Source organism: Mchenga conophoros, linkage group LG19 (genome assembly GCF_057382185.1).
Source record: "Mchenga conophoros isolate Kocher_MC1m ecotype Shallow Benthic linkage group LG19, M_conophoros_male_GT1.1, whole genome shotgun sequence".
Lineage (NCBI taxonomy): Eukaryota > Metazoa > Chordata > Actinopteri > Cichliformes > Cichlidae > Mchenga > Mchenga conophoros.
In genome coordinates this window covers 26,977,441-27,121,619 of record NC_140544.1, presented here as the reverse complement: position 1 = coordinate 27,121,619, position 144,179 = coordinate 26,977,441, and the positions used below count along the sequence as shown (strand labels likewise).

Sequence of the window (144,179 nt, the reverse complement as noted above, 5' to 3'; positions counted from 1 at the left end):
AACAAACAGGAACCATTACCCAACTATCAGGAGAGATCCTTCAGATACTGATATGTTTTGGAAGTTGGATGAGATGCAGACTAGCTGCTCTATCTATCAAGACTACTTTTCAAGCACACACATCCCTCCCTTACACACACACACACACACACACACACACACACACACACACACACACACTGGCCAGAAAGATCAAGAAGGGTATAGGGGTCCCTTCTGCGACTCTTAACAAGATGGCATTCTCCAAGGTCACAGAGGTTGCCAGAGTTCGTGTCTACTTTTAAGGGACGTGAAACTCTACTCAAGGTTTTCTAACAGTTATCTAATTGGATTAGGCCTCAAAGAGAGGCCCCTTTTTCATCCTCTGCTTTTGTGCATTCACCTCAGTGTCGAATGGAGCTTAGAGGGCTCCAGACACTGAGAACAAGAGGCCATGGATTAGGTGAAGCATCCTGACCAATTAAGACGAGGCCAGGTGTCGTGCTGATTGCGGGAAAATTGAGACGTCAGCCGCGATGTGTCTAATTCCCCATTCACTGTCCCACAACCACTCATTTGCTTCTCAATCACACACTGCTTTCCCCTTTCCCCTCCCCTTTTTCCTTTCCTTTCCTCCTTAAAGGTAACCTGAGCTGTCTTTTCTTGACCCTTCCCTTCCATAGAGAACTAATCAGACCCACCTGGAGCTCCCCAGGGTTCTGTTAGCTGCTGGCTCAGCTAGCAACAGCTGATCCTAAAAGGATTCTCTGGCACCCTACGCACACTGACTCAAAATCAGTTAGGGAGATTTTTCTGACTGACTGAACACAATAAACCTTGAGAAGACTCAAAACTAACTTGCATCAAAAGCAGGGAGTGCGGGTGCATGCTGTATGGGTTTGCATATGCACCCAGAGTCTCTACGTTTTGTTTTTTTAATGCACTACACTTGTCATTATGAGACCCTGGTAGATGTCAAACAGAATACATAGAGACATAGAGTCTGCTACATCCCTCTGGGCCACACAGAAATTAATCTAAATACATAATGTCAAGAGTTTGTATGTATGAATAATATACTGACTAAAATAATTTGAATGAAAACCTATTTTTTCCCATATAGCAGCTTCTGGAAGGAAATGACTGGCTTCAAACTGAGTCTGTCTTCATTCTTCCAATAGGTTCTGCAGGAGGTCTTCCTACTACCAGCAATAATAATAATAATACATTAAACAAGTAATGGGAGAAACACCCTTCAATTGTTATTACTGTTGATGTTGCAGAGTTTGCCCACCAGAGGGAACTCTGTAACCTCCCTGTTGGTAACAAGTGTTTGGAGAGCCATTAACACAGCAATCAGCTGGTCTCTTAGCTGATTGTGAGTAAGAGCTTAAACAAGTAATCCGCTGCTTGTTATAAACCAGACTATCATAAAACTGCGTGTGCACATAACAAACATCAGGGAAATGTGTTTATTTTTGTGTCTGAAAGGACAAAAACTATCAATGGACATTTCAAATTTTTGAATCACTAAATATTGAATTGAATGAACAAGTACAAGCATGCTAAGAAAAAAACTGATTAACCAAGTGAGTGACTATTTCCATGTTTTTTGAGTCTATTTTTAATATCTTAAAATTAACAGTTGATCACATGGCATTGTTTGAAATCCAAACAGACACTGTTTTTGTGTCAGTGTTTTGGTTTTCTGGTTGGGAACTTTACTGTTTCACTTTACTCAAATTGCTCCAGTGTTGTGTTAAATTCCACCTACCACATAAGGATGGCAATGACAGGGTAAGTATGTTACAGCCATGTAGAAAGGTATTGCAAGATGTTCATAGGATAGCCTACATCACTAAAAACTTAAAAAACGCAAAAAGCAGGAATTATGTATTTATGTTTTATGATCGTTATTCAGTTTTCATGGCATGTCAATTCAATTAATTAGCTCTGTCTCTGACTTAACCCCACTGCTTGCCATTTTCCTCATGGGAATTTCTTCTGCTTCACCACAAGCTAGTAACTTTCACTCTACTCTCATTCATTTGACAAGTGCCACTGAAATGATGGGAATCCGTTTAGAGTGGCTGCATGTTTTCATAAAAATGTTGATCTTATCAAAAGTGTATTGCAAGAGCATGTAATACAATATACTGTTGTATCCCTATTTTGCCCCAACCTTATTGCTCAGCATTAAAAAGCAGAACACACACACACACACACACACACACACACACACACACACACACACACACATACATACATATATATATATATATATATATATATATATATATATATATATATATATATATATATATATATATATATATATATATATATATATATATATATATGAGACAGAAATAACAAAATATTCAGAATATAGGTTTATTGGTGTATTGGATGCCAAAACACTAAAAACTATTTTGTTTTGATGACAGAGGCAAGAACAAAGTCAAAGGGACAGTGATTATTTAACATATATTTGCAAGATACCCAGATTTCATATGAATACTATGTATAACATGAATATTATACGTATAACATGAGATATGTTGTTTTAGGTCTAGAAAACTTGCTAAAAGGTTTTTCAGACTTGATTAGTGGTAATGCTGACCAAGTGAAATGACTAAAAACATAAGGGTTTGCACGTCATACAAAAATATGTAGCTCTCTATACAGGACACACAATTAAAACTGCAAACAGTTTATCGTTTCATTATGAATATGCAGCACTGCACAGAGATATGTATATTAATCACAGTGGCTCTTTGCTTTTGCTTTGCACATTTTGTTACGCTGCTCTTTCTATGATGGAAAAGACCAACATCATAGTCAAATAACTGTCACATGCAAACAACCTCATTTCCTATAATGCAACTCAGATTCCTTTAACTATTTATCAAAAGAAGCAATAATAGCAGTTTTTTTTTCCATATTATTTGGAGCATTAAATTATTTTAATATAGCCCAAGGCCAACTGAAATGGAAACAGGAACATGCAGATTCAGTCCATTATGCATTGTTAAATGTTGATCTATGGTTTAATATTTGCTTCCCAACAGCAATGACAATCTGTTATTACCTTGACAGAGGGCCATAATGTGCGTTGACATGCTGGTGATTATTTAAATAAGCTGCGACAATAAATACGACTCTACATGAGCTGGAGATGGAGCCTCACAGAGAGAATGTGCCGACAGGAAAGTGAAATCTAAGTGTGGAGCTGAGGTAATCAGAGTCTGAGGGTAGAAAATATCAATCAGGTATATCAAGCAGAGAACAAAATAAAACCTCATTGTTACACTAGGATTAGACTCCAAAACAAAGCTCAAGTACAGTGTGGCAGGAAACTAGTGATGAATGATTTAAGACTTTCATGTGTTAAAGCGAGCAAAAAATTGATTGTCTTTGTTGTCAACATGGAAATGACTAGTCCTATATGGCTAAGGCCTAAGGCACTGGTGAAACCACTAAGGCTACTCAAACACTGCTTGATCTCCACAGCTGTGCCACAGTCTCCGTCTCCATGTGCAGAAGTTTGCTTTAAACAGTTACAGAAAAATATGAACACATCAGACTGTTGCTGGAAGTTTCACTGTGAAGCAGGTTGGGGCAGCTGGCATCAACATCCATGAGGGACGCACACATTTCAATTCAAGTGAGGATGCTAAAGCATTCCTTTGACAAAGACAAACTAAGTAGCAAAGCATCAGCTAAAATCAACATAAAAGCTTCCTGCCAAACACCAACTGTTATGAAAGGCAGAGGATAGCGAGCATACTGGCATCCGCAGCAATTAGAAGAGAAGGGTTAGTGAGGACTCCGCCTGTCCCAGACTCACGCCTGCTCCCGCACCTGTTTCTGCTCCCGGTCCAAAAGCGAAGAGAGGGAGAGGGAAAGAAAGAGGGGCTGGTTACTTTGTCGCTGTGCCATCTTAGCCCAGCATCGTCTAATGAGATTAGATGGCTCACTAATGAGCTCTACAGTGAGGAGAGTCAACTGTGAAGTGAAGGTCAGAAATGTCATCACTCAAATGTGCTGTTGGACTTCAGGAGTCATTAACTAATAACAAACAAATGATTTAAAAGAACTGGCTATGGTGTTTCCATCGGTCCCTCAAGAATTTCTCTCTCCACTTTGTGAATGGAAACGATCTGGGAAACAAAGACAGCTTGATTTTTCTTCCCAAATAATTTTCTATAGGAAACCATACGTGTAAAGAAAAAAAAAACGCAGTTTGCGCAGTTGCACAGTAATTTATGTTTTCTGCAGATTGAGATCAAATCACACACATAAGCACATTGTATTCATTATAGTCCTTTGAGAGGGTACATAATCTGCTGAGAAAGACCTCAACCTTGTCCAATAACTTTTCTCTGTGTGATCTTTACCAGATGCCTCAGTGGTGAGGTAAGCATCAAAGCAGAAAACGAGCCTTTTTGCTGGCACCTTTAATAATGTGCTGACATAAAGTCATACATCTTTAACCAGGTAACAGAAGGCTGCAAAATAATGATCCATATTTGCTGTTGAGACAAGTATTAATCTCCAGTCTACTTTTGCCCTTTTTCTCTGTGACTTTGTTAAGCAAGGGTTAAAACAGATTGACCTCCCTTCAAATAAAATTAATTGTTTTTTTCCATTCGTTTTATTTGCCGCAGGTAAAAGATGCATTGCTAGTAGAATTTCTTACCCGTTTGTCAGCATTTCCTGTTATTGACTCCCTACTAAATGTTAGCTTTTTTTTCCTACCCCAGAAGGATTTCTTATTATATATAATACCCTGTTAGTCAATGGTAAAATAAATTTTAGCAATACCAGGCAGATATAATCAACATGCAATCTGCTTAAGTGCACAAAACTATAATTTTTGTTAGCACTGCATATTTGCTGAGCCAGAGTGTAATAACACAAGGAGGCTGCCTTGTCTTTGAGTCCAACCTGAGAGATCCTTGTCACCACTATCTCCTGTAATCTGTTTTAATACTGTTTATGTCCATTGGAATTGAAGGTGTGGTGTGGAATGACTAATGCTCGGGTCATAATTTAGTCATAACAGCCTGTACACTATAAGGGCCTTCACTGGATGCTCACTTCATGAGCAAACTGCATGAATAGTGATCCATTCACCCCTCACCTTTAAGAGCTCTGATGGCAAGCACCATCCACATGCAGCCCCTCTATCAAGCACACGCCATTCTTCAGTGACAACAAAGATATGATGTGAATATGTGTGCGTGTGTGAGGATGATCTCACTGACCCACAAGCTGAAGGAGAAAGAAGAAGAGAGCGCTCGAGGTGATGACTTCTCCACTCACTTAAGGAACTTTGACTTATGAGGTGCACTGCATTTAGCCAAGCTAATGCAAGTGAAGGCTGTGCCATTAACCTCAGGAAAAGAGGCAGTCCTAGGCAATATGATGCATTCAGATTGGCAGAGGACAATATTTCACTATGACAGGCATTACCAATGAATAATTAAGTGTTTAATATAATGATCTTGAGAGAGAGAAAGCGCGAGAGTAAAACAGAAAGAAAGAGAGAGAAAAGAGAAAATGTCAATTCCACAATTCATTGCCCTTAAAACCTATCTAGCATTATTACCCAGCAGCAGTGCATGGGGGAGAGGGCTTTTGTTGAAACAAATAGGTTTTTGATGGCTCCGCTAGAGTAGTAACGGTTATTAGGTTTGAGAACTCTTTCATGATGGAAGTGGTATCCTGCAGAGCGGAGATCATGAAATTTTAAGTGGGGAATTTACAGCCGAAAGGCTGCGGGACAGTGAGGCCGTCTGGGCCATGCCTGGGGACACATGTGTTTTGGTGAAGCATTATGCTGGTCTAATGTCACCGCAAATAAATAGTTAACAAGCCAGAGATACTTGCGTGTGTTTGAACTGCAGCCTGGCTCGCAAACACATCTTCCTTCCTTATTTTTCACCAGAAGAATTTGGGTTTGGAAATAAAGTGACAAGTCAGTTGGGAGAAATGAAAAACATCTACTGCAGGGCTGAATGTTACTCTTACAAAGCCGTGCCTAGTTCAAAGCATATAGGATGGACTGCTTGCAATCAAATTCCAATAATATCAAGCTTAAAAAGATGCTGACATAAAGCAAAAGTACTGAGGCTACTGCAGTGCAACTGCCAACATCCCAATATTGCGCAGATTTTGTATTCAGTGTTTAATATAACAGCTTCAGAAGGAAAAACATTGAAAAGAATATAAAACTTTAAAACTTAAAAGTATAAGTATCACCAGATACGTATAACAGATAAAGTTAATAGGCTATCATTTTCTTGCAGTTTTTATTCATTTTTTATCTAACGTGATCAATTCACTAGTCCCACCACTCGTGCCTCATGTGTCACTACACTGAGCTCCTGATTCCTGCCGAGCAGAGAAAGAGCGACCGTGACCATCTTCAGCATCACCATCTAGCCTCCTTATCTTGTGTGAAAAAATAAAACTTTACTGACTTTTTGTCACGGGACAAAAACAACAGGGGATTTTTGGTATTTTCGCTCGGTGTGAAAAGCACACAGTGGGTGGTCTATATTTACTCATGTAGTTTAAACCAAGCAGGGAGGCTAATGAAAACTCAGTCTCATAATGTAGTGTTAACACATTTCATTTAATTTCCACAGCTCTTGCCCACCTTTTATTATAACCAGGCCTGCTGTTCCAAAAAAATATGTGAAATAGTTTCAATATTTGTTTTCTGTGTTTGTTTTCATGCGATGGCCTTGTACAAATAAAAGCTATTTTTTATATCTTAAAGATTGTTAGCAGTTTTTCTCTGTAGCATCAAAATCAAAAGAGAAAATGAATATTTTTAAAGCATTTCATAGGCATGGCCAGAATTTTCAAATTATTATTTTTTTAAAGTTTGTGAAAGCAAACTATATGTTTTATATATTTTCTCTCTTTATTACCAGCACCTAGTAGTATGTAATATGCCACTACTACCTTAACAGCATCTACACCGAAACAATATGATAACACTTTGATAATTACCGCAGTGGGCAGCTAACAAGTGGGAAGGACAGCAACTCATCCACAGAGCAGGTTCAGCAGATGCTGAGGTCCATGGTGCACAGAGGTTGCCAACTTCTTGCAAAGTCTGGAGTGATGAATCGTGATTCTCCACTTTGCAATCCGAGTCTGGGTTTAGCCTTTGCCAGGAGAACAGTACTTGTCTGACTGCAAAATGTAAGATTTGGTAGATGGCAGATTATGTTGCGGAGGTTGTTTTTCAGGAGTTGGGCTCAGCTCAGTTCCAGAGAAAGGAACTCCTAATGCTTCAGCACACCAAGGCATTTTGCACAATTTGCTCCCGACTTTGGGAGCAGTTTGGGGATGGCCTCTTCCACCATGACTGAACACCAGTGCACAAAGCAAGGTCCATAAAGATGTTGCTAATTCATCCCAACACCTTTGGACACTGGACGCTGCGAGCCAGGTCTTCTCATCCAGAAGACTTGAATCTGTTCTAGCTGCAAGGGGTGGGCTGATATCATATTACACCCTAAGGATTAAGAATGGGATGTCACTCAAGTTCATATGCATGTGAAGCTAGACGAGTGAATATTTTTGCCCATATAGTGTTGTATAGTGTGTGGTCTGCCAAAAAAATAAATAAATGGCAATGAACTCCAGTGCAAACTACTAGTGCTACATAAAGCTAGCATATCACATTTCTAACACAACTTTACACAGTCATTTGAGAGTGGGTGGGATGGAGGGAGTCTTCTGAGAATAGTCAAGTAGTTAACAATGGACATCAATCAATGCTACTTTCAGCTGCTTCCTTATTCACAAGGGGTTGCTGCAGAAAGAAGCTTTACAGGTTTGATTTAGCAGATTCTTTTGCCAAATGCCCTTCCTGATGCAGTCCCCGAGGGATCTGGGTGTCCTCCCAGAACTGAACCAGGGGTCTTTCACCGGATTGGCAAATAATCTATAGTAAACCACAATAATATAGATTCCCTTAAATGTCTAGTATTGCATTGAAATTTGAATGAGTTTGCAGCAAAAAAACATTACAACACTACACTACATATTACACTGACACTACTATGCTAAACAATATCATGCTATGCTATACTGTAATGTTAGTAGACATAGAAAGTCTTATTACAATGTGGTTAATGACAAACATAGGACTTTGATCCCTGACCAAACACTGTGTATTGAATTCTTGGGCAAAAATGGGCATACTTTTATATATCCTTGTCTTTAAAGCAAACCTGAGTTTACCTAAGTATCTTCTTGGGTTTTCAAGAGGCACACAATCTATCTTTTTCCATTTCCAACATGATGCAGTACCGATCCACTGCCAGAGTTAAATGAATTATTTGTATTCCCCACTGTGAGGAAGAGGATGGGAATCATTCTTATTTGTAAGGAATCATAAACCTCAAATTAAACACGGCTTTCCTGACTTTCCAAAATGAAATCCCTCTGTTGTATCGCTGACTTCACTATCCTCTACCTCTCAATGAATACAGATAATATTAAGTAGCCAAAATTCTCAATCAATGTTGTCCTCTAAAATTGAGCCAAGGACTAAACTCGCACATTAGCATGATTCACAGTCTACCCACGCCTTCCAAACATAGTCTTACATCTCCAAATGTCCAACAGAGAGTCAATTTCACTCCTCACACTGGTGGCCTTTGGCATCATATATATGTGGTCCTTGTTGCCTGTATGACAGATTCCCATGCATATTCATACCTACATATGGCCCATCGGAATGAAGTCTGTCTACTTGCTGCAGACTATAAAGCACATGAGGAACTTCATTACTGGGAGTTCTCAATTGGGTCCAGTTAAACCCTGATGATTTCCTTTTCTGTATGTGTGTGTGTGTGTGTGTGTGTGTGTGTGTGTGTGTGTGTGTGTGTGTGTGTGTGTGTGTGTGTGTGTGTGTGTGGAGAAGTGTGTGAAGGGACTGTTGGTGGTGGAATAATTTTTAGTTAGTTGAATTTGAGCTTGTGTGGGTGGAGAATGGATCCATGTGAGTTTTGCTGTGGGTTGCAGGGGAGAGTGGGAATGTGTTTGAAAAAAACAGGGGGGTATATAAGCGTGTGCGTGTTTTCACGCATCTGTCGTGGAAATGATGGCGGCGGTGTGAAGCGTGCATGTGAACGGTGGGGGTTGAACATGTCTGCATTTGTGCGTGTGCTTGCGTCTTTGAGCGGTGTGTGTGTGTGGGAGTGTGTTTGTGTGTGTGTGTTGTGGCACACGCTCACAGCCTTCTCTTGTTTGTGAGGTGAGAAGAGAGAAAAGTGGAGTCCCTCAGCATGCCTCCACCTCCTCTTGCTCCATCTGCCCATTTCGCTCAGTTCTCCATAAATTAAAAACGCCCTACATCTGCTTTGGGGTACATTGTTAGTTGTGTGCATTCGGTGGTTCCTCTGTTTATGAAAAATTAAACACTTTTTCTGCATTCGATTATTTCCCCACTCCCAAGAGCCCCACTGCTGCATGACAGAGGCCCATGCTTCACCCCAACATGTTAAGAAGACGACCAGGGCTTCCACCTACAGGAGGGACGAACATCTCAAGTAAAGTGGAAAAAATTAACATCTGTTCATGGTAATGGTAAGCACGTGTGGAGTCTGGAAATGCCACTCATCACTGGTATGATTATCTGCATTCACAGCAGCAATGTGCTATATCAAAATAGCAGTTTGATAAACACTGACACCAAAATTGCATGTGCTGTACACGTGCTATTCATATTAGTATACTGAAACTAATAGAGTAAAATGGCAGGAAATTATAATGTTAACTCCATGCAAATACACGGAGTGTTCTGCACAACAGCAAACCAATGTTAAAACAAAAAGTTCCCCTCCAACTGTCAATTAAATACTCGTACACTGAAAAAAATCCCAAATGTGCACTCGTTTCTTTCCCTAAATGGATACTCAGATAATAGGGCTGGCCCGATGAAATATGCTTTCCAGTAAGCCAGAGCATCTGTATGCAAGAAGACTTGTATCTGGAGATGAATGGACATTTTAAGGGACACTGTAGCTAATTGGGACAAAAGGGACCACAGGATGGCCCCTAGAGCAGCCAGGCTTGAGTGGAATAATGAGTCTAATCAGAGGTTGTGGTCACAGTGTTGCCCCATACAGCACACCCAGGCCACTGGGGAGGACCTGTGTTTGTCTTTGACATTAACATGCACGGCTCCAGGGCAGTCATATTTGGCCATGGTTTGGTAACTGTGAGCCTTGTAGCAGAACAGGTGTTGCAGGCCGATGAGGCCATCAATCTCTAGCACGCCTGTCTCTGTAGGATTCAGGGTTAATTATCATCAAATAAGCCATTAAAGAGAAGGATGGAAGCACAAAGTATGAGGGGATGCTAACCTTGGCAAGAGGGGGACAGCTGGGTTGCGGAGTTAGGTTAAGTTGGCTTTTGATTGTGTTGCTAAGGTAACTAATTTCTGGAAAGACTACTTTTGTAGCAGTGCCAAGTTCTTAGAGGCGACAAGCCAATTTCAGGCCAGTGAGTTTCTAAATTGGGCTTCACTGTTTAGAACATACCATTAAAAAAGTTTACTACTATATAGTCTACCAGAAAGCATTAGTTTGGCCATTTACTAGAATAAATTACAGTGACATTAAATAGATAAATGTAAAATTTACGGTGTAACTGTAACTACAACTAATGTTTTTGTAAAAACTAGTGCGGTGCAGTTTTACTTTAATCTTGTGCATGTATCTAATTCGTAACAATTACCTTGTAACTGTGACTGAACCTCCTGTTGTAACCAATTTCAGGTACAGCACAGATGCCTTTGTCCAGTGCCGTGACATACTGTGAACTATTTTGACCACTATGCTCAGGTGATCAAGGAGGACCATGTATTCAGGTAAAAAGTGACAGGAAGGTGGGGGACTATGTTAGAATTATATAGATTCATATCTATATAAAACACCCTCATAAAGCACACCTTTTTACTGCAGTGCACCTTTCGACTTAACAGCATCTATCTTAGTGTGGACTACTTCATAAAGCATAAATGGAAAAATGCCATTTGGGTTACTTTTCATGCTCTTAACATATTAATCGGCGTTACAGCGAATGTCAGATCATACAGTAAATTGTATCCGGTGGATTCAGTGACATCTGACCTATTGAAAATTTTACAGTGTACTTATACCTTCATTTATCTACTCAATGTGCCCATGAATATTAAAGGCTGACAATTAAACCCCAGCTGACCTGCGGGATAGGGCGAGACCAGCGCTGTCAAAGTGAGGCAGCATAAATGCACCCGCACAATCACACTCATCTAAATCGCACAAAGGCAAACAGCCCTTCCCCCCACGCCTCCAGACTCCCATGTCACCCGTACACAAGACTGCACATAGGCATACAAGCTCTGTCACGGTGTCACACGGTCACAGTGACATGGCTCATGTATGACAGGCACGTCACGCATGTGTCATGTGTATGGTGGGGAGCATCAGTTGAGTTGGTCTGTGTATGTAAATGTTTGGGCAGGGTCAAAGTTAATGCATGTCTCCACCTTGGTTTGGTGATGCAGAACAGAATGTGAACAAGCCACGCTGCATAAAAAACACCGTGCTGTACCTTAAACAGGTTTCCATGATTAGAAAGACATTTTAGACTCATTTGCAAAAAAAAAAAAAATACAAACTGAATTATTTTAGATGTGTTATAAGACTTTATGGCTTCATAGGCACCATTTTGCTTTTCAGAGCAACAGTGTATAACTGAACCATTTTAGTTACTCTCACTGATTACCTCACCATTACTTTTGGCTACGTCTCGCTGATACATAATGTATTTATCGAATAATTGGGAGTTGGCTGAAGCCAAAAACAGAACTAAAAGGAGAATATTAAGACTAACAACTCAATATTGTGCCTGAATGCCTCTGCCTGTGAGGACACAAACAAAGCACCAGGGCAGCTGCTGCTGCTCTGCAAACACTACACCTTCTACGCAGACAGTGTCAGACTTGCGCTCACCAGGTGGTCAGAAACAGAGCTCCAGATGAATGCTAATATTGCTCTACAGCTGTTAGATGTGCAAACAATTTGCTAAAGAATTTCTCATATTGAAATAAGCTTTAATATTAATTTAATTGTCAATGTCTTGGGACTTCTACGCTGAGTTTAATATTTCATTTCTGTTTATTATTGTATGTTTTCTACCCAGTTTGTTTTTTGCTTTTTATCGTAACAAGTTTATTCTCAGTTTTAGCCTTTTGTAATTGATTTTTAGAGCTAATTATTTAGAGTTAATCCCTGAGTTTCAGTTTTCCTGCCCTCCTGTGTTCCCCCTGTAAAGTCTCCATTTCTGTGTTACATCTTGTTTTGTTACTTCCTGTTTTGTGTGCTATGTTTCCAGTTTCGTTTCCCTCGTCTCATCTTTTTAGATTAGATTAAGCTGAGTTTTGTTACCCTGGTGTTTCCAATATCTCTGACTACCTTGAGTGTCTATTTATAGCATCGACTCACCCTTTATCCAGTACAGTACAACACAACAAAGTTGTACTGTTTTCCCAATATGCTCTCTGTCAGTCACCAGATTTAGTTTGCTGTTTCAAGTGCACCTTTGGCATTGTTTTTTCATGGGAAAAAAGTAATGCAGGATTAAGGCTCATTGAGTTATTGTTGAGAGGCAAAATAAAAAAATATAATATGGTTAATTTTCATTTATTGAGTATTATAGCACAAACTCATAAAAACACATTTCATCACTAGCAAACTCACAGAGTCCAACCAATGTTTCCCTGATGTCAAACTCTCAGGCTGCATTTACTGTAATGCTGTATTTAATCCACACTAACTGCATTGCATATTCCCTGAGATATTTATATGTACAGCCTCGTGTAATCACATTATGCTAGAATGATCAGATTGATTTAAGATGACTCTCTGGAAAGTGCCTCCACTGTCACCTTATTTTCCTCTCCAACCTTGTATTGGTGCATTTGTCCTCTGAATATGTTTTTTTCAATAGTCAGTCTGGTTTTTAATGACGTAAATAATGTAGTAATTCTGTTGAAACTAAGCAGAAGAAGGTTCTCCTACTTCCACATCCAGCACAAGCCGCTGTGTCTATAGGTCAGATTACTTTTTCATATGGTATGAAATATAAATGAACTAAAGCTTTTTCTACCCCCCTAATCACTTTCTTATTTTTTATCACTGTGGCCATGAAGGTGGAGGGGGAATGACTTCCCATTCTAATCATATTATCATACCCTCAGGTTAGAACTTCCATTTTGCATACTAGAAGAAAATGGCATTGAAGGAGAGCCTTGATATGTGGAAAAGGTGCTCCATTTTTTTTCGTGCCATAGCGGAGCATTGTGCCTGAATGTAAAGCCATCAATAAAAGAAAAGGCAAAGTAAGACAAGACTGATACGAACTTGCTCAAACTTTTTCTTGTCTGTCAACAGTCTTTTCTAAACTTCAGCGTGTGATTCTATTTCAGCTTTATTACCCTAAAGCATCCATGATGCAGCAATTTAGTCCAAAACATCTTCTCTAAATTGTTCCACACATCGCCATACCCATAGTCAACTCTTTTCAGGCCCGCATTCCAGTTTCCATTTCTGGAAAATGTCTGGTTAGGGATCTATCATTACAGCAATCACTCTCACTGTTGTATTATTTTTTCTCAAACACACATCACATCTGAGGGCCCGCAGACCGTCCCAGGGCCAGCATTTCCAGGCACCCTATTATTCTTCCACAAACGGTGAATCTCCACAGGCAATTTGCATCTAGCTGTGGTGCGTGTTTGCCATGGGAATAGGTATCAGACACCTGACAGTGGGACACGAGGGTGGGTTTTTGTTGCCATTTTTTCCCCCTTCGACAGCTACCAAGCAGCCAGGCATATCAAAGAAGAAGAGCGAAAAAGTCTCCTTGTGGAGTAAGAGGAATTTACATTGTAAAAAAAAAAGAAGAAGAAAAAAAAAAAGGAAATGTATTATGGTTGTCAGGCTTCAGGGACTAATGTAACAGTCCTCCTCGATGCCTCCATCATCACTGACATCTGGAACAGTAATCATACCTTAAATGAAATCACTGCAATGGTGTCAGCTTTTTGGATTTATCATTTTCACTAAACACTGTTATACTACTTTCATTTTCTATCAGGTGCTGGGGATCATTCGGCGAAATAGTCAAAGAAGTAAGCATTCTTCAGTGGCAGGAAAAGCAAACTCTCAAATGAAACATTCTTCAAGAGAGAAAAGAGAGAAACTTCTTTTTCTTTTTCATGTTTTCTGTGCACATAAAAAGTCACATACTGTGGCAGTTAGGGTGTCTGCATTTATCTACCCATTCTCCTCTCATTATCCTTCCCTTTTTTCCCCTATTTTACAGTCTGTTAAAAGCAGCTGTGTGACGTGAGATTTGAGTTACAAGCAGTTTTGATCGGCCCATTTTCTAAATATACCCCCAGAGGAATGCTTCAAATGTGTGATTTCAGGTCCTGGGGGAAATAACAGCAGTTGCGAACCACATATTGACAATGTTCTTCGCCCAGGTGTTTTCACTGTCAGATCAGGATCTGCTGGAAAGCACAAGGAGAGAATCGTGTTAGAAGGTCACAGAATTTAAAAAAAAAAAAAAAAAAGATCACAAACCCTGTGAAAGAAAAATAGCTTTGTGGTTTTAAAAATATATGAGTGCTCTGAAAACAATAAGTGCATCCTAACTCAATCATTTAATGCACACTGAGGTAGCTGTGCAGACTGTGGACTGTATACAGTTCTGGGTAATTTATTCAGATTTATTTAAACTGCCAATATTTCATACTGTATATATTATTGACTCTTTTCGAATGTCTTAAGCAAATTCAATCCGCTCCTACCTCTGAGGCTTCATTAATCTGCAGTTGCATCCATCCTTGTATATTCGACTGTTCATTAACCGAACCTTTTTCCAGAGAATATTCAGTCGTAATGTGAGTCAGGTCAGGCAGGACTACAAAGCCACGAATTGTGATTCTAATCATGTCCAAGAGGACAACATGCACCCATACACATTTAATTGGCCTATATACTGATGTTGAGCAGGTGCTGATAACATCCCACATGCACTATTTTCCACAAGTGGGTGGCTCCTCCATCTTTGCCTTCCATGTGTGCCCGAGAGAAGAGGGCACACATGGAAGGGAAGAGTGGAGAGGGTAAGTAAATGGATATTCTGCTTTACATTTTCTTTGAGTAATTTCTCCCTGTATGTTTGAAGCTTTTCAGAGGCCCTGTTAAAAGAACCCCAAACCCACCCCCATCCCTACTCCTCGCCTGCACACTATTATATAAAAAACATTATTAATATTCACCAGAATTTACTAAGGAGAGCAAGAGAGGAGTGCTGCAATATCCAGATGGATGTCCCTTAAATCTGTGTTCAATTACTCTCCACTAACTTACATCTTCCAGTTGAATCCTGATTAGCTGATCTGGCAATTTGCTCAGCCTGGCTGGAGAGCACTTGGTTCCCCTCCTGAGTGCAACCTCGCTGCTTTTGAGTATTGTGCACCTTTGATCAGTGCCCCCTTATTACCTATAAAAGCCAATACCATTAAATTTAGCACTGCCTCATCTCCTTGTCCGTAGAGCTTTCCTCTCTTCTTCCAAAGATCATAGGCTCGTGTAAAGGAAAAAAAAAATCCTAGTGTGATCTATAAATGTAAGGCTGAAGATAATATCTTTTAGTTAATATATTTCAAATCTCTCTAGTGTGAATATGAACCTGTGGCCTGGCTCCCATCTCTGCAACTAGCTGCTACCCTCTTGTGGCCAACCAGGACACAGAGATGCGCTTACTAAGGTCAAGGTGCTCATTTTCCTCCTACTTGCATTTTTTTAAAGCAACATGCAGATCAGAAATGCATACAATGCAACAACACCCTACAGATATTCCTCTTTAGTGCTGGTAGCATGCCCCTCTCCTCCCTCCCCCCCTCCTCTCCTCTTGTATCTCTATACAAAGTGGATCTCAGGGGTGAAACCTGCCCATTAACATATAGAGTTTTTATTCAAATCCCATTCACTTTGCCATCCATTTAGAAGAACGATGCCAGGAGGTTACAGCGATGCCGTTGTGGGAGGACCTGATTGAGCTTCCATTTTAGCATTTGATTTGATTGTGAGGCAAACAGTAACATGATGGATAAGATCTCATTACAACAGGAATGTGAAAGTTTAATTTCCTGTACATGTTCCGTCTTTATTAATGTCACAGGCTGCGGGTCTTCAATTGCAGCGCAGGCCGCGGCGCTCTGGCTCCAGCTTGACATAAATGAGGCAGAGGGATTACATTTGGCACCATCCACTTGAGCCAGTTTTAATTTAGGTTTGGTATTAACACTGCATCTCTCCGAGCGAAATTAAGTTTGTGTGAAAAATAAATAAATAAATAATTTAGTGCCATTTTAATCAAACTGCGTTCTTGTTACGAGTCCCCTCTTGATGTCTTCGCTGGTTTCGAAACAGTAGCCTTGTTGCATGTGAAGAATGAAGCTGCAGAAAATGGTGACTATCGCACCCTCACTTATCTGGTTCAGGGGAAAAACAGAGAGAGGGGGAGGACAAACTTCAATAATAAACCTGTCAACACTCCAATTTGAATACCCAGGAGTCACAACTATCTCAACTCTCCTCCGCTGGCAATCATCATGATCACAGACCCTCTTGAGAGACAGCATCTCATCTATCAGTCAGTCTCACACACACAAACACACAGCTCCTCATCACACCATCTCTATTTGTCCCATTATATCCTTAACACAGTGTAAAATACCTCTCCTTCTCCAATAAGGGAATGGTTGAGAGGCAAGGGCCGGTAAAGTCTGTGTGTGCCTGTGCTTATGTGTGTGGCATCAGGGGCTTCATTGCAAGCATGGGCTACTGCCTGTGCCTGCTGCTGAGGTTCTGAGACAGCCCTGCTTGTTTGTTTCCCCTTACTCCTCAGAGGTCTGACGTGCAGCGCACAGCCTTAGCTGTGTTACCCGCAGGCCTCTGGGAGATAGAGCACCGCAGCATATGCTGGGAAAAGGGAAGAAGATAGATACAAGAGACCTACACCCACTGCACCTGATCATTACCATGCCAAATTTATATTGATTGCTGTAGCTTGAGAGCTAAACTGTGACTTATTCCCCTGATGCAGTCCCTGTGTGGAGTCTGCGGTGAGGGGCTGTTGGTAATCCAGAGAAACCATGACACATGCACCATGTTTGGCCACAGATATGGCAGCACACATTATACTATGGCAGGGAACATTTATGGGAAGCTGGCCATGTCTTGCAGCAGTGATTTTTATTGATGATTGCACAGCTCTTGGATTTTATCCACATCCATATCAACTACATCCAAATCTGAATACACCGACTCTCAGCGGGGTGGCGGTGGTCCTAAAGGGAATGGGAGGGGAGTGGACAAGTAGTGGGTACTTAAACATATTCACCATTTTCCCTGCCTTTGCTTTGCTGGATAAACTTGTATATTTGTGGTGTCTCTCTTCCCGCAGGCACCTTTCATCACGCATATGCATATGTGCCTGCCCTTGACATTATCATCAGCAGATTTGTGCAAAGGGCCCTGAGGTAAGGTTGAAATACTGCTGAGGCTTCTGAGGAGAGTGGCCTGCTTTAGAGAGGCTGTCCGTGGGCTAAATACGTCAGAGGAAGGGAAAAAGCTCAGTAACTGAACCTAGCAGAGCGTCCCTCTGGGGACAGCAGTAATTAAACAGTGATTAAATTAAGGGGCAATGCGGGCAAAACACTGGCTGATTGACACTCTGCTGGTTCCTCTCTCTCGCCGTCTCTCAGTCGCGCTCTCTCTTGCTCTCTCTGCGGGTTCAGCTCTGTCGTGGAGCATTGCTTTCTATTGACCTCCAATTACTCACCCACTCTGAATTCTTCAAGGTCCAATTTTCGAAAACTATTTTCTTAACTGTGTTAAGAGCATGGATCACTGCACATTTGTTTCTGAGAAGACTGAGCAGCAGGACTGAAATACAGAGAAGTTGGAGGGGGGGTAAAAAAGAGACACTTGAATGTATAGTCTCTTTGTGCTTCCAATGCTATCAATGTTTGAACTCACAAACTGCAATCACTCTACCATTGCGCCCGCTATCAGTTTTTACTGCAGATAGATTCACAAAAGTACAATCACAAGAAGCTGGTAGTGATTTAGAAACTGTACTCATGCAGAATCAAAAGTGAGTTTCCCTTTCTCGAGCCTGTAGTCAGGCAGCTTTAGGAGTGCCCCATCAAATACTCTCCTAAGGGGGGAAATACTATAAATTACCTTTGGCGACTCCTTAAAACCCAAAGCAAATAGAACGACAGAAGAGCCGAGCAACAGCAATAAAACCAGCTTTAACAAAACAATCAGAAAAAGGCAAGATGCTGAAATTGCCTTCCTCCAAATCTGAAATTCTCCACACGTTCACGGCTTACCCTTCCTGCCACACTGCCCCAAGTCTCCAGGCCCTTGTATAGATTTTTATAAACCTGGTCTTGTGCTTATGAAAATAGTACTAAGGGTCCTTAAACAATCTGTTAAATCTTCTGATAGTGAAGAAGGTCCTTAGGTCTCTAATACAAATTCAAATAGCGGTATGGAGATGGATTAAGGGGAAGACAAAGAACAGGGGCCCACTTTAGAGGATGAGATCAAGATGACAGGTATTGATTAAGTGCTCAATGAGAGCACGCCTATGAAAGGCCAGCCACCACACAGCTCATGAAAGAATCATACACAAGGTGCTCGGCAAACATACAGGCGTGGCATGTAGGTGTGTGCACATTCAGGCTAAATTGTAGAGAACCTGCCTGGTTTTCTCTGATTAAAAAGTCATTAAAAATTGATATCAAACTTTTCTCGTGTAGTTGAAATCCTACTAGTACCTATATATCTCGTTAACTATTCAACAAAGACACAGCAGGTAGATTGGGGCACTGTTGTGGATGTGGTTTTGCCCACAAAAACATTTTTTAAATCCTTATGTCAGAATCCACTACTCCTTGGCTTGAAAAGTGCAGCTCCACACCACACATTCCTTTACTTTGGCACTGTTATTGGAGGGAAAGCAGGAAGGATATTCTCAAAGATTACATGTGAATCTAATTTCTTGGCGAAACAGTCGAACTGGAGGACTTAGCCCTTTTCAGAGTTTTTTGATGATGTAGCGCGAAGACAGCCGTAATCACAACAGCACTGCCAGCCTGACCCACCTCATCATCCTTGACATTTAGCACAGCGCTGTTTCTCTCGCTCTTCCCTTCTTCACTGTAAACAAATGGTTTAACCCTGATTTGTGTAAGTGTAACCGGAGGACATGCAGTGACACCAAGTGTGGAAACCCTCTGAGAGTAGAGGGAGTAGAAAATAGAAGGAGAAAGGCAGGGAAGTGAGTACTGGGAAGAGCAAAGCAAAAGAAGAAAATCAGACACTAAAGCCTAACTAAAATAGAGAAAGTGAGAGAGAGCCGCCATGGTGAGCAACTTCACCAAGACTGCCACCACCTAAGAGGGGGGTATCTGAGATTAATCTCTATGGAAAGCTGTTGGGTCTCTGCAGACAATGCTCTGATGGAAACGAGGCAATAAATGCCTCTTAAAGCCATCATAAATGCAGCTTCCTGCTTAACAGTCACTACTCAGACCTGCGTCCAACCTCATTATCCTTCGTCTGTGCCGGCTGGTTTGCATGCCAACTTACAGGCAGGATAACTAAAACCCCTTTCACTTAAGCCTCAGCGGAATATGTGGTTTACTTATGAGACTTGAAAACAAACTCATCAAATCAAAGGATGTTTTTCCATAATTTAGAGGGGGGGGGGAATCTACGCATGACATGCGAGGTGTGCTTAAATCAACATCTCCAGTTAAATTAAGTATATCATATAGAATTCACAGAAATGTTACCTACATACAGTATTTCCTTATATACAGTTTTAAATCCATTGACAAATGACACATTTGACTTGATTACCTCTTGACATTTCCCTCTGTGAATGAAGGCGGCAGTAGATAAGGCAATCATGGCACCTACACAGTGTAAATATAAAAATATGCTCATTTGTCTGGTCTCTAGATAAAGACATAAGGTCACATAAACTCATGAATGGGCAACTCTCAGCACACAGCACCTCCCAGCCTGCCCGCTTCCCCTGCCTGTCTGTCTGTAGTGGCTGACGGTACAGCAGTGTGCCCTTCATTATCACTGGGTAATGCTCATCACAACGGCCGTGGCTTTTCTCCATAAAAACCCCCAAGTCTCACTCACAATGAGAAATAGGGGAGATAAGGTGCAGGAGACCATTTCTTTTGACATTCACGATGGCAAACTCATCAGTCATGCTGTCAAAGGCACTGGTCTTGGCTAGTTTGGGATTTATGAGAAATAATGATGGGTTGAAAATAGCTGGTAAGGGCTTTGCTTCTACCTTTTGGTTTGGGAGTGTTGTGTATTGAGGCACGCTCTGCATAAAACCCAATTTCTTTTGTCAGTGACCCTTGCACTGATTTCGCATCCAATCTCGCCATGTTCAGGAGGTTTGGCTGGTCCTGTTTGAGCTGGCACTGACATTTCCGACTCACAAGATAAAAGAGGGAAGCAGGGCAGCAATAGTTGATTCTTTCCCCTTAAAAGACAGCACATCGCCACAGAAGCATTACGTGTACCACTCCCTCTGATTCACTGAGCATTATTCAAGTATTCAAGGCCTCAGTACTCTTAATCGGACTTAAAGTCGTCTTCAGAAAGCTAAACAGCTCTGACTGAAGAATATTCACACAGAACTCTCTTCATCTGCCCATACCTGAAAACGGGGACAATAACAAACAGTAATAGCATGTGTCAAACACTTAGATTTTCTATTTAAACTAGTGACAGGCAGTGACAGATGCTCCCATTGCAATTCTCTGTAAACATTCTGGGACACAATATATCATTCAGTTACTGTGACGCACCTCAAGGTCTATTAAACTTAACATAAATTATTCATTTCAAAGTCATTTGAAAGTGGATTTGAACAATGTTAAAAGGGCAGCATTGCTGAATTCTATAGAACAATTGCACAACTATAGATTATAGTCAGTAGGACTTTTAATGGAATCCCTATGGGAACACACGGAAGGGATGTCCTCAAGCACCAAATTATTAGTCAATTTCAGATTATCAGATTTATTAATTACTATTCTTAATATATCTTATGAGAGTGCCAGGAGATATAGCCTAACCACCTAAAGGCTTTAACTGAAATGGTCGACATAAATTTATATTAAACATATTAATGAAACGCTAGATTGGCTGGTGTTTAGCTCGCCTTTTACTTGACAGTTCAGGGACCTGGTAAAATTGCTCAAAACGTAACATTGCTTACAACCCAAGTGTTGCAAAATTGCAGGACAAGAGAGTTTGGGGCAATTTTGATTCAAGTGTGCGAATGAGACCTCTTAGAGCTCAAGGGTGCTTGGATCTGTGTGGAAATTAAGCCGTGAGATTGTAGCTAAGGGGACACTGGATTGACAGCGACATTAGCCCCGCGGCGCCCCTGCCGTAGCGTGCTATAGTCACGTAAAATAGATGGACAGGAATAGCAAATTAAATCTTCTTAATAGTAGCAAAGGATGTACAGTCAGGTTAGACTGAACTGTAGGACTGTACATGTGTGGAGATGAGGGGTGGTGTGTTTAGAGGGATAAATGAAGTGGCTCTGAAGTGTTTTGGTTAATAAGCCTACTCCAACCAACTTCATACAGAAGACCCTGCCATCTTTATATCAATTTGAAATTAGCTCCTTCACAATGTTTCATGGCCCCTTTCTTGAAACACGTTCATAGGTCATTTCAGTCGTTGCCATTAATTTGAGTATATTTATTAAATTCATTACGCTGCAGACTAAAAGAGTTACTCAGTAACAACAGAGTGAGAAAACACTCGTAGCCGCAGCTCTCACAGCACTGAGCAGCTGGCGGCGGCTTTGTTGATGCGTTTCTCACAAGTTGTTTTTCCCCTTTCCAGGTTCAGTGACACCGCATTGCTTTGCCACAAAGACCAACCTTAATGTAGACAAAGCCAAGTCGGCAAATCTTTGCACAGCATGCACGCACACACTTCTAAAAGCGGGACGTACACAGAGGGAGCAAAGCGTTTTTCAATGCATTTAGATGAGACCTTTGACAAAGGTCCCTAATGCAGATATCAATGAACCAAGGGACTGTGCTATCGGAGCGAAATTGGCTGACGGAGGGATGTCACCCTCGTGCATGAAAAATGATGGATCCCATTTGTAAACTTCTCTCTTCTCTTCCCTCCTGCCCATCCTCTCCCCCTCTACCCTCGAACACGGACACATCCGCAACACATACGATTCCTCGCTCCACCGTCAACCCTATTCTCCAAGACTGGTTATTGAACAAGGAAGCCAACCTGTGACTTTGCTGGCAAATAGCAAGCGGTTGGGTAAAATTGGCACTTTAGCGACCATTTCATCCGACTGTCAGGGAGCCCAAAAAGGACCTGTGAGATTTCAGTGATGACAGGGTAGATTAACATCACAGACTTTGTTTTTTCATCTTCCTTTCATTTCCTATACTATTCTCTGAGGAGATCAGCAAAATGAAACCAATATCTATGAAACCACAAACAAATAACCAGAGCTTTCCAAATATTAGATTTTGTTTGCTGGATTGGACAATCAACTGTTTCTTTCCACTCGCTTCATGGTCGGTGTTGACTTGAGAGAGAAAAGAAACACCCTAATCCACCTAATAAACAGGAAATGAACAGCTCGGCCTACATGGCAACATGCACTCTTGTATACCCTGAAATAAAATAGATTTTGCATATAAAATTCCATACATTTTGAAAGTGTAGGGCTAGGCTCTGAATGCAAACATCAAATGATTCAACACATGTCTGCACAATAACCTATAATTTACAGAGCTTGAAAAAATCATGCTCAGCATATAAAGTGTGATAAGCAACGTAATATGCATACTGAGCATTTCTAAGGAAACAATGATATATTGCTAGTTATCCTAGAATGAATTACTGCATTCTTAAGCAGCATGTTGAGTCAAAGGTGGGGAGGTTAATATAGGCAAACAGGCATCTCTGCAGGAAAATGAAAACTTCCCAGTGGAATGTGATGGCCAGCCTAAATGCTGACATTGTGGTTTCAGTGATGGAGTGACTTTGAGAGGGTTTGTGGTCTGCCAGTGTTCAAAGCTTTGCCTTGAGGGTAAGGGGTAAATTTGCTAAGTTAATCACATAATGAGGCCAATTAAACATCGGAGAACCCAGGTGAAATGGGAGCTGCCACTGAGCCTCCACTAAATGAGGCTCTGCAGCTCAGCCAATTCCCTCTCTGGACCGATGCTGGACAACCCATTTTCAGCTCCAATAATCTTCTATAAAATTCAGCAACATTTATAGGCTTTATCCTATTGATGCACAGGCATATACATCTTACAGACCAGGAAAAAGAAAAACATTGTCATCTCTTTACTTTGTTCATATTGATATCTCTTTTTTTTGACAGGTGTATATTTTCATTGCTTTTCATTCAAAACTCTATAAATTTATAATAGCCTATAAGAAAACACACACACACACACACACACACACACGCACACATATATATATATATATATATATATATATATATATATATATATATATATATATATATATATATATATATATATATATATATATATGATTGGTCCGCAGGCGTGCATTCGCTGTCAAAATAAAAGATGCGCACCAGATAAGAAGTTGCAGCGTGCGTTTGCGTACATGTTTTTGTCCGCTAGAGTGGGATTTTCACAGCATATTCTGCACCAAATCTCTGTGCGTTTGTCATTTGTTTGAAGCCAGCTCGCCTCCTGCAACCACTTTTCCGAGAATACGCGCCTCTTATGCGGTTCGGACTCCTTCTGACATTTCTTTGGAGGTGGAGGAACACCAAAGTAATTGCTTAAAGGAGCTTGCTTCTTCAACATCTTTAAGAGTTCTAAACAAATGTCTGTCCTCCTCCAGAAAATCTTATGTACGCAAAGAGCGTTGCACATTCTTATCTGGTGGCGTCTTTTATTTTGACAGCGAATGCGCACCTGCGGACCACTTATGTGCACCCCCGTACATATGTATATATGTATATATATACACATATATATATATATATATATATATATATATATATATATATATATATATATATATATATATATATATACACACTAGGGGTGCAATGATACACAAAATTCACGGTTCGGTTCGATACTTTGGTGTCACGGTTCGATATTTTTTCGATACAAAAAAATGTTCATGCCTTTTTAATTTGTCATTTATTAAAATTATAAATATATATTTTAACTCAAAAGTACAGTTTTTAAATTTAACCCTAACCCTTGTGCGCGTTTTTTATTTTGACAGCGAAAGCGCACCTGCGGACCACTTATGTGCAGCCCTGGTTATTTAGCTCGTCATATTGCAGCCACAGAAATTCTTTTGTCCATGAAACCATAAAGCTGCACTTTCTTTTTGCCTTATAGTCTCATTTGTCATAACTTCTCCGTTTTGTGGTAAGCTTTTCTTTGGCTGTCACTTCTTCACCCCGACCTGTCTTATTTGGCTCAGCAGAACTAAAATATATATACTGCTACTTTTACACACGGACTCACATAAGCTCAGCGATTCTCTGCGCGATCAACCTCTCACATGTTTAAGCTTGCTGCGGGAGATTTCACTTGTCATGTTTGCATAGTAAGCTAACGATTAATAAGACGATGTCAGAGGAATTGGTGCACAAATTATCATCACTCACAGATCAGTGCTGTCATTGCAAAGTGAAAGCAAAAAAACAAGCGCAAATTCAAACGCGATTTCAATATGTCACATATTGACAGTGGCTCACCGATGCCAATGACATAATTACCCAGCTACATTTCTGAAAGAATGCAAAAGCATTGACATATATTTTTCCTAGACCAGGTGTACACCAACATGGCGAATGCATACAGAGCCCAGGCTTATCCCCACCTGGGTCTGTCAGACCATCTCTCCCTTCTGCTACACCCAATATACACACAAAAGATCAAGAGCACTGGGATTACAACCAAAACCGTGAGAACATGGCCGCAGGATGCTATTCCGATGCTTCAGGACTGTTTCCACTGCACAGACTGGGATGTATTCAAGGTGCAGGACACTGACAATCGTGTCGCATTGGACAGTTACACCTCCACTGTCTTGGACTACATCTGTTTCTGTGTGGACAATGTAACAACTTGGAAACGATTCCGTGTGTTCCCTAATAATCCACCCTGGATGACACACGGAGTTCAACAACTTATTCGAACAAGGAACAACACTTTCAAATCCGGGGACCAGGAGGCATACAGTGCTGCCAGGGCCAACCTGAGAAGAGGCATCAAGACTGCCAAGCAGCAGCACAGGAGGCGTATCGAGGCCAGGTTTGAGAACAACACAAACCCAAGGCAGTTCTGGGAGGGCATCAGGGCTATCACGGACTACAAAAGAAGAACACCATCACCCTCAGCCGACAGTTCTACTCTGGCTGAGGATCTAAATCTCTTTTATGCCCGTTTTGACAGGGAGAACACCGACCCTGTCCTGTCCCCTCTCCCCTCAACCGACCCTGCTCCGGTCCTGAGCACTCATGAGCTGAGGCGTGTGTTCCGGAGCATTAACACCAGGAAGGCGGCCGGGCCGGATGGAGTGCTGGGCCGGGTGCTAAAAGACTGTGCTGCGGACCTGGCGGACGTCTTCACCTCTATATATAACACCTCGTTGTCCTGTTCACTGGTACCATCCTGTTTCAAAGCAGCAACCATCGTTCCCATCCCAAAACAGTCAAATGTCACATGTCTGAACGATTTCAGACCTGTGGCACTCACCCCCATTCCCGCCAAATGCCTGGAGAGACTGGTCATTAAACACATCAGAGCTGCTTTTCCACCATCCCTGGACTCGCACCAGTTTGCATACAGGGAGAACCGGTCAACCGAGGATGCGATCGCCACAGTGCTGCACACATTACTGAAGCACTTGGAACACAGGAACACCTATGCACGGCTCCTCTTTGTAGACTACAGCTCGGCTTTTAATACCATCCGGCCATACAAACTCCGTCCCAAACTCCACCAACTGGGACTTAACTCCTCTCTGTGCAACTGGATTGTGGACTTCCTCACTAACCGTAGACAGAGTGTCAGAGTGGGTAAGAACACCTCTTCCACCCTTGTGGTCAACACCGGTGCCCCTCAGGGGTGTGTTCTGAGCCCTCTGCTATACACTCTCTTCACCCATGACTGTATTTCCTCCTGCGCGTCCAATCTCATTGTTAAGTTTGCAGATGACACTACAGTGCTCGGACTTATATCCAACAATGATGAGACAAACTATAGGACAGAGGTGCAACAACTAGAGTCATGGTGCCACGACAATAACTTGGTCTTAAACACCAAAAAGACCAAGGAGATCATTGTAGATTTCCGGAAGAGGGGTCATAACAACCATCTGCCTCTCTTCATTGGCAGTGAGGCGGTGGAGAGGGTGAGCAGTTTTAAATTCTTGGGGGTAACTGTGACCGAGGACCTGTCCTGGGGCAACCATATCACCTCAGTTGTACGGAAGGCCCAACAGCGCCTCTACTACCTGAGGAGACTGCGGAGCGCACACATTCCCAGATCTCTGATGTTGAACTTCTACAACTGTGCCATCAGCAGCGTTCTGACGTATGGATTTCTAGTGTGGTTCCCCAGCTGCACCAAGGCCGATCAGCAAGCACTCCAGCGGGTGGTGAAAGAAGCTGGCAGAATTATTGGAACAAGTCTGCCAGAGATCAGTAATATCTTCCCCACTCGCTGTCTGAGGAGGGTGCACAGTATCCTGCGGGACCAACATCACCCTGCGCGCCACCTTTTCCATCTGCTGCCCTCAGGGAGAAGGTACAGGTCTATACAGGCCAGAACATCCAGACTGGCCAACAGCCTGTATCCACAGGCTGTGAGGCTCCTGAACTCTCTGCCCCCCTCTCACGGACAATAACCATATCCAACTTCTTAATAGCAATGAACTGGTCTGCATTGGTGCATCATATCTTTATTCTCTTCCCCCTCCTGCCCCCCCCCCCCCCTCTTTCTTAAATAGATAACTATCATATCTGATATCATATCTCACAGTACAATAATATTGAATGGGTTGCATTGTTGTATTTTGTCATGTTTCTCAGGTCTTTGTCTGAATTTCTACGAACATTATTGCTAAGGATTGTCTTATTGCATTGGAGTCACACTGGGTTAAATATGTACACTTGGGTTTTAAGGGGTATTTATTATTTTCTTCTTTTTTGGGGGGTTGTATGGAAGCCCCAAACGCAATTTCATTGTTCTTGACAATGACAATAAATAAATAAATACTAAATACTAAATACTAAATACTAAAATACTAAATACAATAGCCCGACGGGCAGGGCAGAGAGATTTTTGTAGCCCGACTGGAAAGATCACTAGCTCCGGGACGTCGGGCTAGCGATTTTGCAAGCCCTGTATCTGATTGAGGAATCACTCATCTTTGGAAAAGAGAGTTTATTACAGAGAAATGTCTCTTTCCAAAATAAAAGCTATACTATCCGCTTCTTCTGGGCTATATTCTCAGCAGCATAAGGAGAATCACGTGCTAACAGCTGTCTAAATGACTCGGCTAAAGTTAGTAGCATGCTTGTTGTTTTTGTCTTTGCACTAGGATGATGTCGGCGTAAATGTGCAGTCATATTCGTTGTGTTCCCACTAGTGCTTTCAGGTTAATCTCGTTGAAATGACCTTAACGCCACAACACGGCAAATCTCCGTTAACGAGCTACCGCCGATCGCCCCGTGCATGGGGCTAGACGGCCAACACGTTAACGAGCTAACTGCGCTAACACACTAGTTCACACCAATGTAATTAAGCATTGCATGGCACATCCAACATACTGTTTTACTTTAGTCCATGACTGCTTACCTTCAGGGTCATACGTCACATGAAAACCAAAATAATTCCAAACGCCAGATCTGAATGAGGGTGGGGGAGGTCCATCTTGCAAGGAGAGCTTAACTTCTGTCTCGCTAGCTTGCCCTGCGCTCTTCCTTCTGACTATGCTGTCTGTGTTGAGCGCTCAGTGGATCTGCGCTCGACAGTGCAGCCTAGGCGGAGTAGTCGAACGCAGATTCACTGAGCGCTCAACACAGACAGCATCGTCAGAAGGAAAGTTGATAAAATAAATTACAAATGTTGTATTGTTCGATACATATGCGTACCGAACCGAAAGCACTGTATCGAACGGTTCAATATCGATACGAATATCGTTGCACCCCTAATACACACATACATATGTCATGCTGTTTTGATAATTCCTGTCTGTGTTAGTACAGTATATGTTACACAGTCTGATAAAAAATAAAAAACCTAAACACTTAGATTCATGCTAAGGTTACACATACATAATTGACTGAGGACAACATAAGATTCGAAACCTTGGTTTAAAAGAGTTTTCAAGATAAACCAAATACTTCTCAAAAAGTGATCTAGGCTAAGTTTAAATGATTTAGTTGTTTCCACACAAATCTAAAAGCACCCCAAAGTTCAGAAGGAGTTTCAGGCAGTCTGTTACTCGAACTTTGAACAACACCAAACCTCATTCACCCCCAATTAATGCTAGAATTTATTAAATATGTCCTGACATTACACCTCTTTATCACATGAAAGCATTTTGGAGACATAGACCATAGTACCCCTTAATTATAATTGCTGGGGTGCGTTGTTGACCAAAGCATCTGAGTATTCGAGAGCCCTTGGAGGGTCTAGAGAGGATAAATCACTCCAGCAGCACTTACGCTTTCCTGAGTGCTTCCAACATACCTGTATTTCTACAAGCGCAGCAGGCTTAGGGTCAGAGAATGTAAGGGCTACACACTGAACAAGATGAATTGCGGTAAAACAGTAAATCTTCGTGGCATCCTCCTGTACATAAGAGTACCTAGAGCTCAATAATCTTGGCATATAGCCCCCTTTCAAACCAATTCCATTTCCCATATGATGTGAAAGGCTGGAACATTATAACACTTTGGCTTATGATACAGAAATCCCAGCTTTACCTGTGCTCATCAACTGAGAGGTCTGTGGGTGTGTTGGTTAATTTTGAATGCCAACCCAAACCAGCCAAGGATGAAATATCTTGCTTGCAAGTTGTAGGGCTCATATAAATGAAAAGCTGTATCACTGTCATGGACACAACACAAGGCAATAAGAAACTGCAGAGAGAGCAGTTCATTAAAACGTGAATACATGGGGACATATATGGACACTGATGAAAGAATATTTCATCACCATCAGGGGTTTATAAAAAGGCCCACCACTCTGCCCACCACGATCCAATAATCTGGATGTAGAGGATTTGCAGAGTAAGATGGACAAGGGAAATTAAGGCAGGCACATTTTACCAGATCATATTGCCATGATTTGTTAATAAAATGCAAAGCGACAGGCTAGATGTGAGACAGCGACTAAAGCGCGGCGGTGATTTAGACTTAATCCGTCATTATCCCGCCTTTGAAGTGACCTCACTGTGCATGTTCCCACTGTGACCCAGAAGCATACTCACAGCTTCTTCATTAGCTGGGATGAAACAGAGCCAGTTCATAGACGACTTTGATGTCCCGTCCTCCTCACACAGACCAGTAGACATGCTGACACACGCGCATAAATGACACTTACATGCACGCACTCACATCACAGATATTCTTATCGCTGACTACACTGAGCCATGAAAAAAACATGGTTTTAATCAATTATGGCTCTCACCTTTGGGGCAGCACATTCATTACATATGATAGGAGCAGCTAAGGGACAATATTCCGAATGTGTGCTTAGATTGAAATGAAAGAAATTGTATGGTTAGAGGGTAGACAAAGACTGCAATTTCACTTAGCTGAATTTACATATGTGCACACAAAAGGCCTGCACTGAATGTGATTTCACTGATATAATTTATGTGTACCCAGCAATTTATCATCCTTAGATCACAGCATGGAAATCAAGCAGGTGACCTAAAGAGATCCACACATGTTGCCTTTTAAAGGATAGCTGTTCTTAAAGTTTATCATGGAAATTGAAAAAAAAATCAACAAGACACAGTTTGTCAATATGCAAACCACTGACCAGTACAAGGCAAGTGGGTATGACATTATATATAAGCTTAAAGACAGATCATATGGATTCCCATACACAAGTGTGTGTGTGTGTATAGGTAAGAGTGCACCTAGTTTTTCACAGGACTCTATTCTGGCCTGTGAAAAACTAAGTACACCCTTACTGCTTCCATGAGAATTAATAGGGTAACAGCAGACAGGTGCTGCTAATCACATCCAGTTGATTAAATGATCATCGGCAAGTGTGACCACCTCCATAAAGGCAGATGTTCTGGCATTTTTACTGCTCTGGAGCATTCAGATAAGTGTTAACACAAAGCCACACTCTTCCCAGGAGTCAATGTCCCAGCAAATTCACTCCAAGGTCAGAGTGTGCAAAGAAAAAGAAAAGCCAAGAGGTGCCTCTCAGTCACTGATGGCCTCAGATGGCATGTTAAATGTTAAAGTTCATGACAGCACAATTAGAAAAAGACTGAACAAGAGAAACTTGTCTGGAAGCTTCGCCATGAGAAAGCCTTTTCTTTCTAAAACAAGCATGGCTCATGTTAGGTTTGTAATGTTGCATCTGAATAAACCCACGAAATGTCCTTTGGACAGATGACACCAACGTGGAGATGCTGTGCCATAATGTATAGCACCACATTTGGAGAAAAACAGATGCATCAAATCGGCTTAAACACCTCATACCAACTGTCAAGCAAGGTGGTGGAGAGGTGGTCACTGAGTCTAACACATCAAGCAGGGTGGTGGAGAATGGCCAAAAAAGTAAATAATAAAGTTGTTGCAATGGCCCAGTCAAAGTTCAGACCTCAAACTGACCTCAACTGATCTTGGCATAAACAGATGTCCACAAACATCAATGAACTAAGGCTACGTTATAAAGAATAGTAAGCTAAAATTCCCCCACAAGCACGTGGGAAACTGATAGTCATACAGAAAATGTTTACTTCAAGTTATTTCTATTAAAAGTTATTTTACAAGCTACTGCATAGTGCATGTGTACTATATACTGAAGTTTTTATATACCAACAACCGTGCTAAAACAAATCTATGTGTGTATCTGGTGCACAGACTGTGAGGGTCTACCAGTAACAAAAAAGGTGTGAGCACCCATGCAGTTAGCTGCACGACACACGTTTTCTGCACAGTGTATTGGTAGAGTTCTTTCCCCAGGCAATGGCCCGTCAGGCCAGACAAGGAGGCCGGGTGTTAAAGTGCTAGCCGGGTACACGGAGTAACAACAAAGCCATCTGCCCTGGGAATGCACACATCCATCTTACTAAAGACAGCCAGTGAAGGAAAAGACAAAGGGGGGAAGAGAAAGGAGAGAGAGAAGCAATGAAAAAGAAGCAGTAGGGAAACTAGAAAAAAATAGAAATGTAAAAACAAATTTGTAAACATATGTATGGGCACGCTGCTGGTGGTGGCAGGGAGCTGCAAAAAGGTGAATGAGCAGACTACTGGTGTGAAAGAGTCCCGGGAACTATACACTTGTTTTCGCCTTTCTGCACAGATTAGATCTTTTCGTTTTTCAGCTTGCCTGATTGCACAGCTGCTGAAAGCCGCTTCCCTCGTTCACTATAGACGGTAAAAGCCAGTGGCATATAAACTAAACCTTGTGCTGAATGTATATGCCTGCAACAAAGTAACAGATGAGAGCATATGGTATGAAAGTATGTCTGGTAGTGGGGCATGCCAGAGCTGATGGAGGGACCAAGTTAGTAAGTGAAAGGATGAGAAAAATTAAGCCAATTTTAGACCAGAAATAAACATATTTATATCCTAGCACACACAAAAAACAATAATCTTTATCAGGGATGTGGCCTCTTTTATGTAAAGTGGAACAGGCTGCTAGGTGGACTGTTTAGTGTGCCAGGAATAGCAATTCAAGTCACTGAACAGGATTGTTTTTCTATGATGTTGCTGTCTCTTGGAACATTTTTAATTCAGTTACATAACAAATAACAGGACTTGCGTTGGAGACTCTCCAGTGAATTTTCTTTTATTTATTTGTTAGCAGGTATCTGCGTCTGTAAGATGCACCCATACAGTCTATGAATGCATCTTGCCAACCTAACTTGCTTTGACAGTGACTCACAATAGCTGTAAACACTGAACGTCATGATCATAAAAATACAGGTAATTTTTTTTAACGAAGCTCTATAATTCATGAATCTGTTTGCAAAGCATAATGTCATCCTCATTTATTTTATTAAGCATGACATCAGGTGAGAGGACAGCAGTAAGTCCCAGCTCCCACTGTCATCCCTGCTTCATAGCCATCTGGATGTGACTCAAAACACTGCCGTCAGCATTCCGGGCTCAGTGATATCATCGCAGCATTTTCCATTTGTTTTTTTATTTTTTATTTTTAGAGCATTTCCTCATCGTTGTATAGTCTGAATATATATCCCACTTATATAGCGCTCTTAAACTCGCTTGCTTTCTCTCTGACTCTATATTATCTTATCAGACTGAGAGCTTTCAGTTGTGTTACCAGCCATTAGCTTTAGACAGTGGGTAGCTACAGAACAGAGTGAGGGAAAAGTGGCCTCCTGGTGGCTCTGGGTGATGTCAGCTGTAAAAAGGCCTTTTTGTAACACCAACTATCTGTGCAGGTTTCAAGGCACATGGTGCCTCTGTATAAAATGACCTTCAGCAATTTTCAAATACGTTTCTGATACAAATGCTAAGAGATTTCGTGTAACTAGGAAAAAGGCACTCAGTAACTGCACAAAGCTGCCCCACACCTTATCATACAAGGCTGCTGTACAAGTAGCACAACTACCATATGCTACATTTACACTGTTTCCAAATACGTTAATTTAGCTGGGTAAAGATTAAAAAGCAACACGTGCAGTATTGTCTAAACGTCTTGAACCATCCCTCACTTCTTTATATTTTATATCCAAGGAGCCAGACTTTCTTGTAATTCTTGTAAAAAGTAATGATGAGTATTAAATCTTTTTCAAAGTCTTTAAAAGCCTTTCTGTGGACATGCTATGGCTGCTTTTTCACTCATTTTCAGTTCAGTCCTTGTACCTGACCATTTTTAAAGAAATGTTTTTGTGTTTTTTATGTCACATACTTTAGCACTGACCTATATGAGTCAAGCATAAAAAGACATCTAACTCAAGAGATGAACCTAAAGCAAAAGCATATAATAATTAGCCAACAACGTGGCATATCTCAGCATGGTGTGCAATGTGTTCTTAACAAGGTTTGAGGAAATTGGACGAGTGGAGGACAAATGAAAGTTTTTGCATCTACTGTTTGCAAAGGCCTACATAGAAGCCCTCTGAAGGTAGAAAAAAACAGGGAGAAAAGGCTAAGGTAAACCAAATTACAGAAAAACTGGAGTGAAAAATCAGTGGCAAAGGTATCATGTAGTGATGAATCCAAATGAGAAATTTTTGGTCATTAAGGAGGCCAGTGTTGGGGGGAGGGTTGTCAAGACTGGATTGGAATTATGAAGACAGAAAAGTACCATCAGATTTTTATCCACCCTGCAACATAATCTGGAACGTGTCTGATTTAAGCATGACACCGATTTCAAACACACTGTCAGTACAGTAAGTATATTAGGTTTGAAAAACACACAATGAAACTCAATCAGTCATGGACTTGCCTCCCCAGAACTCAGACGTCAACATTATTGAAGCAGTTTGGGATTATCTTGACAGAGAACAGAACAAAAGGCCTGGAAAACTATTCCTGAAGACTACTCAAAGAAATTACACAAAAGCTGCCTAAGGGAGTTGAGATAAAGAACACCCAATACTGACTTTCAAGCTCATTAGATTGTACAAACTCTTCCTTTCCTTATATACTGACTTTCCGTGTAGTGAGGCATGGCTCAAGAATTTTGCAGAGTATTACATTGTGTATGTAGATGCATCATCTGTTTCGCTGAGTTCTATAGATTAAATGCAAACACAAATCTATAATTTATAATCACTGCAATTATATAACAACTAGAAAACCGAATCGGTATATACCCATTACTTCCAGACAGCATTGCGGACCCCTGACTGAAACCAACCTGAAACATTCAAAGCAAGCGTCAAGCATTGGTTAAAAGCAGAATGTGTGATTTACAGAAACATCACACTGAGAACAATTGTTCAGCTCTGTGAATCAGTCAGCGTGCCCGCCGCGCACGATGACTGACGTGTTATTGGCAGATGGCTAGACTCCTGCCCTCCATGGGAGGCTTCCAAACAAACAGCTCCTGGTTACACTTAGGTGATTTTCACATCAATATCGATCAATTATTCACATATTTGTGCTATCTGAAGAAAAGCAGCTGCACTCCCTTTCATATGTGCTAGACCAGTATTCATTTTGTAGGAGGTGAAAGGAAGGAGCACCGCTATTCCCTCGCATTTTATCCCACATTTATAGTGAACTAAATTTCGCAACATCACAGCGTGATATAGAACTGTGATTAAGTGGGTCAGTGACTCTTACTGTCAGCATTACAGCCATTAGCTTTTATGGAAGAATACATCAAGTGCAATAGTTCTGTATTTGAGGTAACATGCGGAGAAGTCTGCTTTATCCATTTTTGAAATGTCTTTTGACATAAAACTGAGGTCAACCCTTAAACTTTTCTCAATGCAGTGAGCATTTGAAGTGAATATATAACACTTGAGCAACACTGTGTGGGTGTCTAAGCTATAGTACATGCTGGAGAGGAAGATGTGGCTGTAGCAAAGTGCTGTAGTTACACAAGCAACTGTGCTTTGTGGATTTGGCAGTACTTGAGGGTGATCTAGTTTATTATTCCTTGTTTAGTCAGCCTCTCTGGACTTTTTCCTTGAAGTGCTTTATATGAAGTATAAAGTAAAGCACTATGACACTATTTAAAATGAGGTTTGCTTTAGTACATACCATCACACACTTTCCCTCCCTCGTGTTACAGGGAAATATTAAAGCTGTGCCCCAAGGTCAACAGCAATAGCCCTCATTCTACCCATCACTGTGCCCTTGTGTTATTCATGGCCAGCACTATGAGAGGCAATGATTCTTTTTTTTTTTTTTTTTTGGGCCACTCCAATATCATTAAGTTATTAGTTGATTTCAGTGGATTTAATCAGCATAGTAATTCCTCTCCATGGGAAGATAAGTCCCTCTCAAGAGCAGTTACGCCGTCCACTATGCCCGCTGATTAGACACAAGCCCCCAAAATAATTCATCAGAAAACTGCAAAAAATAATTTATCAAAAGTGCTTCTCGCAAAGCCCGCTCAGGACCTTTGCTTCTTAATAATTAAACTCTGCAATTAGGCGTCTTACCATGCACCCAGTGTGAGGCTCCATGTAATATTCATAACCATACATAATTATGCAATATATTCACTGGAATAAGAGGCCATATATTCACGCCGGGGCTGTCAGGAGAAAAGACATTTTTATTTGGTTTATAACACTGTTTCATCTTATACATGAGCAGCTGGCTTCTTGAGACAGAAGAGAATGAGGACGTCTGGTCCTTAGCAGTGTGACACTGTATTCTATGATTCTGAGAAACAGAGAGAGGGTTGCAAAGAGAGGACAAGAGAGAGAGAGAGAGAAAAGGAACTGAGTTTTTCTTCTTTTTTTTGTGCGCATGCTCCAATGCCACAAATATCAAAGTCTGTTAACTGGACACAACAAAGACATACCTGAGTGGTATCATACACTGACCACAGTCAATGCAAGATACGGAAAGAGAGAAGAGGCTTTAAATTAAAATGGAGTGGAGACAGGGTGCTGTCTCAGGATCCACTGTATGATAAATTATACATAATGCAGTATGGTAAAAAACTGTAAAAAAAGAATAGTCCCAAAGCTCTTGATCATGCCTGAAGCAAATAAGCAACAGCAGCAGTCTGCAGTGGACATACTGTGGACAAGGTTGGCTTTCATCTTGAGACACAGTTCAAAGCTATGGGGCTACGCACAGAACAAACTAGCAATCAAAGCTCATGTGTAACTGGGCAGTGGTGCACTTCACAGAGCCTGTCGTCTCAAGTGTTGCGAAGATCACACACAGATGCCTCTTTCACATCACAATGGCTGATTTCTAACACACAGCCTTTGGTCCTTCTTATTCTTCACCATGGTAAATTATAGAGAAAAAAAACATACTGCTATTGAGACGCGCAGCTTCTTGAAGGCCACTCACGACATGTATATGCTGAATAAGAAGAAAAGCATATGTTTTCTTCCAACTTTGAAGAAAGGCTGCTTTTTGTCATTGGAAGTGGAGACAGTCTGATATTTGATTTAATAAAAACTGAAAGATAATAAAAAGCAAATGAAGAATATGCTATATATTCTGTAGTAAACGGGATTAACAGCCATTGAACATGAGATTATTTACTGCCAAAGCTATAATCAGACTCTTCGTACGGGGATTTCATAATCATTTCCCACCAGGTAATCGTAACGTGCACAAATTGTTATAATTTGTACATGCTGTATGATTAATGAACACTGCTGTGCTTTATATGCAGCTCGACTACACAACAATATGTTTTGTGCATTTGAGCTAAAAGTTCAATCGATGAAATCATTTATAGTGTTTTTATAGAGCATACCTCTGGAGTGAATCTCATGCAGATCTAAACAACTAATGTTGAAGTTTCAATTTTCTTCCTGTAAAAAGAGTTTGAAAAAGAAAAACACAAAAACTGGTAACCATGCAAAATTTTGAAGTCTTACTTCACGTGCTAATAAACAAAGCTTGTGTGTGTGTGTGTGTGTGTGTGTCACAGTTCTATTCTTTTCCAGAAAACAATGACCTTTTCAAATATGACACAGTTTTACTGTGGGCATAATACAGATGTGATTAACATAAATAAGAGTTAAAGTCAAATAGGCGTAAAGGTCGTCACTCAGGACTAGTCTCGGGTCCACGAGGTGATTTACAACAACTTAATTTGACTGTGTGGAGTAATTTATCTGTGACAGAGCAAGCCGTGGAACTGTGCATGCCGCACGCACATGCAGGCAACAATATGCCATGACTGCACACATCCTATATCTACCCAATCAGTCAAGATGCTTTACAACTTCTGTCAGAGGGCCTAACAGTTCTCATAAATTATAAAGCCATTGTACATGGTGCCAATAACTTTTGAAGGAGAATCTCCACCAAACTGAAGCCAGTTTCTCTTCCTATTATATGTGGACATCAAGACGCAATTCTCCTGAGTTAAAAAAAAAATGTGGAAAAAAGCAGGCCAAATGCTTTGATGGTTGATTTGCTCTTAGAAAACTGTGCCAAAAAAACCTTCTAGAATAAAAACTCGTTCACATATTGACATTTTGATGCAAAGCAGGTGGCAGGCAGGTATGATTCTGTTAGAGATAACTTGCATTTCCTATCACATCCCTTTTCCCTCCGCTGACTCTCCAGTTATGCTGTGCATCTGTGTCATCTGCAGATCCACTGTGACAGCTGGAGAATATGAGGTATGAATGATGCAGAACAATTCATAAACAGCAACAACAACGCAATGTGATAGAGACAGAAAAATGTGGATGTGGGTCTCAAGTCGGCAAGCAATAACGTGCTGTGATTTATTTCGAATGCCCCCTGTAGTGCCCACTGATATTCTGCAGGGAAATCACTCACTGGAGTGTACGGGGCTGCCTTGCATCCTCTGCTACTATCAATATGAAGATAATTGAAAGAGAATGCATGTATGTACACAAAAATCATGTGCAGCTGTATAAGAGAAACATTTAATCTAACCTCCTGTCTGTTAGATAACTCTGTGCATATGTGAGTGTATATGGATGGCAGATGAGGGAGGTAGGAGGCCCGCTGTTAGCGCTGGATGCAGTGATTTCCTGGACACCGACAGAGCGAACCTCAAACTGAAGGGCAGACAGAGATAACCACCTGCAGGGATTCGCATCCTGCTTTATTTAGTCACCTTCGGAATTTCCTCCAGGGACAGAAGACGATATTGTGAAACCAGTGAATGGTCCTAAAAATCAAAGCCAATGTTCTGTAGGCAATTATAACGAAATTGCTTGAACCAACTGCAAGGCACATTCCCCAAGAAAGGAGAATGTCATTGTTTTGGTTGAGGTTCAGCTAGGTTACTCTCACCTCCATAAAAAGGGGAAAAAAGTTCATGGTACATTTTTTTCATAATTCATTCAGATATGTTCTTTTTTAAATAATTATATAAAGGCCAGCTCATGTAAAGCCAATTAAAAAATTTTTTTTCCTAATGGTAACATAAGTATGTATAATTCTTATTCTGTCTGAATGGTTCAAGATTGCAAACAACATGGGAAATATAAAGAGTGGTGAACAATGCCAGCCCTGAGCATGGCACACCTTGATGTGCAGGTGCCTTTAATACTAGAATAAGTCATCTTAGATTAGGGAGTCAAAAAGAAAAAAAACTCAACCACATGCTCTCCATAAAGCACGCTATAAAGCTCTCCCAGATGTTGAGAGGTGGTTGCGGTTCCAGCGACATGCAATGTCAGGGAGGAACTGGTAATGCCGAGTGTATTAGCGGTCTCTTTATGGGTGCATTAGGTGCTGTGGAGAGGAACATGGGGGCTGCCACTGATCTCCTACCAGGCTTTATGCTTTGATGAACATACCCTTGAAAAACAGGGACATCTGCGACCGTGTTCTGCCGAGCTTGGAAGACGCCTCCCTCTCTTTAGCCTCCTGGAAAACATAAATCCACTTTTCATATCATCATCTAGTCATATTCAATGCATATGAAGCGCTAATCAGTTAATCTGTCAGCTTTCTCCCCTTTCGGTGATATATCAGATTTGTAATACTCTCCCACATATGCAGTAAATCTCTGACAAAGCCCGTGTTTTTGAAATTCAGCGACGGGGCTGCGTGAAGTGAAGAAGTTCACTTGAAAACAGATACCAGGGAGAGTGGAGCACTGAAAGCTTCAGCGCGCTCCCATGTGTCATCTCTCTCCCTACCACTAAACAGTGGCCTAGACAGGAAGCCAGAATAAATTTCCCCAGTTCATTGTCCCCGCTGAGGACTAGCAGAACATCTCAGTCTGATTAATGGCTGTACACTGTCTAATGAACAGTAATTGAATGGTATAATACTGCAGGTCCTTAAAAGCCCAGAGGAGTCGTCTTCCTCCGCTTAGCTCTCTGGAAAAGCAAGGCGGTGACATTGTCTAGAGTTGATTATAGTTGACCTTGCATGTGGAGACTAAGGTCTATGAAATGGCTAACCTAAGCTTCATGGAAGAGCAGCAGGAAAACAGATGAAAGACAAATGCAACGGAGAAAGAAGAGGAATGGATCAATGGTGTGGTCAATATTGATTTGATTTTTTTTATCACAAAATTCTTAAGGAGAGGAAGGCAATTGATCAAGCATACCTAGTTTCATTGGCATTTCCAACAATATTAATTAAGAAAAAATGCTTAGCCGACTGGCTGATAAATCAGCCGATACTGTTAAATCAAAACAAATGATAATTGTGAACACAATATTACACTGGTGAGTACAAATCTACCCTTGTCCACATTTCCTCAAAGTGTATGACATCTACAATACAGACAGAGTAGGCCGTCATGAAATCAATCAGATCCTTAACAGAGTGCACTCTAAAGGAAAAGCCAACCTGCAGAGAGCCCAACAAAAGTCGGTGGAGTGAGTGTAAGAGCAGCTTTGATAAATGTGCATCAAGCTCCAGCCCGCCATCCTTTGCTTCCTAACACCAAGATAGCCTGTGTTCACTCTCAGCGGACATCTCCACTTGGCAGAGACGCTGAATCTCGTTATTCTTTCCTTGGCCTGGACCACACAGGTCAATACCACATGCACAGCACCGCCTCACCGCTGTACTGTCTGCAAATGTATTCACTATTTAAATGCACTGCAATAAATCATTTAAAGCTTCAACTGAAAATGTAATCATGTAATTGAATTTGGTCATCAATATCTACCATATACATGCACGTATACAGAGTACACGGGGCATTTCACGAGCACCGGAGTGGGAGGAAATCTGTCTGGACTCAGCTGAAAGTATGAGTCATAGCAGTGCAGTTATCCCTCATTATTATTCACAGCCCTCTAAATGATGAGGTTGCTGACAACGAGACAGCGACAGCTTGTTTGGCCTCAGTGGGAAAAAACAAGTATGAGTATGCATGAAGGATGATTAGACGTTAGGTAAGGTAAGTCTTACCCGCAGAGCTATTATTTCTGGCTTGACAAAGGCATTTAACTATAATGTAAGTACAGTGCTGATAAAACATTAATGAACATAAACAAATCAAAGTTTGGTAAGGCAGCCGGTCTGATTAAAAGTGCTGACACACTTTTACTGCAAACTAGAGTTATTTTTGCTTAGGATTTGTTCTTTCAGCTAAAATTCCATCTTATGCCACTCTCCATTCGCTGACAGATCAAAAGCTACTTGGCAAGATGATTATTGCAAACATAGCTGAGTCCATACAGGGATTATCATTATTATTATTTCCCATTATCTAATGGTCACTCCACCCCAATCCATAGTAAATCTGAATCAGCAATATTCATGTATGACTAAAAGTGATAAGTAATGAATTAAGCTATTGATGAGGTCTTTAGCCAGGGTCATAACCGACCCCCAGAAGTCAATAATTATCCCACGAAGAATATCTTTATTGCAAAAGTGCATACGGCAGCAAAATCATCACCACACCAAAACATTCCCCTACGGTGTAATTGCCACTGCTTAAAATTATAGTTTTCATTAAAACGAAATGTTCTAGGTTATTGATTGCTTAAATAAGACTCAATATCTTCTCATTTCAAAGCCGAATGAAATTGCATGGAATAGTAATATCACCCAACTATTGTGTGCATTTATCACAGTTACACGGCTTCATATCGCTGTCCCTCGAGGATTATTAGAGCAAAATAAGTTTATTTAAATGAGCGTAATTTCGGGGGGACCACAGATCCGTGCAACAACATCTGTATACACAGCTCACTCGCCACTTCATCAATGTTAATGCGCACAATAAGCAGAGTAAAGGACAGACATCAAATACAACTGCATATTATTATTATGGGCCTCTTTTTCAACCATGAAAACTCCATGATTTGCAGTATCTGGGGCGACAGCTTGGCTCTAGTAAATAGCAAATACACCAAAATAACCATGGAGACAGAAAAAAATGTTACACGTGCATTAAGTGAAAGTATAGTTGCTGAAAGCAGGTCTATGTGACCCTATTACAATTATGGAAATGATCATTACCATAATTGCTGGTTAGACCATTTTTTATGTGACCTAATCCAAAAGGAAATGAGAAAATTGGACATAATAATAAAGTAAAAATGAACTGAATGTGAAATACTAACTGCATTAAACTAATAATAAGTGTACTTACATTTTTCCCGGAATCTGTGGTGGAAGACCTTTGCGTACTCGAGTCATCTGAATCACGGAGGGAGGCCTTGCAGGAACTCGCACAACGATTCCCATCTTCATACTCCTCTTCAACTATCTTGGCCTCAACCTGCAGGGAGGGGGAAAAAACACACAAGATCCCCTTTGGCTTACACTGTACTGTAGTGCTGTATTGATTTTACAATATTTATATATTTATGTAGCTTGTTCTGCTGAGCATTCATGAGCCCTTATTCTGAGCAGAAAATAGTATTATACTGTACTAGAAGTATATTCGCAATTCCGTTTGATGTTGGGAAACATACAGAAAGGTAAAGCTTAATAGGAAGAACACCGATGGGGGGGAGAGAGGTTACTAAAGCTGCAGGCACGTCTTTCATCTAACCCTTTCATTTTACATCAAATGCAAACAGCTTGTTGTGATGATCAACTTGTATACTTTAGTGTGTCTCCAATGACGAGCTGTAAAAATTATAATAACTGACATATAAAGCGTAATAAAATCCGCAAGGAGCCAAGGAGCTTTACATGTTTCTCCATGTTCACGTGGGTTATGTTTTTCTCTGGCAGTGCTGTGTTTTCACACTCAAATCACTTCTTATTTCCTGTCTGATATCAGGCCAAGCTGTTAAATAACTGCGAGCTTTAAGGACCTCATCAGACTGTAGCGCTACAGTATGGGATTATGTTTTACCTGATCAATTGGCAGATCCACCTTCAACTGGCGGTCTTCCTGCACCTCTGCTGCTCCTGCCATCTCACTCCTTTTGTTTTGTGCATTGAACACGCTGCCCTCTGAGAAAAGTGATTAATCACAATTACCTCATCTGCTGGCAGTCGCCGTCTCATTCTTCTACACACTCGCTTTCTCTCTCCTCTCTACTCCTGTTCAACTTCACAAGAGATCAATGTTGCTGTCAAGCCATTTATTTATTTATAGTGGTCCCCCAGACTTAAGGGCCACAGAAAGCCACAGCTGCCCTGCCACAAATATGGCCAGCCGGCGTGAACTTTTGGTCCAGGGTTACATCCTGACAGTGACAGGCTGCTCTTGATGCATGTGGGGACGTGCCTCATACAGCAACGTCACCCTTGTAAACAAATTCCTTTTCGTCTGCTAGATCTGATACGGCGTAGAATGTGAATAATGAAACATGCTCTTGAACTTAAATCTACTTCAATTGCCCTAAGTAATTTAATTTAAATAATAAATAACCACACATGCAAGATTTATCATCGAAAACACTAAAAGACAATGTAAACAAAAAATGCCTCTGCTTCATGTGTTAAGTGAAAAGAGACATTTACACAACCACAAAAAAGCTTAGAATTACTTTTTTGTCTAGAAATCTATAAAAAGTCTTAAATCTCTGACCTCATTCCAGATTAATCTTGTGAACACTGCACAGAGCTATTGTCTGTATGAAGGGTTTTAAGAGCTGATATAATTATAAAGAAGACATAAAACTTTGCTTTTTAACTTTAGGGACTTTGCTAATGTGGTTACAGATACAGTAGTAAGCAGAAATGTGTCCTGAGAACTGAGTATCTCAGTCACAACATATGAAATCATGGCAGGATTCAAACAGTAGCAATTAGCCTGCGAATGCTACCATACCAGTATATGTTTTTCAAGTGAAGCAATCGTACTACTGCGCACAGATGGCACAACAACAACTGCATGAGTAGATACAGACAGTGTTATTATTATTGATATACTGAGTATCACATTTAAAGCACACAAAGAATATTTGTCTTTACTTCTGTCAGTGTTGCTTAAGATTAATAACTCATTACCATCTTGATTCCTGCATCAAGAGAAAATAAGAGCATTTTTGTTTCCCCCTAGATAGTTAACCAGGCTTTCAGGATACGTATTCAACAAAATGGCCTGATTGAATTCATCTATGATTTAAGCCCCCTTGATAGTGTTTGAAGTCTTTTTCTTTATTAATATTCACAGAAAAGAGCAGTGTTCCTTTGAAACGGCACACAGCTCTGTTCTGTTTGGACTTAAAAAGAACAGGCTGAGATTCCAAAGAAATCTCCTTCACCTGCCAAATGGCAGATTTTCTGCATTATCAGCACAGACTAGGAGTTACATCTCTTTACTTACACACACAGAAGACTTACAAATGTACAGTTGCAAACACAAACATGCTTTACACAAAGCGCATAGATGGTCTTCAAAATCCAACAGGTTTCTTTCTGTCATCATAGCGAAGAAGAAAGTGTTGAAGAACAACAACAACAACAAAAAAGAAAGAAAACAAAAACTCTGCGGACAGAGGGGCTAGAGAGCGAGGCAGTAAAGACAATATTTCTATAGTGCTCTGCTTACCCACTGGGGGGAAGAGAACTGGGTTCTTGGACACCTGCCCTTGTTGTTTGGTTCTCTCTGCCTTGGCTGTGAGTTTCTTTGTCTGGCCCCTGGCTGTGTGCTCAAGGTCTTCTCCAGAGCTTGTCTGAGCAAACCACATGGAGGTACAAAAGAGAGGAGAGCAGAGAGGCCCGGATTAAGGTATATGTCCTCACATTCGGTCTGTGATTCATCATTGACTTATCGCTCATTTTGTAAAGAGGAAGAAGTAAAACAAGAAAACAAGACAGGAAGGCTTGTTTCTCCTCTTTTTTCAGCAGCTTTTTTACATTTTCCATTGACCTCAATTTTTCATGAGCTGATATGTTTTGTAACTCCCCGCTGACTCCTACTGTATTGAATTCATCTGGTTCCAATACATCCCGTGCACAACCTATCAATCACTAGGGAGCGTGGCAAACTAATCATTTATTGATGAAATAGGGCAGCCATGAATTTCTAACTGCATTTGTCTTATTTATCAACCCAGATCAAACAATGAAAATCCAAACAAGCTTAAAGGGAAAGGGAGGGAGTCGTAGGGAATAACTTATTCTTCAGCAGCAGACAGCAGAAGGTTATTGATGGGGAGGGGAGGAAAAAAAAGGTTTGGGACTCAGTTGCATGGTGGGAGAGCAAAGGAGTGAGAGAGGAAGAGAAGAGAGAGAGAGAGCAGTGGGGAGATTTCAGTGATGTTCAGACAGCAGGGTACACATCTGAATTAATGCTTCCACAAAAGGCAATTTTCTCCTCGCAGGCTCCTCATCCCCTCCGCAGGTAGCAAGGTGAGGTATGTCTCCCTTACAGAGAATGAGAGACACAGACATAGAGATCGAGAGAGCTGACTTAATGTGACTTTTCAGCTACAGTGCTCTTTACTGCAGGATCCCTGGGCTGGCTCGGGGGATAGTGTAGTGATCTCGGGCTTCCACCAGAATACACTTCTGGCAGTGGTGTTTGCAAGCTCACTAACATGGAGTCCGGGGAATAGCGGCGTTGTTTCTGCACTTGTTTGCTTACTTTAATGCAGAGGCAAAGTCTGTTGATATTCTTTTGAATTTATACAGCCGTTAGTGGGCTGAGGGAGAAAAAAAAAAGTAAAAGAACAAAAGAAGTGTGAAGTTTGTCTGCTATATTCAGAGGAGGAGAGTTGAAAGAGAGTTCATGTTCTAGCGCGGCGGTGTCCGCGGCCGCATGAGATCAAAGACAAAGGAGCAGTGGCACCGTCGCGGTGATAAGCTGCTAATTCAGCTCCTGTAACCTCGGTTCATCTGCGAGTGATGTGAAACAACTTTGCGATAAAGTTTTAAATCAAACTCTATCTGGCCCATCAAATATTGAGCAGCTTGTTTTCTTGCTTGCGGTGAGATGTAAATAGATGGTATTTAAATAAACCGAGCTCAATCCAAAGCTGTCTCGCTCAGGGAGAGTGGCAAGCAGGGCACAGGGGAGGAGAAAGCAGAGGACGAGGGTTGCTGAAGGAGCCGGAAGATTGCAAAAACAAGCAGCAGCAGAAGTAGAGACATGGCAGTGGAAAAGCTGAGGTCATACAGTATAGCCTCTCGGTCTGCATTACATATCTACAGTACCAGGTCCTGCGGGAGCAGACAACTGTGTGTGTCATCAGGCTCCAGAGACAGAGAGAGAGAAAGACAAAGAGAGTGCTAGAGTTAGTGTGAAGGGGGCTCAGGAGGGCTGGACAGCAAGTAATCTGTGGCTCTCTCGTGTGGCCAAAAACTGGAGTCAACAAGAGGACACGGTGATATGATAGCCAGGGGAAAAAAGGGGGTCCTAAACAATTGGACTGACCAGCCTCCAGCCATACTGACTGTGATATCAGTCTGAGCCACTCCCAGGGCCGAGTCCTCAGTGAGTAGACACACTGGCAGCAGCGAGGGGGTAAAGTCTTCCTCGGGGCATTGCTATTTCCCCTAACCAATGAGCTCATACATGGGAAACAGAGGAAACGAGGAGAAGCAGCAAATCATCAATGATGTCAGAAAGCACAGATATTAAAGGTTTAGTCAGCCTTTCTGGGCTTTTTTTTTTTTTTTTTTACACAGGGCTCTTTATGTGGAGCACATATAAAGCACTGCTTAACTGCCATAATAACGATTGCCATAATAACTAAGTGTACTGCACGATGCACGCCGTTGTTCTCTTTTTCGCTTTGTCTCTTTGTATTCCTCTCTCCCCTATTAATCTTCTCTTTATGCTATGTCTACCTCAAAAGTTTCTACCTCATCATGTCTGTAAAACACTTAACTCAGCATATACAGCATGCTTGCTTCCAATGGGAACACGATGTGCTGGAGAGTTTCATTATTACACTCTGCAGAGCTGTCAGTTTAGTCGGTGGTTGCTCCACACCAGATGTTCCGTCCAGCAGTGCAGAAACGGGTCCGCCGCCGATGCGGACAGGACAGACACGGCTCCCGTGCAGAGCAAGGTTACATTTTACACAACCTCAGTGGGCATGTTTAAAGGGTCTTTTTTTACGGGCGTTTCAAATCAGACTGCTGTTGTTTTGTGAGGTCAAACTGAAATTAATGATGGACACGACCCTATAAATGTATGTGTAATCAGTAAGCTAAACAGCTGACAGATCAAGACAGATTGGGTAATTTTTTGTCACTTGCATATCTCCCCCTCTGAAAGGCCCTTATTAACTGGTCAGATCATGTTTACAAATTCATGAGGGATCAGACACAGAGGCGAGGAAAGTAAAATGTGGCAGCCTCATGTCTAGTGAATGACTAACACTACACTGAAACGAAGGATGCAAAACACAGGCATAGCTCTGTCTCTGTCTCCACCTCATGGTACTAAGTGAAATGGCAAAAGTTGTGGTTGTTGTGTCTTATTAGCTAATGTATCAGATAAGCAAAGTTGCGTAACAATGTAATTTTCATCTACTGCTTTATGGCTGCATAGCTGTTAATATAATGAAGAGATCTTTTATATATAACTAATAAATATTCAAATTATTTCTAAATTCAAAGGCAATCCAATGCAGATAAAGCTGGAGATAAAGCAAGGGACATTTTTCTATATCTAACAAAAATTGACATCTGCCAGAGCACTGTCATCTTTCATGGTTATAAAAATCACATGTCAGGCACATTTGTCACAGTGGGGCCCATCTCTACCTAGACCTGCTGAGTGGGCATGTTCTCATCTTCATCACGTGATTTGGTGTTCATCTCGGGCCCACAGCAGCGCAATCCTCGTATGGGTTCGCAGCATTTCACTGTCAACTTAATCACAATACAAATAGTCCCAGCTCTTGTTTGAATAAGAGATTTCTTTTTCTTTTAGTTTGCTGTAAACGAAGTCCCCCTTGTGCATATGATCTGTCTATGAGGCTCACTGCACTTGATCAAGTGGGCCAGCCTGTCTCTGTGGGAATTACCCATCAAACTGGAAAGCAACGGTAACTCAATGCCTCCTGCAGACAGTGATTGATGATAGTGGTGTTTCATAACGAATTGCGCCCCCACAACAAGTCTCACACGTGGGAAATGTTAATTGAAATGCTGTGTGTGCAAAGATACGCTTTTCAACTGTGAGTCTAACAAAGTGTTACAACAATGACCCGGAGGGAGTTCAGGGGGAAAAGGGTACCAATTTAGCACGTTAGGAGAACGTGAAGGACCAGATGGCAAAGTGCATCAACACTCACCACATTCTTTGCACATCTTTTGATTTTGGTACTGGGCAGGATGCCTTGGCTGCAGGGAAGAAAAGGAAAAACAATACTGACAAACACATTTTTGCTTTCTTTATCGAAATAAAATCAAATCCAGTGTTTATTCTGGACATATAGAAAAAGCCATGAAAGATCACATCTCGTACCCTTCAGTCATGTTATTTTCCCTAAGCAAATCCCTCCTGGGGACACACTGGTAATATGGGAGAGCCTTAAACTTTTCTGAACCGACTGCAACATAGTAGTGGTTGTTCTCCAGTTCAGTGGGACCGGAGACAGGGTGTCCATTTAATGTGCAAAGCCTGAAAGCTCAAATAAAGAAAAACAACTCACTGCAGTAATGTTTAGTGATAGTTTCAGCTACGTCTTTGCCTGAATGAAATCTATTGAATACATCACAACCACACATGGTCTCGATCTCTAATTAATTGCAAAAGTCCCTCTACTCTCCTTCCCAAGTATCATTTTTCTGCATTTAAATTGACTGTAAAGTGTCCACTAATCACATTACGTTCTAAATTAGAAGGCAAGAGGAAAACAACCTTCACTGATACTCCAGTTAACTAGTTTAAAAATGATGTATGACTAAATGTCCTGACATTACCTGAAAACAGCACCCGTGCGAAGACGCACTTTCTCTGTCACCATAGCTAAAACGTTTTCCCAGCTTCTAAGGGTATACTTTGGGATCCGTATTCGAGCCGGAGGAACCAGCACTTCTCCGTTGGTGAAGACACTATGAAACAAAACACGACACACAAAGATCCATGAATAAATAAATGGAATTGTTTCTTGCATTGCACAGCACGGCAGAGAACATTATTCTTTTAACACCGTGGAAAAATATGTATGCAGTTTAAAATCAATACTCACTTTATTGTGCAAGACTCATCAGCAGTTCTCTTCCAGCGGGCAGAAACTACTATCCTGCTGTGAACAACAGGTTGGATCTGAAAATTTCATAAAGGAGGAACTGAGTGGGGTTTTTTTTTTCAGCACGTCACTCAAAATCTAATCTTATGTGTCTCGACAGGACCTTCATGAGCAACTTAGATTTTAAGGATGGCATCAGCATTCAGGCAGAATGGTTAAACTTAAAACAAGGACACATGAAAAAAGTTTCACTATAACTGACCACACACACAAAACATTGCTCCTACCTGTTCTTTTTTCTTATTCTGTGGCTTCTTGGCTGCTATTTCACAATAACTTGAAGGCAATAAAAAAATCAAATTACCTTTAGGTACAAGGAAACTTATGCAAGGATGTGGGTGTAAGGCATCTTTAGATCTGATAAAACTAATTGAAATCAAATAGTTATATATGTAAAAGTATGCTCAAGATCAGTGCTCTGCTGACTAGACTAAAATACTGGGTCCAAAAGATCACATTTAAAGACAGATTAGACTTTATTTAAGATAAACTGGCATATTCAGAGCGTTTTAATGAATATTAAGTACCAGCCTAGTCAAATCCCCTTGCCAACAAATGAAGCTAAAGAAAAAACCTGTAGATTCCAGTATATACAAGTAAACTCAGACAGGACACCCCTAAAACATGACACTTACTTCAGTTTCTTGAACGCCTCATTTCCGGCCGCGACATACTCACTCCCGTGCTGAAGGTCATCCAGATGGTGAACTTGGTGGCCTTGTGTGGCGGTGTAGAGCCTCCTCACAGCGCCAAAAGGTGCTTCAATCCCTTTGGTCAGAGATGTCAAAAAGTTGTCAAAGTATGGCACGTACCGCGGATTCACAACTACTTTCCTGCCGGGAAAATAGGCATCTCCGTTCCTGTAGACGACGATTATTTTTGTGGGTGGCAAGTCACTTCTCCCTGTTGTGCTGGGCATACTTGTGTTAGCTAATGGGAACGATTTCAAACAACAAACAGCGGTGGCCCTTGTTGTCAGAAGTTAATGTGTCAGCTCTGTTGGCCTCCGGAGACGTAACTGGAGACAGCTTCTCAGTTCTTCCACATGAGAGGTGTAGTATTAAGATACGTATCCACGTCTTCGTCGTGTCTTCTATTGTGTAGCTAAGGTTAATTTAGTGTTCGATACCAAACCTCTGGTGCTACCAAGGCAACCAGTGGGGTGACCCCAGTGGGTTTTACATATTTAGCTAAACCGCTCATAGGTCTGTATTAAAAAACAAACAAACTCATTTTTAATTTTCATTACCAGCTGGCTGATTCAATCTCATGGTATTTAACGAGAAACTAATTGACAGAACACAGCGGTGAATTTCATTGCTTAATAAATTTATTAGGCCACTACCCAATGTAAAGTACGCTGTAACAAAGCTTATGTCGTTTATTTTTTATTATTGTTATTATCTTCATTTTTTAGATCCCAAATTGCTGTTATTTACTTTCATTCCTGAACAGACAGAAATGTTATGGTGAATTCAATTCAGTACTTTTTAGCTTTAAACGTGTTTTCAACACATTTCTATTTTCCCCCTTTTTTTCTTACGTTTATGGCATATTATAAATGGGAGTAACTGCGGGTTCGGAATCTTGCCCAAGGATACTTTCGCATGCATAATAACTTTTTTAAGCACTGTACATCCTTTTGGGATGCAGTTTTTTCCCAGGTTTAATCCGCTAATATAAAACACATTTACTGTTTGACTCCAATCTTCTCTCAGTGTTTATTTATATACACTCATAACATATGTAAATGTTGAAAATAATGAAATCTACACATATTCTGTCTGACAAAGCCAACTTAAGTTTAACACAAGGCTACTATAGATCTTTCCTCATGATCCATGCCATATGGTTTACCATTTATGCCCTCCTCCAAAATCTATTGTAAGTGTATAATGGTGATAATAAATATAATAGAAAGCCAAAGAAGTGTATTCTTTTTTGAAGAAAACATGTATCCCATTCAAATTTTTGACAGACTCCTATTGTATATTACAACTGTAGCAGAGTGACTGCAGCCCCTTCACTTTTAGACAGAGCTGTCCAAACTGTTTACTACAAAGGTAACCAGAGATTGCTGCAACAATGGCACTTAATTGGTTTATGGCGGACAACTCCTGGTCAATTAAATACATAATTCATCTCAGCATTAATTATTCATTTCTTAAGGGACTGGTGTTCTGCTTTATTAGGAGAAATGCATCATGCATATTCAAATTCCTCTTCTTAGAGGGATGCAATAGGATATCATCTCAGCTGGGACACCCATCCTAAAACAATAGCTGCCAGGGCCGCAAGACATCTCCTATTAGTCACACAACCAAACCGTTGGAGGATTTTCAAAGATGAAAATGTCAAACTAATCTAAGGTATGTTATATCTTGTTTCTGTCATTCAGCAAACAATAGGCTGTCATATTATTGTCATGTGTAATCTGTTATTTTTATTTTAAACTTTAGGTGGCAAATTATTTTTATATTAAAAAAAACTGACAGCATTAATTTAACACTACAAATCGAGAATATGTCAATGTGCTTAGTATGTGATCAGGTTTTAGACACTGCATCAAATGGTTTTCAGAATTTTATGCAAAGTCATAAAAGTCTCCAGCAATTAGTTCTTATCAGTTCTTAGCCAGGATACATGTCGTAGGGTAACTGTGATTCAAATTGTGCTTAGCCAAAGTGTGATATGTCATGTCAGGAATCAAGGGGAAGCAGTGGGTGAGTTTCCTTTGGCGCTCTTAAAGGTCAGTGCCATCCATTTTAAAACTCCCATTTATTACAGCACACTAAGGTGCAGAGTGAATGTTATAAAGATGTAAGGTGACTCCGGTGTAATTGCATTGCTCGCTGGATAATACATGAGAACCTTACCGTGTTCACTCGTTAGGATGTTTGCATACTTCAGAAGGACATTGTCGCAATGATTTGACTTTGATATGATTCATGTTTAACATATTTAGCACATATACCAATTACTGCTTGGTATTTATGCAGTGCTACAGAACAGCCTAAAATCAACCTAATAGAAGAACAACTGTAAACATTAAAATTAATGAATTTCCTGGCTTCTGCACTTTTAGCATGACAGTTATTGTTTTTTTGTAACACCTGTGCTTTCCTTAACATAACAGATAAAATGTGGAGCAGCCACTGACTTCAGTCCCCTGTAAGGGATTTTTGCTGTAAGATGAGCTTTCGCCCACTGGGTGGCGATGGTCCATGTGGAAATTACAACAGAAAAGTAATTATTTTGTTATTTTACAATAATATAAAATGGGTCACTTTAATGATTAAAACATAATGTAAGCCATATAAGTATTTTGCGACATGCATGTATACATGTTCATGGTCGCCAGTCTATTGCAGGGCTAACTCACAGAGACAAATAGCTGTTCACACTCACATCTGACCAATTCAGAACCAGCAGTTAAACTAGCATGCACGTCGTTGGACTGTGGGAGGAAGCCTGGACACCAAGAGCCCAACTTCTGCACACAGAAGCCAGCCAGTGGATTCAAACCGAGAACCTTGTTTCTGTGAGGTAGTAGTGTTAACTCCTGCAGCTTTGTGTTGCATCATTTATCGTATATTTCTTCCATAAGTTTGCTTTAACTGCTGCAGTAAATAAGCGCAACTAGTTCAAGAGCAAAAACTAATGTGCAAAAAAATTATTTTTAAACTATGTATAAATGTTTATTGCACAGCACATGAATGTGGAATGCATGCTGTATTCTGTTCATCTGATTAAATTCACTCAACTGGAATGTCTTTTAATTGTATTTTTTTTTCTACACAATCCACAGCTCTCTATATTTGCTTATTTACACTGTTTGTCTATCGTACTGCTACAAATATTGCTCAGTGGATTTTCTGAATTAAATAAAAACTCAGTTCCTGGCATGCTTTTGGAAACACTAATTTATTTCAGTATGTATCAAGGACGTAAAAAAAAAATTTACAAACATTTGGATATTTTGTATGTTCAGAAAATAAATAGCTTATTAGCTCATAAGCAAAAAGGAAGTTGAAAGTATACTACTTTGCACAACTTGCGTATCATTTCGTATTCATATTTACAGATAGAGGATACAGCAAAATAATAAGATTACAGTTTTTGCTCCATTACATTTGTCCAGTCTGCAGTCTGTTTAACATATACTGGCCTCAGATGTTGTCCTTGTCAAATTCACAAACAAAATACATTGTCGGGTGGCACGCCACATCAGTCCACTCCCCAGAGGTCACCATCTCAGCACAGTCCTCATCATCATAGGCATTGTTGGGTTCTCCTTTTCTCCATTTGCTGAAAGTGGTCATGGGAGAGTGATCTACGTAGGTGAAAACACCTTCGCGCTCGAGGTCATGAATGCCAATGTAAACTCTGCTCAGGCCAGCGTCGGTTATATACCCTGCGATGGCTGCGTTTGCTCCCTCATCCTTCGGCATGACCAGGTGCCCTCCCCTCGTCTGGCAGTAGCCCTCAGCCTCGGTGTAGCGCTTCGCTTCCTTCACCAACAGATAGACTTTACTGTCTGTTTCCTTAATGCCAGCAACAGCTGCAGGGGAGGGCAGTGCTGAAAAATGAGCACTTGTATTTCTATAAATTTCACATTGACATGCCCGCATTTTCAATTCTATAGGACAGGAAATCAGCAAAATACCAAAACTGATAAATATTTTTTTTAAAATACAAAAGCATTTTTAAAGACTGCAAATCTTTTACCATTTTTAATGAATTTTAGTTCTGAGGAAAGCTGAGCCACAAGAATGTCCATTTCTCCAATCATCCTTCTAATTGGCGCACACTCACAGGGAACCCCTGATAAGACAAAAATGTGTGGGACTATCACAAAGTTGACTTTATTCATTTACAGATGTGTCTGTCTAATCCTGCTGCCATCTGTTTGACAAACAAAATAAGATGGTTTTAGAACCCACCTGGCTCTCCGTCTGGGCCCCTTGTACCAGGGTCACCTGGATCTCCCTTGGATCCTGCGTCAGAGATGTAAATATTTATCAATCATAAAAACACACTAAACAAATAATTGATGCATTCCTGAAAAAGTGTGCAGACAGTACATCTCTGCTTCTTATAGCACCTTTCATTCCACTTGGGCCAACTTTTCCATAACGTCCCATAATGCCTTTGTGTCCTTTGACCCCAGGTGGACCTAAAAAGAATGCAACATGAGTAAATTGTTCATATGAAGATAGAGACATACTGTATATCTTATAGTCAAGACAAACTTAAAACAGCACAAATGAAAGCAAAATTATATATATTAAACAATAAATCTTTACTTTCACTAAAGGTTAATTAATTAAAATGATGAATATGCTTCAGAGAACACCCTTCACTCCTCATTAAGGGCTTCCATAAACACTTGTCCACAGCTCTGGATTCCACAAACCATTTCTCATTTGACCTCTTACCCTAATATAAACACTTGACCATTTCTGGATGGCCTGGTAGTGATGTAACGGCACATTATCAGCCCGAGAAATGTGATCTTTACCCCAGTTTTTCTTGTATTAGTGGTAGTAATGAGAAAATGAGGAGATCTATAAATGTGGGCATGTGGAAAATATTCTCTCTTTAAAGATTTGCATTTTAGGGGAATGCACTTTTACTCACAAAACAAACAAACACATTCTATAATATATTTTTTTGGTGCAACTGCATAAAATATACCAGTCTCCCCTGGCGGACCAACTCTTCCTGGTCTCCCAGGTGCTCCCTTTTGTCCTTTTTCTCCGGGTTCTCCTTTTAGAGCAGAAGAAAAACAATTATTATATCAGATAGAGTCTATTCTTGGTTTTTAAGGTGTCTGGTATGCATTTTGTAAGAAAGAACAAAGAGCTACATGCCTTTGAGTCCAGGGACAAGGATCTGAACAGTGCAAGACTCCTCTGGCAAGTGTTGTCCATATGATGTCTGCATTGGTAATAAACTCATCACTACAGACATTAGTATCATTGGCAGTAACAGTTTCTCACCGGTCATTCTTCTACATGGGATGATTAGGGGGCTATGCTGGAGAAACAAAACAATTTAAGGAAATGCTAATATAAAAAAATCATTCATAAAAAGCAAGGCTTGGTTTATATGTATCTGTATATTTCAGAATTAAAATAGTGGAATTAGAAGTGAGAATTTCCTTCCACTGAAAATAAATAAAAAAGAGACTGCAAAGCTGCATTTAGAACTACATTTGCATAAACCAAGTACACACACACAGCTTTTTAGTAACTCTAAGAAAGCGTTTTTACTTGAAAACTGTACAGTATTTCAAAATCGGAAACGCCTACCTTTAGAAGTATTTTCCAGACAGAAGTAAAAAAGTAATGCCGATGTCCAAAGATTTGCAGGAGCTTTGAGTGCTGGTGGTCCTACAAGAGCATTTCATGTTCCTCTACACAGGCACCACAGAATGTGTGTGATAGGACTTTTGTAAACAGTTCACAGATAAACTCCAAAGCATTTGGGCTCCCCACAGATAATTAGCTGGGAAAGCGATCAAGAGATTGACAGCAAAGAGGCCTGATAAATATACTGACTCAACTTTTTAATGCTATCAGATAATTGGGAGAGTTAAATATATAATGCATTTTACAGAGCTAGCATGCACATTGATTTAGTAACAAGGTAGCATCTATTATTTTAGCAAGTCGCTGTAGTATTTTGGTTTGTATACAAACCAGTAGTGGTGATTATCATTACATATGCTGTGGTCCATATGAAATGGTTACAAGGAGAGTTGTTTTTTTATGTTATGTCTATCATATGATGTTATTTATTTAACATTAAGGATTTAAATCAAAGGTGTAAAACATAAGGCTCGGGGGGCACATTTGGCCCAGGAAAGACTCCAATCTGGCCTGCTAGAGAGCTTTGGAAAATGTGAGAGAGGGCATCGATTTCTACGTTTTTACTGTTTTGTCATTGCTTTTACAGTTTTTCCTACTGATAAAGAGCTCTCCCATCGCTAACCATACTATACCAGAGTAATTAAATAATTGATTAAAAAAAATAACAGTTAAAACACAGAAGAGTGCCTGATTTTTCACTAGCTGCTGTAAATTTCTATGTTTTGCAGTGAGTCCACAGAGGAAAAACTATTTTGTGAATTTCTGTGAATTACTCTTCTATTATTGTAATTACTACCATAATTTTTTCTGTAACATTACACATGTCTTTATTTGTGTGGACAGCTTTCTTTCATTTACTACAGCAATATCTCTTTATCCTGTAGCAAAATTGAGACAGCCGTTAACTGTTTAATGTATGTGGCCCATGATGCAAAATGAGTTTGACCTCCCTAAATTAAATTGTTTAAATAACTTAACAAATAATTTCATAAAATAACAACGAGAAAGTATCAAAATAAAAACACTATTTTTTTAACACAGAAAACGTTGAGTCCTCACCTTCTACAAAAAACCTTCCTTTAGCTTCAGTGGAGGATTTCACTTTATGCCATGCATTCTTTCTATAAGTATACCAAGTTCCATTCACTACACATTTCCTACAAGCATGTGGGTTTGAAATTATTGTTTATTTGTGTTTTGCTTAACTCTGTGCTCCTTGGTGTCTCTATTGCTCTCATTTCCTCCAGTGTGCACTGGGATTCTCGCCATCATGAACCTTCTAGTGCATCCCTTCCATGTGAACTGTAATTACATGGGATATGGTTGCTTATATGCCATATGAGCACATGGGGGAGACATTGTCCATCAGGCAAAGCAGTAAAGCTTTGATCTTTAATATAAAAGCTAACCAGACCATTTACTTTTTTAGTCTGCTATTCATCAGTCAATATAACATTGCGTTAAATCACACAAGATCAAATTCATTAACTGTCTTAACTCCAAAGTGGTTGGATACAAAAAAAAGGTAAGAGTTTTGTAGATTGGTGTTGATCTGGGGGCTTTAAAAATAAAAGCTACATTTTAGTGCTTGCTGTCAACTACTGTCCGTAATCAGATATGATCCAGTACTGGCGTATCAGGTGTCCTAATTAGATTTACAAACCGAGTGGCAGCCTGTGTTTCAGTTGTGGATTGGATGTCTCCTTCAAAAATCCCCCCAAAAGTTTCAGATTACCTGCCACTCAAATATTCATGAAGCTCGAGGCAACATTTGCAGTCTTTTCTTCGCAGCCACGTGCTCTCTGCTAATCCTCTGTTATTTTTATAAGGATGACAGACCAAACAAATAGCCCATCAATTAGTGAAATAAAATACCTACATTCAGACACTCAAACATTGCATATTTAAAATTCTTGTGATTCTTGTGATTGTTTATACGGAACAATTTTTTAATGAGATTCACATGCATTAATACATTGATGGAAAACAATTCGAATATAAAAAGTATTAAGTGATATAACTGAAATTATTCACACTCACGATCGCCGACCTGAGCTGTTTTTGTTTAGATTTTTACAATATGAGTGGCTTTTTAATGTTTAGTTATCAGTATAAACCATAAGCCAAAAATAAAAACGTCACAGGATCTTACGAGGGACACTTTAACGCACCTTTCGCGGTGAGGGTGACGTCACCGGTGTTCACCGGAGCTCGAGCGTAGCCTGTCACCCAGACAGCCCGCTGCTACCTCATCCGTCCTGCTGCAGGAAGAAACACCGACAAAGCTGGAAAGCTGGACCAGTGCTGCACACATACAACCGAATGAGGAGCATAAAACGTCTTACTGTCACCGTGAACGTAAATTCAACTGCTTGAAGGATTTCACTTGTAAGTGTGTGGTTGTTTTTTTGTCTACCTGTTAAGCTTTTTAAAATTTTATTCCAAATAGCTAACGTTACAAGTATTTTGAAGTACTTTGTCTGATTTAAGAGCAATTTGGGAACTGAGTTTTCTGTGGGCTTCTGTTTAAACCTGTACTTTTGACTTACTTCCACTGGTGTACTGTTTGGTGTCTTGGTGCAGTAGTCGTGCTTAGTTCCATAAGTTTCTTTGAAAAAGTTATTTGGGGTTAATCGTAATTATGAAAACCTCATTTTAAGGTTGTCTCCAGTAATCACAACAGCCGACAGTTTAGCCCACATCTCGTTTCTGCTTGATTGCTATCAGGAAATTCTGTCCTAGATATTTCTCCTGTACATAATTTAGCCGTGATGCGTTTAAAGTGTCCTCACGGGATTAACAAACGTAAACCAGGATTCTTTATTCTTATGTATTTATTTATTTTATTTTACAATTTCTTTCTCTGACATGTCACTTTTCATTCAAATGTAGGCACACCACTTAAACTAAATGCTTTCTTGGCATGCACTTCTGAAAGTGTACCCTGTGTTGTGTGTGCATCTTTCATCCTGTTGCTCTGTAGCCATCGTCCAATGCTTTTTCCATGCCTCCCTTCCCTGAGAGAGAACCGGAAACAGGAGGCAGGAAACACGAGGGGTGTTTCACCGCGTACTGCTTTGACTCTCAAGCAGTGTTCATTTGTGTGGGAGTGTATATATATTTGTGTGTGTGTTTTCATATTTCCTCCTCTCCGTACTTTCTGGCTCTCTGTTTCACTGGATATGTGACACCCTTCTGATTTGCATTGTCTCAAACCTGCTCACTGACTTTTATTTGTGAGGTTTACATCTCACTTCAGGCGTCTCACCTCTCTGTCTGGATTAGGGTCAGATACTAAGAGGATTTGAGGCTGCAGAGTCAAAGTTACTCATGAGGGGCTGGTCTCAGTTTTGTTGTATGCAGCCAAGGATGCAGACAGTTTGGAGGGCTCTTCTAAAAGAGCCCAATATAACGCCCTTTATAATGAATGGAACTTGGCTTATAGAATGTTCTGGCAAAGTACGGTTCATTTTATTGTGGTTTTCCAGTATGCAAAGTCTTTCCGCTATAGCAAAATGCGTGTAGCCATTTAAGCTTTCCGTGTTCATGAACCATTCAAGTGACTGAATTTCATTTGTGAACAAACTGTGAATTTATGTGTGAACAAACTGTAAATTAACTTGAAAGGAACTGTGGGATAGTTATGTGGTTATCAGTTATCTAACAAAAACAATCTTTAGGATTCCCTCTAGCCTTGATCTCACACTTGAAGGTTAGAGATAATAGACCGGGAATGTCATTGTGCGTTTTTCTTCTGCTTATGTTAGAATGTGATTTTCTATCTATCTATCAATTTATCTATTGAGATAGATATTTAAGATACAACTAGGACACTAAGATAGATCTATCTACCCATCCTAGTACCTGACCTGCTACCTGACTTTAATGGTGCAGAGTCTTTGCTGTTATGAATTCCGATGGTTACATTTAGGAGTTTGATGGAACATTTATCCTTTGATATATGAACTCTTTCCTTTGCTGGTCTGAGCGCCTACTTTGGACAAAGACATCTACTGTTGAAAGTTTAGTATTCCTCTATAAATATAAATAGATAGGCCACATAACAATAAACTGAGATAACAGCATGTCTTTTTCTTCAATGCCTTTCATTATCTGTGGCAGCAGATTGTTTAAAAATGTAGAATATGCACTTTATTATACATAGCCAGACAGTGGATGTATGTGTATTTTAATGGCCTTAGCAGTTTAGCCATGTGTGTTTCCTCAACCAGTGTAGTTGTGTTTAGAAATCAACCTCATGCACTTCCCAGACATAAACGTACTGACCAGGTTAGTTAATCCTACAACTAAAAAGAAACTTTACTTGACAGATTCAGACACATGTTATCCACTCAGTGATCATATGAATCTTTAAAGAATTACAAAATTACCTTACTCAGCCTCACTCATAAAGCTGTGCATTTGGTAAAACTAACAGTGTTTAAAATAACCAATAAATAGAAAAATTAAATACTGTATTTTATACCTCACAAACCATTAACCAGTGGTTGTAGCGTACCATATTTAGCTTCTTAACTTGGCGTACCACTGAACCCTAGCAGCACACTTGCAAAGTGGATTGTTTCTCTTGTCAGATTTGTGGGGTCATTCGGGGGAGTGTTGTCTTCACTAAGATTGCAGCAGACAACTCCTTAGAAATCCTCTCTCAAAGGACCAGCAAGCACCATCAAATTGTCAGATCCCAGTCATGCAATGCAAATAGGTAGAGATCAGATATAGCAGATCAGTTTGATCATGAATTCTTGTATTTATTTATTTCTATTTAGGTGAGATTTCACCATAGTTGGTAGGCCTAGTTGCTGGCTACTTTAATATTGTCTTCAAGTGTGAAGTAATAGAAAAATGTTATAGTTCCCAAGGCTTTTTACAAGCTGCAGGGTGTAATGAAGACTTTGGCAAATACCATGCAAATACAGAATAGATGGTAAACAAAAATGTGGTGGCGGTTCTGAGAAGCTGCCCTCACAGGCGATTGAAGTTCTGACGTCAAATTTACGATAGTGATATCAACTTCCGTTTTGCAGTTGTGGAGACTAGGTGTAATACATAGTAAGTGGCCATAGAAGCAGACTCTGTTTGCTTAAAGTAAAATGCAAAACAGTGCTTTACATATTTATTTTAATTTACGTCTGTGTTCCTCTTTTTGTCTCTCCCTTTTGCAGAGTTGTGTGCCTGTGCTGACTGGAGGTAAATCATGGAGGATGGGAAGCCAGTGTGGGCGCCCCACCCCACTGACGGGTTCCAGCTGGGCACGATCACTGACATAGGAGCCGACACACTCACCATAGAACCGCTGAACCAAAAGGGCAAGGTGGGTTATCACACAAGTAAAGTAAAACACACGTGTACACACACACGCGCACACAACATTACTTTTAATATAAAAAATTATTCCAAATGACTATTTTTATTAGGAATTTGAAAGTTAGTGTGTTGAATAAAACGTTCAATAATTTTATTAAGCGTGATTTCAGGTAGAAAGGCGTTAGCACAACAATGTGTACAATGTGAGAAACATGAGAGACCACATGTACAGAGACATGAATAAATAAAGGGCAGCAGCAGGTGTGCTGATAGTGTTGCCAGGAGGGAGAGCTGCTCATTAGGAGGTAAAGGCCACCTGTTACACCTGAGCCATCATGTATCCCCAGCAAGCAGGCCTCTACTGCTTACAACAGACCTGTGCAGTAGCAGCTGCTTTTGCCTTTGTTTTCAGGTACTGGATAGCGAAGTCATGCTATAAAACATAGTTTGTTGTGGCAGGCAAATGTCTGTCAAACCGCAGATATCGTGGCAAGGTAACAAGTTAGTCAACAAGCGCCCTCAAGATAATTTGCATATTTGCAAAAATAAAAGCGTTATTATGAACTATAATGTTAGCTCTGTTCTGTGTCCTATGCTCACGCCGTGACAGTCTGACTGTCATCATACATAACCCCAAGACCCAAAATTAGCTAAATTCAACCATCATTCCTTTATAACTTTACTATGAAATGTAGTGATCATCAATGTTAGAGTTCATGTAATATCAGCTATTATGCATGGTGGTTGTACAGGGAAAACATTATATGCATTGGTGTGCATCTATGGCATATAAGAATCTACATTGAGAATTTATTTGTATTTTTATTTTCTTGAGATAAAACATGTTAATTTCACATGCTAAAGATACAAAAAATGTTTAAAATGGTAAATGGCATCCACCCATTCACACACTGGTGATGGCAAGCTACATTGTAGCCACAGCCACCCTGGGGCGCACTGACAGAGGCGAGGCTGCCGGACACTGGCGCCACCGGGCCCTCTGACCACCACCAGTAGGCAACGGTTGAAGTGTCTTGCCCAAGGACACAACGACCGAGACTGTCCAAGCCGGGGCTCGAACCGGCAACCTTCCGATTACAAGGCCCCGATTGCATTAGAAGTGTCCTGAGGCTCTGGATATTGCAGTTGCATCAGATTATGTCCATGTCCTGCACTGATTATATTGCCATTGGAGGCAATAACATTAGCTAAAAAATATTGTTGACTAGATGGTCAAAACTTTGTATGATAATAATCAGTTTATGCCTTCTTACAAAGCTTAAACTCCCATTCAAATGAAAGGGCAGTTGAGTGTTTTTTTCAGTGCTCTGTTGAACTCATTAGTGCCTCAGCTTTCTGCAAGACTCTCGGTCTGGCTGCCTGCTTTCCTCTGTCAGTTTACTAGTTGGACATTTCTCGCATGATTGTTATTGTGGACGACCAGTTTGTGCCAAGACCTGTTAGCGGGCACACAAAGCATATTCTCGTTACGCTTCCAGTCAGTTTTTGGCAAGAAACCATGCGTCAAAGCACAAGATGGATCAGTCTCACACAGATAAGCAGTTGTTTATAGTCAGTGTGTAGCAAACATTAAATATATATAAAAGAAACAGATACTTTTAATATATACTGTATATAGCAACTCACTGTTGATGTCAGTGTCGTTCTTGCATCACTGAATGATGGTGCCAAGTTGTCTGGTTACTGCAAGATCAGCAAATAACCTTACCACCATCCCTACCAGCTGTAACCCACCCACTTACTCAGTCAGGTGTTCAGATCCTGTTCTCTCCCACCAAATTATTCATTATCCTGCCATGTCTCTCCTTGTTTCTCTCACAGCCGACTTGTTCCATTGAGTTTATTTCCATGAACTCAGACTCATAAGCAATAGAGTGAGAATATCAGTAACTAATTTAGCCTGGGAACATGTCACACTGAACATCGTTACTGTGATCTTTAAGCATGGTAAACTTTTCATGTTTATTCACTCTTGCTTAACTGTTTATGATGCTTGAGAATGCTAATAAACATTTGTTTTGTGTCATAAGCTCTGTAAACTGCAAGGAGTAAGCAACAATTAATCTAGTGTATAATGTTGGTCGGAAAAAGCAAAGACAGCGCCACATGTAGCACACCTGTCTATCCTGGAAATGATATTATGTAAATGTAAAAGTGAAACTGTTCACGTTTTAGACTTTTCTCGCTCCGATGAACCAAGTCTTCCCTGCTGAGGATGATGTCAACAAGCATGTAGATGACAACTGTGAGTCTTCACACAAACAATATTTGTTCAACATATTGTTAACGATAAAATGTTAATTATGTGTAACCCGTCTGTTTGCAGGTTCCTTAATGTACTTGAATGAAGCCACTCTCCTCAACAATGTTAGAGTGCGGTACAGTAAAGACCACATCTATGTATGTTGTTATTACCATCCACACTAAGCTGCCTTAGCACAAGTAATAATACGCCTGTCCTTTATGCGGCATATGCTTCATCATGAGGAGATAGAGTAACAGGGTTGAGTGTAAAAAAACAAAGGATCAATTTTCTTGTTTCCCAGTGGGGAAAAGTACCAGCTTGTAAAGAGTGAAGGGAAGCTAGTAGTCGTGGTCAGACTGGCAATCCCAGTTCTGACTTCAGTCACTCACTTAGATAATAAGGGACAGCTGGTAGATGAGAAAATTAGAATGGATTATCTCAGCAGCCTTCAGTGGGGTGTTTTTCACTTCTTCTTCCTTTAATTGATTATTAAAACATATTTATTTGTAATATCTAGCAATTCACTCAAATGCAGAGACCCTAATCATGCTTTTATTTATTTCTTCCACAGACGTATGTGGCAAATATCTTGATAGCTGTTAATCCATACTTTGACATTCCAAAACTGTACAGCCCAGATGCCATCAAGTCATACCAAGGGAAGTCACTGGGCACCCTGCCACCTCATGTCTATGCTATAGGTGAGAGCTCACACATGCTCAGTGTTAAAAAGGGGGGTTCAATATATAAGTAACTGAAATGCACATGTATAATGTATTATAATCATGAAGTGTATTCAAACTTGCCGTCTTTTGGAAGTAACTTTTGTTACATGATTCTTTTAAGCTTAAAAGCTGCACTTTAAAAGATTGTCCGTCATCATGCCCTGATTTTGCCATTACATTACTACTTATTTTATTTTTGTGTGTTTGGTGTTATGTTTTATTTTAGCGGACAAAGCCTACAGGGACATGAAGGTTTTGAAGATGAGCCAGTCCATCATAGTTTCAGGTGAATCTGGTGCAGGAAAGACTGAAAACACCAAATTTGTTCTCAGGTAAGAGTCCGTATGAATTATTTTACATTCTAGCCCCTGTTTTTCCTTCACATTTGATCTTTTCCTTTCTAATTCATGCGAATATGAAGAATGACTTTAGTTCAAACCTGTTCACACTCCCAATTGCTCCTGTATTGAATTCAAAGAGAGCCATTGGTAATATCTTCGAAATCAAAAACCATGCAGATAATGTTAAAAAGCCTATTGTATTAATAAATTATAATTTCACTATTTAACATAGAACTATCTAAAGTTTAATTAACTATCAAGTTCCCATTTAATGTTGATGGATTCTAGAACGTTTTACCAGCAGTTTTAAAGGGAGAGCTGCTGCTTTAAATCTTAATCTGACTTTTATTTTTAATGGATTTTAAACTTTTCAGATATCTGACCACATCATATGGAAGCGGTCAAGACATTGATGAGAGAATTGTTGAAGGTACTATATTAAAAGAATTCAACACTTATTCGTAATGTATTAAAGTTTTAATAGAGAAGGTGATCTTGAGTGTATTTTTTTTGCAAATGTCAGCAAATCCCCTTCTTGAGGCCTTTGGAAATGCAAAAACAGTCCGAAACAATAACAGCAGTCGCTTTGGGAAGTTTGTAGAAATCCACTTCAACAGCAAGGTAAGCAATGTAAACAGATTAAGCTCTAGTTTGTTCTGTTTGTTTGTGTTTCATCAGTTTTAAAATTTGCACTGAAGACTTGATTTTTTCCCTTGTGCTACCAGAATGCAGTTGTGGGTGGATTCGTCTCACATTACTTGTTGGAGAAGTCAAGGATTTGCATGCAAAGTAATGAAGAGAGGAACTACCACATCTTCTACAGACTTTGTGCGGGAGCATCTGAAGACCTAAAGAAGAAATTACACCTTGACTCTCCAGATAGTTTCAGGGTCAGTGGGTGCAGAGGTTTTTATTAATTTGCCAACTGCCAACTGAAAGAAGTTTTTTTATTATTATTAATTAGCTATATTGACACTACAAACATCTTTTTTGGTATTTTTCTATTGGTTAGCATTTCTGTGGAGGCCCACTAGATGTCACATGAGTTTTTTTTTAGCAATGTCTTAAATCCAAGACATCCTCCCAAGTGTGATCAAAAGCCCTTCAGTAACATAATAGTTCACAATTGAATTTTGGCTCTTTAGGATGCAATTATCAGCTCAGTAGGGGAGAGAGAGAGTATTAAAGTGTTTACCATGGCTTTTACTTTCCTCTAAATACTCTACAAAACAATGGTTAACAGAACAACAAGCATTTCAAGCTGTTCCCTCAGATGTTTATCATCGTATCAAGTCCCTGAGGCGACACCCACATCAACAGAGGCAATTACTTCATGCAATCCACTACTAGTCAGCTGTGGAGCAATATTTGGAGACAGCAGAGTAGATTTTTTCAGTGATGAAAATCAATATAAACATCCTCAGTAGATTTGCCACCATGAATAAATTGAATTTATTAAAATACTAAACATATTAAAATGTTTCTAAGTGTTTTTTTTTTCTCTGTTGCAGTACCTGAACCGAGGATGCACCAGATATTTTGCCAGTAAGGACTCCGACAAACAAATCATGCAGAATCGTAAGAGTCCTGAGGTAATGTCGTGTCCTGACTTAATCCTTCTGGCCCAAATTATGAAATAATAATTAAACGTTGGGTATTAATCTGAATTCTGTTTTAACACTTAAATTACCTTTGTAAGAAGAAACAAAGAACACTTTAGAGTTCTTTCTTATGCAGAATGAAAAATAGATATTTTTACGTTCCCAACAGTGAGGAAAGTTCAAAACAAATCCCAGATTGTAGCTAAGAAAGTATATTGCCAAACTGAGTTGATATGCAGGAACTGGTTGATACCAATATTTTATGCCAAGATATGTGAATTTAGCAAATTATAAATAACACAAAAAAATAATGCATTGTTCAGAAGACGTCTAATTAATATGGAACGATTAGAAGTTGGTCCCTTAGGGACTAATTATTATGTTCATTTTACTTCTTGTTTTTTTTATAAATATCTTCTACGAAAATTTCATTCAAAATGAAAGAGTCATGAAGAAAAGCTTAATGAGAACATGTATGCTTTGGTTTTAAATGATAGTTACTTGATGTTAGCAAACTATGTTCTTGCAACAGCCTACTAGTAACAAATTATTTAAATTTATGATTTAAAATAGGTTCTTTGCACCTTATATGTAGTCGCAACATTAGTTCATCCCTTGGGTTTGAACTAATGTTGAATGATTTTAATGCTTGAATGATTCATAAGTCAAACTAGCACTAAATGTCATAGGTGTGTTTGTTTATATGCTTGCAGATGTTTTTTTCTCACTAAATTTTTACTTATTTAATGATGAAAGGCAAGTGAGCTCTGTGGATGTAAGGAAAAGTGTGCATCACTAGTAAATGTGTGCTGCTAATTAAATAATTGTGTATTTGTTTGTTCCCACCACATTTTTGTTATATATAGGACAATAAGGTGATGTTTCTTTCTGTGTGTTACTTTCTGTGCTTCCTGCTCTTTTCCTATGAGTTTCCTAAACTGAAGACTGACACTCTCTGGTTTTACATGCTGCTGTTTGTAGTTCAAACAGGAAACATGAGCGCTTGCTTCCTCTTCTTTGCGTGTGCATGCCTGGTTTGGATTTGCTTTGGTGCAGATGGTGTTTAAATAGAAATATAAAAAGAATCAACTTCTGCCAGTTATACAGTGCAGTGGAGCATAATTAGAGTATTTGTTTTACCCAAAGAAGTACAATTAAGATTTAATTTTGAATGTTCTCATTTTTTGAAAATTAACCTTAATAAAACATGAAAAATTAAAGGATTCAGTTCCCATCACTCAACCTGTGCTTCTTATATTAAAGTATAATCAGGACTCAATATTTAGGCATAACTCTACACGCCTTGTTATAGTAACTATTACTATATAATTAATCTCCAATTTAGTTTCCTGATGATTTCTAATAGGTTCTATTTCACTGATTAGATTATTTCACTGTATTCCTGGCCTTTCTGCTTTATTCAGCTGTTACGACAGCTGAGCAGCCCTAGTTTTAAGGATTTCCTGCTTGCTGTGTGCTGCTGGTGAAGGTTCTTTTAACCTGCTGTTGTAAAATGTTTTCGTTTGTTCAGTTTTACCTCATACGTGTGGCTTTTCTATTTAGTGGGAGCTGTTGGGTCCAGTTCAGTTCTAAATCAGATTTACTCATTATACAACATCAAGTTAATGAATTTTCTAGAACATAGATACCATTTACAAATGATTATATCATGATGCTTGAGTAAATCTTGATTTGAGCTGACTTTTTAAACACTTCCTGTCACTTTGTGGTTTCTAACTTTCGTGTCTTTTGCAGCACGTAAAGACGGGCGCACTAAAGGACCCTCTTCTGGATGACCACGGTGACTTTAACAGGATGTGTGAGGCCATGAAAAAGATTGGTCTGAACGACACAGAGAAGCTGGACCTGTTCAGGGTTGTCGCCGGTGTCCTGCATCTGGGCAACATTGATTTTGAGGAAACAGGCAGCTCTTCGGGTTAGATAAACATTATCTGTGCAATACCTTGCAAAACATTTAGAATAATATGAAGTCATTTTCAAGAACTTTGACTTTCTGTGTGGGGTAGGGATTTTCTTTTGCTGTAGCTTTTTTTTTTTTTTTTAATGCTTATCTTCTCAGAAGCAGTTAGTCATTTCTGAGACCAGCATCGTCCATTTTTACCTTGCTTTTCTGTTTTCTCTACTTCACAGGATTTTTTTACATTTCAAAATATGCCATTAAACTCAATAAGCTGCCCATAGTAATGAGCAAAACAAATCAATATCTATTTACTTTTTTATTGAATCTTAGCACATGGAATCCAATATGGAGTTTTAAGAAAAGTGTCACCACAGATAAATCTGGAGTTGTGATGAAAAAGAGCATCTGTTACCCGAGTAAACATGAGCTCTTGTTCCATTTATTTTTCTTCCTCGTTCTTTCTCATTCTGTGTCTATAATCAAAATCTCTGTGAGTGTACTTTCAAACTCCTCTGGGTGCCCAGTTTCTCTCTCACTTCAGTACAGTTCTTGCTCACACAAACACCTTGTTAGAACACTTATTCATGCTTGGTGCTGCTATAAATCAAATTCCCCAAAAAGTTAGGACACTGTAAAATATAAATGAGAACAGAATGATTTGCTAATTTATTGCTATTTACTGTATCATTAAAACATGAATTTGATAGAAGCAACAAATATCAGAAAAGTTGGTATAGCTCCATGTTTACCACTGTGTAGCATCCCCTCTTCTTTTAGCAACAGTCTGTAAATGTCTGAAAACAGAGGAGCAATATTGCTGAGATAGGAATGATGTTGGTTGTCTGATATTGGGTACTAGCTGTTTAACAGAGTTTTCACTGTTATTTCTTCCATTTAATGATGCATCAAATGTTTTTAGTTGGTGAAAGGTCTAGACTACAGGTGGGTCAGTTCAGCATCCAGACTCTTCTACTATGAAGCCTTGCTGATGTAATAGAATTGCTATGTGGTTTCGCATTGTCTTGCTGAAATATGCAAGGCCTCTGAAAAACATGTCTTGATGGGAGCATATGTTGCTCTAAAACTTTATATACCTTTCAGCATTGATGGTATCTTTCCAGGTTTGCAGACTGCTAATTCCATCAAAGATGCAGGCTTTAAAACTTGATAACAAGCTGGATAATCCTCGTCCACTTGAAGATGCGGAGTCTGTATTTTCCAAAAAGAATTTCACATTTCAATTCGTCTGAGCACAGAACAGTTTTCCACTTTGCCTCAGTTCATTGTACATGAGTTTTGACGCAGAGAAAATGGCAGCGTCTCTGGATCGTGTTCAAATATGCCTTCTTCTTTGCATGATAGAGCTTTAACCTGCACTTTCAGTGAACTGTATTTACAGACAGTTAATTATGGTGTTCCTGAGCCTGTGATTTCCACAACAGAATCCTGTTTTTTTTTTTTTAATACAGTGCTGCAAGAAGGCTCAAAGATCATAGGCATCCAATGTTGACTTTCAGCCTTGTCTCTTACACACAGAGCTTTCTCCAGATTCTCGGAATCTTTTCATGATACAGATAATGAGATATTTAAAGTCTTTGAAATTTTATGTGTGGGAAAAGTATTCCAAAAATGTGCCATAATTTGTAGGCAGTTTTTTCATGTATTGATGAACCTCTAACTTTTTTTCCCTTTTAGAAAGCTGTCTTTTTAAACCCTTTTGTTATCTTGTCCCAACTTTTTTGAGATGTTTTGCTGGCATCGATATCAAAATGAGCAAATATTTTTCTTAAAATGCTAGATTTTCTCAATTCAAACATTTGTTATGTTCCGTTGTCAGTAAAATAAGGTCTTATGAGATTTGCTTGTAAGATGCATTTTGTTTTTACTTACACTTTGAACAGCATCACAATTTTGTAAAATTAGATTTTACTTACACCTTTCTTATAGTATGATTTGGTTGAGTTTGGTTGCCAAAAGAAAACTCAGAAAAATGAGTCTTACTATTCCAGTTAGCAGATTATAACGACGTAGAGAAAAAGAGTCTTGCACATACAGAACGACAATTTGCTATAAAAAGTCCTTTTTAATGCTTATGTGTGTTGCTATTTGTCTTAGGTGGCTGTGTCCTGAAGAATCAGTCCAACGACTCTCTTCAGTACTGTGCTGATTTGTTGGGCCTGGATCAGGATGACCTACGCGTCAGCCTCACAACAAGGGTGATGCTCACTACAGCAGGGGGCGCCAAAGGAACAGTTATCAAGTAAGAGGAACGGCACAGTTTTGATCGTCTTTTTTTGAGTGGTTTTGTTTAGAGACAAAGTTCATTTTATTAGGAAGCCACAGTCGTTTCAAACAGTCTGAAGTCACTGAACTGACTGAAGAAATATACTACAGATAAAATATCTGTAGTCAGGGAAAAATTCAAATAAGACCCGGGCAGTGGTAAGATGGGCTTTGCTCTACTTATCCTGACAGTGAACAAAATCGAATTAATATAACTAAGTCAGTTGCAGCCTTGTCTATTTGAGTACACCAGTCGCACAAATATATATTAATACTTTTTGTATAGTAGTATTTTAACTAGTCAAGCTTTGTTATTGTGATTTTTTTTTTTGTTGGGTTAAATAGAGCATGTTCAGACTAGAATATGGCATTGGCAGTGCTCTTGTGTCATTTTTGTGATGATGTGGTGTTGGAGTGATGGGGCCAGGTTTGCTAAATTAATATTTCAGGAGGGCCAGATGCTGGCCTGGCCTGGAAGTATTTTCTCCACATAAATAATGCAGCCTGTATCTGAGGAGGCAGGGAGGGGAGCATGGCTGCAGTACAGTACAAGCCCGGGTGTCAAGGGAGCAGGTGGAGATAAGAGGGGGGGGTTTGGTTTTGTCATTAAGCCTCAGACAAATCCACCCTGGCCCTGTAAGGCTGAGGATAACAGAGGGGGCGTTGAATGCATTGGGGTGTGCATGAAACACTGCAACAGATAAAAACACCTGTCACTGAGATAAACTGTAAAGATCTCATGTGTTTTCCCTGCAGTCTATTACTGCTGTTACTGTTTGTAATGGATAAGGGCTTTTTGGATTGGGTTGGGTGTGTTGAATATCAAAAGAAAATAGAGGTAAAGATATGGCAAGAGAGAAACCTTTTTATTTGAAATTCATCTGCTTTCCAGCTGGGACTGCCGAGTTGAACTCTTAGCCACTGTGGAGCTGCACTTTGTCATCAGTCCCCTCTTTAAATATTTAAAAATAAAGTTTAAGTTCAAGGTTCAGATTTTAATTTGAATATCTTGTCTTTGGCACAGAATTCCACATTTTTAAGAATAACCTGGAACAAAAGGTGGAAAGATACTGGGTAGCAAAAAGTGTCACATCGACGCAACAAAACTTTTGGTTTAATTATAAAAAGTAAAAGAGGGAGGTTTAATAAGACACAGGCATGTCCCAGTTTTGGACTGTGTCAATGCCCCACTTTGTGTCTCTCTCCAGGGTGCCTCTAAAGGTGGAGCAAGCAAACAATGCCCGCGATGCCCTGGCCAAGGCTGTGTACAGCCGCCTCTTCGATCACGTGGTCAAGCGAGTGAACCAGTGCTTCCCCTTCGAGACCTCCTCCAACTTTATTGGAGTGTTGGACATTGCTGGGTTTGGTAATAATATACAGAAAAAGATCTAAATTTACTGTATGATTTCTTTTTTCTACTGGCTTTAACATTTCATCCACTAACATAAAAACATTTCATTTTCTTAAATAATTGAAATGTGTGTTTTCTGTTTATTTCTTCTTAGAGTATTTTGAGCATAACAGCTTTGAGCAGTTCTGTATCAATTACTGCAATGAGAAACTGCAACAGTTCTTCAACGAACGTATTCTCAAGGAGGTGGGTGAGCCCTGGGTGAATTGAGTTGATTTTGGGGCAGTTTACTTCTTTATCCTGGGAAACCTGCCACATCATGTCACTGAAAAGCCAAACTTACTGACTCTTTCATGAGGCAGGTGGAAGTTGTTGGCATGCTAAGCTTTTCTTTTGTTTCTTTCTCTGTTTTCTCACTTTTATCTTCACCCCCATCTCTCTCATATTCATTAGAATACTAATTTCTCAAGGGACACGATAACGCATGTTTCTCTCCTGTGATCTCTTAACGTTATTCTCTTCCAAGGTCTCCAATTAGTGTGCCACAATTCTGGCTTTAGCCTCTTTCTCGTTATCTGAATCACATATTGTTGGTTTGATGTTTCTATTTGGTTTTTGGTTTTTGTTTCTTTTTTGGAGATGGATATTGTTATGGATATTGGATATTGTAAGGCCACTCAGAATAATCTGAATTAACTTTTACAAACTTTTAGAGTAAGTCTTGTTTTCAGTGTTGATTTTTGATATTTGATCATGTTTTTACAGGAGCAAGAGCTCTATCAAAAGGAAGGGCTGGGTGTGAATGAGGTGCATTATGTTGACAACCAGGACTGCATAGGTGAGTCTGTGCCAGCTTCTTTGCTTTGACCACATCTCCTCCTGAAGCTGATAAAATGGCTGATTTCAGTTTTTTCCAAATGACCAAACGGGAACTTTGTCCTGTGATGAAGCATTTGTAAAAGCACCACCCAAAATGTGCTAATATCTTTTGGAAGAATGGTGTTTAATCCCTCCAGAGACTTTATGTTGCTTTGCTTTTTTTCTTTAATTTGTTACCTGGTATCTGTCCATACCTTGGATGGTTCTTGTAAGTGAAAACAGGTCGATAGACTGACACTCTGGGGCATCATAACCATGAAGTGTCGCCTTTGAGAGCTTGCACTGCAAAATAGCAAATGTACAGAGATTGTTGTGACTCTCTGTAGAGCTCACACACCACAAATGTACCGAGGTTAGTTCAAGTGTAACATCAGCTCACCCACATGACATTAATTTGGGCCATTCCTCTAGGCTTCGCGTCACAGCAGTGAAAATACACCTGTCAGGGGGACAAAAATACCGACTTCTCATTATCCTCGGAGCTGGCACATCCCTGTGTCTGAAGGGAGCAAGCGCGATGAGTATTTGTGGGTTTCACGGCCCTATTGTGCTATGAGAATACAGCGAAATGATACCCCCGCACCACCACCTTGTTGTCGTTGCCTATGTCCTCGAATGAATCCTCGAATTAATGGGATGAAGTAGTCAGTGTATCAAGGTGAAGCAGTTTGATTTGTATTTCAAAGGCTGTGATTATTCAGGTGTGAGGTTAACTGACAGCCATGAATAACATTTATGACTTGCAAATGACCGTTTGGGTTGGCCATTAATTCACTCATCAATCTTCAGGATTTATGCACAGGTGCTTGTTCATGCAAATTTTTTTTTTTCGGAGGTCCTTGGCCATTAAATTATTTTCCAAGCGCAGGATGTCAGATGAATAATTCAGTTATTTGGCTAAATGAGCATCCTGACGAACATTTTGTGCTCTGAATATTCATATTCCAGATATGATAAGCAGTGGAAATTTCCAATAAATCTATATCGAGGAAAAGAAAGTTTTGTGATTTCTTTCCAACTTGTTTCATTATTGCTTTTGTGATTTCCACATTATTCTACGTGAATGCTCTTTGTTGTTTCTAAAAATGTTTTTAAATATTTCAAATTTTAAGGATGAATGGATATCACTTGCTTTGAGATGTTAACATAAATTATTTTTCAGATTTAGTCAGCTAATATTTAGAACAATAGGAATGAAAGGATTGTTATTCACAAAAATTCTGTCTGGACTTAATGTCACAATGCTGTGGCTGATGGACAAATATTTGACGTTTCCAGATCTAGTGGAAGCAAAGCTGATGGGAATCCTGGACATTTTGGATGAAGAGAACCGTCTCCCACAAGCCAGTGACCAACACTTTGCACAGGCTGTTCACAGCAAGCATAAAGACCACTTCAGACTCACGGTCAGACTTCATCCTTATCCTTTCTCTCTTTGTTATTCACTTTTCCCTTCTTTTTTTGCTTTTTCTCCTTTGTTCTCCTATTATTCATTCTTTGTTAGACTAAAGACAGGACTGTCATTGTAATCATTTTTACTCTTCCTGTTTGTTACAACACTTATGTGAATGACGCACAATCTTACTCCCTCCATCTGTCGCTGCCTTTGCTGCTATTGTTTGTCACTTCGCCTGTATTTCTGCATGCATGAAATCTTTTTAAATATGTTGCCTTGACACTAGTTCAGGCTTAAGATAAGAGGAGGCTGCTTGCAGCCACACTACATTAGGGAGAGTTGCTACTCAGACATATAGATATAGATATTAATAGAGAGAAGAATTTAATCCAAGAGCTAAACTCTGCTATGCAGTGTACATAGGCTCTTAATGATGTTCATTTACTAAGCTAATGCCCTGTAAACTCTGTAAAAAACTTGACTTGCAAAGACATTTCACATTTAAAGTGAAATCATCTGATCCAGGTTACACCTGTTAAATAGCTAATGATGAAGATAAAGAAGCCCTGAGCACTCAGTCGTCATGTGGACAAACAAAAGTCTGCTGTAGACACGATGATGGATGGGTTTAATATGAAATCAATATATGTGTTTTAGCATGATATGATTTACTTTGATCGTCTCTGTCTTAGGTTCCCAGAAAGTCAAAGCTGACCATTCACAGGACTCTCCGGGATGATGAAGGCTTCATCATCAGACACTTTGCTGGAGCAGTCTGCTATGAAACAGTAATCCTTAACACTCATTATCACGTATGGCTATTGGGACTGAGTTGTACTGACAAGATCCAATATGAAAATATGTTTCACCTCTATTTTTACACAAAGTTCATAAGTATTTTTTTGGTATTTTGCCCCCAGTACACCACCACAGTGGAAAGCACTTCTATGGCCAGAGGAGCCCTGTTCCCTTGTTATTCCACGGCAAAATGTGAAGATAAAAGTTCTGGAGACAATTCCAAGTATTGAACTTTTGTTCCGTTAGCTGCTCGGTGGAACTAAGGTCTAGAATCAAGACACATCTATTCATGAATGTCATGAATGGAAAGACAGGGGCTTAGAACAAGGAGCAAACCACTAGTTACAACCAGGAACAGGAAAGCTAGATTAGACTTTCCCAGAAAACACCTAAAAAGCCTGCACAGTTTTGTAAAAACTCTCTGGACAGATGAGACCAAGATGAACTTGTAATAATGGTAAAAGAAACATATGGATAAGCAATGAAGGGGTTAATGATATGAAGCATAGCACATTATTTTTCATACTTGTTGGAGCCAATGTTATGGCATGGGCATTAAACCCTGTCAGTGGAACCAGGTTACTACTGTTTATCAATGATGTGACTGTTGATAGAAGAATCTCTCTGCTCAGATTCAGCCAAATGCTATAAAACAGATCAGCCAGAGCTTCACAATCCAAATGGATAATGATCCAAATCATTGCAAAAGCAACCTGATAGTTTCTCAAGGTAAAGAAATTGGATATTCTTCAGTAACCAAGTCAGTCGCTTGACCCCAAACCAACATGCACAAACAAGAAGCAGCTGAAGGAGGCTGCAGTAAAGAGCAACGTCCTGTCTGAACAACTGAAGGGAGGAAACACAGTATTTGGTGATGTTCATGGGTTCTATACCTAAAGGATTTAAAACATTCATTATATTAATATACTATTTGGGCCTTTGAATAAAAATGACCTCAACAGTTTATTCAATGCTTTTGTTACACCCCTTAAATAAAGCTGAACGTCTGCTCTTTCATCACACCCTTACTGTTTGATTTAAAGCCCACTGTGGTGGTGTAGAGAGGCAAAACTACAAATACTGTGTCATTGTCCATAATTGTTAGAAACCTGACTATAATGTCTCTTAGAAAGTTGCCAATCAACAGGCATTGAAGCAAAATAGATGACATATTAAGCACGCGGCTTGTTATTTTTTATTTATTTTTGTTATTGAGTTATTGGTTTTTTCACAATTATAAATTTTTTAATGCATATGATAGATAGTTAAAAACATTATTATCACAGTGAATTAAAAACACACGTGTTGTCCTGGTACAACATGTTCCATACGTTTTACTGACTGACACATCCTGCATTGGGTTTGACCTCTATTAATATGTATAAAGGTCTTTCGTGATTGTACATGTATGGATTTGTCTGTGTGCACTCTCAGATTCGGTTTGTGGAGAAGAATAATGATGCCCTCCACATGTCCTTGGAAAGCTTAGTTTGTGAATCAAAAGACAAATTTGTTCGAGAGCTGTTTGAGAACTCCAACACCTCCAAGGACTCCAAACAGAAGGCGGGGAAGCTCAGCTTCATCAGCGTTGGGAATAAGTTCAAGGTCAGAGTGACGGTTAAAGGTAGTTTCTTGACTGTTAGAAAAAGTCCTTGAACATAAACATATCATAACTACACGTGAACAAAACCCCTTAACTTTACCAAAAAATTTAAATATTGCACTTTTTCATACCAAACACTAAGACGCTATAATATTTCATATTATTGTATCACATGTCGTCCAAATTAAAGATGAAATGCTTTAATTTTGACTTTTGTGCATCCTGGAATTTTTCCACTGTTTCATTATGTAGGTTTACATTTTGAATTTTATTTTCTTGATTTAAGAAATTTGTTGTTTTAGACTTTAAAAGTAAAAACACAATTATCACTATCCTTATTAGGTTTCAGATTTGTGATTTAAAAAAAGTAAACCAACTCTAACATCCAGACCTTTCCTGTGACTTTTCTCCTTTCCACTCTCCTTCTCATCCCTGTTTCCCTTCCTTTATTCAAGGTCCCCCTCTTAGATATCCTCCAGTCTTCCAATTCTTTCCTCTGAGAAATTCTTCCTTGGTGGATAAAGCTGGATAAAGTCAGCTTGAGGTATACTAGAGAGGAGTTAGAAAGCAGGGCTAGTGGAAAGAAATAAAAGAGAGAAGAGATGAGACACTCGGGGTTTCACACAAAAGCGAAAGTACACAACTTTCAAGTGCATTTCTTACGTATCACAGAGACCAAAGTAATACAAGGCTGCTCATGACTTATCTCCCAGCTCCATGTGTTGGGCTGTCTTTTTCGATGAATAAAAAGTGTTTGTGCACCATTTCAAACCTTTACATCATCGCACCATCTTTTCAAAGTCTCTGAGTTTCTGTATTACTAACGTAGCTTCTTTGTCATCATCACTTATTCACCAGATGTGGACTCAAGCACAAGGACTGTGTGCATCTTACACACTATTTTACAAAGAGATAAACAGCTAGATTGTGTTATGGGGAGAGAAAATTAGAAAGATAAATATCCTTTGTTGTAATGATCAGTCTCTTTGCATAAAAGAGATGCACGATATTTACTGTGCTTTGGGTCTTGCTTGACTATATATAACTGCTCCCCACCCTGTACGTATTCTCCAGCATGTGTGTCTTGGCGACCTTCACCACAAATACCCAAAATAAAAAATAAGCATTTCCTTTTGTCTGTTTTAACACACAGACCCAACTGAATCTGCTGCTGGAGAAGCTTCGTAGCACTGTAAGTAAAATTTACATCTCTGTTTCGCCGTCTATTTTCTATCCTTTTTCTCAGAGTCTAAAAACATTATTACAGCCTTTGTGTTTACTGTGCACACAAAATGGATGTTATAAAATGCATTTTGTGTATGTTTGACCAATATTTCCTAATTAGTCTTTGTTTTAACAGGGTTCAAGTTTCATCCGCTGTGTAAAACCCAATCTGAAGATGGTCAACCACCAGTTTGAAGGAGCTCTTATTCTCTCCCAGCTGCAATGCTCAGGTAAAACCAAAACAGTGTTTTGATTAAATAGTTATAATTTATAATCTTTAAGAGAATTAAAATACTTCCAGTTTAGCTCCACTGTTAATGGAAGAGTTTCAACAGGTTAGTCTGACTTGCTCTTTGAAGCACTTCAGATGGTTTCAAGGTGGAAGTGGGATTATGTCAGTGATTGGCTCTGAGCCTTTTTTTATTTGCGGTGGTAATGGGCACAATAACACTTGAAGTCAAGTGGGAGTCTACATGTATTGTGATATTTGCAGATGATATTGTGAAATGTTTAATTCTTCTTGGAGACGAGAAGAATGAACGTCACTAGAAGAAAGACAGATGAGAGGGAGACAGGTGGAATGGTGAAGATAGACGTAAGAAAGGTGGTGTTGTAGTTGTAGTTTAAATATCTGGGATGTTAGTACTCAAGAGAGGGGAAGAAGAGAGTGCAGGAAGGGCGGATTGGATGACAGAAGGACAGCAGCAAGAGTGAAAGGTTTTCTGGATGGTAGTGAGATGTGCTATGGTGTTTGGAGATGGTACTAAAGAAAAGGCAGGAGACCTAGCTGGAAGTGCCCAAGTTACAGACTCAAGATGGTTTGGACATGTACAGAGGAGGGATAGAAAAAATATTTGGGTAAAGGGTGCTGGTGTTTTCAATAATTAATGTCAATATAATCCTGCAACAGCCTTTATGAATGAGAACACATTAAAGTAGATTGTGCTATTGTGCCCCTCTTGGATAGGCATGGAGGTTTTCTCACATACATGCATGGATGATGTGTTTTTCTGATTACTTTCTCTCTTTGTGTGTTTCTCATGATTAGGAATGGTGTCGGTGTTGGACCTGATGCAGGGGGGCTTCCCCTCCAGGGCTCCTTTCCATGAGCTTTACAACATGTATAAGCAGTATATGCCGGATAAGCTTACACGGCTGAATCCTCGGCTTTTCTGCAAGGTGGGCTTAAGTTGAATAGTTTTCTGTTTCACTGAAGAAATCCAGCGTCTACAGTCGAGTTTAAACAACAAGCTAATCTGTTTAAAGTAAACCCTAATTAGTTGTGTAATTTGCATTGCAAAAAAAAGCCACACTGACCCACTTGGGAAATGATTAACAAATATAAACAGTTTAGTAGCCTGAAACCCTGCACTTATACGATATTGTTGAGTGATTGAATGTTGTTCTTCTATTAGGCTTTGTTCAAAGCTCTAGGATTGAATGATAAGGACTTCAAGTTTGGACTGACAAGGGTGTTCTTCCGCCCCGGAAAGGTAAAATATTAATGTTGTAGATCATTACATACGAATCTGTTAGCCATAATATCTTCATTAATACTAAATTTGACTGAATTATAACTTGACATTTGGCTGTGTGTGTGCGCCAGTTTGCCGAGTTCGACCAGATCATGAAGTCTGATCCAGACCACCTCGCAGAGCTGCTGAAGAAAGTCAACAAGTGGCTGGTGTGCAGCCTCTGGAAGAAGGTCCAGTGGTGCTGCTTGTCTGTCATCAAACGTAGGTTCATTTCGTGAAGAATTTAAAATAAGTAGCCAACCAGCTTTAGATATGCAAGCAATAATATTTGTAATGTAGTCAAATAATTTCAGTTTTCTTTGTGTTATGTCATTCCTCTGTTTTCGCTGTGGTTTATTTGAAATCATTTACCATCTTTTAAGGAGAATGAACAAACATGAAATTACTGTCGAACATTAGCAGCCTCTTTGTAGCTTAAATAGAGAGTCCCTTTTTGCTGCCGTACACTTCGTCACCTGGGTTTGTGCTTTTACACTGATTTTTCTTTCAGAACATCAAATGAAGCAGCCTCCAGCAAGATTGAATAGTATTCTAAAAGCAGTTCCTTGTACCATTACAGTCAGTGCCAAGCTATTGATTTCCACAATTTAACAAAGTGCAGGCTGGCTTCTGTGTGTATGTGCAAAAGCATAAAATGAAATTACATTGCAGCTATAACAGAGCGCTGCCTCTGCTTGACCGCATACTCTGTGGATAAGTGGCCTGAGTAAATTTATACCCCTGGTCCTGGACATTATTTCCTTCCTGTGATTTCAGTGCTTCATCTTATTATCGCTGCTTTGTTTGTGTTGGTGAGCAGGTGAAAGAAAGCCTTTTATAGTGTACTGCTGCTGATTAATAATAGCTATTATAGTAGTTTGTGCTACGGTGGCTCTGAGAGGCCAAACGGACTGCAACTTCAGAAAACACTTGCAAAAAGAAAAATGCTGCAAAAAGAAAAACGCTGCAAAATTACACAAAACATAACGGAAATGTTTCTGGGGAGACAATAACCTGACGGACCAGTTGCACAAACCAAAACATGTATGTATGGCTGTATCCCAATTCAGGGTCTGCAGCCTTAAAGTACGCAGCCTTAACGGTCCTCAAGGGCCGCGTACTCAAAGACCGCTGAGACCGGAACTGCGAGGCTTGTAGGCTTGTGAAATGGGATGCTCTAGCCTCCGTCGAACTGCCCAGGTTGCCTAGCAACCATGATACTAACAGCTGGAAACGTTTCATACAGCTTTGTTCATTTCTTTCTACATGAGCTTTGTGTGATTTGATAAGTATCTGAGGCTGAGACCACAGGACAGTAAAACATGATTTTTGGGCTTCATTTCTGTGCTGAACAGTCATTTTAAGATTAGCTAGTAAATAACAATTAGCTGATGTTGTTCATGAGACTAAAGTCATCTCACTTTGGTAATGTAAATATAATATGGCCACTATTATAGTTATTATATTAATCATTATTAGTTATTACAGCAGTGAGTTTGAACTCCGTGTCAAATACTGAGCTTCAGTAAAGATTCAAGTTGCAGTTATTTATATTTCCTATCACCCTAAATCTTCACTCAAAGACAAGTATCTTTGACAGTGTATCTATAGATGTATTATATATAAGAGACAAATATTGTTCGTTTAATTTGTTGGCATTATTACATTTGGCTCAATGCTTACATATATGTGTAAAAAGAAAATGTACGAGCTGTGATAACTGTTTCTGATAAAATGAAGAGTAGACTGATATATGAAATATTCCTTTATTGGGTGAGAAAATCAGACCATGTCATAACTGCTTTAAGTCATACAGAATAGATATCAGAGCCTTAAACAGGCTGACTTCTGCTAAATGGGTCAAACTGGCCAGAAAGTATACAAACACATAACATCCTTATAGAATATGATGTAACACTATAGATCAACTTACCTCAGAATATATAAAGCATATAAACAATTACAGCAATATGATGCAACAAACACAGCAGTGCTACTGATCCAAAATACTCAAAGCTTCATAGAACTGAATCAAACATTTGTTTTTAGCTCCATTCTGCTGCTGATACATACTTTAGGTTTCTGAACATTAAACTTGTTGCTGCCTTTCGTAGTGTGTAACTTGAAGGCCCTGAGTACTTTCTCCCACACTGAAAACACTGGGATGATAACATTATTTGAACATTACCTAATAAGACTGATTCAGGACAGACAATTAGTTATGTTAAACTTTTCCAGCAGTCCTTCACAAACAGGGAACAGTCTGTCTATTCTCTCCATCTGTCAGCTGCTGCTGGCTCTTCCTCCTCCTCTTCCTCACACACTGCTGAGATTGTCCTGGTGGATCATCAGGGGTGCAAAGCCTCACAGATGATGTGCAGCAGTGGGTCCCTCAGTCTGTCCTCACTCTGGACAATTGCAGTTGTCACACATGGAAATCAAATGTGTGCAGGATTCAAGCACAAGTGTAACTTATAAATACATGTTCATACTTTTATTGCACAACCAGAGAGAGAGAGTGCAGGACAGACAGACAGGTGGCAGTCTCAGGTGTATACACTGCTACAAAACAGCACAAGAGAAGGAGGATTTAGTGTTTATGTTATTACGAGTGCTCACTCTCAAGGTTTTCTGGTGTTTATCTTTTAAAGTATTGTTTTTACTACTGCATTTCATATTTTATTTGATTCTTCAAAACCTTGTCCTTGCATAACCTATTACTAGAGCAGGATTGTTATGCCACCAAGTACAAAGATGTATAAAAATTATATAGGATTTAAGGTATGCAGTCATTGAAAGTAGGTTTGATTCTATGCTTTGTGAAAAAGTATTTTCTTTCTTTTTAGTTAAGAACAAGATGAGTTACAGAGCTGTGGCCTGCATCAAGATGCAAAAGACTGTCCGCATGTGGTTGTCTAAGAAGAAGCATAAGCCACGGTGAGTCTCCTCCTGTTCCTGGGACCCAGAACTTATACAAGCCCACAAACACATGCAGCATCATTTCTGCTTTTCTGTGCCATTTGCTGTCTTTTTTTCACTTGACACTCTCAGTTTGCTTTTTCTTGAAACTGGTTCACACTTGGTAGGTTTTGATGGCTTTCCTGTATCAAGCATGTACAAGTTTAAATCAATCTAAAAAGTCATCAGTGGACTGTGGAGAAATGGAGTGTCACTATATGGGAAGTGTCTCACTGTACATGCGTTTTCAGATAGTTCCTTGCAATGAGATTTTGATTGAGAGTGGGTGAGTGGCAGTTTGTGCACAGGAAACGTTTATGCTGGCATTCACACATTTATATCATCAGTTCCACAAAAGAACTGAGAATTGAGTTCATGTTTAATATGCAAATAAAATGAATCCAAAGATGAGGAAACATTCATTGATCTTTTAATTCCTTTCAAGTGCTAAAATGCAAAGGCATCACTTTCTTTTCACATAAATGAGGGATGTAATAAAAGAGAGAATGCAATGAAAACTAAAATGCATTTTCCTCAGTTGGACTAAATGAGGTCTTTAACAAGGCAAGGCAAGGCAAGGCAAGTTTATTTGTATAGCACAATTCAACAACAAGGTGATTCAAAGTGCTTTACAGAGACATTAGAAACAAGAACAAATAAAAAGCATGATTTAAAACAGGGTTATTTTATTAGCGGTCATTAGAATAAAACTCTTATGCTTTCATTTCTTAGTAATATACTCATTTGTAAGTCTGCATTTTTATCACGGCCCACAGAATCGATGGTATGGTGAAGGTTCGAAACCTGAAGAAACACATGGAAAGGTTCAATGAGGTGGTGAATGGGCTGAAGGAGGGAAAACAGGAGATGGCCAAGCAAGTTCAGGAGCTGGCTGCCGCCATAGATGCTCTGTTAGCGAAGATAAAGGTGAGGACTTTTAATTTTTGGTTCAAAGCATAATACACTCTGAGTTTTCTCTGTATGTACTGTATGTGGGATATTTTGTTCTTTTGAACTATGTATTTTAAGGGAAGATTTTTCAGATCAGATAGATTGTTTGAAGCCTTACTGCCTCATATTTATTGTATATTGCTACCTGCATGCAGACTTTTAGCTCTGTGGCACTGACAGTCTTCTTTTAGACAAAGACCTCATCCTGGAGTTATACACTATAGTCTGTCTTGCAGTGGCCATTCTCATTTTATCCTCCAGAATCAATATTTTCACTCACCTGAGGATAAAAAGAAGAGCTTGTAGAGCAAGATTCTTCTTCTCTCCAATAATTTAATTTAGCGGGGTTGTTTTTCTAAATGATTGGACTTGGCTATTGAAATCCCAGCCCTCCCTGTGCAATAAACACCCACCTTATTGGACCCTCTAGGTACAGCAAATCATCCAGATATCTGGGCACTGTATTCTCCAGTAGTTTTGATTTTCTCTTTGGTAGTGGCCTGTATCTAATTAACAAGTTAGAGAGCTCATAGGTTCCTTGAAGTATCCTGACTCACACTAAAGAACCATTGACTCCTAGCTCTTTCTCCCCCCTCTATCCAAATAAGCCACTCCGCCCTCCTAATGTTGATTTGTTAGCCTATTAACACCCCTGCTATTGACACTTACGGTGTTCTAAGTATGTAGAAGTTGTTTATGGCACGACATCTCGTTGTGAATAATGCATGAGATGCCAGTGCCTGTCAATCAGACCATTGTACAATAGGGACAAGACCTTGTCATCTTCCCTCCCTGTGATGCTGTTAGTGGCTCATTCTTATGAATGTGCACAATATGGTGACCTCTTCTCCCCCTGCTGATTGTCTGACAAGTGCGTGGAGAAGTGAGCATTGTGGCTGTGGCACTCAAGTGACACGTACACACAATGTCAGTCAGTGTCTAACTTGTAGCCACATGGGATGGTTGTGCTATGGAATCAGAAAAGTGTGGCAAGTTTGGGCATTTGTGACTCTTCTTTATGATTCAAATTCAAATCAGCACAGGGCATATTTTCATTCTAGCACACTCATGCTAGCCTGCTAACATCCTATCGGCATTTGATCAGTTTTTAATACTGATAAATACATTGTGAGAGCCATGTTTGAACTCCACTCAGACCTGAGGCCCAAAATCTGATGGTTGAACAGCAGAATAAAGACATGTATTTCTACTTTATCCTTTCCAATCATCCTTTGCTGTTTTGTTGAACAACTAGACCACACTGATGACCAGGAAGGAGATTGACACGGAGTATCAAGGACTGGTGAAACGTTCAGAGCAGCTGCTTGCTTCCATGCAAAAGAAGAAGCAGGAGGAAGAAGAGAGCGAGAGGCTGAAATGCATCGAGGACGAGATGGAGAAAGAGAGAAAGAGCAGGGAGCAGGAAGAGCAGCGACGCAAACAGGAGGAAGAAGAGAGACGACTGTAAGTGCTAAGTGCAAAATTACTAGTATATGTGTTTGTGTATAATGTACAGTGATTCTCCTAGTATTGCCTTGGGAGAAACAAACTTTTATCCCCTACTCCACACCAAGAAACCAGAAGAAGAAAAACTAACAGTCTAATTTACGTCCACTCATTTCATACAGAGTGGAGTACAAAGAAGAACAGTTGGGTAAAGTGCAGACAATGTTTCAATTGGCCAAAAAAAGCATAAGTGCAATAAAAGCTGCAGGGAAGCTAGTCCTGCACAGAGCTCTAACAGCTCTCCTGAGAAGCACAGATAAAACGCTGCAAGGTTAGATGTAAAATAAATATGTTCAACTCCACTCAATCGTTTAGCAACCAAAATGTGATTATTAAACACAGTTTTAGTGTAAAACAACTGTGACTCAAAAGACAATAAAAGACAAAAGTGGGGTCTGTGCTTCACTGATGTGGCACACTGGCCTCTAGAGCAATCAGCCTGGGGAGGAAACATTTTTTGACACTTTCAGAAATGTTGTTTTTAGTAAATATTCTGATTTTCCTTTTTGTCTCAACATTTTAGGAAAGCAGAGATGGAGCTGAAAAGAAAGCAAGATGAGGAGGACAGAAAAAAGAGAGAGGAAGAGGACAAGGCCATGCAGGTTTGGAAAATTTCCCCATTGAATACTTCTGTGCTCTTCTGTTGAAAAGTAAAAACGTAAAAATTGGAAAACTAACAACTACTAACTTCTTCAAAATTCTACTTTAACTCCACTGAATGAATTTAATGAAAACCTTGCAGTTTTATTTAAGCTTCTTATAAATGACCTGCACTCCACTGCAGTGGCAGACAATTTCAGTCCTTGGATTAAAATAAAAAATAGTGCTTTACTGGTTGCACTCATAGAATCGTGTGAAAAGACAATTTTCACAGTCCTATGAAAAATTAAGTCCTGCCTGTGATTCAGTTGCTTGTGTAATAATTTGAAGTAACCCTTTTCAGTATGTTTTTGTCTGTCTCTCACATCGCCGTAGAGGAATTTTGGCCCACTCATCTATACAGCATTGCTTCAGTTCATTGAAGTTTACAGGCATTCATTTTTGCACAAATCACTTAATGTCCCGCCATGGCATTTCAATCAGATTGAGCTCTGGGCCATTGCAACACTTTGATTCTTTTCTTTTTCATTTTGTTGTAAATCTGCAGCTGTGCTTAGAATTATATCCCTGGTGTATGATCTAGTTTGGGCCATGCTTTAGCTGTAAGGTAGATGGTTTCAGATTTTACCCTAGAATACTTTGAAATAGAAAGGACTTCATGATCAACTCAATGACTGCAAGGTGTGGATATGAAAGAAGCTCTAAGGCTACGTTCACACTGCAGGCGAAAGCGCATCAAATCCGATTTTTTTGACCCTATGCGACCCATATCCGATCATTGTATGACAGTGTGAACGGCACAAATCCGATATTTTCAAATCCGATCTGGGTCACTTTCCTATGTGGTACTGAATCCGATACATATCTGATGTTTTAGAAAGCGACTGCTGTTTGAATGGTCATGTCGCATTAAATCCGTCTTTTACGTCACTGAAACAAGACAGATGCCGATTATCAGCGCCAGAGAAGACATCATGAACGCTTTCTGGCCATTTAGTGTAGATGTCAGTGAAACTGTTAGGAAGACAACGTTGGAGAAACGTGAACATTTTATTTGTACTGTATAATCTGCAGATTCTGACAGAAATCTGCAGCTATCCTTTGAAGCACCGCTCCTCTCTAAAACAGCAATAAGGATCATTATTAGGCCATATGTAAATAACAAAATAACCTTATAACTTTAAGTAAAATTGGGAAACGTAAAGTCCGAAACAAGTCTTCATTTTAAGGGCCATCAGTCAAACAATACTGTTTGGTCTGGGTCTGAACAGAGCGCATTGTGTGTGACGTCTTCTTTTGCACATGCGGGCCACTTTGAGGGTTCACACTAGAGCGCGTTTGCTGTCACATTTTATTTGTAGTGTGAACAAGCAGACAAAAAAGTCGGATTTGATCAAAAAATCGAAATTGAGCATTAAGACCTGCAGTGTGTACGTAGCCTAATTGTCTCCTCTCCACCAATGTGCTTGAGAGTTGGTATGAGGTATTTATGCTGATATGCTATGTCTGGGTTTTTGTGCCAAATATGGAGCTGTTCATTATGTGCAAACATAAGATTATTTGGCTCAAACTTAATTATTCCAAAATAAAATTTGGTGGGAGGTCCACTCCTGGAAGGTTTGTGCTGTTGTGTTAACACACACCTGAATGCTCCAGACAAAGACAAAGCAAAATGCTAAAATCGCTGCTTTCATAGAAGTGCTCACAATTCCTAATGATCAGTTAATGAGATGCATTTGATTAGTATCACATGGCTGCTACTTATGCTCTTAATTCCTATAGAAGCTGTAATGGTTACTTAGTTTTTCACTGAGTGAAAACTTCTTTTTCACACAACTGTGTAATAAACAGAGCAATATATCGGCTTCACCTTAAAAGCCTATTTTTAATATTTGATTTCGAGCAAAGGTGTTAAAATTGACAAATTACACACCTAAAGCGGTGTACCTCCAAATAATGTAGCTCCAAAGCCATTGAAATGGCTCTAATGTTTCCCCTTGCTGGCAAATGCTGCCTACAGCTGTAACATTTATTTGCTGTTTGGTGTCCTACAGCAACAGCTGGGTCATGACATTGGTTGGACTCCCAGTGGATTACCCACAGGGTCTTGACTGATGACTCCACTTCTGCCTGGTTTCTGTTAACTAAACTAGTTAATCCCACCTTGTTCTGTCCAGTGTTTTATTATCATGCCCCTTAATCTCATCTCCACTTTGCCACCTTTTCCAGCTCTATGTGTTTGCTGATTTTTGTTTCAGTACTGTTTATCCGTTCTCTCCTCTGACCTTGATGCTACACCATTTTTTTTTCTTTTTCAGTTCTATTTTTATATCTCACCTTTCCTTACTTTTCATGTCTAAAGCCGCCCTGACCCATCCTCCCATTTTTATTCACCCCAGTCCAGTTGGACATCTGTATGCACTTTTTTTCCCTAGAAGTGAGACCAGGCTGTCATAAGCCACATGTCCAAGAACACTGTTTGGAAAACTGGTTTGATCCACAGCTCAGACTTCAACAGTAAACTTTCCATGGGTGTCTGCTGTGACTTTCATAGAATTTGGCTTTATGTTCTCTGCTATTTTCAGCCATGACAAAGCTTACCCTAGCACAATATCCTTCACTTCAATTCTGCAGAGCTTATTTTCTTGAAGGAACACCGCTCAGACAAAAACTTCCCATGTGGTGTTCCTGTAGTTCGCTGTTGTATAATGAATATTTTTCAACACAAATAACTTTGGTAATTTCTGCAGCCATTTCCTTTTCCTTTTTCTGTCTTTCTTTTTTTTAACTTGGTGTTTCTTGTGAAATGAATGAGGGTGTCAGTCAGTGCCTCATTTTACAAACAATACATTCAATTTGGTATATTCAGGAAACATTGTCAAAATCCCGAGGACAGTGCCAAAGAGTATGTATTGTTTCGGGTGTTCTCCAGTCGAGTTTCAGCCCTCGTGCTTCACTCTGGTCATGTAACACAGCTGCCACCCTACAATATGAATAATGCAGTATATTCTCACCTGGAGAGGTATTCATATTTAAAGCTCCTCAGAGAAAAGTATGCAATGAGGACTTCATTAGAGGCTTTCTATAATAAGACACAGGAGAAGAATGCACACTATGCAGCCTATATACATGAACATTTATTGATTTGTTGATTTATGTTACAGCTTTCTCTTAGCTAGTTAAAATGAAAAAATGAACACATAAAAACCTGGACTTTGAATTTGGGTCAAGTCTATAAAAATCTCCCAACTTTTGAATGTTTCTCAGTTGTTTGCTTTGTTCTTGTTACGGCCGAGAAGGCCCGGCTGTGGGTGTGGACTCAAATGCAGACACAGAGGGAGGCAAACGGGCGTGAACACAGTGCTTTATTTACAAGTGTCTAGTGAAATTACACAACAGGAGACAATGAATGCTATGAATTATGAAATGCTATGAACTGTGAACTGTGAGGCCAAACTGTGAACATGAAACTGAGTGCTATGGCTAGGTGCTGGATTTCACGGATGGAAAAAAGGGGCAGCGGCTTGGATGGAGGTACGCAGTCACTATAATGAGAAGAGACAAGTAGTCAGTGGCAGTCCAGTGAATCACAGCTGCAGGGTTAGGCTATGGAGGTTAGGGCTTACGCGTTGCAGGTTTAAAGTGTCATGCGAGGAAGGGGTGTCCAGGGGGTTCCGGGTGAGGAGTGTCCAGAGAGGATCCAGAATATGCGTGGAGTGAGGGACTTGGCAGGGAGGCAGGCAGGTGTAGTCCGATGGTGGAGAGGAAGAAACCAGATGACAGAACCAGCGTCCAGGCGGAGATGAGAGTAGTTCGGGAAACGTGACTGCCAGGTGGGTCCTATGACAAAGAAAAACACGGTGAGGGAAAAGCAGTAGTTGAGGGTTCTCACAAGGGGTTCGCAGCCTAGCACTGACATGGGTTAGCAGAAGATCTGGCAGAGGTCTGTTGTGAATGCTGGTCTTATATGCAGGTGACTTGATTGGAACCAGGTGTGGAAGCTGATTGGAGTCTCTGCCTGAAGGTAGAACCCAGCGGAGTGGAAAAACCCCGTGCTCACCCGGACCATGACAGTTCTGTCTAGACAAATAACCACTAAAGCTTTATTAGCAGCCCAAAAGGGGGATAAATAAGTCTAATCAGGCTTGGGCACATTGGGCAAACACATCTCTGTGCTGTCTGGTATATAATAGTATTATAATATAATTAGTATTATAGTATTTTGACTGGAGCTAGGTTTATCGACACATTAGGCAGATGAATTAAGTACTGTGTTACGATACTTTTGTGTTTATGTGTCCGTTTACAGGCCGAGCTTGAAATCCAATTGGCTCAGGAACGTGAGGAGCAGGCCCAACGTGCTGCCGTACTCGAGCAGGAGAGAAGAGACAGGGAGTTAGCCATGAGAATCGCTCAGAATGAGGCCGAGCTCATAACTGATGAAAGCCAGATGGATGCAGCTCTGCGCAGGTAATGTATATGTAAAGCACAGTGCCCACATTTGCATACAGATGTATTCTGTACACAGTAAATAAGCACTATTGACGTCAGTTTGCTTGTGTATCTGCCTTTTCTCCTGTTGCTGTGTTTTCTCCCAGTGATGAGTTTTTTTCAGATCTTCCTATCTCTTCATCCTCAGCCAGAGCCATGTAAGATATCAGCGCAGCTTTCCGTAACTGCCAGTGTCCAAGTGTACCTAACACCAGCAGTAGTGATTCACTCACTAACTCCCTTACTCGCTTAATTGCTGTCGTAGTCCTGAATCGCTAAGTCGCTTAAAATATCTGCAAGATTATAGCAATGATGCAAAAACAACACACAAATCTGTAATCCTTATTCTGAAAAAAACGCTCCAGTCTAATTTTTTGATGATCTGCATGATTGCTTTTTCTTTTACAAAAGCAAATTTTAACACGAATCAGAAGATAATTCATTATATGTAATCATAATTACCCATAAATTAATATGGCACACTAAATCATCAGTGTCAGATGAGCGCAGTATCGGATCTTTTTGTTTCTGCAGGGGTTAAACCATGACTGCAGCCTTCATAGTGCTGGTGTACCACACAGACTGAACATACTGTCCTCAGCGATGGGTTCGGATTTGCATGCATACAGTAGTTTATAATTTTGTGGCAGTATGACTTACTCCACTGTCGCTCTGTATTCTAACTGGTGGTGTCAGCGGCTCTTAACAAACAAAGTTTTCAATGGTAAAAAAAATTGGACTGTATTAATTCTCTAGTTTTGAGAGTGTTTTCAGTTAGAGAAGTTTAACCAAAATATGATATATCCTTCCCAAAATGTTTAATACTAATATAAAATGTTTAGTACTCAAACAAGCTGTATTCAAAATCACGCTCTCATTCACTTTTCACTCTTTCTATATGAGGACACTTAGTATCTTTGTGTAGCTACAGAGCAGGAAACTGCATTTTGAGGTTATTTGCGGGAACAACTGCACATCCCATGTAAAAAAGGGAAGTGAAAAACAGATCCATTTACATAAACTGCTGAAAGTTTAACAGTTCTATCTCTGCTCTCCTTATACCTCTAAACCTTGTCCTAAATAAAGCTCGGGTGTTTCAGATACAATATGCATCACTGTATTTCTGCAGCTACATTGTGTTTAATGTTAGGAGAAAGCATTCAATAGCCTATGCACGCTTTTACCTGTAGTTTTCAGTGAGCACAAATTACATTGGATCGAAAAGCTTCTTATGTCAGCGCTGGCTCCAGAGCCCATGTTGTAGACTCTAAGTATTCCTGTAAGTCAGGTGACCTCTGGCAACCAACTAGAGGAAGAGAGACACATGTTTTGCATGTGCCTAGCACAGAAATTAGGCCGATTTTGTGCAGTAGAGGTAAGCACATTGGCTGGCATGGCCGACTTAGTAGCTAAAGAATATTGGAAAGATCACAGCCTCCTTCTGTCTTCCTTTTCCTGAATGGGGAATGGGATTCATTTCACATTTACGTTCTGCCAGAAGCAAAACCCCGGGCATCACATCCTTTCCACAGCTTTTTTTTCTCTCCGCAACAGAAGTAAAACCTTTTTTCCTCTGGTTTATCACCATTACACACTGGCACGCGCCTCAGCCAGCACTGGTCATCATCCCAAATCAGTTTAATCTTTGCAGTCTGTGTGAATCTTAAATGGTAATGGTAATTTAGTAAATGATTCATAGATCAGCAATCCTCTACCCAGAGACAGTAACAGTTGTGCCAACTGTAAATAGAGGAGACAAATCCTTTGTATTATTGAATTAGCTGCCTATACTCAGCAGGGAAGCTGGAGACATGAGATAAGAGCTCTGCAATAGTCTGTTAAGTAGCTAAAACACCATCAATTGCCATTAGTTGACTTAGTAGTTGTTTATTAAAGCAGTGCACAGTTACACTTTGTTTTTCATTCATCTCTCTTTTTTTTACATAAATTTAAATACACTCAAAGTTCCACAAGAAATATTTGGTACAAAAGCTCTTCCACAACGGAGTGGAATTCCGTGGAATTTAAAAACAGGCCACAGAGATGTGGACAAACTGTGCTCTTTAGCTCCCCTGCTGTCTGGCTCCTAATGTGAATTTTAACAGCTGAGACAATGAGGAAGGTTTATAAGAAGTGAAGTGATTGTTTCATTTTTTCACTAAGGTTGGTATCCTTAATAAATCTGCTGGTTGCAAATGTTCACCCATTCTTTCTGCAATTTAAACATTAGATATTAGTAATTTTTTATATATTTTTTAAAGTACATATGTAATTTTTTTTCATTATTTTCTGATTTATTGTTAAAAGTAGCTTTTTCTGTTTTGACACAGCCCTAAAATGTTAAACCTGAATCATATTTGAAAGTAACAACTCCCAATCCCTTGATAGTCCCACCTTGTCACACTTACCTGTCTTCACACTCACCTTCTTTTTCTTTTTTGCTCCCTCTCGCCCCCGCTCATCTGCTCCTTGCCATAGGGGTCCTCAGGTGCAGGCAACCAAAGCTGCTGCTGGTGTGAAAAAGTACGACCTTAGCAAGTGGAAGTATGCTGAGTTGCGAGATGTCATCAACACCTCCTGTGGTGAGAAATCCTCAACCTACCCAGTTTCACCTCACTCAAAAAACAGTGTCTGCACATTGACTCGACCGTCAAATGCACATTTAGTTATTAAAGCCCTGATTGAAGGTCGCTTTTTTCAGTGGAGGCTTCATCACAAAATTATTTACAGTTTTCAGCCCCCACATTAAATAATTCTGCATCAGCTCATGTTTTGGCCATTCTGGTACACAAAACCATGGGGTACCATCTCTCTCTGCACACGCTTTTCATCTGCACTCTCAGTCATTCCTCGAGTTGCCAAAGTGGCTGTTAAAAAGCTAAAACTGCAGCTGTAGAGAGTGAGAACACAAGATGTCTTCCCTGCAACGTAAAAAAACCCAATGTGAGGATGTTCCCACAGCTGCTATGGCTCATCGACTTGTTTTTTACTGTTAGAGAGAGAGGAAATTATCATCATTATGGAGGATGGCTGACTTTTACTCTTTCTAGTCATTCCCAGCCAACCTTCTTCTCAGTCAGCATGAAAAGCAGATGCCTTTATGCCAACGTCTTTATAACTGTCACTGTATACAGTACTCTGATCAGTGTTAGGCACTCTGATATCCCCGATGGGATTCCAAGGACATCTGGCTAATTTGTGGAACCCATTTGCTTTGATGGGATCGGTGGTGTTACCAACAAAAAACTCTGCTTTAAAACTGACTGATTATAGCCCGATGCTCACTAAAGGCGCTGTCGGTTTTGAATGTTTTCTTCACTGAGATGGCATGCTGCACCCTAAAACACAGACATGCACACACAATGTTTTCTGGAAATAGCAGTTCAATTTTTCAGTCCTGGCATTATGAAACTGTTGGCAGCCAACTAGTTGCTGGATGTCTTTACTGGTTCTTAAACTATATAAAATGGTAATTTGCGACTTATCTGTTCCAGATTTGGATTTTATGTTGAAAAACAGAAGATAGATGTAGATTAAACCAGCCTGTGTTAAATAAAAATAGGTGCTCATTCTTCTCTCTTTCATTCTTCTGCCAATTTGTGATTGTTTTGATTTCATGCATGCTTACTGATGCTATGTTGTGGGGACAGACATTGACCTGCTGGCAGCCTGCAGAGAGGAGTTTCACCGTCGTCTGAAGGTCTATCATGCATGGAAATCCAAGAACAAGAAACAAAATGATGACGGGAGCGATCTGAGGGCTCCTAAATGTGTCACTGACTATGGTTAGTAAAGGATATTGTGTTCTGTTGCTTCATAATTCCACTAAGTGTGCTGTAGTGGTTTACACATTTGAGTAACAAGGTTCCCATTTTGTTCCCAAGAGGAGACACAAATCTGTTTGGAGTGCATCAAGAAGGACATCTAGCATAAAAATCTTCCAAATCAAATATGCAGATCTACCTTTTGTGGCGACCCCTCGACAATAAGGGAGCAGCTGAAAGTTGCTTTAAACATGAGCATAAATTTGCACCCTCCCATACGCTGTATATGAGTACTGTAATAAACAGTCACTAATGCAAATCTTACTGCAGGTTATTTTCTCCACCTCAGCCCTTCACTTTTATTGGCAGAGACCCGCCTGTGTGACCTGCACACAGATAACCTGCCTATGTTTTCCAACACTCAGTTAACAGATGAAATGCCAAGGCCTAAACATTCAGCCACCTTCTGTCCGACTCTGTCAAAAATGGGTGTTCTAATTAGCAAATAATTGCCAGCCATGTTGCTAGTATGACAGCTTGCTTTCCTTCTCAATTCAACCGAGCATACTCTGTGCCACAAAACACAAACAAGTGTTACTCTGCTCCTTGAAAGCTCACACTCGTACTACATTTGTCTTCCTGTTCATTTCAAAAACAAATATTCGATTGTGGACAATGGGAACATTAGATGTTGTTTCTAATTTTACTATATTTTCTTGCCTTTCTCTTTTGATATGATGGCTCTTAAAAGCTTTACTTTGTTTCCTTATATTTGGATCCTGATTTTGGCCTGTACTGATGTAGCAGGGGTCGTATTTGAGACCACTTCATAAAAGGCTAAAAGCTGCTTTCCCAGCCTTTCCCTGTAGTGTTTACATGGGGCATCCCTGTTCCTTTTTGATCTTGTATGTTTTAAAAGCTGTATTCTTTGTTTCCTGTCCCACTCAGCATGTTCTCGTCTTTTACCAAAGCTAGTACAAAGCTACATTAATATAAGCCAAAATAACAGGTTCTTTGTTGTGAATACTTAAAGCTGTTGCCGTGAAAGTACAAAACCATCTCCTCTACTACTACTAATTTTTCTAATGATTGCACTGTGTCACTACAGCTGAACAGAACCCAGCTCCTCTGATGACGACCCAGCATCAAGAGGTAGCCATGAACCGGCAGCAGCGTTATTTCCGCATTCCTTTTATCCGACCCGCTGACCAGTACAAGGATCCCCAGAATAAAAAGAAGGGCTGGTGGTATGCCCACTTTGATGGGCCCTGGATAGCCAGACAAATGGAGCTTCATCCAGACAAACAACCCATCGTGCTGGTCGCAGGTGAGTCAACAGTTTTATTTATTTTTATTTATTTATATATATATATATATATATATATATATATATATATATATATATATATATATATATATATATATATATATATATATATATATATATATATATATATATATATAAATAAAAATTAGGGGTGCAACGATATTCGTATCGATATTGAACCGTTCGATACAGTGCTTTCGGTTCGGTACGCATATGTATCGAACAATACAATTTTTTTCAATTTTTTTTTTTTCAATTTTTTTTTTTTTTTTTTTTTTTTGTGTCCCGTTTGGATCTATAGCCATCAGAATTGTTGTCTTGAGGCCAAGAAAGATGCCAAGAGGATTTATTTTAAGTGGATCATCATATTGGTCCATTTGATTGACCTTTATTATAATTATGAATTTATTTTATTTTCAGTTGCAAACGGGACAGACATGACTGTGGGATAGGACAGTGGGAAAGAATGAAAGAAAGAGGGGGAGAGAAAGAAAGAAAACCAAAGGGGAGAAAAAAAAAAGAACAATACAAAATTTGTAATTTATTTTATCAACTTTCCTTCTGACGATGCTGTCTGTGTTGAGCGCTCAGTGAATCTGCATTTGACTACTCCGCCTAGGCTCGAGAGTGCAGCCTAGGCGGAGTAGTCGAACGCAGATTCACTGAGCACTCAACACAGACAGCATGGTCAGAAGGAAGAGCGCAGGGCAAGCTAGCGAGACAGAAGTGGACCTCCCCACCCTCATTCAGATCTGGCGTTTGGAATTATTTTGGTTTTCATGTGACGTATGACCCTGAAGGTAAGCGAGTCATGGACTAAAGTAAAACAGTATGTTGGATGTGCCATGCAATGCTCAATTACATGGGTGGGAGCTAGTGTGTTAGCGCAGTTAGCTCGTTAATGTGTTGGCCGTCTAGCCCCTCTGTATAGGGTAGCTCGTTAACGGAGATTTGCCGTGTTGTGGCGTTAAGGTTATTTCAACGAGATTAACCTGAAAGCACTAGTGGGAACACAACGAATATGACTGCACATTTATACCGACATCATCCTAGTGCAAAGACAAAAACAACAAGCATGCATGCTACAAACTTTAGCCGAGTCATTTAGACAGCTGTTAGCACAGGATTCTCCTTATGGAGACCTGATATGTTTAATATGCTGCTGAGAATATAACCCAGAAGAAGCGGATAGTATAGCTTTTATTTTGGAAAGAGACATTTCTCTGTAATAAACTCTCTTTTCCAAAGATGAGTGATTCCTCAATCAGATACAGGGTTCGCAATATCGCTAGCCCAACGTGTTTGAATTTGCGCTTGTTTTTTTGCTTTCACTTTGCAATCGCGCGAACTGTGTATAGAGAGCGACAGCACTGATCTGTGAGTGATGATAATTTGTGCACCAATTCCTCTGACATGGTCTTATTAATCGTTAGCTTACTATGCAAACATGACAAGTGAAATCTCCCGCAGCTTAAACATGTGAGAGGTTGATCGCGCAGAGAATCGCTGAGCTTATGTGAGTGCGGCAGGATATATATTTCACTACGATGACCTGGATGATTGAGAACCTTCACAGACAGATATATATTTTAGTTCTGCTGAGCCAAATAAGACAGGTCAGGGTGAAGAAGTGACAGCCAAAGAAAAGCTTACCACAAAACGGAGAAGTTATGACAAATCAGACTATAAGGCAAAAAGAAAGTGCAGCTTTATGGTTTCATGGACAAAAGAATTTCTGTGGCTGCAATATGACGAGCTAAAAAACAACACGCACAAGGGTTAGGGTTAAATTTAAAAACTGTACTTTTGTGTTAAAATATATATTTATAATTTTAATAAATGACAAATTAAAAAGGCATGAACATTTTTTTTTGTATCGAAAAAATATCGAACCGTGACACCAAAGTATCGAACCGAACCGAACCGTGAATTTTGTGTATCGTTGCACCCCTAATATATATATATATATATATATATATGTATATGTATATATATATATAGATAGATAGATAGATATCTATATATATATAGAGATAGATATCTATATAGATAGATAGATATCTATATAGATAGATATTATAACACTGTAAGCTAGCTCGCATGGCAACCATCTACCATCAGGCTATATTTACTTGTTTTTGCCTTTATGCACCTATAACCCCATATGAAAGCATCCTATTCTTTTATTTTACGACAGTAGCATCTCATTTATCTCCACAAAAGTTAAATTATACATGATATGATATAACGTCATCACGTTGACAATCAACCACCTAACAATGAGCTAAAACGGCCCATTCTTTTGCTTTATGCACCTTTAGCACCTTATAAAAGCACTGTATCATTTTCAGTTTACTGCCAGCAGCGCAAGCACGCCAAGCATGGGCATGTGGTAGTCTAATAAATAGATGACTCTGGCTAAAACTGTGTGATGTCAAGTGTCCAAGTGAATGCACTGCTAGTAAATCTTTATCCTTCCCCTTTGGCTGCTCAGGCAAAGACGACATGGAGATGTGTGAGCTGAGCCTGGAGGAGACCGGTTTGACCCGGAAGAGAGGGGCAGAGATCCTGCCCAGGCAGTTTGAAGAAATCTGGGAACGCTGTGATGGAATTCAGTACTTGAAGAAAGCCATTGAGAACAAGCAGGCCCGCCCAACATACGCTACCGCCATGCTTCAGAACCTCCTCAAGTGAACACACAAGATAAGGGAAAAGTCAAGAGCTTGGTCTACGTCCTGAGACACAACACAACACTATACACAGACAAATATAAAAGATGCACAGTCAGGTTGCAGAACACTGCACCCACAGTAATCACAGACAAAGGTGCCCTAAACACACTCTTTCTGTAGACAATTTATGATTTACTTTATTTTTATTATTTTTAGATTTTCAACATTTCTTTACAGCTTGCAGTAGAACATCTCAGTGATGTAGCATAACGACTTGTGGGGGGTTTTCTCAATCGATGTTTGTAGAATATCCGACCGTGAGACCTTATATTGCAATAACATTACATCACAGAAGCCTTAAGTGGTGCATAGCCTTTTTAGCTATAAACCCGAAACCTTAATGGTTTGCAAAAGCAACAATATATTAGACAAAATCATGAAAACCTCAGCAGACGTACTTTTAAGGGTTATAACTGTCTTCTAATTCTTTATGAGTTTTCTGAATATTACAACCATAATTGCCATTTAGTGTCTATAAATAGCTGCGATGTGGCTATGAATAATTGCCCATGCACTAGCTGCTCGTATGAGATGACAGTAATGAAAAACACCACATTTATTTGTCAGATTAAAGTACTTAAAGGTGACAATCATGAATACAAGGCCATACAACCAAGAGTCAAATTAAATTCACTTTGTATAGATTATGTGCATCTAATGTAATAATGTGAAATATCACAGGTGAAATATAGAAGACTGTAATGTTATAAGTCATACTCACAACTGCTCACAACACAGCCTAATGAAGTAGGATACATTTTTCTGGCAGAATAATAATAAGTTGATTTAATTATTCATTAACGAGCTCTGACAACTCAACGGAATTTCATGAAAAAACTTCTTTTGTACTGTTGCTCATTTGTTATCTGAGAGGGAATTGTTTTCATGTTTGCAGTTTTCTGGGTTTGGGGTTGTTTTACAGCCAGTCATTTGTGTGCGTGCGTGTGTGTGTGCTGTGTTTATGTAGTATTTTCTTAAGTTGATTACTTGACTCCTCAGTTGGTTATGCCAGGAATGTTTCAGTCATCTTATTCAAGGGTCAATCTTTGTTTAAAATGTAGTAGTCAAGAGTAATGTAACTATTGAATCACTCTTATGTGTTTTTTCTTTGGTTTTCTCTTGTATGTTGGCCTTGAAACTGGAAGATTGTAGAAAATAAATATATTCCTGGATTTGCTTTTTCTTTTGAAGTTATTTTACACAGCTGAAAAATCACGAATTAATTCACAAAGATTCACAAACAAGCTGTTAATGGTCAGTGCTCAGTAAATGGATCTGACATTCTGATGATAATTCCTGATAATAGGATTAGCATGTAGGTTAATTAAACAACAAACGCTAACACACTGCAGATGTCACCGAGCTGATGCTCGTGAGTCCAATTACGTGATCAACAGGATTAAAACTCAAGGATCTTAGGCTGTTTCAATGTACAGACTTTGCAGAAGCCTTGGCTCACCCCTTATTTCTTTGTATTTTGCTATAAAAATATGAAATAGGTGCACTGATTTATTAAAGCATGTGCAAACATATATAGAAATACAGTTTACAAGGCAAAAGCAACATTTTTACAATTCTAATGAGCTTGAAAGTGAATATTAGGTATGACTACCTTTATTCTTTAACACAGCCAGAAATCTCTTAGGGAGCTTTCTCATAACTTCTTTAAGTAGTCTTTAGGAATGGTTCTCCAGGTTTCTTGAAGGATGTTTAAAGCTCTGCTTTGGATGCTAGCAGGCTTTTGTTCCCCCTAACCATGACAGAGGCTCCAGCGTCTTTTACAGATGGCTGTAGAAACGCACTTTGGCACCTCGCTCCTGACCTCCTCAGTACATTTTGACTACAATTTTAAAAAGTGCAAATTCCAAACTAGGAATCATCGCTCCAAAACTCCTCTTACCACTTACTGCCGTTACTTTGGCGTTTTCATAGCTTCAACTACAGAAACTGGAAAAAATTGTGTTTTTGCAACAGGTTGCTATTAGCAATGTGTCTTTTTTTTTTTTTTTTTTTTTAATGGTTTAAAAACGTTTTCTGTTATGTGTAGACACAACAGGGGTTCAGCCAACGCACAAAGAGGCTGGAGAACAATTGCTGAAAACTACTAAAAAAGAAGAATTACAAGACTGCGTAAAGACTTAGTAGTACATGTGAATTGACTGTAAGAGGAGTATACTGTACGGTGCTTTAGGACTCATAAACACAATAATCTTGATTTTATTTCAAAAACCAAGTTCGTTGACGTCAGGCTTTAAACTCATTCTTTATTCGTTCTTTACATATGATCAAATTACACAGACCTAACACACTCTGAGCTGCCAAAACAAAGAAAAATGTTTTTGTTAATTCAAAAACTTTTTATTCTTTTGTTTTAAATAGAATGTGCAAAAACAAATGTCCTGGTATTAATGGACACATGATTAGTGGTACAGACGCCAGTATTTTTAGGAATAATGCAGTATGACCAAATACTTTATGCATTCAGTCTCTTTTTGGAACACAGTAATGTTAAAGATGGCATTGCCGTAAACAATATCATAAAGTCTAAACAAAAGATACCACCTTTTGTAAGCAAGGTGGTGGTAAACACCTTGTATTTATGTAAATAATAAATACCTCATTGTGAGGAAAGAAAAACCTTTGTCAAGGGTATACAGGAAATGTTCCTACCATTCATTATATAAAATAAATATTAGCTTCCACTTGAACACAACCTAAGTGCACAGCAGTATCCATAGCTCTCTGTCTAACAAGAGACTTTCATCACTATGAACAATTAAACTTGATCACTGCTTTACGGTATCTGCACCCATATACAGTTAGACAGCAACATTAGTTCTTTTTTCCTCCCTCCTGTTTCGCACCGTGTTAGTGCGTTGACGGATCTTCAAACGAACAAGGAGTCATCAGAGAACTGAAACTTCGAAACATTCATTATCCGATGCCCTTAAAACATGACACGTTCTGTATTCATTTGACAGTCGCCACGTCTGGAACAGACAAGAGCAAGAATAAAAACGGACTCATTTCAGGTGGAATTATACATGACAAAATGAAACTGCATCTACAACTTGCTTGCACTGCTTAAATCATAAGGTACATGATAAAAGGCACGCTGCTGAAGTGCTGATGGGCACAATTTTATTTTGAAACTACTCATTAGAGGTCTAGAATTTATTTTGAAGGCGTTAATGCGATAATTGCACAAATGTCAACAGTGATTTGGTTTGTGAGTAAAAAGAAAAATCATTCAAACAGTTGCTTGCTCGGATGGTTTACCTTTTGCAAACATCATATAGCTGTAAAATATTTACAGTTTAAAGTTATTACATTTTCTTATTTTTTAAATCTTATTGAACACCTAAATTGTAATATCAGTGCATATAACTTTAAATGTATTCTACATCTTATAACAGCTCAATTTTACATTGTGCATTTATATTCCTTACCTCATTGTGTGGTATACAGTGATGAAAATCCACCATTTCTGAGACTAATCTTTCTGATCTTGTTGTGTAGAGTTGTCTGGGGATCTGTGTAGGCAGGCAGTAGAAAAGCTTCATATTTACAGTGCGCTTCAATAATGTATTATTAAAACAAAGGCATTTGAACAGGATAAACATATAAAAGGCAAATGAAAGCAAACACTTAACTATTCAAGGGTCTACTCCAGGAGACTCTACCTACAGCAATCAGCACACAGTTCACTGTTAAAACTACACACAGCGGTTGGGTTTTTGTTATGGATCATGCGGTTAACTCTTTCATTTTGTCGATAAAAGCCTCTGAGTGTCTACTGAATATACCAGAGGATGTTCAGTCCCAGTGAATGATTTAATCTGCAGTATATTTTTCACATTGTAATGTAATTCGTCCACCAATCAATCCATTTTCTTTTGCTCATCCAATTGAGGGTCACTGAGCCTATCCCAGCTGTCTTGGATTGACATGGTGGCTGCACCCTGAGCAGATTGTCAGTCTATGGCAGATATTTTGAAGATACATCAGAGCAATTTTAAATACAAATGAAAAGTCAGCCTAGATTAAATGCATGGAAGGATGGAGATCAACCCAAAGTTTGCTCTAAGTTAAATAATACTAACGTATTTGTTAGAACAGAATTGGTTGGAGTATTTTAGTTATTAGTAGCCAAAGAGCTGAGGTTAGTAGTTTAGTTGGTTTAGTCTTCTGTGCGACGCAGCACAGTGTACCTCGATACTCAGATGTATATTTTCAATGGAGGCAAAATGTTCTTGCTCAGAGTGTTGGGACTGGGAGGAAGCAGAAGTTGACGGGCATGGTAATGTGGACACGTGAGTTAAGACACCATCGTCATTCTCAAATACTGGGTTCTCCCTCAAAGTATTCTCAAAGGCATAAGGGGCAAGAGTCTGCCTACAATGTAAAGGAGATTATGAATGCTTTTGAAACAGTAGGCTATACCACACAAAATGACTAAATAGTCACGTATACAAAAACAAACTACACAAAATAGGGCTCATACTTACACCAAAGTTACAGCCTTTCTGGTTTTTATGCATTTCTTGTTGATGAATATTATAATGCCAAGGACGGCGCAAACAAGGCAGAGACTTCCCACAAGGCAGGTTACAATTAGTGACGGGTCTACCGGCACTGACACCAGCTCATTGCAGCGTTCCCCATGGTAGTGCCAATATTTACCCACGGGGCATCTAAAAGAGATGAGAAAAATGCATGCAGTTATGCACAATATTTTAATAAAATCTTAATATATAATAACTGGGTACAGTTATGGCCAAATATGGCCTTTCTTATTTCATCATCAGTTGAGCAAAAAAAAAATCTGTGACGTTTCACTTGGAAGCTGTTACTGCGAACCCAAAATTGGGATTAAAAGAGCTTTCAATTCAAGTGATACATGCCTTGCATAGGTTGCAAAAAAACAAAACAAGTACAAGAAACAAGAGAGTGGGCAGGAATATAAAAATGTCCAAATCAATGCTTTGGTACGTTCTGAGAACAAAAAGAGCACACTGTTGAGCTTGGCCAATTAAAAAGGCCTGGAAGGCCATGCAAGATAACTGTGTGGAACTGCATGGAACTTGACATTACAGTGACCTAAAACACACTGTGTGTGTGTGTGTGTGCGTGTGTGCGTGTGTGTGCGTGCGTGCGTGCGTGTGTGCGAGTGCACTGTGAATTCTGACAGTAATTGTCTGCAATACAGTCTATAAAGTTGCAAAAACTTTAAAACGGTATATTTTTTCAAACCCTGGGGTCAAAGAAATTCTGTACTTAAATGTGCCATTTAATTACAAATCTATTACTGTGAAATACAGAGCTCATATTATGAAAATTGTGTCGCTGTCCAGATTTGCAGACCTAACTGGAAGTTAGAAAGAAGCACCCTTTGAAGGTAATGACATTTTTCATAGTAGAAAATGAAAAATGTGCTTTCTTTTTCCTGAGACGTGTTCAAAAGAGCTCACTATTGCTTTCAGGTTCCTGTGTCTCAATACATACCTCATGGCATATGTATAAATTTGCATAAACATTAAAAATTCTTTCTATTAAAAAGATATGTAGCGTTCTTGATAAATGACTGAATGATCCTTGAAGATAAATTTGTGAACAATTAAAAAAGCCTTTACGAGTTGGATGCCTAACTATAATAATAATTGTTATTAATAAATACACATTTTCATCCTTACTGCACTGCCTCCAGATGCATCTCTTTAAATTTTGTTAAAGACAGTTGTAGAATTCAACATTTTTCAGCAAGCAGCTCTCAGGAGATGGATGTCCTTGAGTACACCACAAAGCAACACGTTTACATCAGCCTTACAATTCAGGATAAAGATAAAAAGAAAAGAAAAACAAATGAAAAATAAAAACAAACATGGTGGATTTCCAACTTCAAGGCTCTGAAAGTGACATCAGGGATCAAATCCAAACACAGCTAAAAAAAATAAATAAAAAATAAGGACCTAGTATAAACTTTAAGGTCATTTTGTTTGTGCTTCCTTTCATTTATCAGCTTGTGTGTACCTGCAGGTTGCTCCATGGCCTGGGATTATTTCACACAGGCCTCCGTTCAGGCAGTAGTTTGGCTGCAGGGTGCAAGTGCTCTGACAAGGCAACCCGTCCACTGTGCTGTAGCCCGGATCACACAGACACTCTGCCTCGTTGGTCCAACTGTTTATCACACAGCGTGAAAACTCATTGCAGGCCAGGAACTTGCAGGGGTCTGCCTGGTCAGCTAAAACCAACGGAAACAGGAGAGAGAGGTGAAAGAAATATAGACAGAGGGCTGAGTGTTCACTAGCATTAATGCAGTCGTTCCATGTTTGCAGATTCAGAGGGGAAATAAGAAGGCATGCTGACTGATATGACAAGAGGTGTCTGCTTTCTGTTTCGTGTGCTTTTAATATGGCTCCATGCGATCATGAACTCACAATACACAACACCTTTGTTACAGTCTGTGAACAGACAGCAGATAAACACGAACCTTATGATATTGACAAGCATAATTCACTGCATGTGCAGATTAAGGATTTTTGTTCCCTATGCCTTGCCTGCATATTTTATTCACACAACATGGGAATGAACTGTGATCTCGCTTTTGCTTGGAGACACACAAAATTAAAAGTAGTGTGTAAAATCTTGCCACTAGATATCATTAGATTTCACATTGAAATCAGCTGAATTCTGTTTTCTTACGCCTTCCAATTCAAGTGCATAATACTATCTATGGTGGCCCTCTAGGACAAACAACTCTGGACTGTCAGTTAGCTGTTTACCTCAGTTGTCACATTGTTGGACTCAAACATTTAGTGAATAACCTCTCATATGATATGAGAGGTAATCAAACTGGGAAAGTGTGATTTTTAGGACAGTTGAGCCTAACATTAGCTAGCGTAACGTTAGCTTAGAACCAGCTCTTGTTGTTTAGCTAGCTTTATGTCAGATGTCTGGAGACAGGAAGGTTGTATTACAAAAGGTAATAGCAAGAATGTCAGAGATAAATAAACAAGTTTATGCATTTTTCATGTGTTTTAGTTCTGACTTAAGTTCAGGAGGTGAGACTTGAGGATGGGAAGGGGACGGTGTGGAAATGAGAAAAGAGTTGGAGGAGTAACACATAATGAGAAAGAGGATGGAAATACACATGTACAGATGTTAAATGGTCATATATAATTTGACCTCTGTCATGGTCAAGGTCATGGGAATACATCAGTTTGTCAGAACACATAATTACACACTAATCAGTGTATACTTATTATTTATTTTCTATTAAATACAAAGAAGAACCAAATCAGAGCAGTGGACAAGCAAGAACATCTCACCTGGTTCTATTTCCAAGGAGCGACTGTCAATTTCAATATCAAGCCTTTTGGAAGCTGCATTACAGAAGTCTTCAAGCACGCAGTGCACTGCTTCTGTGACATTATAAGGTACGGGCTTGTCCAGTTTCATCCTGCTGTTTACCACAACACTTCCATTCCTGAAGTTAAGAATTTCCAGCTGCTTAAATCCCGTCAAGTTGGACTGCAAATATGGCAAAAGCTGTGGAGAATGAGAGGAAAAGCATATTCATTTCTGAGAAGCTCCTATTTCAGTATTTGATTTAGCAGTTCTCTTTCAATGTTTATTTAAAAGGCATTAGTAAAGTTAGTAATCTGTGGGGGGGAAAAAAAATCCCACAAATGTATTTCTTGATCCAAGAAGAGAAAGGGACTTCTTCACTTTGATTTTTGGGTGTAATTAAATTATGCCAGACACGTGCCACCCTATGTCAAAAAAGAGCTGTTCCCTCCTGAGATTAAGTCCCGGGGGAGGAGAAGTATTTAATTCTGCCACTATGATACAACAGCTTTTTCTTCTTCTTCTTTTTTAATTTGCTATTCAGGTCACTTTTTGCAGTGTTAATGCTATGAATAGTTCATAATTAAATTTTGATGCAAGCATGAAATCCTGGCATCACTGCTCAGGCTGTGTAATTAGATCCAGAATAAAATTAGGGTTATGTTCATAGGCATTAGTATAAGAACACAAATCATGCTAACTCTAGTCGCAAAACAGTCAGAAAACACAGGGACAAAAAATGATACACTTACAACAAAGCTAACTCAAGTCTATCTATAATATATACTGTACTGTTTAGTGAAAGCTTTTATCTAAAGTGCCTTAAAGTAACACAAAGGCAGACAGTAAATGTTTATTGGATCCAGTATCTGTGCATCACTACAGCCTTACTGTGGTAACACTGCCCCACAAACATAAAGCACAGGAGAAGCATAGTCAAGACTGATTTGAGACGTATCATATCCATTTGTTTAATAATTTGTTTCATGCTAGCTGGGAAGAGGCCTTGCTGCTGTTCCTACTTGTTTTTTACAACTTTTTCCTTTTAGCTTTTTTTTTTAATGCCATAGCATCTAATTAGAAACGAATTACAATGACACAAAAAGGAAAGAAAAAACTACATACAGTAGGCCTGCTTAGCATATTTAGCAGTAACTGCAGGGTCATTCCTATGCTGGTTCTCTTCCTAAGATGTTACATTACCTAACTGACCAACCATGTTGTTGAGCTGTCATTAATTAAGGTAATTAAGGAAAAAGAGGTGAGGAACCCAAGCACCAACTCATTTAGAAATCCTATCAAAAAAATAAAGTCCATGTAGGTCTACAGTTGTCATCAACACTGATTAGATTTTACTTTGTTAATTTGTTGATTTTATTTCTGTTTGGTTTTCTCCTTCATGGTTTCATTACAGTGGTTACTTTAAGGTTAAGGGGGAAAATAATGTTTGGGTTCAAATAGAATATTTCACAATGGTAACCATGCGACAAAAAGCCAGGCAGAAAAACCCGATGACAAACTTCTACACTGAGTAATATTTTCTCTAATTAAAAAGCTCTAAAATGTCAACAGCTGGATTGATTGTCTCAGAAAAACATTATAGTGATGCAGGAACAACGCTATGTTGTTAGGTTGTTCTCCACATTTACATGATACATAATGGAAACATGACAAAGAAGTATGAGAAATATAAAAAAGGGTCACGATCTCTCGAGTTCTACATAAATGTGATGAGTTTATTTACTTCAATTTTGGTATTATCAACAACTCAAAGTGCTTTACACTTTAATTAGAAGTCTTGAGCTACAGCCACCCGCATATGCTCCACGGGGTCCCGTGGTCCCCGGGCTTATATTGTATGGCATGTAATGGGAAAGGGTCCAGTGTTCCAAGGATCTTGCTATATGTCAGTATTTGGACAACGCATGAGAACCATAAAAGCATAATCTATAGTTGCTTATAGTGTATAGCACATGTAAAATGATAATGCTGACCCAAACACCAGAATATTGAACATACACACCCTGAGAACAGAGGATTCTGGGAGCACAGATAACTGCTATTCCTTTGCCACCTGACACTAGGGGGATTTATATCAGTTAAACTTGTTAAGTTGATGGTAAAAGTGTTAATTTACAAATAAATGCAATAAGGTAACTCATTGGTCCAAATAGCCAACAAAACTCAACAAGCACAAACACATTGGCTTCACTGCGTCTGTGCTGCCTTCTTCTTTTAAAAGGCAGTACACAACACAGCACCTGTCTGGAACTCTATATTTACACAGCCATGTCTTAGCTTTAAGTTAAAGTTAACTTCCCATGCAGACATGTTTAAAATATCCCCGCATTGTCAGACTTTGCAGTCCAGATAAGTGAGAAGCCAATCTTTTGGGACTTCGAACCAATGATTGCAGAGCTGTTTAGGCAGGAAGGAAGTCAACCAGCTCAAGTAATGGGCCTACATCAATGTCCATCGATCTGAACCACTCTCCTTCAAGCCACTCCATGTTCACTACAGATGAGGCAAACATCAAACCACCACAGTGTGCGGGAGAGAGATTACGATGCTTTAGCAGGCCTGGCTGTTGAGAGGGAGATAAGAGGCCTTAAGGAGCTCTGCTCTGATCTGGTTATTTCACTTATCATTGACAAGCAGTTTACTCTCAGCTAGCTCCCTATAGCTAACAGTCTTAGCTAAGGAAGGTGTAGCTACTGGAGGGTCCACCATCCAGAACAAATGGGCCACAGCTTGCAATATAAATACACATTCACACTGTTGTTTGGTCATCCATTTGTCTCAATGCAGAAAATCGTTGAGTTATAATCGCCCACTTTAGATGACCAATCCAGCTATATTGACTTTCATGCAAGGTCAAAGCTTGTTTCTTTACAAGAATTCTCACTAGAGTCTGTACTGAGACGCTAAAGATACTTTAAATTGCCATGTTATATATATATATATATATACACTAAACCTTTGCAGGATGCATGGCACAAACTATGATTTCATCAGTCTGACACAATCACATTTGCTTCTCTGAGGTTACACATGTATCTACTGGTTCTTGCTTTGGAAAACCCAAATGAAATATCCCTGCATCTGTGTCAAAAGTCCCAAGAAGTATTTTGCTTCCATAAGTTTTTAATTTTTTTGATTTGCTGTATCAAACTAAGTCCCTCCAACCTCCATATCCAGTTTTATTGGTTGCTTCACAAACCAGTAGGTACAGGAGTAATGGGGGAGTGTGGTAAAAGGTATGAAGGCTAATTGTTCATGTATATTTGAACAAAACAAAGAAAACACTGCATCCATTTAAATGGGCTGCATCATATGCATTATTTGACATTTCTTCGTTATTGTTTTAGTGATTTATAACCCCGCCTGGATACACTGGGGCCTGTCTTTATTTAAAAAGCCCATTTAAAGGAAGACTGAAAAATCCTAATGGGTGCTGACAAAATAATATATTAAGTATAGTAAATACTTACCAGTGCACTCATCTGAAAACGGCTAAATACATTAATTAACAAGGAGAATTGCAGAAACTGGGGTTTGGGCAACCATTAAAGATTGGAGATGGAGTGTTGTTTGTGTTATTCTTTCAGGATTTTTATGCATATTTTTTTAATATATATATTTATATATTTTTTAAATACACATGTTCCCTATGCCCACTGGCATGACTGCATGCATACAATCCAGTTTGTATTGCTGCTTCTTCTTGATTTGAAGGTCTTTACATAACACAGAACGCAGGGCTCTTCTGAGTGAGCCTAAAAATACCTAGGGGCAAGCATCAAAACTAAACAGAGATGTCAAGTGATGCCTCTTTCTTTGATGCTTGTAGCAAATGCAGGTTTAAAGAGACATCGTCCTCATGTACATACATGCCAGCAGCTAATGTACACTTCTTTTTTGGGGGGGAAATAAAATATATGCAGGTCATACACTCAAATATCCAAATAAAATAACATAACATTGTCCAGCTTGTGATTGGCTTTATTTCATTTTCTCTTGGCCAATAGTAGTACATATATACAGTGTGCATATTTGGACAGGTACCCATTCAGAATAAATGATGCAAAATGCATGCAGATGTCCATATAAACTTTACTGCCATCACACTAAGCAGATGGAAACCACTAATAGCATAATGTGTGTGGTGCTGGAACTGACTAGAATTAAAGCTTCTTACCTCGGGTCACAACCAATGACTAAGGCAGACCAAGGTCCCATGACTCACACTGCCCTGAGCTAGGTTGCTTTCTAACATATACAAAATTCACAAAGCTATGTGACATCTGTACTATATTTTCTTGGCCCACTTATTTACTATTTACTCCGCCACTCTCTGGGTTAATCTTTAAGGCCCCAAACAAGCAAAAATCACACATACCAATAAATAAATGACAATGCAAAAATAAATGTCAGAGACTGCGGTGAATAGCTAACTGCAGGACACTTTCACTGCATACTGCATTTCCCAGTTTAAAAGATAAAACCTGAAGAAGTATACACTTTACACGTAAATTTAAACTCACAGGCTCACAAATAATAACAAAGCAATGTCAGCTAGTAGCACATTTGCAGTACTTCCCACAAAGCTTGTAAGCACGGATAACTACATAGATGTTTTGCTTTCAGTGTTGTACTTTAAAGAAATAGGTGCACAGATTTATATGACTCTCTCTGATTTAGCTAACTTAGCACAAAAATGTAGGATCCTTAAAGTTTGCAGGCAACCTTTAAGAGCTGAAATGTGGGGAAACAGCTAGCTAGACTGATTTTATGAGCGGTGATGTGATGCTCTGTTACTTGGTTGGGGTCAGTGACCTCAAGTGGCAAATGGGATATGTTGTGCTAAGCTAACCTGACACAGATTGAGCAATAAAGAAAATCATTACTGTTTTTTATAGAGAAACTTTTGAGAAACCCATGGCCACCCCTCTGTTTGCAGAAACCAGGAGTATGCTGACAATGAGTCAAAGAGAGTCTAGACTTCAGAGTTGTACCAGGAAGCAAGATTAATAGGTAAGATAAGTAAGCTGAGGCCATGCAACAGGAGTTTTTTGTGTCACAATGGTGACTCTCTTTTAGCTTGGCAACATCACCATGGTCAACTATGCTGAACACATAACCTAGACATGAGAAGGTTATTTCTTTTTAACATGATATGCCCCGTGACTGGTATCAATTCTCAACTTAGAGAAAACCTGTTGAGCCGTCTGCATGGCGGCACAAAATTTCTCATGCCTGGTTTTGAATTTTACATATTCTACATTTAAAATTTGGGATTTGATGATTCATTAAGCAAAGCACTAGCAAAACAACTTTGCGTCATAGTACATCTTGCAGTAAAAGCAAAACTGCAGTCAAATATTAAGGCGAAACACACAAAGTCAAACCCCCTAAACAGAATCAGACTTACAGATAAAAACTATGCATTGTAGCAGGCTAGCAGGAGAGTCTATAATTTACTACAAGTTTGAAAGTAAAGCTTAAGTTTAAAGCTGAATAATTGAGAACTGTTAGAAATGTTAAGAGATGTCGTGATTTTTTAGTTACTGCATTTGGAAAAGGTTAGTTAACTTTCTCTGAGGCATTAGAATTATATTGCAGTTCCAATATGGAAAAAAATACCGGTATGGAGGCTAAAGTCGTCTGTCTCCTAGGCCCAGATTTACTGGAAGCTCCAGGGTTTGGCGAATTTCTGGACCCAGAGTGTTGTGTCTGAGTGAAACAGAATCATTTTACCACCTTGGCGATTGTTTAAAGCTTTACCTCACTTTACAAAAATAATGAAAACAACATTTAATAATGAAAAATATAACTTTTTATAATTCATTACAATAACTTCTTGGGATTAAAAGCTGGTGTGAGGATAAGGCTTATTGCACTGTGCTTCCTCACTAATATAGAACAACAAAACAGAGAATAAGAAATTCCCAAACCCCATTCCCAAAAAGTTGGAACAATAACCCTTTTAAGGTGTTTTATATAAAAAGTAAACACATTTTTTAAAAACAAATCCTGATTTAAACATTGGATATTTCTCTTCGTGTAGGGTTTAATCGATTGGCAAATTATTCAGTTGTGCTTTTATTAACACAAAGTGACTTTCAGTTTTTTTGGAAAGATGGTTGCACTTTCTGAAACTGAGAGTTTTCATCTCTGGGCTACAAAAGCAAGTATGAGAATGAAACATGGAGAAGCACAATATCAAGCACAAATGCTTGTGTACCTACCAGTTCAAGAAACGTATTCTCCAGTGTCTTATACTCAGGAGAGCTCTTGTTGAACAGGTCATCAGAAAACATCATGTTAGTGACCCTCAAGCTAAAGAAAACCACTAACTCTTTGCTCTTATCCACTGCTGTCATCAGAGGTGTGCTGGCTTGTCTAATGATTGGGGCAGCAGTGGACTCATATGGGCGTTCTTCAGACTCTGAGGCGACTCCACTACCACTTTCCACTTCATGGGGCTTGGACACCAACTCTGTACCATTCTGACTCTGTCCTCCTTTCTTTTGACTGTTTGAACTCTCAGCAATAAGGTCCACTGAGACCGGGGCTACTCCACTGTGCCCTCCACTTGACTCATTGGCATCCTCAGGGGATGGCGAAGACTTCACATCTGTTTCTGGTTCAATGCCTTGGACTTTGCCCTCAAGTGGTGATGGTGTGGAAACTGGTGCTGCTGTTTCTGTGATAGACATCTCCAAAATTGGGATAGGGTAAGTAGGCAGTGATAGGTCAGTCAAAACCTCAGCATCAGTCATAACTTCCTTAGGCTGGAGATTTGGAGTTGTTACAGAAAGATCCTCATCCTTTTGATCTGGATGCTCATTCCCCCCATCAGCTTGTCTGGGTTCTTGAACGTAAAATACAGCAGGAAAAGGAAGAAGATATTTTGCATTTAAATGTACTTGTACACTTATTGTTATGTATGACCATAACTGCAATACAGGCAGAGCCAGGATGATACAAGGAGTGATCAGCATGAGCAATCATAGAATTTGAGTTACATTAGTAACTATAATTTTCTAGGAGAGCTTTTATGTGGAACCATTCATCTACAGCAGTTATTCCCATGTGGATATCTTATCATCTTAAATATCTTATGCAAAAAACACTTTAGCAACAGTGCTTATATTTTTTTTTTTATTTTGAGTATCTGAAGTTTACCCCAAAAAGCATATTATGTATAATTTTTTGTGGTGTACTTCCACATAAATTTGTTGCACAGAAGACAAAAATAACTAGCTGTCTAGCTGCACCACTTGCAGGCGACTTATGAATCATAGGATGCTGTTTGAGCCAGATCTTGTTATCTCCCTGCTTTGATCATTTGACTGTATGTCTGAGGCCATGCCAGTCACATTTATTTAATACCCTGATCTGCTGCTGTTGCTGTTAGCCAAGTCACTTCAGTCATTTTAATATTCACTCCATGTTCCATTTCATTAAACCATAGTTACTTACAGCTCTCTCTTTTCTTTTATTGTTGTTTCTTCGTATAATTATTATATTTATTTCATCTTTTAGAACAAGAGTAAAGAAACTGTTATCCTTGCTTAGCCTAACTGTAAGTAGAGAGACTAAAAAGACAAACTATAATGCCAAAATCTCACCAAATTTCTCCACTCATGTGAAAAAGAAAGTTTGCACATCACTCTTACACTCTTACATCTTCCATAGGAATTAGGCTGTAAGTAGCAGCCAGGTGCTGATAATCAAATGCACTTTGTTAGTTGTTCATCAGCAACTTTCACAACCTCTGTAGACCAGATGTTTGCTGTCTGGTGCATTCAGGTGTGTTTTCAGATAATGCCAAGGAGGAAAGACATTAACAATGATCTTAGAGAAGCAAAAGTTGCTGCCCATTAATAAGGGAAGTGTCGTAAGGTAATCTTCAAACAATTTGAAATTCACTATTCTAAAGCGAAAAAGATTATTCCCGAGTAGAAAATATTCAAAAGAGCTGCTGGCAAATTAATCCCAAAGTCAGAGCATGCAATGCTCAGTGAAATTAAAAACAACCCCTAAAAACTGTCTTTCAGACTCCACAGCCCTCAATTAGCATGTTAAATGTTAAAATACATGAAAGCGCAATTAGAAAAAGACTGAACAGATACGGATCCTTAGGAAGGGTTATGAAGAGCTTTGGAAAGATGCATGTGAACAAATCACATTATTGTGAAATAATATCAACTAGGATTTTATTTACCAAAATAATCTGGAATCAAATCTGAGGCCATCTGTCTGACATCCAAAGTTTGGCTGAAACTGTGTCATGCAACAGGAAAATGTTCTGAAGCACTGCAGCAAATCTACAACACAATGTCTTCAATGAAAAGAATACAAATTTTACAGTGGCTCAAGGTCCACAACTTAACCTGACTGTATTGCTGTGGCAGGGTTTTAAACATCAGTGAACTTAAGTGGCATTGTAAGTTTTCCTAAATAATAATACAGCACATGTGTCGTGCATCATTTTATATACACATTTCTCTCAATGCCCGAGGACATGATATATTGAGTCTCTTTGGAAACTCGTCTGGAATTCAAAAATCAAGTTGTTGCTGGTTTAAGTTGGCCTGCACAGCATGAGAATGTAATGACTTGACCACCGGCAAGTTGTTACTTAGTAATGGGTTCTAATATAATGTATCCTCTCAGCATGAAAAATCTCCATCTGCACAACTGAACCACCACATCTAATTCTACTGACATTCCTATTTCCTCTGAAGTATGACTGTTCTGTACAAACAACCGGGAACAACTTTGTCATATATTACTATCTGTATTCTTGTTTCCCTGCCTTTTTCTGTTAATTTTGAAAATTTACTGTAAGCTCCTTTTCCCTACTTTTCTTGCCTGGGTGTCTTTTGTTTTTCGATCCTCACTAATGTTGTTTATGTATCTGAGCTGCCCAGCCCTTAACAGCAGGTCATCCTTCAACAGCTTTACCACCATTAAGAGAAACAAGATATAGAAAACCAATAATGATGGCCACGTTGTTGAGTTCTTCCTGTTATCTGTCAATACCTCTTAATGGAATCCCCACTACGCAGACTGGTGGGTTAATCAATAGAGCTTTCACTTCTTGAAACATCCCGCTTTATAAACATTTAACCTGAGGAAGCCTTACCTTTTGTTACCTCCTCCTCTGATTCACCCTCACCTCCTTCTTCATGTTCAGCTGATGGTATTTCCTCCACCTCTGTCTCCGCTTCCTCCACCTGCTCTGTGAGAGTCTCCACTTTTGCTCCTTGTGTAACGGCCTCCTCTGCAGCATCGTTTGTGGACTCCTCTTCTACAGCTGCCGATAAAGGATTCTCCACTGTGAAGGCAGAAGTGACTTCTGGGAGGATGTTGGGGATGAAAGGCACAAACGTGTGTGTTTCTGGTTTGACAGTAGAAGCTTCGAATGCGGTTTCAATCACTCCCAAGGTGGGGAAGAAACTTTGGGTGAGAGCGTTGTCCTCTGTTGGTGCCTCTGTGGTGTCGTCCTCGGATATTACAGTCTCAACAGGATTCAAGTTGAGCTCAGCAACTGGATAAACTGTGGTTACTGAGAAGGAAGTGTTAAAATACTTCAATGTTGAACACAAACTTAATATCTAATTCAGGTAAATGTGTGATATTTTGCTTACCAGCCTCAAAGCTTAGTGTCTGTATGTCCAGTGGTAGTGATGTCTCCTGCTTTAACGCTTTTACAATGATGTGCTTTAGTTTAGGAGCATTTACGTCTTCCCCTGTGTTTGTGACATAACCCTCAGGTTCCTCATTCAGCTCTGTTTCTCCATTAAAGACCACAGCATACCGTACAGACACATCCTCCAGTCTGGGCAACAAGATAAATCATGTCAGAAAGCCTCACAACACACAGACTCCAGTGGTAATAGTGGTAATCCGAGAAGCTTCTTCAGTTCTGAAACTGAACTGAAGAAGCTTCTCGGATGAGAGGTGAAACGTCTTCAAGCAACTTAAAGAAGTCCAGACGCTTTTCTTTGCAAGCTCCTTTGACAGTGGTAATAGTTGTTCACTCAGGCATAAGCCAAAAGATAAGATGAAACAGAGAAGGGATAGCTTCTCTCGAGACATAAGCAATGAAATGTTTCAATAAAATCTATTTTAAGGGAAAACTAAAGAAGGATGTGTTTTTACCGTAATCAATGTTTCCATTTCTATGTTCTTTTTTTTTCTTTTCTTTTTTTACGATAAACCTAATTGTAGTGGCAATTCCTTTACTTTTGAAAGATCAAACGTCCCACAACTTAAAGTCCACAAGCCACTGCTGCATTGAGGTAATATTTCGTACGCAGGCAAAAGAAGTCCATTGTCCAAACCTTTTTGTTGAGAGTTTTGGTTTATTTATCCATCTTGGCAAGCAATAACAAGATCCTTCCTGCTGCTTCTCCTGCTCTGGTAAAAAACCATAGGCCCACCCCAATGCATGCTGGTCCTAAACCAGTCTCTTTATTTATAGAAAAAATGTCCCTACAGCTCTTACTAACTAATTTAACAAAATAACAACAAACAAACAAATCATTTAAAACAAAATATTAACCGACAAATAAACCCCAAAATATAAGTAAACGAACAAACTTTAACTAATTTCAAAAATAAGAACAAAAATAAAAAATAAAGAACAAATAGCTCCAACACTAATTAATCCTCTTTTAACTCACCGAAATCCCAGAACACGTATCTCTTTGAATCCTGGAACTTTTTCAAACACATGAAGCATCTGCAGAAAAAATGAAAAGAGCATTAAAATAATTAAAACAAATGTGAAAGAAATCCTAGAATTTTCTGTTGTTACTGTTAAAAAAAAATTAGAGCAATTTTTAACTTTGAGTTTTTGAATCCAGCTTGGACATTATGGAGTGCATAACTATTGCAATCATGAGGCATATATGGAAGTTTTGTAATGCCCACAGTGAACTAAAGTCAGCATTAATGCAATTTTCTCAATTCACCAGATTTAACATTATTCCAAGATCTTAGGCCCTGAAAGCTACATGAACTAGGTAAACAGCTCCCTGACACTACACTTACTCAAAAATCTGTCCACACTCTTTGCAGCCCCATGCAGAAAAATGCATATTTAGAATGATGCAAAACACATCTGCAGCATTTTTATTTAATGGAATGGGACTTTCATACACTCATACAGCTTCAACCTGTTGGAAAAAGCTGATAAAGAGCATGTATGGTACTGACAGGATAGCTTAGTCAGAGATAATTAGAACTTACTATTCCAGGCTCACGCTCATTTAGAAGTCTTAAGTCCTGCAGTTACCCTTAAAGCTGTTAAATCAATCAGGGTGTGTGTTAGACCTAACGCTGCAATGTAATACAAGCTGGCAATCACGAATACCTTGTTACATAACACCGCCATTAAGAAGGGCTTTTGTTTTTAATGACAGAATAAGACGATCACAGGAGTAAGATACAGAGGGGGACTTGATGCTTAAACTCACCCTTTGTTTGAGGTCTCGGGCGATGTCATTGTACTGTGCAGTCTCGGGGTTACTGAGCAGTTCGCTGTATGTCGGATCCACGATGGTGATCCTGAACTCAACAATATACTCTTCATAGTTTTCTTTCATCATGCTGGGGTTTATCTCTTTTACCTAGCAAACCAAAATCCACATGGCATTTTTTTTACTACTAATTAAAAATCTGAAACTTGACAATGAGTTAATGTTCTAACTGTTATAGTTGACCTACCACATCAGCCTCAGTTGGAAGGAGAATCACAGGTGGAGTCCAGGTGCCTGACACAATAAAGCAACATATAAGTTAAATCATGATATCTTTATGAATGTTTTATGACGCCCAAAACGACACAACTACTCGCCAACCAGTCGGGAAATGCATATTTTCCCTAGCGACTGTTGGTTGCCAATGGATTGCCAACCAATCTCTCGGCGTGTGGTTGTGGCTTAAGTCAAGTCTGTTTTGGTTCAACCTTAATGGTGTTTATCTGTCAAACTCACATTCACTTCCTGGCTCTGCAGTCCCAGATTCAATTCTGAAAATGGAAGAAAAATACTATTTAAAAAACTTCAGGGATCTTCACCTTCACCATTTTTTTTAAAAAAAATCTGCAACATTCTTCTGTTTGTAATTGAGTGTAAAAATATTTGCTGTTGCAAAAACAACATATATTAAAAAACTGTCAGTCTTTTGGCAATTACTAGGCACTTTACACAGTTACAGAAAAGTAAAGAAAAGAAAAGAAAAGAAAAGAAAAGCCTCTCCTTTCTGGAGTGTAGCGGATTCTTAAAAAAATGACTCCACGCACAGAAAACACTTTCACATTTCAGAGGGAAGTTTACCTACCCTTCATTTTCCTCAGCTACTCTCTGGAAATTAAAAACAAACACACACATGAAATGATATCAGCTATTACATTACTATTACACCAAGCAAGCACAAAGTACAAATGTACTGTTATGGAAAGTGGACTTCCACACTCACTCTGGCGACCATGTCCAGGTGCTCCTGAGAGCTGCTGAAATTGTGAGCCAAGTCGTCCATGCAGAGGTTTTCATGCTGGCAGGTGTAAACCCAGGCCCTGTACTCTTCTGAGTTTGGCACTCTGTCCAAGAAGATCTGAAAAGCTTCCCAAATTGCTTCCTGACAAACTGAAGATAAATCACAATTTTTTAAAGTACTACCAAAAAAGACACCATCTGATCTGATTTAAATCAAAAGGACAGAAAAAATAAATAGACAGGAGGTGAATTCCTGCTAGAAAACAATTACATAACTCAGGCTAAAGAGGGTTGTTGATATTAATCCTGCCATCGGTTAGTATACAGAGCTAGTCATGATTTACAGGTTACAGTTGACTTATTATGACCTTTGGGGAGGAATTTCAATGGAGCTTTACATATGAGCACACATACAACAGTACCTTATAGATGTATTCAATCACAAAACAGATTTAATGTGAAATAACAGAGACCGCAACAAACAGTATTATAGCTGTTGTTTCATAAATGTCAAAGTGTATATTCAAAAGTCATTCTGTGCCTGTGACATTTCTGCAAAAATTAAAATTATAAACAGAAAGCTGTCCCGAAGCGACATTATTTTTTATCCGCATCTGCGGCTGAAACAAGCACCATATTGTTCAATAACTTGATGCCCATGGGAAATTTGTTCTCTTATAAAATCATTTCTGTAATGATTTGAGCATCTCCCATACAACAAATTAATCTGCCTCATTTTAAAATCATACGCCACTGCAGCTGTTTTGGGACACTTAAATAACCGATTGCAATGACAAAGGTGGCAATTTTAGCTTATTAAATCACTGATAACCCATCTTTCTTAGACGAGGGATTTTTGCAGTGTAGCTAGACTCTAACCATTTTTTTTTAAATATCAAAATCATACCATGGATGAGGGAGTATTCAGTGAGATTCATTAAGATTTAGAGACATAGCACCATTAAATCTATTGTGGCAATGTGGTCTGCGACCAAAGCAATGACGGAACTTAGAACAAACTCTTTTGCAAATAAAAAAAACAATTTGATGTGATTGAAGTGCAGACTTTCAGCTTTAAAATAAGGGGAGAGGCTCCAAGGTAAATTGGCCTGATACGGCCTGTCTTCTTGTTGTTCTATAACAAATAGACACTGAAAAATCATTAGTTTATTTCAAGTATTGAACTTGTATTTGTTAAATGTTCACTGGAACTCTAAATATGAGGTCCAAAGAGTGTTGATGCAAGTGAAGGGGCCCTCATTACAACGAGAAAACAAAATAAACTCTTCAGAGAGATTGCAAAAACTTTACCAGTGGTTCAATCAACAATCTGTTACATTGTTGTTTTTCTTTTTTTGTCTTCCCCCTGTCTCACCATCTCTTCTCCCATCTATTTTTCTTTCTCTTCCTCTCTTTCTTTCATTCTTTCTCCATCAGACAATCAGACAACAATTCTGATGGCTAAAAAAATCTGCTATATTCTTAAAAAGACTGAATTCGCTGGCCTGCTCTGGACACAGAAGATAGCTAAAGTAGATGATCCCCAAAGTCTTCTCTTGGTTAAGAAAAACTATTTCACAACATCTAACTAAGTCAAGAAACTCTCAACAAGACTGTCAAAATCAACAGTCAAGAGACTCCTTCATGAATACAGAGGATTTATAACAACATACAAACCACTGGTTACACTTAAGAACAGGAAAGCCAGATTAGCCTTTCATAGTCCTGGAAAAAAAACTCTTTAGACAGACTAAATATAAATATACTTCATCGACTATCCATCAGAGATGGTGGCACAGGCATCTACAGCTTCCAGTGGAACCAGGTCACTAACATTTATTGATGATGTGAATCCTTGTAGAAGTATCAGGTGAATGTGTGGGACTATGTTTAAAAATTGAGGTAATTTGCTTTTGTTAAAACTCCTGAATTACATGTCAGTCACATATCGATTGCTCTAAAATCCACTGGTTTAAAATCCTATGGACCTAGCTGACTAAACCTTGTCTTTACAAAATGTTTTGATTGGATAAAACATCCAATTTGGTAGCTGTTCATTCAACTGCTAGGACATCTCTGTTTGCCCCTTATTCTAATAGACTAAATATTTCAGGACAGGCTTGTTATAATAATACACTCTGCTGTGATTAGGCACAAAGTAAATGTTTAAAGACTCCATGTACAGTATAAGCTTACACTAAAGTCTAACACTGCTCATTTCATCTCACCTCTGAGTTTGTAATAGGCCCGGTGGCTGCCGATGACTGCTTTCACACTCTCCTGGGGACACACTTTGACACCCGTAGTGAAGATCGTTGACCTCTTTCCCCGATGTCCACCCTGCTCTGCTCTGACATTGGTTGCATGTGGGATTGGCCTGGAAGCTTCCAGAAAGTGTCGGTACTTTACATCCCTGAGTCCAGAAAAACTGTGGTCGTGAAGGTCTGCAAGAGTCACAAAGAAGAAGTTATTAAGTCAGGCAGAATGTTTTTACTCGCAACATGAATAATCAAACACTTCATGATAAGTGGATGTAATTCTGTTGACTGTCAGGTTGGTGTGAGATTTCTCCCGCAGCAGTACAAGTGTTTGTGTGGATGGCTGGGATAATTAACAACTGATGGGTGACAAAACAAAGGTAAAATTGCACTCCATGTACTAAATGCTCCAAAGTGAGTCACATATTGTGCATAAATTGGGCTGAATGGTTTGCATTAAACAGCAACGTGTTTCTTTGTTATTTGCATTTTTAACAGGTTCATTATTTCTTGCTGATGGGAATCCAACTAATCTGGCATAAGCGTATTATTGTTTTTTGAATTAGCCATCAATTTCCTGTTTAATATCACAATGAATTACAGACCTTGCTAAACAGGTTTGTCAGTCTTCACTAGTGTTACAGGATAAAATTTAAATATTTTCTGCTTCTAAAAAGTGAAGTCAAAGCACAAATGCCTTCAAAAGACTTCTGGTTCCATAGAAGTCATGACCTCAGTGCTCAGGTCATATTGAATTGAACATTAGGCTCATCTTGTAAATTATGATCATTTATCAATTATCAGTTTTATTCAATTATCATCATCATGTGATCAAGAGTCAGATAAGTGGATTATTCAGGATATGTTTAGTGACTAACAGCTTGTCCATCACATGTCAGTAGCCAATGAGTATGCAGCTTCACAGTCGCAGCAGCAATGGCAAAAACGCTGAGGCTTCATGATGTGACTTCATGGGATTTTTTTATACCGTCTATGTTGATAATGCTCCAGCTTTATATCATCTCACCCAAATATCGCCTCATCCGGGTTTAAAAAAATTAAAAATAAGACCGAGACAGCCAAAATATATTTCACATGAAGAATTCCACATTTTAAAAGGTGGCTCACAAAAAAATCCATCCAGATTTAAGGAAACGCAATCCTAAAATGCTGTCATGCCCTTTCAAATAACCCTTATTAATCTTGTCATATCAGAAAATGGGCAGCCAGCACTTACTATCACCAGAGAGAATTTAATTTGACAGGTATTTTATCCAGCAAGGTGCCATCTGTTTAGTTGTGCTACGGTATGTTAACTGCTGCTTGCTTTACCGCTGCTTTTAAAGAGCATTTGTAGTGAAAAGGAAATCACACATAGAGTACATGTATTTTAGGACTGTCTAATCCAAAGACAGCCTCTGTGTGTGATTTAATTATTTTTTAAAGGCGCAGACACTGATTCAAGCTTGTAAGTTTACTTCAATATGAAGACATCCAGAGACTAAATCTTAGAGGTGCTTGTTTGTGACTGGAAAAATGCAGAGACATATGGAGAAAGACTTTCTAAGTTGAAGTGACCTTGTGCAGCTTAACCCACGTTACGTCACTGAGACTGGTGAGTGGCTAAAAGAGTAAGCGATGAGATCGTGCTGGGCCACGTCCAAGTATGAATGAGCAGAAATGCGTGCGTGTGGATTACTGTCGAATAAGGGTGTGCATCTATAGCAAACCTTAAAGAGATTGAATTTAGCTACAGTGGTTAGAAAAGAAAAAATTCTGCAAATGAAGGCATTGAAGAAATGACACAGATTCCCCTGTTTCCATGAATTATACCGCTGAGATGCTGCACAGAGGATGAGAGCTGCTCTAATTTTCTGATCAGTTTAATTAAATAATCTTTACGAGCTTCAGTGACACTGGTGAATTACAGGAAGGTAATTGTGCGCCATTACAAAAGCTAGTGTGCCAGTCAGTCTCTCCAACACAGTTACCCCATTGAATAAAGCTATTTTAGAAGAAAGCAATCATTGTCGTGCCAGGTGGCAAACCTTTGAGGACTTCTTAAGAGAATAAGCTGGGATTTATGAGCCCCAAAACAGAGTCTGGAGGTCATTGAGCCCAAACAGAAAACTGTGCCTTTTCAGGATTAGGATAGAGAATGAAGAATACGGACAAATAGAAATAGGGAGTGTGTAATTACTGTTGCAATTGTATTCGACTCAGAGCTTTTAGCTGAAGCTGGTATATTTCTGGGGAGATACAGAGAGTGGGCTATCTCAGTACTTAAATTTTGCATAATCTATAAAAGCACACGGAGCTGTTTTGCATGTTGCACCAGTGCATTGTGAATCACAAACATTGTCATACGTGACAGTTTCAAGAAGTGAGTTTAAACATTTGCAGTGAGTGGACAGTGTACTTGAATTACTGTTATTGTGCAATATTATAAATGATTTTTATTGCAAAGCTGTTACATTGATAGAATATGTGTTGCAATCAAGCAGCTGGCAATGCTTGTGTACACTCTATCTTTGTCCACCGTGTTAATTTATGTTAACTTCATTTAATTAATACCTTAGACTGTACATAAAAGATGGATGCAGTGTCACTATCTGCATCTTAGTTCTGCCACCTTATAAAAATACATTTCTACTGTCTCATCAATTCCTCACTTATCATGTCTTCTTTGAAATAACTCAGACAGTGACAGGCCAATGCTTCAGTTGAAGGTGGAAATCCAGGTGACATCACTGTGGCTGTGTCCATCTTTTATAACATAGTCCCAGACTGAGTCCTAGTTTCAGTCTCATAATCTTTTTGGAAGTCATACAGTATGTTGGTGGTGATTGTTTCCATAGGGTCTCCTATTTAGGTTTTGCACACATGTGACCGCTAATCAGGTGGCATTAACTTGACCGCCGTTTGGGACACGTGACAATCACTGTAGGATCGAGTGACCTAGGGACCAGTCCACAACCATCAGTCATGAGGGGGAAATGATTAATCACTGACTGGTTGCTGGACGGTCACTGTTCCAGTCACACAGATGTAGAGACCAATCGGTGACTGCCTGGCAACAATCTGTCACTAGGGAAAAATTCCCCAAACCAGCTGATATAAACCTCCTTGTGACTGGTTACTAGCTTATTGCTGCGGTCGCAGTTTGAGTGTAAGCGACAGACATTGCAAACACTGTCTGGGTGGTCTTTGGGCTGCAGTGAGAAGTGCAACACAAACCAGAAAAGGTGACGCTTTGGTTTCTTGTATATTGCCACAAATGACTGTATCTTCGTCTGCAAATTCTTGCTAACAACTAGCCTTCAAAGTAAAAGTTGTGGCTTAGTGCTATAGCCCATCGGTCCCCAACCTTTTTTGCGCCACAGACCGGTTTATGCCCGACAATATTTTCACTTTAGGTGTCGCGGATAAATACAACAAAATAAAACTAGTACCGGTACCGAAAAAAAGAAGATTTATTCATAACACACATGAAAAGACCCAGGAAAACCGAGTTAATGATAAAAATGATAACAAACTAATGCTGAAAACCGATAAAAACCCTGAAAACCATACATTTTACACCTGAGCCTCAACTCTCGCGGCCCGGTACCAAACGACTCACGGACGGGTACCGGTCCGAGGCCCGGGGGTTGGGGACCGCTGCTATAGCCAACATGTTTCAAAGGGTGCCATTTTTACGTTGAAGGCTAGTCGTTACAGAGCATGAAAGAGCAACTACACAAAACCGTACCAGTCTTCTAGCAACTAAAGCAACCACTATGAGTGTTTTGATGCTGCATCTTCTTTGGAACCCATTTCTCCTGGTGAGTGTCAGAAACCTCCAAGAACACATTTCCACAGTAAGAAGTGGTTGTATCACGTGCAATATGCTAAACAGCGCTTGAGCACTGTGCACATGACATCACATGAGAAACCTCATTATGCTTGATGTTATTTCTATGTAAAAACTTGGAAGTTATAAAGAAGCCTTATTTAGACAGATGTTCATTACTTTGCATTTGTCAATATGTTGCATGTGTAACTCCACTACATAAATAAAACCCTTTGAAATAAGCAGTACTCTTTAATCCAAATGTAGCATAAGACCAAGAAAATGCAATGAATGCTTAGCATTGTAACCTGTAGTTTTATGAGGAACGTAGCCTCCAGTTTAGAGACTGTCAGGCAGACTGATTGAACAAAATAGTTTCCAAACATTTCAGCAAGTTAAGCTGCCAAATCATTTTTTTCCTAAGATTCATAGCATAACATTTGAATTGGTTTTGCTTGAAGCCTCATTTGCACATGCACAGACACGAGGGCCTAGGCAAAAGGAGGGAGTGTTGGCACGGGCCTTAATGCCCAGTGCATCCGCAAAAAGGCCCCACAGCAGAATTACAAGCCAGAAAAGATTAGTGTCCTGCGACACTGGGAACAGAATGGCTTTTGTTTCCTTCAGGATAATGAGCTCACCCGGGCACATCACACTGAACAAGACAACCAGTGCCGATGAAAATGTTATCCCTGTTGAAATTTCGCTATCTTTCTCAGTGAACACCTATTAGATGTCACGACCAGTTTAATTCACACTGAATATTCATGACCTTAAGAGTGGTTCGCTATCTGCTTGACATTTGCTTGACATCTAAAAATCAAAGATCTTTCCGAGGGTGAACTGGCATTTTGTAGCCTGCCGGGAGAGTAATTTAGGTGACAGAGTCTCATGCACATAAAACAGAAATACCCTGTTGTTCCTCTAAATTTCACCACTAAATTTGCTAAAAAAAAACAAACAAACTTGCAGGTAGATCTTTGCATTAAAGGATAATTTGTCACTGGCCAAACTTAAAGGAATGCGAACAGTCACTTTTATTTTCTAAATTTTAGTAAGCTATCAATCAGATGCATCTTAAAGAAAGTTTCTTCATTCTACAAGATGATTCTTACCTTTGATTTGACTTGCTTGGAGGGTAAACAGACACAAAGTTAAGCATAGTCCCGACTTCAAAAGCATGATGGGCTAAAGTGTAAAGTTATCATTTGTAAAGTGACTGTGGCAAAAAGCAATAAAATCCAGAATCTCCTTATCTCGAGTCCTTTAGCAGAATGTATAAAAGTCTCCTCATCGGTGCATAGGAGTTCTTGGCAGGCACCAAAACTCAGCTTCTGCAATCGTTAGTTTCTGGATGCTGTGGGATCCCAGGACACTGCAGAGGTGATTGCATGAATGGACGAGCAGTGGGAGCAAGGGAGGAAGGAGAGGCAAAGGAAGAGAATCTGGGAATAGATGATATTTTGGCTCAGGAGTTTCCTTCCATGCTGTCAGTGTAACAACAGTTACAAGGTTAAAAAAGCAGGCTCTGCTTTGAGCGTAATCTCTTTACCTTCTTCTTGCTGCTTGTAATCCTCGAGGGGGCCACGTGGCTCCCTGGCCTCATCCTGTTAGTCACCTTCTGGACCCTCGTCTGTCAGCTGAACAAAAGTGGGGATCTGCCAACCAGCTGAGACCAGATAACTACTGCCCGCAATTGCTAGGGCTTGATCACTCACGACCAGCCTCTTTGTGTTTTTGTCTGCCTCTATGTGCAACTGTAAAGCTGCCCAACTCTTCTTCGTCCTATAGATGTCAAGAGAGGTCAGCAGTTTGTTTCTGTCCTACACACCAAGCTACCAGACAAACAATGTGCTTTGTTGTTGTTCTCGCTGCACAGGCATGTTGAGCCTCTAAGACTCTTTCCTCTAGGTCCTGAAGAAGAACATTACCAGTTCGGTAATTTACTTGAGAGCACTTTCCTATGGTGTGCTTTTGTTCTTTGGTTGCTATCTGTGACTAGTTCTTCTTGCGTCCAATCCCATGATGCTGCGACACTAACAGCTATGAAATAAGCAGCATCCTTGACATGTGATGACTGCACTGAAGTGAGTAGGCTTTCCTGGTTTGGTGTGCCAGGGTGGAAAGGCTCTGTGTTGTTAGTCTCCACCCCCACCCACATATTTTAGTGAATAGGATTAACTGCTGTTGTTGGCTGTTAGAATTTTTTTTCTTTCCTTCTTTCTTTTGCAATAAATAAGCCTGTTCATTATATTCATAATCCATCCAGGCACTTTTTTATACATACTAATCTGAACAATGACTTTTTCTGAACCTTTCAAAACAAAGGTAATCATTTATTTTTGCTTGTTCTAGGCAAAAATAGAACCTAGACCCTTGTGTCCAAAAACAATTTCACATCCATCAGACGTGATAGAGATGTTTCCAAAAACCTGTCGAACAAGAATCCAGTTTGTAGCCCGACTTCTTCCCCATCATTTTTTCCCAGCTACTGTCACTACACATGGCTATCTGTGAAATGATTACGGTCCAACCAACCACCAACAACAGCTTGGTGAGAGAGCAGTCACGGGCTTTGCAGAGCTACTAACAGGCAGGGCATCAATGTGCATGCAATAGAAGGTAGAAGATCAAATGTCTTGATCTTCTTTTTCTGTAAGACTATTTCAAAAAGGTAAATAAAAGAGAAATTGTGTTGTTAAATCTGACTGTTCCAGGATGTCTCTCCAGTTTGTGACGCTGACCTGAATCCTTCATGATAACACAAAAGGTAAAGTCAGAGATTCAAGGTTCAAGGTGACGATTAAGAAGAATTGTTTTTAACATCTGAGATGAGATTAGAATAAACTGAAAATAAAGCAAAACACTGTCAAACTGAAGCATTGTTTATGCATAAAAGCAGCTAATCTTGGAGCTGAGACTTGCACATTAATAATGTATTTCAGCTCTGTTTTCATGAGTTACTTTGATATTGTTCCCAAGATAAACAAAGCTTTGTCCATCTCAACTAAGATTTGATTCAGACAGGCTTGACCTTCTCCCACTGGCTGATGACTTGTCCAATTAGAGAGGTCAGTTTAAATTATGCAGCAGAGGGAAAGTGGTACTTGCCATCTGTCAGAAGGGGTTATTTCATTAGGGACAGAGCCTGGGTATTGCTGACTGCCACAGTCTGACACAGCAGGAAAGACACCTGCCGTTAAATTCATCATTTGTCCAGAGGGAGACTGAAAGAAGATTTCAGGCTGAGAATTTGACTTCATCCTTGGTCAGTATTTGTTAATGGGTACTAGACAACTGCACTGATGTGGATACCCAGACTGCCTAGCAGCCGGAGTACCGAGCTTGAAAGTGTGCTTAGGCTATGGGTGCACACTGAAAAACTCACAGTGTTGGAGACACAAAATGATTAGTCTATACTTTAAAACACTGGCTAAGATATAGAGTTTGTTCTCTGTCGAGAAACAAAATGCCAGAAAATCTGCAATGGAGGGGCTGTTTGCATGTGTTTGTAGCTGTTCCATGATTATTGTAAATGGCAGAAGTGCTCCTTACACCTTAAATCAACTATGTGTCTTAGACTCTGTGCACATGCTTTGCTACACTGGCACTACATCGACACTACTTTTGCTTTTGCTGTTGATATCCTCCACACACTGATTGGATAAACAGCCAAAGAGGTATTTCACAAATAAATCTTGATGATAAATTAGCCATTACAACATAAAATTAGACATAGATACTGCTGATTTGCTGGGATTTTCTTGCACAATCATCTCCAGGGTTTACTAGGGTTTATCCTTTTTCTAGGCCTGAGTACCTTCTTGATCTCAGTGGTGAAGACAATGGACAAACTGTTTCAAGATCATAAGAAGACAAGAGCAACTCAAATTATCCAAAAATGAATGCAGAAGAGTATCTCTAAATGGATAACACATCAAACATTGAAGCAGATGGGCTACAGCTGTCAGGGTGCTGGGTCAGTGACCTAGCATTTTGAGTTTATTTTGTATTTCTGATTTCTTTTGATGTATTGGGGACATTTTTAGTTCTAGTGCTTACTGTTAGTATAGTTTAGCTAGGTTTCAGTCTAATTAATGCTATCATCCATGCTTCCTTGTTTATGTGTCTTTTTCTGTTTCCTGTGTAAGTCTGTCTTGTCCTCTGTGTATGCCCGTGCCTCGTCCCCCTTACCTGTCCCCGTGTTCCCCTCCTTGTGTTCTATTCCAGCTCCCTAATCTGTCATGTGTTCCATGTCCTATTGTCAAGCGTGTGTTTTCACAGTCTACGTCTCAGTATGATTCCTGTTTTATTTTGACAGTCTTGTGTTCCGTGTTTAGTGTGTTTAGTTTTGCTCCCCCTCTGGTATCGTGTCAGCTGTGTTTTCACTTCCATTATTAGCCATTGTCGAGCTTTCTGTTTACCTCCTCACGTCTCCATGGTTCATGGCGTCAGGATTTTCAGGTTTCATGTTTTGGTTTTTCCCAGTTTTGGTTTTGTTAGTTCTTGTTCACTTTATGTTATCATTTATTTAAATATGTTTCATTGGCTATAATAAAGGCTATTTTTTTTCGTTAGATTCAGTCAACCCTGTTGGAATTTGACATAATCAACATGAAACCAAGGATCTGTTCTGCTTGTAACAACAGTTCAGACTGGTGATGGTAGTGATTTCTTGAACATAATAGCAAATTACTGAAGTCAGATGACCTCCATGGTCAACAGATCCCAATAATATTCCCAAGATTTACATCATGGATGTGCAGCTGACAAATCTGTTGCAACTCCAAGATGCTCCATGTATTACATAAAATCTTGGATGGCAGGGGAAGGCTATGAAAGTAAAGACACTTTACTGTTTTTAAATCTCTAAACGAAATAAAAAGTACCTTCGGCTGCTCTCCTGACACAAGATGTTAACCTCAACAGTATGGAGCTACAAATATCTAACCTTTCTGTACTGTAATTAATTTGTGTCCTTTTTCATTTTTGAAAATGAAAATTTCCCCCTCAGTAAAGTACAATTCCCTAATGCAGTACTTTTATACATTTAGGTCTTGCATTCACTGCCAGTAATGACCCTAAACAGACATAAAACGAAAAAACATCTAAGAGATTTTTATCCGATTTAACTGTTTGCAGTTACGATTCTCTGCACAAGAGTAACCAAAAGATTACAACACATCATCTAAAAACTTGTGTGATCGGCTTCAACTGAGGTTCCAGCTTTTAACCTTCCCTTGGAGAGCAGAGAAGATGAGTGCCCCGGGGCTGGCAGTCTAATATTAGAGTCATGTTTGTCGTAACATTCCTCTTTGAGAAAATCCACTCTGGGCTGATTATCAGTGTGATCCACTCTAGTAGACCGGCAGCGGTGAACGTGCCATCGTAGCTAGTGCCATCATCAGCTCTGTGAATCGCTACTGGAGTTCATAAGCGAGGACGTTCTTTAATAATCTTTTATGAAGATAGGTTTGTAAGTGTAGTTTCTACTGAACTTGTGAATTTCTTTCGAGGCTGTTAACACATGTAGACACATATTAAGAACTGTGAATGGTAAAGGTCAGGTTGTGTTCATGGATAACCACCACAGTATTCAGTAGCAGCACAGGTTGTTACATATTTGAGACACTTTTTACTATATTGCATTTTACAGTAGAATTATGGGAATTAAAGTAATGTTTGTCTACAAAGTTGTACTCTGCTCTCTAAGGTCGAGATTAAGCAGAGGAAACTTTAATGGACACTTTAATATGAAAGTGTTTTTTGACACATTAATCGTGTACTTAATTCCTCATGTGGAGGCAATCCTGCCTTCTCTGAGAATTGTGGGGGCTTTGCCAGCCTTGAGGGAACTTATTAATTACACAAACTAAATTATACACTAATTAGTTAAATAAGTAAGACAAATTAATACTCAGACAACTGATCTAGCAGTCAAATTTACTATATAGTGCATGTTTTATTTATTTAATTATAGATAGATAGATAGATAGATAGATAGATAGATAGATAGATAGATAGATAGATAGATAGATAGATAGATAGATAGATAGATAGATAGATAGATAGATAGATAGATAGATAGATAGATAGATAGATAGATAATTATGTCAAGTATAAAAATGAGAATAGAAAAAGACGAATATAAATAAACTTGTATCTATTAATATAATAAATATTTTGTGGTTTTGGGGCTTTGATACATGTCTGCAGTAATATCTACTAAAAGAAGCAATCTGTACCCTACAGTTTTCTTCCCTTCCTGTTATTGTGCACCATCGTGGCCAAAATTGCTGAACCGCCAACAGAGGGCGTTATGCTAAGCAATCCAGTCAGGATTCAAAACCTGAACTATTTAAAGCCAATGAAAAGAAAAAGTGTTCAGGCTCTGCAGATACAAAAATAATTCATTCAGAAATAAACCTCTTATTGTCCAAGCTACTTTTACCAAAAAACGCATGACCCACTTTATAAGCACTTAAAGTAGGAAATATTTTAGAAAACAATGTGGAAAAATCACAGACATATACTCCCAAAGAAAGAAAGAAAGAAAGAAAGAAAGAAAGAAAGAAAGAAAGAAAGAAAGAAAGAAAGAAAGAAAGAAAGAAAGAAAGAAAGAAAGAAAGAAAGAAAGAAAGAAAGAAAGAAAGAAAGAAAGAAAGAAGTATTATTTGAAGATTGGACAAACATGCTGAAAGAAGATACTAAAATGATTAGGAACCTGCAGCAATGCATTTAAGCATTTCTTTCTACAGTATACAGGTATACAGACAGTTTGCAAGTTACCCCTTTGCATGCATGCACGTATGCAATATATGCAATTGCAAGATAACAGAATATGAGGCGAGAGGTTGTAAACATGTGGCTGGGACATGGAAAGTCCCTTAACCCTGTAAAGCCTAAATTATTAATGAAATAATTGCTAAAACATTAACATTTCTAGCAACCTTCTGACCTCCTGACAAAATACAGATAAAATCAGAGATTAATTTGCATACAGGATTTTTAATTTGTATAATATTTACTACATTTTTTTAAATAAATGTATTGTGCAATTTATTTGGGTTTTTGAAGGGAAAGGTATCACAATGATGATGTAGAAGTCACAAAGACTCAAAAAAACCCTCATGTATCAAATATGGCACACTTAGTGTTACAGGGTTAAAGCTGCAAGGTTGCCAGGACTACCAAATATGCTTCTGTTCTGACGGCCTCATGGGCTCAAAGGAATTTACTTATTCAGTCTGATCATGTTAGCAACAGTTCCTAGGAGGGCCAAAATGCATTGCACCATTAGGCAGTCAAAACTCCAAATACTTAATCCAGACAGACACAGGTCACACACAGAGAGGCAAAAGGGGAAAGGAAAAGAAATCCAGCACGATTCAGGTAAAAAAAAAAAAAAAAAAAGAATTGGACAAGAAAAAAATAATACACAGTGAATAACTGGAAAAACAAAGAATACATGAGGAGAATACTGGAGAGTGATCCTGGGAAACCTTCCTCCTGCTTTATTTAAGATTTAAGATAGTAGCAGTATAGTAAAATTCCCTCCATCCATCACTTATGCCAGCTGCTCTGAAATAAGAAGGAATTCATGATCCTAAATGATATTTATGGTTCACATTTAAAACATCAAAACAGCTAATGCCATGAAATGGAAAACACACATTTAGTTTATGTTCTTCTTAGCATCATGACGTGCTGCGCTGTATGCTTACTGCTCAATAACACTAAAAACAAAATCGAAATGGGGGCCATTCGATTCCTATACAACCGTTGCAAGAGCTTGGTTCGCATTGCCGGCAATATGTCGGACTCGTTCCCGGTGGGTGATGGGCTCCGCCAGGGCTGCCCTTTGTCACTGGTTCTGTTCATAATTTTTATGGACAAGATTTCTAGGCACAGCCAAGTGGCGGAGGGCTTTCACTTTGGTGGCCTCAGAATCTCATCTCTGATTTTTGCAGATGATGTGGTTCTGTTGGCTTCATCAGGTGAGGGCCTCCAGCTCGCACTGGAACAGTTCGCAGCCGAGTGTGAAGCAGCGGGAATGAGGATCAGCACCTCCAAATCTGAGGCCATGGTTCTCAGCCGGAAAAGGGTGAAGTGCCCACTCCGGGTCGGGGATGAGTTCCTGCCCCAAGTGGAGGAGTTCAAGTATCTCGGGGTCTTGTTTGCGAGTGATGGGAGAAGGGAGCTGGAGATCGACAGACGGATTGGTGCGGCAGCTGCAGTGATGCGGACGCTGCACCGGTCCGTTGTGGTGAAGAGGGAGCTGAGTGTAAAAGCGAAGCTCTCAATTTACCGGTCGATCTACGTCCCTACCCTCACCTATGGCCACGAGCTGTGGGTAGTGACCGAAAGAACGAGATCGCGGATACAAGCGGCAGAAATGAGCTTCCTCCGAAGGGTGGCTGGCCTCTCCCTTAGAGATAGGGTGAGAAATCCGGCCATCCGGGAGGGGCTCAGAGTAGAGCTGCTGCTCCTCCACATCGAAAGGAGCCAGCTGAGGTGGTTCGGGCATCTGACAAGGATGCCTCCTGGGCACCTCCTGGGTGAGGTGTTCCGGGCATGTCCCACCGGGAGGAGGCCCCGGGGCAGACCCAGGACACGCTGGAGAGATTATATCTCTCGGCTGGCCTGGGAACGCCTTGGTATTCCCCCGGATAAGCTGGAGGAGGTGGCTGGGGAGAGGGAGGTCTGGGCTTCTCTGCTTATGCTGCTGCCCCCGCGACCCGGTCCCGGCTAAAGCGGATGAAGATGGATGGATGGATGGATGGATGGATGGATGGATGGATGGATGGATGGACAAAATCGAAATGATGGAGAATAAAAAGTTTGGATGAGGAAAACTAATGAATAAATCAAATGAGTTTCATTGTACGAGCTGGGTCAGATGCAGTTTTTATTGAATAGATTTTACATTGGGTTGGGTTTGTCTCACCTAATGCTAATCCAATCACAATGCAACTCAAATCCAATCAATCAGAATATGATAATGATGCAGAAGGATAATTTATTCGAGAAGACAATGATTTCAAACACTGATTACTTCCATCACTGGAGACAATGACAAAATCAGCTCATACACCAGGGAGCACTCTCTCAAATTAGCAATCATTAAGTTATCTGTGATATGTGACAAAATGAACATCATCAATGACCCTTTCAATATCCCGTGTAATTGGAGCTTAAAAAGGCTTGTGGCTTCTTGGGGGAGTTTGTTGACAGGTGGAAGTCTAGAAATTAATTCTTCATGTCTTTTTTCTCATAAGAGGTGCCAGTTTAGATTCCCGTGAGGTTTTCCTCATGCTCTCTTAGTTGGAGAGAAGTGGAAAGCCTACACCCCCGTGTTCTGAGAAGCAGGATGGAACTGTGGCTCCTGGTATCCGGTCTACTGTGTTCCCAGTGAGCAGAAAATATTGAGAAGGGGAAAAAAGATTTACATGGAAGAGTTCAAAAGAACAATAAAGGCCAAAGAGAAAATAAAAAAGGAGGAGGTCAGGTCAAGTAACAGCCCATCAGGGTAAATCTCTGTCCCACAGCAGGATGACACGGGCAGCACGGAAACCATGACTAAATCAACCTCAGAATATAAACGTGCAATATAAAGCTGCATCAGCCACAGGCCAAAACATATATCTGTAGCGCTGTTATGACAGGATTGATTACAGCAGAGTTAAGCATGAAAAGTGACGAAAACATGAATCAAATACAGCGACCGATGCGACTGATGAATTTCACGGCCATCGAAGCAGACATGTGCAGAAGTACGCAGCAAACCCGAGACTGCCGCACAGGTGATGCGCGCTCTTGTTCCCGTGCGCATCTGCTCATTTATGTATGTTTTCGCGTCTCCTCCGAGATTAAGTGGATCAGACATTTTTAATCTTGTCAGGGGAGCTTTACTAGAGAGCTCTTGCTTTGTCTGGAGATCCTCTGCATCTTTCTCAGTGCCTTTGAAATCTTAGTAGCGAAACACGATCTCTTTAACATAAGTAAGAATACACACTTAAAATAGGGCTGACCAAAATGTTAACTGCTAACTGAGCATGAACAGTTTATCATAGCATGTGAGGGGTTTTTATTTCAACGTGCTGTAACAAAAAAAGACCTTTTTAAAATAACCCTTTGATGACATTGATCTTTAGATCACAGCCATGTGTCTTTTTGGTTGTCAAAGCTGTGACTTTACTGGTTAATCTATGTAACAACCTGAGATTTGAATAATAACCTGAATTATTCAGTAAGGAAGCGAAGAGGGAGTACTAGATATAACCTCAGGCTCTTCAAAGAAATACAGCATTACTTTCATTTGATTTGATTTTTCCATTGGCCCACATCTTTCTCCTCTTTGAGACATTTCAAATCGATTATCTACTCACCCATCACAGTCATGAGATGTGTTAAGCAGAAGCAGCGGGGTTCCAATCAGAATTTCTAATGGCAATGTTGCCACTTCCTGCCCCTCTGGACACAAACCACTTGAAATTAGGGTGAAATCTTTTTTTCCCTCCACGGTGGAAGGCCATCGTCAAATCAGGAAGGACCTGCAGCTTCAAAATGTGTAGTTAAGATGAATTTGTGGACCTCAGAGGTTTTTTGTGGACCTCTGAGATAAGGCTGACCTGGAAAAAAGCAACTATGAATGGAAACACACTGCACCCACATCCTACACTGGAGCATGATTTACAGCTATAACATTTCAAGGTGTAGTACTTTATGTTACACATGTTTCAAGTGGGTGTGGGTCAGTCTCCACAGTTTTGACTTCATTTAAACCTGATAGACAAAATTCATCAGTTAGCAGAAATAAAAAAAACTGGAACCTACTAAAACTCTACAAAAAATGTAGCTCCTGAATAAAAACAAGATCATTCCTTCTATTTTATCTTTTTGCTTCGAATATCTCAAATTGGAGAACATGATTAATTTGTTGAGATAATATGATAACCACAACACTTTAGAAGTAATCGGTAAAATAATTGAGAAGTGATGCATTTCTAAGTCTACCACTCCAACGATGATTAAAAAGTACTTTTGACTGCCACCTTATACATAAGAAGTCACAACACTGGTATGTTAGATTTTCTCACACAATCCTCAAGGGATTTGTGTCTTCCTCCTCGAAATGAGCCAACAGCTCATTTCGAAATGAGCCAACAGCTCATTTCGAGGAGGAAATGAATTAATGCTTATGATAGGACACACCGTAGATCTGGTCATTTTACATCAGAGGCCTTGGGATGATGGAGTAGAACACCACGTTGACCCGTGCTGCTGTGAGCTTGGACATGCGGATGCTTCGGCTGAATACTCTTATTTGGTCTGAAGCTGGTGGAAAGCTGGGTCAGGCAGAAGCATCGGTTGTACATATAAGGTTGATTAATAAATGTGAACATGCCAGTGAGCAGAATGGAGTTTCAAGGAAGAAACACAGCTGGAAGTCATCCAGAGGTGCACACGCAGATGATTCAGAGAAGAGATCTGCCAAGTTGAGATTAAGCGTGTTTTTTGCTTTTTATGGGCAGAGCTGAGAAACCCAATTTGGCTCAGTAAGTATATTTTAATCCTTAGGATGATCGCAAAAGATTGGTTTGAAATGGTCAGCTTCTTTTTATCTCCTGAGTATTAAAAAGAAAAATAAAGTCCTAGTTCTTCTTATATACAAGGATGTGTGTCATAGCTACGCAACAGAACTGCTGTCCCGTTCTGTCCTGTCAGTGAAATGAAGAAAGAAACCAAAAGGTCAGTGTGGTCAGACGTTTGCATACACTCATCATGGGCATCGAGGCCATGGTATTTTTGAGATTTTAAGGATTTATTTGAACTGTCCACAACAGTGGAACGATTGTGCAGCATCCATAATGTTTCGTCTTTATTGGATAGTTTGATGCTGAAGATCTGGTATTTGGTCCTTTGCTCACCCACTGAGCTAAAGTGGTGCAAATTCAAATTTATTTCAGATTTTGTCTAATACACACAGGGTCAAAATAATAGAGAGGCTAAAATATATGCATGTAATCACTTAAATATTTTATGGTGCTGAAGGTTCCATAATGTTGTTTAACCAACTAATATTAACTTTATGATTATGACTGACTATAACTGGTAGTTTACAGATTTTTATTTATTTATTTTTTGGTAAATGATAAGTGGACATGTTTTTTTTACTTTTCTATCTGAGCACTCAAAGCGATTTACACAACTTGCTGTATTCACCCAAGGACTTTTTCTATGCTCTTTCTATGTAATTGCTTCCTATCTAGCATTAACACACATTCACGCTCCAATGGATACATCGGAGAACAATTTCAGGTTGGTATCTAGCCCAAGGATATTTTTGGCATGCAGACTGGAGGGATCGAACCTTGAACCTGGAGATATAAGCAGAAAAATTGTAGATTTTAAGTTGAGAAAATATCTTGGAGCCTTTCTAAACAACTGAAGATTCCAAGATCACCAGTTCAAAAAATTGTATGTAAGTTATTCAGATGTGTCACACTTAGCCGAGGTCTAGAAGAAGACCCAACCTGTGACCCTCAGATGAGAGGTAATTGTTTAGGATGTTCAAAATCAACCCAGGAACCACCAAGACTCAATCCTACCAGAAAATGGAAACTGCTGGAATGCCATAGTGGAGCCAATTTGAAATCGCCATGGACAGGGACACAAAAAAAAAAAAAAAAAAAAAAAAGAAATTGCCATGGACTGTATGTTTGGAGCTGTAAAGATGAGCTTTTCAGAGCTAAGAACGCTATAGCAACCGCATGCATGGTGTTAGCAGCATCATGCTCTTTGGCCGGTTTGCTGCCAGTGGATCAGGTAACCTGCAGAAAGTGGATGGAATAATGGAGAAGCAGAACTACCTCAAAATCCTTCAACTAAACTGCAAGACAGTTGAAACTTGGATACGAGTGTTCCAAGAGGACACGGATCGAACATTAAAACTGGTTTTGTTAGAGAAGGCTGACATCGAACTTCCAAAACAGCCTTCCCAACACCCCAACCTCAACCTTATTGAAAATTTATGGATTATGATTCAAAGCCAGGCCTATGCCGGGAAAGTAACCATTTTAAATGAACGCAGCGTGGCGCAGCGTGTTTTGGGGTTTAAAAGGCACTGAGACCTGGTGTTTAGAAAAAAAGTGGAAGCAGAGCAACTACGGACGAAAGTTTTGGCCTGTCTCAGCAATGCAAAGCCCCCAGCATCCAACATCACCATGGAGGAGAGGAAGGCACTCACATCACTTAGTGATGACAACAACATTATCATCCTTCTGGCAGACAAGGGTAGGTGCACAGTATTGCTAAACCAGAAAGACTATCATGAGAAAATTTTGTCACTACTCAGTGATGAAAATACTTATGAGCCCCTGAAACGAGACCCAGGAAGTGGCTACAGGAAGAGGGTGATAGACTGTCTGAAGCAGTTAGAACAAGACGAGGCTATTGACCGGACCTCATACCACAGGCTATACCCAGGGGAGTCTACACCAAGTCTGTATGGTTTACCAGAAATACATAAACAGGATGCACCTTTAAGACCGATTGTCTGCATGATCAACTCTGTCTCCTATAACATCTCCAAGTTTCTGGCTTTGATCCTCAACCCGCTGGTGGGCAGCTCTGAAAACCACATCCAGAACACCCTGGATTTTGTTGAGAAGGTGAGAGATGTTACATCTCTCTTCACTTGCATCCCAGTCACAGAAGCGTTGGAGGTAGTCCGTAAGAGATACAGGATGACACTAACCTCAGCATCAGGACCACTCTCAGCATTGACCAAGTGTGTTTGCTTTTGGAACTGTGTCTTCATTCCACCTGCTTCACACACAAGGGTCAGTTCTACAGGCAGAAACATGGGTGTGCCGTGGGCTCCCCAGTTTCACCCATCATGGCCAATTTGTACATGGAAGAAGTGGAAAAGAGGGCTTTGCTATCCTACCCTGGGACACCACCAAGCCATTGGTTCAGATATGTGGATGACACCTGGGTGAAAATCAAATCTCAGGACGTACCACAGTTCACGGATCACATTAACTCGGTGGACCGACACATCAAATTCACCAGGGAGGATATGAAAAGTGGCAGGTTAGCCTTCTTAGACTGTGAGATTTCCATCAGGAATGGGGGACATCTAAAAGCTGACGTGTACCGTAAACCTACACATACGGATCAGTATCTAAGGTTTGACTCTCATCATCCACTGGAGCACAAACTGGGTGTCATCAGGACGCTACAACACAGAGCGAACACCATCCCCACAGACACAGCGGCCAGGGAAGCAGAAGAACAGCACATCAAGAAGGCCCTGAGTAAATGTGGTTATCCCAGGTGGACTTTTGTCAAAGCGGGAAAAACACCTAAAGAAAGCTCCAGCCGATCCAGGAGAGAAGGACAACCGCTGCCCGAGCGAAAACCTGCAGTGATCCCGTACGTGTCAGGAGTATCGGAGCAGTTGAGACACATTTTTTCTAAACACCGGGTCTCTGTGGCTTTTAAACCCCAAAACATGCTGCGCCAAAAACTGGTCCACCCCAAGGATCGGGTCCCCCGACACAAACAGAGTAACATAGTGTACGCTGTTAAGTGCCAGGCGGATTGCCAGGATTTATACATCGGGGAAACCAAACAACCTCTGGCGAAGCGAATAGCACAACACAGAAGAGCTACCTCGTCAGGCCAGGACTCTGCAGTCTATTTACACCTACAGGCCAGTGGACACTCTTTCAATGATGAGGATGTACACATCCTGGACAGGGAGGCCATTTACGTGAAAAGGGAAAGACCATCTCTGAATCGAGGAGGGGGCCTAAGGGTACATCTTTCACCATCTTACAATGCTGTGATTGCAGCCATTCCCCAACTCTCTGTGTGTTAGAGATCAGTGGGTTTTGGTCAGTGGTTGTTGATCAGTGGTCATGAGAATTTGCATAATTATGATTAAGGAACTGACATTGTGTAAATGTACTGTTTATAAGACTGGGGAAACCTGCAGTCAGCTAAGACTGAAGAAGTCACTTGGATGAGTGACGAAACGTTTCTCCCACAAAACGCTACGTCCAGATGAACAGAATCAGCTTTTTGGCCATTTTAAATGAATTCTACCAATTTTGCTATGAAGAGTGATCAGATATCCAGCCAAAATAAGGCTAGTTCATGGCTACCAAAAGCATCTGGTCAAGGTGCAACTTGCTAAGGGACATTGAACCAAATATTAATTGGGGTGTATGTATATATTTGAACTGGTATACATTAAAGAAACTAGTTTCATACTTGTGCATTCAATTCTTGTTTTTTAAAATTAAAAATGTGTGCTGTTCAGTCATTCAACCCCAGAAAGAGAAAAGTTCAAATAAATCATTAAAAGCCCCAAATTACCATGACATATACGCACATGATGAGTGTATGCAAACTAAAGATTAATATAGCTACTTTAAAATAAATGGTCCTTAATTCAGTCTTTTAAATACCAAACCATAGTTTAACACAGGCAGGAGGCTTAACTTAAATGTTTTTGTAAAGAGGATGCTCTTATTCAAGTGTCACAACCTTGGGGGTGTTTGCAGACGAGCAGAAAAAGAGCTGAATTAGGTTATGTCAGGCAAATTTCATGCTAATAGCTCCGGTGACATTTTGCGTTATTATTGCTTATGAAAATGGAAAATTACAAATATGCTACTCAAGTTTCCATCTCAGTGCACCTTCTCATGCTTAATATCAAAAGGTTAATAGACAATATGTAAATGACTCCAGAAGAAAAGGGGAACCCCTCATTTATATTCTTCAAAGTTCTCAGTGAAACTGAAATCCATATGTGGGTGATGGGTGTATTCATCACGGTGTTGGAGAATATGTGACTTGTGTAGCCAAACAAGTATAAGACAAAAACTTACTTGCGTTGTTAATAGTCTTATACAAGCCTCTCCTTGCAAACGAATGCAAATAAAATGGGGATTTTGCACTATGTGATAAAAGAGAGATAAAAAATGACCTTTTTAAGTTGAACTGCCATCTTTGTTGTTGTGGCAGTCTCTGCTCTCTGCCTCTTAACGAGGACTGAATAGAGTGTGGTGAGCTTGACCTCTGAGCAGGGCCATTTCAAGTTCAGCACAAATATCAGCTGAGAACAAGACATCTAACTCCCGCTAGTTCTTTAGGTCTTACACGACAGTTTACTTTCCCCTCTTACTTTTAACTTTGTGTGCCCTGAAAGCCTCGGTAAACAAAGAACACAGTCTGGAGTAATGTCAGTGAACCAAGCCCATCCTGAAAGGAAAATATTCAGATTTACAAATCAAAACTAAGAATGATCAAAAGGCACTTAATACGTAAAGTTAAACTCCTTATAGCATCATAAATAGAACGTCAACAATTCAAGCAGTTGAGATCTACATCTGTGAATGAATAGAATTCATCATTACCCCCACCACAGCCACAAGAGATGCTGGGTGTAGCTACTTGCTACCTAAATTCCTGTCTTTTGTGCCTTATATACACTATATGGACAAAGGTATTGGGCCACACCTCTTAATCTTTGAATCGAGGTGTTTGCAGTCCTATTGCACCGGTGTACAGAACCAAGCACCCAGACATCCAGTCTGCCTTTACAAACATTAGTGAAAGAATGGGTCATTCTGCAGAGACACTGTTGCCACAGCTCTGTTTGTGAAATTTCTTCCCTCCTAGATATCAGCTGTATGGTGGTATTATTACCACAGCCAAAGAGGTTATGTTCTTGGTAGTGCTTGCGTGCTTACATATGTGTCCTTCTGTCTGTAAGCACGACAGTTCAGAACAGAAATTCTGATAAATCTTTTTAGGGATGTAGACTTGACGTCCACTGACGTCGCCAACGTCAACTTAATTATTTATTGGTGAAAAAACTGTGATTTTTACAAGTGTGATGTGTATTACCAACATATAGAACGTACCATATAAATATTTTAAAGTATTATGTCACATTTGACCTCTCCTTTAAAGTCAATACTTTGCTATAAAGGTAAAAGTGATAATAATAAAGAGCTGTTTAAAACTATGTTGTTTTTTTGTTTTTGCTATTGTTTGGGCTGAGAATACAGGCATATAGGGAATGGTATATGAGGTTTCTAAATATCACATTACTTTTGACCTCTGATTTATTCTTCAAGGTCAGATAAGTTTTAAATTTTTTAATCTTTAAAATGTCTCTAAATTCTACTGCCTTTGTCTGCATAAGCAAAATTTGGGAAATGACACTGTGGGTTCTAAATATCAAGTAATAGTTTGCATCCAAATGTGTCACATTTTACCTCTGATCTCACTTTTATATTTCACATCTGTGTTTCTTTCAAAGTGAGCTCAAAATGCTGTATTGCCTTAAAGAATTAGAAAGAGAAAGATGAGCTGCCTTAGTGGAAATTTGTGTTCTCGATTCATGTTGTTCAAGTGGAAGTGTTTAGGAAAACCCAGTATTACGCAAAATGTTTAATACGCACACCGGTCCACTGTGTCCATTTCACGCTTTGCCGCTCCAAAACATGAAATGGGCATGCATGCAGAAGCTGCATTACCAGCAGGGGGAGATAATTTATATAAAGCCAAGAAGTTGGTAGTGAGCAAAAAACATACAAAGTGCATTCCAGGGTCCTTAATTGTCTAAATAATTAAGCGAGGTGGCTAACACGAGTTAATGATGTCTGTTTAAACGCTTTCCAATGATTGTTTTCATGTTGGCTTCAAATAAAATATCTCCCTCTGCCGTTACTGCAGCGTACTGCACCTTTTCCATCCTCTTTTCACACTTGGGAGAGGCAAAGAGTACAATGGACACTGTGGACCGTAATGTCTATTACACAGTATCGGGTTTTTAAAGAACCATACCAAGTTGCATACTGCATAAAAGTCTGACTCAGTAATTGCAGAGCACAAAACTTCCTCTGCCGTTAACATCAGTACAGAAACTGTGACCCAGGAGCTTCATGGTATGGGTTTCCATGGCCAAGCATCTCCTGTAGCTCTAATGTGTAGGTGGCCCAGTGCTTTTGTCCACTGGGCCACCAATACATTACAGAAAATACAAAGGGTGTCAGCTCACCTGTTATCTTTACAGCTTCTCCCTGTTTTCCTCCAACAGAAGCAATGGTGGGTCATCAGAGACGTGCCTGAACCTGAGAGGTGGAAGGTATAAAGCCTGGTTCTTCAATTCCTTCTCTCTGGGATGCTTTGTCATGCTGCTTTGTTAGGTTATTTTGTCTCTTGTACCCTTGTTCAGCATCATCCATTCACAGCATATACCGCTGACACCCAACACTGTCATGTGAAACTACATGTTTAGTTATATAAACTGGTTGGCAAATTGGACTGTGCGGATTTGTTATTTGCCAGCCTGAGCCAAGCTGGTAACAATAAACAGAATATTTTCCACTGCAGAAAAATATGTTAATGCTGAAAATTTATACAGCTGATTTGTGTTTGAACATTTACGATGCTGCATGATACAAATAACCAAGAATCATCTCTGCAGAGTCAGAGCTCTGTAGCTTTTTTTATCAGCTTTTTTAGGAAATTGTAAAAGTTTAGAAGAGTTTAATGAAGTTTAAATTGTGCAGAAAGTTACCAGAACTTCTTTATTAAGGATTTAAACACACCCAATATTTTGAATTATGAGATTTTTCAAATGAGAATGAGAAAGTAAATATAGATCACGCTGTTACTAGGTGATAACGGAGCAGCCATTACCAGTGATGCACACACAGTGTAGATGGATGGTTCATAAAGCAACCAATCTTCAGCAGTATGTGAACTTGTTATGTCACTATCTGGCTAATTTGATGATGTATTGCTTGTCAGGTAAAAGCTTATATTAAGTGTGACAGATATGCTAAGCTCTGATAGTAGTCCTACAAGTGTAAACACAGTCACACCACCAGAATGATGACATTATTACAAATACACTACGCCCCAATCTCCTTAATGCAAAATACTGCAGGACCTTTAAATTAAGCCACTATGCTGTAACACAGGTAAACTGCTTGTAGCCACAGATATGCTACGAAGCACGGAGCAAACATGCATCAATGAAGACTGTGATTTGACACACACGTGATAACCATAGGCAATAACATGGGGTGCATCAGCGACACCTTTATGCACGCATGAACTGAGATCTGTTTAATGTTTGTGGGCATTTAACTCGATATTTCGCTGTTATCTCCAGAAACTGATGTTGGAGTGCAGATTTATGGCCCTGTCAGGTGGTTTCATTCACAACTAATCTGACATGATGGATTTTAAACTACTGTGGCTGTGAAATTAGCATGAGTACAGCAGGTTAACCATACATGAATATTCCAGAAAGCATAAAACCAGAAAACATAATATGCAAAACGGCAGTGGACACGTTTCAAAAAGTACACATTCACAGGTAAACCACACTGATTTCCTGCAAACCTTTACGAGTACATGTTAACGACAAAGTGTCACATTTGTAACATCTCTGAGTGATTCAGAATCAGGATTGCTAAACATTAATATAAGAGCCCACGTCTAATTGTTATTCACCATCAATCTCCTTTCTTTTTCATGTCACCGCATAGATGGCTTGCACAGGTGACTCGTTTTCCTTCCTGCCAAGGTCAATCATTACCACCTTGGAGAGATAATTTATTAATAACAGATTGCCCTTTGTGCCTCCATTTTTTCAGGTGATGAATGCTTCAAACCTCGTTCAACCTTTATCAGAAAGAGTGAAACGATAAAGCTGCTAACCAAAACTAGATTCAGTCGAGGAATATTTTACAGGTTCATCATCCATGTGTTCGGCCTCACTAGCTGTTACATCACCGGTGTCCTTCTCTCTACAGGTATATATGTGGCAGATTAGTAATGGAAATAGAAAAAAAGGGTGTGTGTAATTAATGTATTTGCTTCCACAATGCAGTCGTAGCATGTTAATCACAGATGCGTGCTGCTCTGCAACTGGTTTAGCAACTGTACCTACGGTACATGTATCATGCAAAAAAGCTTTTTAAACATCAACAACCAATTGCAAGATAGATTTATGCGATGCATTATGAATCCACTCTACTCTGCATCATTCTGTCCCTCCATTCAGCACTACAGTATGTGGCTTTGTGCTACACTGCACAATGACACAGCAAAAATGTTTAAGGTAATGTGTATGTGAAAAATGCTGCAGGAATCCTGACTTTAGGGGGGAACCACTCATACACGCACATACATGATGGCATTGTAGGTACCAGACTTCTGTAACCTGCTGTTTATCTCTACTTGAGGCTAGCTGCATGGCAGTACATTTGAGCGTCCAATCTGCACTCAGAGGGCACCCAGAGGGCTTTGGGTTGTCAGTTCATCAGGTACATGAGGGCTTCTCACAAACATTATGAGCCCCTTATTCACATACACACACACAGATCAACTTTGTCTGAGGGAAACAGCCACAGGTCACAAAGTTATGGAGTCAAATACAGAGTTAGCAGAGCAAAGCAAAAATCATAAAAAATGGTAATTAAATAAGAATTAAATAGAATTAATTACCATAGTCTAATAGAGTTTAAATAGAAAAAGTAAACCAACTCCAACATTAGCCCATTACTGTATGTCTTCTCCATTCTGAATGGCAGGTGGTCATTAAGTTCCTTGGCCAGTAAGAAAGTGTAAAAGTCTCAAACCTAAAACAGAACGAAAATGTTTTGGAATTGTCCTTTTGAAGTTACGCGACACGTCCCACAGCGCTGTGCCATTCCCACGAATCGCATTTTGAGCCTTTGCAGTCTCTTGCACTCAGCCGCTTTTCAGGTGAAGTCAGTTAAGTCTTTGGGGGTTTAGAGCTTAGGCCTTTGGAGACTGGAATTGGGCCTAGTATAACACACTGAAATCTCCAACTTATCTGTCTGCTGTCAGTTCTCATTACGCTCGGTGCCAGTGCCAAGTTTTTGAAATCTTTGCTAGATATTTCTGGCTCCGCTGCATCAATTTTTATACTTTGCATGTATGCTTTGTTAAATTTTTTCACTGGTCTGACAATTGGAAGAATTGTTTCATGCAGACAAGAAAACCAAAAGCTCAACTTGTACTTTGTACTTGATTGCATAACCCCCATTGTGTGCAATTAAATTCCTCTGCACAGTACAAATATACTGTATGCCACAAAGAAAAGCTCATATATGATATATAGCATGCACAGTCGAGCATATCTTACCTTTTCTGCAAAGATCTTTTTCATTAAATGCAGATTGTCTATAATATAATACCTGTGTAAGGCATATATTTGTGTTTTGTCATGCATAATATCCACACTGCACTCAGTTTTGTTTAGAATGTTGCATAATTTGTGTTCAGATGGATGTTTGTCTGATGAAGATCTTGTAGGTTGAAACATTAAAAAACTCCCTTTGGGGACAACATTTTCCTCTGTCCTGCACCCGAACAAGCACGAAAATGTTTCTTATTTTTGTGGCAAAGCTCAACCCAAAGCTCAGCCCTGGTAAAGAGTGTTTCTCAGTTCATTTTATTCAATTTGTTCGTCGTCTTATCCTTAGCTGACCAAAATTTTGAGACTTTTTGTATTTATTATGTGTTTTATAGTCAAATAGTTTCAATAAAAGCATTTATTGTAGAACTGAATAAAGAATATTTATTATTACAACATT

At 39.6% G+C, this 144,179-nt stretch overlaps 4 protein-coding genes, 1 long non-coding RNA gene and 1 pseudogene across 14 annotated transcripts; 2 read left to right on the top strand and 4 right to left on the bottom strand.

The window, feature by feature from the left end:
- Window positions 1-13,617: 13,617 nt before the first annotated feature.
- On the bottom strand, window positions 13,618-49,775 carry dcdc2c (doublecortin domain containing 2C). Of its 4 annotated transcripts, none has more exons than XM_085258022.1 (12): window positions 49,277-49,775; window positions 48,869-48,917; window positions 48,582-48,658; window positions 48,313-48,444; window positions 47,855-48,010; window positions 47,682-47,730; window positions 43,982-44,105; window positions 42,335-42,435; window positions 41,621-41,749; window positions 38,853-38,922; window positions 36,821-36,878; window positions 13,618-14,569 (listed from the first exon to the last, which is right to left on the bottom strand). In XM_085258022.1, exons 1-11 carry the CDS (start codon window positions 49,558-49,560, stop codon window positions 36,853-36,855), a joined length of 1,197 nt encoding a protein of 398 aa, XP_085114148.1. In that variant the 5' UTR covers window positions 49,561-49,775; the 3' UTR covers window positions 13,618-14,569; window positions 36,821-36,852. The 4 variants fall into 4 exon arrangements, with proteins under 4 accessions (XP_085114148.1, XP_085114147.1, XP_085114149.1 ...); XM_085258021.1 differs by lacking the exon at window positions 13,618-14,569 and adding an exon at window positions 35,631-35,760; XM_085258023.1 differs by lacking the exons at window positions 13,618-14,569; window positions 38,853-38,922 and adding an exon at window positions 35,631-35,760.
- Window positions 49,776-52,578: 2,803 nt separating this feature from the next.
- colec11 (collectin sub-family member 11) lies at window positions 52,579-55,091 on the bottom strand. Of its 2 annotated transcripts, none has more exons than XM_085257023.1 (7): window positions 54,956-55,091; window positions 54,515-54,680; window positions 54,339-54,410; window positions 53,746-53,817; window positions 53,585-53,638; window positions 53,370-53,465; window positions 52,579-53,220 (listed from the first exon to the last, which is right to left on the bottom strand). In XM_085257023.1, exons 2-7 carry the CDS (start codon window positions 54,648-54,650, stop codon window positions 52,811-52,813), a joined length of 840 nt encoding a protein of 279 aa, XP_085113149.1. In that variant the 5' UTR covers window positions 54,651-54,680; window positions 54,956-55,091; the 3' UTR covers window positions 52,579-52,810. The 2 variants fall into 2 exon arrangements, with proteins under 2 accessions (XP_085113149.1, XP_085113150.1); XM_085257024.1 differs by having other exon boundaries at window positions 52,579-53,202.
- A 2,149-nt stretch (window positions 55,092-57,240) lies between these two features.
- Window positions 57,241-97,743, top strand: myo6b (myosin VIb). 2 transcript variants are annotated; one of them, XM_085258341.1, is made up of 33 exons: window positions 57,241-57,403; window positions 60,199-60,347; window positions 62,537-62,606; window positions 62,688-62,761; window positions 63,178-63,307; window positions 63,558-63,663; window positions 64,047-64,102; window positions 64,196-64,293; window positions 64,398-64,562; window positions 65,184-65,264; window positions 67,029-67,209; window positions 69,310-69,454; window positions 70,686-70,843; window positions 70,983-71,074; window positions 71,594-71,666; window positions 72,986-73,113; window positions 73,796-73,891; window positions 75,336-75,506; window positions 76,658-76,696; window positions 76,865-76,958; window positions 77,777-77,907; window positions 78,144-78,221; window positions 78,335-78,464; window positions 81,089-81,179; window positions 81,977-82,127; window positions 83,407-83,615; window positions 84,181-84,259; window positions 88,567-88,727; window positions 88,856-88,906; window positions 91,227-91,330; window positions 92,399-92,533; window positions 93,621-93,839; window positions 96,334-97,743. In XM_085258341.1, the coding sequence occupies exons 2-33, from the start codon at window positions 60,231-60,233 to the stop codon at window positions 96,531-96,533; spliced, it is 3,813 nt and encodes a 1,270-aa protein (XP_085114467.1). In that variant the 5' UTR covers window positions 57,241-57,403; window positions 60,199-60,230; the 3' UTR covers window positions 96,534-97,743. The 2 variants fall into 2 exon arrangements, with proteins under 2 accessions (XP_085114467.1, XP_085114468.1); XM_085258342.1 differs by lacking the exon at window positions 88,856-88,906.
- On the bottom strand, window positions 87,627-88,365 carry LOC146552457 (uncharacterized). Its single transcript, XR_014890065.1, has 3 exons — window positions 88,175-88,365; window positions 87,884-88,097; window positions 87,627-87,802 (listed from the first exon to the last, which is right to left on the bottom strand). It is a non-coding gene; the product is annotated as an uncharacterized LOC146552457 (long non-coding RNA).
- Window positions 97,744-98,565: 822 nt separating the features above from the next.
- On the bottom strand, window positions 98,566-124,166 carry impg1b (interphotoreceptor matrix proteoglycan 1b). 5 transcript variants are annotated; one of them, XM_085258344.1, is made up of 19 exons: window positions 124,073-124,166; window positions 123,636-123,965; window positions 118,659-118,874; window positions 116,414-116,580; window positions 116,276-116,298; window positions 115,930-115,964; window positions 115,661-115,707; window positions 115,411-115,563; window positions 114,616-114,674; window positions 113,578-113,768; window positions 113,073-113,495; window positions 110,167-110,792; window positions 109,562-109,651; window positions 103,900-104,119; window positions 102,602-102,812; window positions 101,080-101,265; window positions 100,783-100,966; window positions 100,021-100,104; window positions 98,566-99,561 (listed from the first exon to the last, which is right to left on the bottom strand). In XM_085258344.1, the coding sequence occupies exons 2-19, from the start codon at window positions 123,700-123,702 to the stop codon at window positions 99,478-99,480; spliced, it is 3,066 nt and encodes a 1,021-aa protein (XP_085114470.1). In that variant the 5' UTR covers window positions 123,703-123,965; window positions 124,073-124,166; the 3' UTR covers window positions 98,566-99,477. The 5 variants fall into 5 exon arrangements, 4 of the variants coding, with proteins under 4 accessions (XP_085114470.1, XP_085114471.1, XP_085114473.1 ...); XR_014890064.1 differs by lacking the exons at window positions 100,783-100,966; window positions 124,073-124,166 and adding an exon at window positions 99,851-99,870 and having other exon boundaries at window positions 123,636-124,046; XM_085258345.1 differs by lacking the exon at window positions 124,073-124,166 and having other exon boundaries at window positions 113,106-113,495; window positions 123,636-124,047.
- Window positions 124,167-135,293: 11,127 nt separating this feature from the next.
- LOC146552454 (uncharacterized) lies at window positions 135,294-137,407 on the top strand (annotated as a pseudogene).
- The last annotated feature ends 6,772 nt before the right edge of the window (window positions 137,408-144,179 follow it).

Coding starts and splice junctions, on each gene's coding strand:
- dcdc2c (XM_085258022.1), bottom strand. CDS start 49,560: ATGCCCAGCACAACAGGGAGAAGTGACTTGCCACCCACAAAAATAATC. Junction 44,106..47,681: donor AAAGATGTGCAAAGAATGTG/GTGAGTGTTGAT, acceptor TGGTTTGCTCAG/ACAAGCTCTGGAGAAGACCT. Junction 42,436..43,981: donor AGTTCTCTTCCCCCCAGTGG/GTAAGCAGAGCA, acceptor CACTTTTCTCAG/AGGGCAGCGTGTTCAATGCA.
- colec11 (XM_085257023.1), bottom strand. CDS start 54,650: ATGACCGGTGAGAAACTGTTACTGCCAATGATACTAATGTCTGTAGTG. Junction 53,818..54,338: donor TGGTCCGCCAGGGGAGACTG/GTATATTTTATG, acceptor CATTCTTTTTAG/GTCCACCTGGGGTCAAAGGA. Junction 53,466..53,584: donor GGGCCCAGACGGAGAGCCAG/GTGGGTTCTAAA, acceptor TTGTCTTATCAG/GGGTTCCCTGTGAGTGTGCG.
- myo6b (XM_085258341.1), top strand. CDS start 60,231: ATGGAGGATGGGAAGCCAGTGTGGGCGCCCCACCCCACTGACGGGTTC. Junction 70,844..70,982: donor GTTGGACATTGCTGGGTTTG/GTAATAATATAC, acceptor ATTTCTTCTTAG/AGTATTTTGAGCATAACAGC. Junction 71,667..72,985: donor TGACAACCAGGACTGCATAG/GTGAGTCTGTGC, acceptor TGACGTTTCCAG/ATCTAGTGGAAGCAAAGCTG.
- impg1b (XM_085258344.1), bottom strand. CDS start 123,702: ATGCTTTTGAAGTCGGGACTATGCTTAACTTTGTGTCTGTTTACCCTC. Junction 114,675..115,410: donor CCCGAGACCTCAAACAAAGG/GTGAGTTTAAGC, acceptor TTTTTTCTGCAG/ATGCTTCATGTGTTTGAAAA. Junction 104,120..109,561: donor CGACTTTAGCCTCCATACCG/GTATTTTTTTCC, acceptor CATTCTCCACAG/CTTTTGCCATATTTGCAGTC.